We start from the raw sequence: 144,179 nt of genomic DNA, 5'->3' as shown, positions 1-144,179 counted from the left end.
TATTTTTCTAGTTCAAAAATTGAAAGCCATTTTAGTCTAGGAGTGAGTTCTATACACTATGGAGATGATATGGTTCAATTCTAGTGTGGTTTGGTCAAGTTGTCAAGCCAATGAGCACCTTTTCCTACCCAAACTTCTTCATTCTACCCTATATTGCATGGAGCCATACCATATTCCTTTATCCATACCCATCTTCAAAACACTCATACTTAAGGTTACAAACTTATTCTTCATGTCAAGAGCAAGTAAAAGGCCTCATGTAGCCATACAAACTCATAGAACCCGTCACCAGAAAAACTCTCTACTCTCTCACACACAAAGTAAATGGGAATATAAGCATAAAAATAGCCCTAGAGGGTATATATACCTTGGATTATTGGTCTTCCCCATCTATTAGACTTTCTAGCTCATGTAGTGCACCCTCAAATTGAATTTTTTTGAATTCTGACACCCCTAAACCTTTTTGCTGTAGGTAGCCCCAGATTAAGTCCCAAACCCATTATGCCATTTGGTGATGTCATAAAAAATGATCAAAAAATTTTGGGTTTGGAAATTTGGCATTTGAAGTCAGACTCATGATTGCCTTCTTACTTATTTATTTATTTATTTTGAACTTTACTAAGAAAAATAAGAAAATTAAATACCACTAAAAAATAACAAACTGGGCTCAAAAGTTTTAAAACAAATTACTCACTCACACTTGACCACTCTTTTATTGAGTTTCCTCATTTTTTGGGTTTTTTTGCCATTTTTATCTAAAATGGCTTTTTAACATGCCTCTGTGTGTGTGTGTGTGTGTGTGCGCGCGCGCGTGCGCACTTGGTTTAGGGCTCATATTCAACTTTTGTGCATAATACTCATTATTGGGTCTTAGTGTGGGCATATATAGTGATGGGCTAGTCAATGCAGAAGCATACTCCCTAATCACTAATGATTAGCATTAGGCTATGGAAGGTGAAGCCTTAGCTTAACCATGGTGTTATGGTTAGAGAGATAGTGATTAGGGTTAGTTTATGCCAAAAGCAAGAGCATAGAGAGAGAGAGAGAGTATAGACACAATGATAGGACTCAATGTGCAATTGATTGATTAGAGAATAGCCTCTATATAGGCTTAGTGCTTTACAATCATTGGCTAGATGGGTTGCATCCTTTTGCCATTGGACCATGTCAACATTTATCTCTTCCTAGTGGCTAGAGAGCTTTCCAACAAGGTGCCACAAGCTGAGCTTGCTCTTTTAATCGCCCCCTTAAGCCAAACTTGGGGTTGTATAAGGACTCCATGTATTTTGGCTCACATGGCTGACGCACAGGTTTCACACAGATAAGGGTTTTGTTGCACATAACACAAGAGATACTGCGCTCACACAAATTGTCTCCCCTCAAACACAAATTTGCCTTCCCTAGACACAAAGGGTGTAGGCACACAAACTTCAAGGTGTAGGTAAACACACAAGTCTCCCCTGGCACAAAAGGGTAAGCACACAAGTCTCCCAATCAAAGGGTAGACACACAAAGCTTCCCTATTACAAATGAGGGTGACACACAACTGAGTGCACACATATTCACATGGTTGTTTGTTGTTTGTTTTTGGAGGGTTTTCTCCCCCACACAAATATGCAATAGGTTGTCATTATCTATATCTTAATGTTGTTGGCTTCTTCGTTATCTTGATGTTGATGTTGTGCTTTGGTTCTTTGACTTTTGTTGGTCCGATCTGTTGAGAGTGCAAACTTCGTGGCCGATGGTGTCAAACACACATACATATCATGTGTTGTGAGTGTGTGCATGTGCATAATGTGATACCTCATGAGGAAGGTCTTAAAATTTGTCACTGTAGTGTCTAATCCTCTTACATGGGTTGGCATAATCAAGAAATTATATTTAAAGATGCATATATAAGCACACATTCAATGTGATCTTTGTGTATATGTGTGTACGTGGTCAATAATCGTGCTTGGATACAAGTATTTTAATGCAAAGTGGGGTGTGAAGCACCTCTTCACCTGTGAAGTCACTCTTCACAACTTTGATCTTTTCTCGCCACAGAGAAAAACCTATAAAGTGGGAAAGTTGCTTGAATGAAGCTGAATCTTTGAAGTGTTGTCGAGGGTTTGGTTGCTATAGCACTTTGGATTGGGGGTATGGGAACATCCTTTTTTGGAGGCCAGGATTGTGGGATGGGACCCTTAGTAAGCAACCATGAGAATTGATACTCTTCTCAATCATTCAAATGAGCCTCATGATGGCCTATGGGAGCGCCTCCTTAGGGGGGGGGTGGGATTGCTTTTGGATAAGCAAGCTGCAGGAAGGGGGGCCCTACAAGGGCAAACTCAAAATGGTCTTAAGTTGCAGCTTACCACAGTGGGTGGCATCCGTGGTCGGACAGGGTAGATCTTCAAAAAATCCGAGCAGGTCAGTTTGGATACATGATAGATTCCTCTAGGCATGCTCTATGTACTACTAAATCAAGAAGTGGATTTGTGTAGATATTCGGTGCAGTATGAGCATAACAGCTTGTAGATAGGCACGCTTGAAAACACAGAGTTATTGCAACAAACTTACATTAGACAAAAGATCTTTCACTTGTGAACACGAAGCAAGTCTAAAATAGAAATGCCACACCATATGAGGTATAAGCAAGAGAAGTAGGAGAGAAGACTCTGTAGATAGAACAATTATACGCTTACTTTCATTATTCAAAACTTAGGTCTTTTTTTACAAAAATGTCTTTTAAACCTTAGCCAAAAGTTTAAAAATGAAGGTTTTTGACTCAAACTCTAGGTAAAGTAGGGCTAATAAATCCATCTAATCAAAATGTAACTACAAGTCGGTAGCTCTTGGCCTGACTACCTATTTTACACTTTTGAATGAATTACTTTTGTACAAAAATCTTTGACTTGACGAGAGTTTTATTCAATAAATGAAACATATTACAAGAGGTTGGCTAATGTGACAAAAAATGATGTTCTGGTTAGTTAGGAAACTAGCAACAATTGCCCTCTAATGCAGCACCCTACATCATGTGCAACAGAGAAAGAGGAAGGGAGGGTTGTGGCAATATGGTAAAGAGGTGTCCATAGCTCTTAGTCGTGTAGCACCCATTGTTCAATGACTTGCTTGTTTCTCAAAATAGAACAAAGGAGTCTACCCTACTATTCAAGGACCTGTCTGCACCTGCTACTCAAGGTAGAGCCGAGGAGTCCCCGCTATTCAAGTAACTCCACCATATCAATATGCGCTGCCAATTTGGTGATGTCTCTTGTGCGCATGCAAGGAGTGTTGTGTGATGTCGTGTGTGCTGACAAGGAATCAAGGAGAGGAGATGGAAGGCCATCCATTGTGGTTGCAAGCGTTTTTAGCCACGTGGGTGGTATTCTTACCTTTGTAATGGAGATATAACATCCAAGCAATCCTTGACCCAAATCTGAAAATGAGCAAATGGGTTTATTGTCCCCCCTTTTTTAAAGCCCCACCCACATTGGTCCCTAAAATTATGACACCCCTTTTACAAAAAAGAAGCTATCGACCACAATTATCATTTTTTGGGAGTGAGAATATAAAAGTTCCATTTTGCTTTTGGGCATGGGGGTCATCATCTTCAACACACACAAGGGAAAACCCTCGCATGCACACAAGGTGCACACCAGTGACGATCACTCCTTTCTCACCATTTTAGTACGAGAGGAGCCTAGATGGTCACTCATAATTGCCCTCACACTCCCATGCTAGCTATTGTTAGTGTGTTGATCACCTTCTTGATCATTTAGGACCTACAAGATGACCTTCATTACCAAGGTTTATATTATGATTATTGTAATGGAATTGGCTTATTAACTTTAGAGTAGCGAAAATTAGAGAGAGTACTTTTGTGAAATTACTTTGTGAGCATAGCGGGTGAACATAATTGATGGTACCAACATACATAGCATTTAGTGAAATTACTTTGTGAGCATAGCGGGTGAACATAATTGATGGTACCAACATACATAGCATTTAGTTAACTTGGCATGAACAATACTTTTGCAAGAGAGAGAATTTAGAGAACATGACAACAATTGAGGACTGGGTTTATGTGGAGCCAGTCCCCCCTCCAATAGGCATTTGTATTATGATTTCTCCCATCAATAGAGACTTGTTACAATAAAATCGTTGTGTTCCTTGTGACCTAGGTGATGCAATGAAGATGGAAAGCTTCATGCACGAGCATAACATAAACTTTAAAGAAAGCATTAACTATCCCAAGCCTCAGTCCCAAGACCTCAAACACCTTGGAAGGTGGAGAGAGCTAGCAGGGAATGAGGGTGGGGAAGAGGAAGAAGAAACATTTCATAGAAGAAAGAACTAGTTCCTCACTTATCATCACTCTTCTTGCTAGCATACATAATAGCATAGTAATGAAGATGGAGAAGATGGAAAGCTTAAGCATTGCAGCATGGCTCTTGGTGGGATTTGCACTCCATAGCCAAGAGTGTTGGTGTAGGCTCTCAACCTCTCTATTTGCTTGAAGAAGGAGAGGGGGCTCTTGCACTTTGCACTTCACACAATGAGAGTGTGTGTGAGTGTGTGTGGGAGAGTATACCCCCTAAGCAAGCCCCTAGCTTCCTTGGTCGACCCCCCCTTGTAGCTCATGCCCGAAGCTCATTGGACCCCTTAGCCAATCACAAGCATGAGGAAAATCAAGTAATGAGGGTAGCCTTGGGACAAGTGTCCCCCTTTCCCCTTTGAGAGAGAGGACTTGATAAATGCTAAAACAATTAATTAAATCTTCTAAATTATCATTGGACCCCTTGGGTGGCCAACCAATAGGCTTCAGGCACACCATGAGGGCAACATGAGGAGGAACTTGACAAGTGTCCCTTTTGCTTTCTTTGTACCAAGCTTGCCTTGAGTGAGTGTGTGGGTTTTCTCTCTCATCCCCCCCTCTTGTAGGGCTTGCCCCCTCCTTGTAGGGAATAGTGTTGACTTTTGTACACCTCAAGCCACTCAACCTTGGGCATGGTTCCCACCACAAGCTCGGCCCTTAAGCCCCTCAAGCTTGGGTCGGGTTCCCACCACCTCAAGCTCAGCCCTAGCATATCTAAGGTCAAAGGACTTTTACACTAACTATTGGAGGCCGTCAATGAAGCTAACCTTGAGGTCTTTATGCTCCATTGGTTAGCCTTGCTCTTGATAGACCATCTCTCATTTGGGCCCCTTTACCATTGGCCTCGTGTTGAGATAGATCTATAAGCACATCTCTATATCTTAATCCTTGGTCCCATTTATTCTCCCACATTAAATGATCAATTTAAAATGAGAAAATCATTTGGGTTGGTTAGATATTAGATTTTATGACAATGATAGTCATCGTTACTTAGTTTAGATTATTTGTTTAGTCCATAGACTACTAAAAGTCTAGTTTACTTAAGCTCTCTCATAGTGCAACTCAAAAACTCATAAATTTATCAAGAAAAAGGGTCATTTCATTACCTCACAATTTGTGAGTACATGGATTTTTTTAAATATCGTTTGAACGCACATGATATAGGTGGTTTCTTATGAGTGCCCCCCCCCCCCCCCCCCTTCAAAGCTATGAATTTCATAAAGATACTTTGCCTAGATTTAGGGACTCTTGTAATATAAATCTACAATGATAATACAATTCTAATGATTCGTGAATTTGTCATCACTCCATGGGTCCTCTTTTCTTTCAAATTCTGAGTGCTCTTTGAATGTATTGTAGCTCTGAAGGAATCAATCAGTGAATGTAATAAATAACTTAGCTAAAGGACTTCTCAATAGTTCTAATCATACTTATATCTCCAATTCAAATGAATAGGATCTATTTATGAGATGTTATGCATACTTAGTTTTATGAAGGTGAACATAATTTGTACATAGAACTTTGATCCCAACTAAAAATTTTATGGATTGACTCTAGAAAACTTGAACTCTACTCCGTTTGTGGGAGAGTTTCAAAAGAGCTATGGTCAACAAAATCAAGATCCTCATGAAATATTTTGATTTTAGAGACATTATGCGATTGATTTGAGGATCTATGGTATGAGAACGTCTACCATGTTGTAAGGTTCAAATATTTTTTCCTTTTCTTGTCATGACTTTTTTACAAATTTGTTGTGGCATATGAGATTAACAAGACCTTTTATGTATGAGAATTGGTAAAAATGTTATACTCGTCTGATATCTATATGCAAGCCAACTTTGTACATTCCTATGCATGGATAATGTACATATTGTACTGATTTTCTCTTTGCAAGCAAAGTACATGGATGAACAAGTTTCGTTTGTCGCAATGGACACCCACATTATAATTATTTCATCACTCAAACTTACTTAAGAAATCATAAGGCCGCATTAGTCACAAACAAATTGTAGTTAGTCCATTGATCACTCGTACATAGATTCCCCGATTAAGGTAGGATCCAATTTTCATCCTCAAGTTGATTTGTTAGTTTAGCAACCCCAACTCTATACTATAGAATTCATTGTCTTAGGAAGGGAAACTTTAGTAAAAGTTTGTCTATTTAAGCAACACGACCTCAATGAATATTTATGTGTTTAGGCAGTACAACCTTAGTGCAAATTTTTCAATTTGGGTAGCATGACCTCATTATAGATTTGCCAATTTGGGTAGCATGATCTCATTATAGATTTGCCAATTTAGGCAACACAATCTTAGCTAGTTTAAACAATAGCAACCTTATAGTGCAAATTCATCATTTTAGTCTAGGCAACCTTAGTGCAAATTTTCCCATTTAGACAGCATGACCTAGATTCATCCATTTAGGTTGCATGACCTTAGCGCAAATTCACCAATTTAAGCAACACGATTTCAGTGCAAATTTATCAATTTAGGGAGCACGACCGCAGTGTAGATTCATCGGTCTAGACAGCATGACCTCATTGCAAAGATGAAAATGCAATAAGCAACACGCCTATGTGGTGTTGATTTTTTAATCTAAACAACAACTAAAATAATTCTACAAGTGGTTGGTCAACACTACTGATAATATGGTTTTGTTAACATGGGGCATGTTATGGAATGATTACTTAGATTTCGTTTATATTGCTCATGTTTTTATGATGATGGCATTGTTATGGTATTAATAATCTTGGTTGCTGGATGATGTTTGTTACCAATAATATCTTGATATGTCAGAATATGATGCATATTGCTTATTCTAGTGGTATGGGACACCAGAATTGCAACATGTGGATGACAGTAAGGCATAAACAAAGATTGTTTTTCTTTTGATACATCATTTCCTTGATATGCAATTTTAAATTTTGTTTTTGAAAAGCTATGACTTGCACGTTTTGAACCTAGAAACTTAGAGCGATCTCTTTCTTAACATGCGAGTATGTTATGATATTTATTGATGGAACACTACTATATAATTACTATTTTTTTGACAGGTGGAAATCAATCTCTATCGTTGGATTGTCTCTCAAGATATAATGGATGGTGTTACATGCATATAGATAAGGCTCTGTTATTAAGAGCAAAAATACCTCTATTTATAAACACTCTCTTTATTTTTGTGACCCTTCTCAAAGTAATAAATAAGCTCACACGAGTTTATTGAGAGACCCATGTTGGGTGGCGGGCGAGGAAGGGGGGAGGGATAGCTTGGCCCCAGTTTTGTGTCTCTTCCCTTCTTCCTTTCATCTCCTCCTTTGCCTAAATGCATGTCACTCTAATTGTAGAGGTGTGCATGTTCACTCTCACTTCCTTTCTATCTCTCACTCTCTCATATTTCTCCACTATTGTTGTGTAGAGTACAACTCTCAAGCTATGCAAGAATGGTTTTACTATTTTGTATGTATTTTCATGTGCATAGTAGGATCCATCGTTGCAAACTTGATAACAATCAACACCCCTACCATTGCACCCTATGGAAAAGGCATACTCTATTGGTTTCGGCCTACATTCTCACACCTCTATAAGTGGTGCAATTGTGTAGTCTACTTGTAAATACAATCATGAAAGGTTTCCTAGATCTTTAGCTCTATCTATCTTGCTCATCATCTTCTTGCATGAATGACATGGTTGTGTGCAAGTTCATCTCTCGCTCTCTTCCCTCCACATTTGTGCGTGATAAAAATGATTTTGTTCTCATTCTCTGGAGACCCTGAGCTATTCTTAGCTCTTCGAGCTTTCCTCAATGGAGAACTGAAGGTCGAGCTACCACAATTTGCACATATGGATGGAATCAGGGAGATGCCAATAGAGGAGGAACACTTAGATCCACAACCTAACCTAGATGAGAACCCTATTGTAGAAATACATGTTAACAAGTTGGGACAATACTTTGAGGGAGATGAATCCAATGCAACCATACCAATCACTACCAAGGGATTAACTGTGAAGGGAGTCCTTGATGGTGGCGCTGGGGTTAACATTGTGACTAAAAATTGCTGGGAAACTATGGGAAGACCTCACCTTGGAACCACAACCATAGTAGTAAAGATGGCCAATGGGTCTATTGTTAAACCTATTGGGATGCTAGAAGATCTCAAGATCAAGGTCTTTGGACATAAATAAGAATTACCTTCATTGTTATGGATTTCTCCAAGAACACTATGGCATCTGAGATGATCTTAGGACATCCTTTCATGAGGGAAGCAAAAATGGTGCATGACTGGTCTAAAAACCATCTCTACTTGTAGTTCCAAGATTCTATCATTCGAGTGGATCTTGTAACTGGTTGAGCACATCCTCTAGGAAACAAGTTTATACTTGATCATAGATCTGACACCACACTTTACTCGAACCCATTGTAGTATTGTTACACGTGTAAAGTGGACACTGATGTTGGGGAAGATTCTCCTTATATGGATGTACTACCTGGCATAAACCATAGCAGCAACCATAGACACTTGGGGAAACAGGGGACAACTTGGGTAACACCTGAGGGGGATGAAATGCCACCATTTGTACCCTTAAATATGCTAGAAGCAATGCATATAGCTTTTGATGACCTACAAGATGAAGGTCTGACTGGCATTGGAACCAGTAGCGTCTCACAAGACTATAGCCCACACGATTTGAGGTCAGAATCATCAATTGAATTTGACTCTAAGGATGAAGAATCTGAGTTAAATCTTAGTGCAAATGTGGGGACAAACCCTTCAGGGCCTAGTGGTACCCTAGATGACAATCTATCCAAGGGAGCAGAAGACACAAGTAGTGATTCATCTAGTGACTCTTCACTAGAGATCGGTCTTAATCGAAAATTAGACAAGAAGAGTAAGAGACATAAGAGGCGACGATATCGAGCAAACATGCGTGCTAGAATAAATGAAAAGAAATCTATCGCAGAATGGATTAATCATATAGGGGCATGTGATGCTCATCGGAAGTTGGTAGATAACTGGGGTGAATACCTTCAAAGCGTTATGTGGTGTAGTCCACAACCCATTGACATCGCACAACTAGAGGCTACAGAGAAGCCAAAGTTGAGCCATACCGTAAGGAGACAACAAAATCAAGAGTTAGATCAACGATAAAAAGGAATCGGAAGTGAAATCACAGTCCACAGAACAACAGGACCCCATAGACTTACACCCTGCACCTGAACATTTCAAATCCTACACCACAAAGGAATGTAAGGTTGTGCAAGGGCTCAAAGAAAACCTATCGATGGAAGCAATGGAGTCGATGATGGTCAAGTGATAGTTAAGAAAATAGAGCTAGCAGACTCAGGAGAAGAGTCCAAACCTGTTTTCATTGCCCAAGATCTGACAGAGACCGAAGAGTGTGTACTTAAAGAACTTCTCAAGGAATTCAGGGATATATTTTCTTGGACATATCATGATATGAAAGGTGTTCCACCTTTCATGGTGCAACACACAATCCCCATGAATAGCATGGCTAAACCAGTTCAGCAACGACCCTACCCAATGAATCCTAAATATGCAAAGATCGTTCAAGAAGAGATTGAAAAGGTTGTGAAATGCGGATTCATATACCCTACTGAGCACTCAGAATAGGTGTCTCCAATAGTGATTGTGCCAAAAAAGAAGGGGAAACTCAGAGTGTGCGTGGATCTCAAGAAGGTCAATGCCGCCACTAGGAGGGACCATTACCCCTTGCCGTATTCAGAACGTGTGCTTGAAAGAGTTGCAGGGACAGAAGCTTATAGCTTTTTAGATGGGTACTCTGACTACAATCAAATCACAATTGCGCTAGAGGACCAAGCTAAAACAACCTTTATAACCAAATTTGGAGTGTTTGCATTTCGTGTTATGGCTTTTGGCTTAACCAATGCCCCTGCTACCTTTCAAAGATTAATAAACACTGCTTTTAGAGAATATTTGAGGGAGTTTTGTGAAGCTTTTTTAGATGACCTTTGTGTTTATTCCTCTTGGAAAGAACATCTATCATGCTTACAAAAAGTGTTTGAGAAGTGCAGATTGTATCGCATCTCCTTAAACCCTTTCAAATGCCAATTTTGGGTTAAACATGGAGTCATTTTAAGGCATGTAGTGTCCAAAAATGGGATTTCCACATATGAGAGCAAAATTAAAGCCATTGCTGATTGCCACCACCTACAAACTATAAAGGAGTTCAAAGGTTCATGGGCCATGTTGGTTATTACCGACGGTTTATCTTAAACTTTGTCGAGATAGCTCGTCCTTTGTACAAGCTTCTTATTGATTTCCACTGGACCGTGGAGTGTAACCATGCTTATGAGTCATTGAACAAGACCTTGACTAGCACTCTATGAGTGCGCCGGATTGGAATGTAATTTTCTATGTGCATATGATGCATCAAACTTTGCTATTGGGTATGTTCTAGCTTAACCAGGAGAACATAAATTGGACTACCCCATTAGCTTTGCAAGTCGTTGATTGAATGATGCCGGGAGAAAATACACCACTACAGAGAGAGAAGGTTTAGGTATGATTTATGCAATTAAGAAATTTTGCTACTACCTTCTGGTCAACAAGTTTGTTTTCTATGTTGATCATCAAGCCTTGTTGTATCTAGTAAATAAACCTTGTTCCACGGGAAGAATTACACGATGGTTGTTAATTCTCCTTGAGTTTGATTTTACAGCTGTGGTGAGACTTGGTAAAAGACATGTCATGGCGGATCATTTGTCTCGCATACCCAATAGTGAAGCCCCTACTGGAGTCGATGATGAATTGCCCGATACTTCTCTATTCCTAGTTGAAACCATACCTGAATGGAGTGAGAAGATTGTGAACTTTCTAGTTAGTGGTTTTCCACCCATAGAGCTTCATAAGGACATGGCTCGAAAACTGTTAAAAGAATGTGAACCTTATTCTCTCATTGCAGGAACTCTCTACAGGCTAGGGAAGGATGATATTCTTAGACGTTGTGCCCGTGAGGGATACTGCAAGAAGCCCACATGGGTATAGCCGGAGGACATTTCTCAGGGGAACTAACAGCTAGAAAGGTGTTGCAATCAGGCTATGGGTGGGCTACCTTATTCAAAGATGCATCACTTTTTGCAAAAGGATGTGATGAATGCCAACGTTACAAGATCACACAATGAAAGGATAAGATGCCCTTACATACTGATAAAGTGACTCAACCATTTGAAAAATGGGGGTTGGACTTTGTAGGTCAAATTAGTCTGGCAGCTTGTAGCACTCAATCTCAATATATTATCATTGCCACTGACTATGTGACAAAGTGGGCAAAAGCCAGGGCGGCACGTAAGGCTGATGCAAGGTCAACTTCCAAGTTTCTCTTTGAGAACATTATTACAAGATTTGGTTGTCTCTTTGAGATTGTGAGTGACAATGGCACTCATTTTATTAATGGAGTAATAAAAGAACTCACTACCAACTTCATGATAGCTCACCATAAGTCCACACCTTATTATCCACAAGCCAATGGCCAAGCTAAGTGCACCAACAAGACCTTAATCTCTCTCTTCCAAAACAGTGGAAGCTCATCGCACAGATTGGGATTTGAAGCTGACTTCGGCCCTATGGGCTTATCGTACTTCTTACAAAGTGGCTATTAATTGTGGACCATTCAAAATGGTATATGGCCAAGAAGCAATTATGCCATGAGAGTTTGTAATTCCTAGTCTGCGTGTAGCTTCACAAGAAGTTTGGGATGGTAACCCTTTAGTTGAGCGCTTATATGCTCTTGAAAGGTTAGATGAAGAAAGGCAATTGGCTGTGCAAAACCCACTTGTGGAGAAAGATAGGAGGAAAAATGGTTTGACCGTCATCTAAAGAACAAGGATATCAATGTTGGTGATAAATTCCTAATGTATGGAGTGCGTAACGAAAAGAAAAAGTTGAATTATGCGGAAAAAGGACCATATAGAGTATGTGAAATCACCCCACAAGGGACCATTTGTGTGGAGACTTTTGATGGAGTTGAAACCATCGGATTCCTCAATGGGAGCAAATTTAAAAGATACTATGATCCTTTAAGCCAAGAGGAACTACGTGCCATCCATCAAAAAAAGGCAGCCAAGGCACAAACATAATTGAAGAAGATACAAGCTCAAGTTGAGGCTAAAGAGTGACAACAACGCATAAGACACCAACGAATGGCCAACCTTGGAGTTACACATGCATTCCACGTTGAAACAGAGGATGATTGGTCGAATTCTGACACACCTCTATGATACCCTATTGAGCTAAAAAGCGTCTATGGAAAAGTGCTATATAACACCTTATTGGACACGGGTGCTAAGTATAATCTGTTGTCATATGGAGTATTGAGAAAGCAACCTCTATCTGAAGTATTATCCAATTCAAGGGTGTCAACAAGAAAAAAACTACGATTTTTGGAATCTGGCACACTTCGGTCAGTTATGCCAATGGGGTTGCAGCTCAAGACTCCTACTGGAACTATGGAAGGCAATATAAACCTAGGATGCATGTGGATGATAGCCACCAAATGCACTATTGATTGGGGGATTGGGAGTGTTACAATGTAGAAACCAACTCTTAGCCCTGCCACTCAAGCCATAGTCCCTGAGATATTGCCTCTTAAGGAAATAAAACCCAAAATATTGCATGTCCAGGAGGTTGAACCATATGTCCCCATAGCCCAACTCTCTAGAGCTTCAACTGATGTAGTTGAAATAAAGCTTGAGACACACAAGACCCATCCTAATATAACAAAGAAAATATACAAGTGGATCCCTAAAGCTTCTTTAGCGACCATAGCTAGTGCTTAAAGACAGGAGCCTGGTAAGAGACGTCCAACTTGCCCCAAGAAATGTAAAGAAACGTTTCGTTGAATTCCTAAAAAACTATTGGAAGCCCAAGGCTACTATGAAGAAAATGATCAAATCTGGGTGCCAAAACGTAAATTGTGCTCTTACTTGTCACCTAGCCTATGTGAGCCCAATCCCGTAGCTCCAAAACAGATTGAAGATCGTGGAAAGAAAAAAATCACGGAATGCTACATACCCGCTCCAGAGCTAGTTTGGGTACCAAAGAAAGAACGATTTGTTCCACCTAGCTCAGGAACAAGGAAGTCAAATGAAACTTCTTGCTCTTCATGTAGTTCCTATATAGAAATAGAAGCTTCGACACAACCTCCACCTACCATTGTACGTATCCATACAAACAAGAAAGAGTTTCCACCTCCCGTTGTAAGTTCACCACCTACAACAACGTTGCAAATAAAATCATGGGAGAGTACCTAACCACCCTTGCAACTAGATGAAACGCATAGGGAGGTCAAAAACTATTGGTTAAAGCCTTCACCCATAACAACTTGGAGCAATTGGTTTCAAAAGGTGACGACACCATTCCAAAAGGTATGATCTACCCAAGGAAGGGGAGAGTGTTTGTTGACATTCACCATTTACTTGCTTCCCTCTCAACCTTCCTCCCTGACCTCTCAATCACCAATCTTAGGGAATATATATACATAGCCTCATACTAGTTCTAGCCCCCAAAAAAAAGAGTAAAAGAGCAAGAGCAAAAGCAACTAGCAACTAGCAACGAGAGAGCACCCTATTAGATCCTACACATAAGTCCAAATTCACCATGTCACATCAAGCAGCACACGAAAACAACTCTTATGTTTTAAAGACCTAACCAAATCTATCTATATTCTCAGAGATGGCTAGTTCACCAGAGGCATGTGCTTCTATTTTTTATGAAAGGTACCCTTTTTATTTTTCTCAAGTGTTTCACATCTGCTACTCTATACTTTCTTGCGAATGGGATTTGGTAGAGAGACTTGCGCGTGAGATAAATTTTGAGGAGTTAGAATGGCTGATACGTCTATGAATAACTAGTGATCCCTACCAAGTAGCAAATGTTTCTCAAGTGGCATATGCTTATTCTTTTGCACAAGATGAGTATCCACGCATAGCGAGATTCTTGATTAACACACTTGTGCAAGAGGATGATGAAGAAGAAATAATAGAGACCGAGGAAGACTATGGCCTCACGGAAAATGATTTCGTTTATCTAGATGATGAGGATAGAGGCCTAGCCTTAGGGATGCCACCCAGTTTATATAATACCTCTTCCTTGATTCTAAAAAGGATGACAGATAGGTAGGTTAGGGGTCTGGATTGTGTTTTGAGTTTGTTTTCTAGGAGGTATAGTGCCTTGTTGTTTGATATTGTTATGTAGGACTTATATGGATTTCCATCCACATGGCTAAGGATATCTGCTTCAACAAAATGAGCAAGTCCATACCTCCAAGTGTACTACTTTCCATGATTCATGCTGGTGGATATGTATAATTGCTAATTGTGGTTTTTCATGGTTTGCTTGAGTGCAATAGTTATGTTTGTTATCTGCCATTATAGATGTATAAATTTGTCTTTGCTTAAGTTGATTGAACTAGAGTTTAATCTTATAGATGAGCCTTGAGATTAGGAGACCGTGACTTTACTTGACCACTAGTCTTAGTTGATAAAATTATTTGAGTGTTTGAGACCTTAGGAATGTTTTAGGCATAGAGAATCTTGGTCACTTAAATAACAAAAGACACTAGTGAGAATACCAAGGAAATGGAAGCAAGAAACATAAGTGTCACAAATGAAAAATCTTACGCTGGAAGAGAAATCCTGGCTTGATTTGGTACTTCACTCACATGTATTGTTTATGGTACTAGAGCCCTAGAGGTTCCCAGTGTGGGTGCTTTTCCTTGAGAAGCAAAAAGCCCCGGACATACAAAATAAGCACACACGTCAAATGATTGTGAACCAAAGTAAAAGAAAAAAAGAAAAAAATGACATTTAAAAGACTTCCATTGAGCTTACAGTTAAAAAGTTGTGAGAGCTAGTTGGCTAATGAAAGCTGAAAAGCACAATTAGGGAATCTTGCATTTAGATAATCTTCTTAGCTTATTTAGTAATAGAGTAATTGTTTTAACCTTAGTCATAGCTAACTAATTGATAAACTAACCCATAAGCCCAAAATTCTTGATTAATTAATTTCATCAAATTGCAATTTATTTGTCCTTAATGGCAGTCTAGCATTTCATAAATTGCATTTACTCATTTCCACATGTAATTTATGTTGGAATTAGGGTTGCAGAGAAGCGCACACAGCTTGGAGAAGACGCAGGAACCTCGAGGCACACAATAGAGAGTGTGTCTCGAGGCACACAATAGAGAGTGTGTTACTTAGTGTGCAATGGAAAGATAGATAGCCCTAGAGTGATGGGCATATGCACAATGCTCGGGGGAAAAAACCTCCTAAAGACGAAAAAAATGCCCAGGCGGTCCTAGTGTGTTCACACACATCACTACCATATGTATATCGTAACAAATCCCCCCTGGAGTGATGCAGTGAACGAGAGCTAGCACATGAGTAAATGGAAGTGCCCTGCCCTGAGGACATGATCAGTCCACAAAGGGGAGTAAGCCCAAAGCTTTGCGGAAAGCTTCAAGCTTCGCACGAGACAATGCCTTTGTGAAAAGATCTCCAAGGTTGTCCTGTGTTGGCACATAAGCCAAGCTGATCTCTCCTGCTGAGAGCCTCTCCCTAACATAGTGGTAATGCACCTCAATGTGCTTTGTGCGAGCATGAAAAAATGGGTTCCTCGCAACTCCCAATGCGCTCTGACTGTCAGTGTAGATAGTGTTGGCTGTGTCTTGTCCAACACCCAAATCAGCCATAAGGCGTATGAGCCATACACACTCAACCGTAGTTGTGAAGACTGCCCTGTACTTAGCCTCACAACCCGAAGTGGCCACAGTAGGTTGCTTCTTGCTCAACCATGATATACATGAACTGCCAAGCATGAAACAAAAACCACTTGTGGACACTCGCGTGTCAAAACAACCAGCCCAATCTGAGTCCAAAAAAGCATGTAACTCTGGTGGCAATGATCCCCCCTTGGGATAAAACAAGCCAATATGTAAAGTGCCACTAAGGTAGCGGAAAATCCTCTTGACAGCCTGCCAACCAATGCTTAGACCTTGGGCTATGCATAAATTTGCTGACCTATGAGACTGCAAACTGAATATCCGGCCTCGTGTTGCATACATAAATGAGGCAGCCAACAACAATTTGGTAAAGAGTGACATCAGCAGGATCGTCAGCATCATGTAGACTCAACTTCAAACTTGTTTCCATGGGAGTGGAAATAGGTTTGCAACCCTCAAGTCCAAACTTACATAGCAATGTCTCTATGTAACTTTTCTTACACAAGGCAATACCACCATCACACTGCTTAAACTGTATACCCAAGTAATGATGCAATAGACCCAAATATTTCATCTTAAAAGTAGCATTCAAATCAGCCTTAAATTCAGCAATATGTCTCTCATTCGGTCCAATGATCAGCAAATCATCGACATAAAGAACCACAATGAGAAGTACATCACCCTCACACTTTACATACAATGTGCTTTCTGTTGGACTGTTACAAAAGCTTCATTTGACCAAATGAGTGTCAGCTTTCTCATACCAAGCACGAGGAGATTTCTTCAACACATACAAAGCCTTCTTACATCTGCACACTTTGTCCTCTTGTCCTTTTATGACAAAACCGCGAGGCTACATTACATAAACTTCCTCAAATATGTAACCGTTCAAGAAAGCAGTAACAATGTCTGATTGATGTACATCCCAACCAAAATGAGGTGCCAATGCACATAGAAAACACACAGTAGTCATACGACAAGTGGAGCAAAAGTCTTTTCATAATCTATGCCTTTTTGCTGTGCATAACCCTTTGCAACAAGTCGAGCCTTATGGTGATCGATCTCACCATCTAGCTTGCGTTTCAACTCGTAAACCCACTTCATAACAATGGCAAATCACATAAAGTCCATGTGTCATTTTCTATAAGTGCATCATATTCTAATTGCATGGCAGCCATCCAATTTTTTGAATTCTGTGCTTCATCAAAAGGCAGAGGCTCCTCAACATCATGTAAGCTAGACACAGTCAAAGCATAACAATCTGATGCATAAGATGCATGGCGAGATCCTGAACGAGTAGGACTAGACAAAGGTGCATCCAATTTACTGTCACGCAAAGTGTGTACCATCCATTTTGACATACCTCCAGCCTGCTCATTTTCAGCCCTTTCCTCATCAAGTACATCATGTACATCTGCATCAGTAATAGGCTGATCTGTAACATTTTCAGAAACCCCCATAGGCTGTACATTTGCCTCATTGGAACTTACATTCATATTTCCACCACTGAAAAGAGGCAACAAAGTGTCATAAATGTCCTGTGAGCTTACATTACAGTCTCTAGTACATGATAGCAAGGGCTGACCATAATCTTCCACAAACACTACATCCCGTGAAACTAGAATACATTTTGTTTGTGGATGATACAACCTGTAACCTTTGCTTTCAGCACTATAACCAACAAAAATACATTTGACAGCCTTATCATCCAATTTTTTGCGTTGTGTTTGTGGCACCAAAGCATATGCCAAATAGCCAAAAACACGCATGTGCTCAATAGAAGGCTTTCTATCATGCCATGCTTCATATGGAGTAATAGACTGCAAAGCTTTTGTAGGACACCTATTTAGTACATAAGTGGCACACATGATGGCCTCAAGCCAAAAAGAATGCGGCAAAGCTTGACTTTTGACCATACATCGTGCCATTTCCATAAGTGACCTGTTTTTCCTCTCAGCAACACCATTTTGCGGAGGTGTATAAGGCACTGTACGTTGGTGTTTTATCCCACGACTAGCTAGAAATGCATTGAATTCATGAGACATATACTCCCCCCCTCGATCGGAACAGAGGGTGCCTATAGTACATTTCGAGACATTTTCAGCCATAGTGAGAAATTGTTTGAAGCACATAAAAACTTCGGACTTTGCTTTAAGCGGAAATACCCATGCATGCCTGGAGTAATCATCAATGAAAGTCACGAAGTAAAGGTAATTGCCCAAGGACGGAGTTTGCATGGGCCCACAAACATAATTATGCACAAGCTGCAACCTGCATGTGGCTCGAACATAATCATCCTTTGGAAACTTAGAACGCTGCATCTTTCCCAAAATACAGCCTTCACAAACATGTTTGACAGGTGCTTCAAGAGGTGGCAAAGAAGCAACCATATCAGATTTCTGCAAACGCAACAAACTGGCAAAATTCAGATGACCAAAATGTGCATGCCAAAGTTTTGCATTTGAAATAGCCCTTGAATCTGCAACAGCATTTGCAAAATTTTGTCCACACTTGTCATACAAAGTGAGCTTATACAGCCCACGGCACAAAAGGTCAGATGCAACAATTTCATCACCAAAACTGAGATCATGAACTGTACATCTGCCATCCACAAATCTGACTACAAGTCCAAGTCTAGCAAGTGCGGATACAGACAGGAGATTCTTCTTGATCCCAGGTACATAAAGTGCATCAACAAGTGTGAAGGAACTGCCATTTGCACCAGTAAGCACACTCTTTCCAACTCCCTGAATCGGATAAGAGGCATTGTTGGCACAAGTGACTGAATTCCCATGAGAGACAGACTCGAGAGAGGTGAACAATTCACGATGTGAGGTAATGTGCTTTGTAGCACCACTGTCAAAATACCACACATGTGAATATGTAGCAACTGACAAGCATGCATCATGGACAACGGGATTGTAAGTGCACTCTGCGCTAAAAGCCCATTCTGCATCAACATCAGCAACACAGTCTCCTTTCATAGAAGACTCAACAATGGCTGCATTTGTAGTGGAACCAGCATTTGCAGTGGAACCACCCTCTTTCTTCTTAGCCTTTTTGGCCTTCAACTTAGGACACGACTTGATCAAGTGATCATTAGCTTTACAATAATGGCAACGCATTTTCTTTTTGCCCTTATCACCAGAATTTCCAGATGAATTACTGCCAGCAGAAGCATTAGGAATAGAAGTTTTGCCACTCGCAGCAGAACCATCAGAAGTGGCTGCATTGTTGTTACCACCCTTTCTTTGAGAAGCAATAAAAGCCTGTTCAATTGCATGCTGCCTAGTCCTGTTTTTTAAGAAAGTGACTCTTGCAACAGCAATGTGCATACTGCATCAAACTTGACAACTTCAGGATTTCCTTGGGTCATCAGTCTCTAAGTACTAGCAAAAGTCTAGTAGGAATCTGGTAAGGCATCAAGAACAGTCAGCACAAGGGAACTGTCTGAAATGAATTCACCTGCAGAAATAAGTTGCTCATTGATATCCTTGACACCAGCAAGTAAAGTGTTCATATCATCTTCCTCATGCATAATCTTCAACTCCAGCTCTTTACGCAGCAAAGCAATTTTAGCCTCATTGCGACTTGCATAAAGACCAGCCAATATATCCCAAGCTTGTTTTGCAAATTTTGTTGAACGGATGTGAGGAACAATGGTGCGCTTCACAGAAAACGCAATCCATGCATGACCTTGCGCATCCTTTACATCCCAACGAGCTTGTTCTGCCGTAGGCAAAACAACTCTAATAGCAGCAATCCTTGCAGCAAGACCTGCAACATCCTCAACATCGCCTACACCTCAGAACTAGGACGTACATCACTGCCCTGCACAATATTCGAGACGCCCTTTGCCACAAGAACGTGTTGCATCATATAAGCCCACATAGGGTAATTGTCCCCATCCAACCTGTCCTCAACAGCAAACATCTTGAAAGACATCTGTGTTGTTGTCAGCCATGGTAAATGTTGCACCTGATGTGAAAACTGCCCAAAAATAGGAGAAACGGAGTGGGAACAACACGTGCTATATAGCACAAACCGTAGAAGACTGTAAGGCACCTATTATGCAGAAATTGGCACTGACAAAAATTCTGCACAAAATGACGAAATTGTCTGTGTAGATCTGCCTGTAGTGAAAACGAAGGCCGAAATGAGCCCGAATCAGAAATCTTAGCAGACTCAGCTCTACTAGCTTACCCGAAATATTTGTTGACCTGCGAACGCTCACTAAACCTCACTGTAATCGGAGAAAGTGAGCAGGCATGTGCTGGAGCAGCTGGCGACTAAGCCCGGGAGGACGTAACCTGCTCTCATACCAATTGTTGGAATTAGGGTTGCAAAGAAACGCACACAGCTTGGAAGAGGAAGGAAGCTCAAGGCACACAATAGAGAGTGTGTTAATCAGTGTGCAATGGAAAGATAGATAGCCCTAGAGTGATGGACGTATATACAATTCTCGGGGGGAAAAACCTCCTAAAGAGGGAAAAAATGCCCCGACGGTCCTAGTGTGTTCACACACATCACTAACACATGTATATGGTAACAATTTACAATCCTCTCATGATTTATTTCCATATAATTTTGCTTGCATAAAACAATGACTTTGCCTTGCAGATTCAAATCTAGATGCTCTACAACATGGACAAAACGTGCTTTCTCTCCTTAGCTTTCAAGGACGGAATCTACATTAGGAAGGGGGGCATGTTACCACCAGGCGACCACCTTTTATGTTATTGGCCGGGCTTGTCGGACCTACTAGTAGTGTATTATGTTATTGGCCGAGCTGTGCACTTTAAAACGGGAACCTATAATGTTTGGCTAAGATTGGCTAAGTGTGGGCGCCCGAATGTGAATGGAAAAACCCATATAAAATTCAATCTAAACCTAAAATACCTCATTCTCTCATTTGTGCAATGCAAGAAGAGTGCTCTTGCTCCATCTCCTTCTCCGTCTCCTTTGTGTACTAGTGTGTGTGTGTGTGTGCTTGAGAGAGAGAGAGAGAGAGAGAGAGAGAGCGAGACACACACACACACACACAGTGTGTGTGATCGAGCATTGCGGCGCCACGACGGCGGTGAGGCGGTTGAGCGCGACGCAGTGGCGGCTCGCTCTTCTTCGCGGCTAGGAATCCTCCATGACAGCAAGCGTAGAGCGGTGAGTGACACACCATCATCATCTTTGAGCTTACTAGTTTAGGCTAGTTGCATGCTTGGAGCCATCTGTGGCTCGCACGCAGTGTTAGGCAAGTCCCTTGCTTCAATACATGCGCGGCAGAAGCCCACAAGGGTATATAAATCAGATGAAGAATCAACAGAAAGCTCACCTGAAGCCCACAGTGGTGAAAGCTCTGACAATGAAGAAACGAGGGCAAGCAGAGAAGAAATGAAGAAGAAAGCAGTGGTAGCACATCAAGAAGAAACACAACAGTAAATAGCAAGGTTCAAAAGAGAGAAAGAATCATTTGAAATAAGTCACCAAGCTACAGGAGAAAACCCAAAGTCGTGGAGCCCTAGGGAAATCAAGGGTCCAAGGACCAAGAACCCCGCGAAGAAGATTGAAGAAGATGCAAAGGATCTGCTTGAGTGAATGTATACAGAAGCCGAAGCCTTGAAGGTACAAGAAGCTCTAGAAGTCCAAAGGAAAGCAAGAGAAGAGTCGGCTACACAACAAAGGCAAGCAAAAGCTGAACAACAAATTGAACCACATCATGAAGAAGGAGAGATATCTCCAAGACCCACTTCACCCACCAATGAACAAGAAGATCATCCCATGCCTAGTCCAAGTCCTTCACCCAGTGCCAAATCCAATGAAGTCAAGGAAACAAAAGGGAAAGAGAAACAACAGGAGGAGGTCAGTTATGAACAACCCAAGGAAACAGACAAGGATGAAGCTGAAGGAGTACGAGCGGAAGTGCAATGCGAGAAGAAGAGCACGACGATATGGTGAACTCGCTCTACTGTAATGTGTAGAGCATAGTGAGTTCTTATTAGGTTTTAACAAAAGAATATGTGTACATACATGGCGGCCCGCCCACTTACCTGGGCGACCACATTGGGCTTTATACCCCAACAACCTCCCACTTAAAGTCCAATGTGGTACTTTAAGTGTGAGAGAAGCTACTATACAAGCTAATATACAAGAGATGTAGAGAAGTGATGTACTATCCTACACCTAACTGCTTGCGAAAATGCGCAAAGCTCTATGAGGGAAGTCCTTTTGTAAGTAGATCAGCAGGATTTTCTGTGGTGTGAACTTTGACAAGCTGAAGTTGCTTATCCTCGAGCATTTCCCTGATGAAATGATACTTCACATCCACATGCTTTGTCTTTGAGTGATAAACTGGATTGCGAGCCAATTGTATAGCACTCTGACTATCACAATATAACACATGCATCTCTTCTTTGATTCCCAAATATGTTACTAGTCGATTAAGACAAATTGATTCTTTGCATGCCTCTGATGCTGCAACATATTCAGCCTCTGTAGTAGACTGAGTAACACAATCTTGTAATCTAGAACGCCATGATACTGCTCCACCAGCCAATGTAAAGACATACCCTGACATAGACCTTCGGTTTTCTAAGTCACCTGCATAATCCGAGTCTGTAAAACCCTTTACACTTAGCTCCTGACTCCCATAGCATATACGCATACTCTTTGTAGCTTTCAGGTATCTCAATATTCCTTTCACTGCCTCCCAATGTTTCTTGCCTGGGTTTGACATGTATCGACTTACTACTCCCACTGCAAATGCAATGTTTGGGCGAGTAGCAATCATTGCATACATCAGACTACCCACTACAGACGCATATGGAATCTTATCCATTTCAGCCTGTTCTTCCTCAGACACAGGACAATCTTGTTTGCTAAGTTTCACATATGGTGGCAATGGAACACTCAATGCCTTTCCCTTCTCCACATTGAAACGTTGCAAAACCTTGTCAATATACTCTGTTTGAGATAACCAAATCAACTTCTTTGATCTGTCTCTCTCAATGCTCATACAAAGTATATGACTTGCCTCAGCCATGTCTTTCATGTCAAATGATTTTGCCATCTTTGACTTCAAAGCTGAATTTTTTTCCAAGTGCTTGCCAGCAATCAACATGTCATCCACATACAAAATAAGGATCAACCAACTGCCATCCTTAGCCTTATTTGTATATAGACAGTGATCGAACTCACTACGTTTGTAGCCTTGAGAAAGCATAAACTTGTGGAACTTATGGTACCATGCCCTAGGTGATTGTTTTAAGCCATAAAGAGTCTTCAACAAGTGGCATACCAAATCTTCCTTGCCTTTCTCAACAAACCCTTCTGGCTGCTATGTGAATTTCCACATCTAAATCACCATGCAAGAACGTTGTCTTGACATCCATTTGGTGCAACACCAGATCTAATATGGCAACCAATGCAAGAAAGCATCTCAATGTAGTCATCTTGACCACTGGAGAGAAGACTTCATCAAAGTCAATGCCTTGTTCTTGCTTAAAGCCCTTGGCAACAAGCCTTGCTTTGTACTTTGGCTGACCATCATGAGCGGTGATCTTATACCTGTAAACCCATTTACAAGGTAGAGCCTTTTTGCCTTGTGGTAATTTAACTAGCTTCCACGTCTGGTTTTTATGCAGAGCTGTCATCTCTGACTGCATGGCCAATTGCCAATTCCTGGAGTCCTTCATTTGCACTGCTTCCTTGTAACATGAAGGCTCATTGCAATCAGTCAACATGACATAGTTCATAGATGGAACAAACCTATCAGGAGGTCGTGTGATACGTCCAGATCTATGCAAAATAGGTGGCTCAGGCTCAGCCACAACCTATGGTTCCACTCTATCCTGTCCTTGCTCCTCTTGAGCCCTGACATTTTGTCTTGCATGTGCTGGTCCATCTTCTTGGAAGACAGCTCTTCTAATCTCCTCAACCCTCTCTGGTTTAGAATGATATTTGGCTTCATTAAAGTGAACATCATTGCTGCGGATAGCCTTTCTGGATTCGGGATCCCAAAGTCTGTACCCCATCTCACCAGAATTACCATAGCCTAGAAAGATGCACTTTCTACTCTTTGGCTCAAGTTTGTTCCTAAATTCCTTTGGAACATGAGTATATGCCTGACAGCCAAAGACTCTGAGATGCTTGTATGAGGGCATTTTGCCTGACCATACCATCTCTGCCACTGAATCTTTCTGCAAAACCTTGCTAGGAGATCTATTTATAAGATGAACAGCTGTTGATACAGCTTCAGCCCAAAACCCATTTGTCAGTTGTGCATTAGACAACATACTTCTGACCTTCTCTTGTATGGTCCTATTCATCCTCTCAGCAACACCATTTTGAGGAGGATTGTAAGGAGCAGTAAGTTCACGTTTTATACCTTTTGACTCACAAAAGTCCTGAAAGGCCTTTGAAACATACTCTCCACCATTGTCAGTGCATAAGCATTTAAGCTTCTTGCCACTCTGATTCTCCACAAGTGTCACAAACGTTTTGAAAACACTAAACGCTTCATCCTTGTGCTTGAGAAAGTAAACCCATACTTTCCTCGAGTAATCATCTATAAATGTCATAAAGTAAGAAGCTCCCCCTAGAGATAGGTTAGGCATAGGTCCACACAAATCACTATGAACAAATGCCAACTGTGTATCTCTTTTACTGCTTCTATGCTTATGTGGCTGCTGTGTTTGCTTACCATACAGACAATGTTCACAAAATTCAAAATTATTAAATGACAAGCCAGGCAAATAACCAGAACGAGACAAGATTTCCATTCCCTTCTTGGACATATGTCCTAACCGGCTATGCCACAAAGAAACGTTCGGCTGCTAGGTTACATTGATTACATTTTTAGAGACATTTGATACATAAATCATGTAAAGTCCTCCAGACTTTACTCCATGTGCTACTGTCATAGAACCCTTGGATTGCGGGAACATGTCTCACATTCTTCAGCGTGAAAGAAGAGCCATTCTGAAACTTCAATTGAACATCTCCAACACCTAAGATCTCACATGTCTACCCATTGCCTAGCCGAACATGATCTTTAGTGGTCACATAAGAGGTGAACCACTCCTTGTTTGGAGACACATGAAGTGATGCCCCTGAGTCTATAATCCAGTCACTCAGTGCATTTCCATCAGATCCTGTAAGAAGAGCTGAGTCCATTGTATTCTTCAAGAAGTAGATGTCTCCTGACACTAGACTGTCATCCTTTGCAACAGTGTTTGTCACATTTATTTCTTGAATCTTCACTGAGGACTTGTTCTTCTCACCATGGTATTCAACTTTCTCTTTGCCTTTTTCTGCTTTCCATTCTCTGCGGTCTCTTTTCATGTGACCCTTCTTGAAACTCTTGCCTTTAGCACTACGGGACTTGCTACGAGACTGATTCCTCTTTCCACCTTTGTAATTTTCTTTGGTCCTTCCCCTGACAACTAAGGCTGTTCCTTTGCCTTTGTCCATTGTCTTTCTGTTGGTTTCTTTAGTAAGCAGACTGCCTTCTACACCTGCTATGGTCAAACCATCTGGAGGTGTAGAATTACTCAAAGCTGCGCGAAAAGTGTCCCAACTTTTCGGCAATGTGATCAACAGGAACATAGCTCTAACAGGTTCATCAAACTTGACACCTTGAGCTGACAACTGACTGTAGGTGGTGTTGAATTCATTTAGATGATTGGACATAGGTGTCCCTTCTTTCATCTTCAAGTCAACAAGCTTCTTAAGCCAATATACTTGTGAAGCTGCACTCTGCTTCTCATAAAGATCACTCAGCTTTGTCCATGATTCATAAGCCGACATCTCGTCTGCTACATTGAAGTAAACGCTTTCTGCCAAAGTCATCATAATGGTAGAAAGTGCCAATTCATCCATTTCGCTCCATTCATCTTCATCCATATCTTCTGGTTTTATCCCCTTGAGCTTTGTAGGTTTTATCTGCTTCTTTTGTACCAACACGTGCCAAATCTGCTTCTTCCACAATGGGAAATTGGTTCCATCCAGCTTCTTGATATTGTAAAGAGCAGTGTCCTATGATCCAGCCATAACTACGCTTCATAGTAGTTTACTTTCCTGGGAAAAATTCAGTAGAGTTTCCCCTGTAAACTGACCTCTGAATCAATATCAACCTGTCAAATGAACCAAGAAAGCTTCAGATTCTGCAGAAATTTCAACAGAGTCTCCTTTGTAAAATGGCTTTTGTGTAGTCAAAAAACAGACCAAAAAACAGCTCAAGAAACCACTGTCTCTCTAACACTGTAAGCTGTGGGTAAACCTGTCCTGCACCTGTACTATCTTTCACTGTCATGTCACTGTCTTGTAAGCATAGACTACGACAATGCCTCAATGGCAGTAAAGCAAAGATGCAATCCCAACTGTCTAATTCACAGTCAATACATCATAGCTGCCTATCTAAGGGTGCTCGAGGGATCGCTCCAAGACCTGTATCACTGAAAGGATCTCAACATTCGAGAATCCCCCAGCTCAATAAAACCTCACTCGACCCTCAACAAAGGCTGCAGTGAATCTGACAGTACATAGACTTCCCACAAAGTCATACATCCACAAATTTCCCATTGTATGTTGTAACCGCTGCGGCGGTTGATTGTTGCGTGACTCACAGCCAGCAAACCCTCAACAGACATACATCATCTCTGACAATACATCCCATGTGGAAGTACCTGCAATGTCAGGATGAAATCTGGAATATCAAGCAGCAAACGCAAGCTACATGATGAACTAGTGGATGTCCCTTACAGTTTGTGTGTAGGTGCGTCCGTGTCGTATGTGACACGCCTCCAGGAACTGTGAGCCGTCCTTCGTTGTGTAGACAACCACAAATCAACACTCTGGAAGTGCAGATATCCTCAGCACCTGCAGTCGTAGGCCGAAACCCCAAATATACAGAGTCGGATCTGCACCTACCGAGACCACGTAGTCGAAAATGGCATGCGCAGAACTTTGTCGAAGCCGCACAGTGGCCGAGATGACCTCAGAATGAAACTCTGAGAACACCGAGCCCTTTGGGCTCACCCACAGGAATTGGGGCCTAGTCTCCGCCTGTCGAATCTCACTCCAATCTGAGAAGGTGACTCTGGCTACCTGCAAATGCTGCCCCGAGGCTCGATCTGAGCTCTGATACCAGTTGAAGGAGTATGAGCGGAAGTGCGACGTGAGAGAGAGTGTGAGAAGAAGAGCACGACGATATGGTGAACTTGCTCTACTGTAATGTGTAGAGCATAGTGAGTTCTTATTACGTTTTAACAAAAGAATATGTGTACATACCTAGCGGCCCGCCCACTTACCTGGGCGACCACATTGGGCTTTATACCCCAATAGAAGCTGGACCTTCTACAACAACACAAGCAGAATCAACTGAAGCACCTACAAAGCCTCAAGAAGATTCAACTGACCCATCTACCAAGCCACAAGCAGAATCTATAACACCGTCGAAAGAGCCGCAAGCCGAATCTGTTGGAACTTCTAAGCAGCCTCAAGCAGAATATGAAGAATGGGAAACTACTGGTGAAGTGATCATCCAGGTTAATGTTTATGCAAAGCAGATGGAGCTGATGATAGAAAAGATGTGAACAGCAGCTCTTAGCACAGTGCTAAAGCTAAAGAGTTGGAACATGTAATTGATGCTCTCCAAGGTGAGCTTGAAGACAGGACAAACATCATCATCGAGAATCTTCAAGAACAGATCAAAGAGCTCAAAACCAAAGCAAAGCAACACCAAAGTGTCAAGGAGAAGCAAAAAAAAAAGAAATGGAAGATTTAGGAGAGCTTCTCACAAAGCTGTTAGATACATGAAAAAGCAAGGACCAACAGCTGGCTAAAGTGACAAATGAACTTTTAATCACTACTCAGTTAGTACAAAAGCTCCAAGTGCAATTAAATGTTGCAAATGGTTCATTGCAATACTCAGAGCAGCGAATCAATGACCAAGCGGCATTCCTAAAGCAGATCAGGGAAAACCAGCCGTAGCTTCACTCAAGGGAACAAATGAAGTCTACAAGACTTTGGAAAAGAGAAACAAGGACCTAGAACTTGAGTTGAAGCTGGAACAGACACAAAGACAAGACCTCACCTTAATGCGGGTACAAAGAGAAGAGCAGTTGCTCAAGGAGATCGAGGAATTAAAGACAGCTAACTAGCTATTGAGAGAAGGGCAAGGGTAAGCTCAAGAGGAGACAGGTACCTTTGAACAACCAATTATAGACATACCATAAGTCTCCTTTGCAGATAAGGAAACACAGCCAACAGAAGGGCAGATAGGAGAGTTTGAATTCCAAGTACCAATCACTGAAGAGGAACAAGTGCCAATGGTCTAGATTTCTAAAGCCGAAGAAGATGCACTTAAAGAACAGATTGTCCATGAAGTGGATGCTGAATAAAAAGCGGCAATGGATTGAGAGTTGAGAGTTCTTCACTCAGTCAATGTAACACAAATCACTCCCAACCAAATCAATGCTCAATGGCATCAACAGTCGCTGCCCTACCCTTTGATAAAGGTGGAGCTACTGCAATTCAAAGAAAGACTGTACAAAGATATGCAAGAAGAAGGGTAAGATTCTCTCCACCCTATATGGAGGAAGAACTGGCTCAACAAAAACTCAAGGTACCTCATTCTGTTTACAAGAGCACCTACATCAATACAGAAAGACCCTACATTTTGTCCATTCTGTCCTGTACCAAGGGTAAGGACATGGCGGACACACGAATCCTTAAAGAAGAAGAGGCCGACTTGGCTCAATTACCCTAGACTGCAAGCTCTAGAGCAACTGAGGAATACAGGGTGAAAACCCTAACATGCACCATGAACTTCTTCAAGAGCCTCCCTGACCCCTCATGTGCAATGCTATATAAAATCTGCAGAATGCTGCTCACATGCATTCAAGTTTTTCATGAGCCTGAGCAAGGAGGAGCCCTTGGATGTCTTTCCTAGAAGGTAATAAAGGCTTGTGCTATGATTTGATTAGACAACCTTTAAAAGAAGTCCTCTACGACTTCTATGCCATATGTATGTTTTTGCCATCAAGCAATATGCTAGCATTTGAAGAGGCTTTTTACATAGGATTCTTCACATGGAGCACAAAGATATTTGGGCCAGTGATTAGCAATATGACAGCAAGGTTTGTTGGCTATTCTGCCATAGAACTTAAAAATTAGGTCACTATTCAATTTATGCAAGTCCCTGAGAAAGAACGACGTATTAGATATCAGAAAGCGTTACAAGCACTTAAAGACTGCCTCGCCAGTCGTCAACCCGAAGACTATTTCAATCCATGAAACTGTGTCAAGGGATGACACAGTTTCAATCCATGAAACTGTGTCAAGGGATGACACAGTCGAGGAGGGGGGGAATGTTAGCAGCAAGCTAACCCGTATAACTTTTGTTGGGAGCTTTTATTGTAAAAACACTTATTATTTTGATAAATCGGGAATATTGTAACTCCTACTTTCCAAGTGGATATTGTGATCGATGAGCCGGGGTTATAAGCTTCCAGATTGTATCAATTTATCCTTGGTTAGAGCTCTCAGATTATTAGTTTTTGACAAAAGAAACCTTGGCTAAGGTATAAAAGCTAAATTTTGTAAGTTATTGTTAAGTTTTTGGATAAGAAATACACATCGTGAGCTAACGACGCTCACTTCTCTCCTTCTCATGCTTCCTACTCCCTTGTCGGATGTCACATTGCCAGTGCCGTCTGTTGCGTTGCAACCGCAAGTAAGAGCTCTATACATTGAAGTAAACATATCATGGTAAACCGTAGCTTTTGGCGTCGCCAATCCGCAACATAATTTCATCATAAGTAGGAATTTAAGCTAGGAAATTACAAAGTAAACATAGGCGGGGTATTGGGGCATCATTGCTAAGCATTTAGATGCATTCGGGGTCCAAAACGACTAGGTCAAAAACTCACTGCTGTCACTTCATCAAAAGTGAGATTTGAGACCATAAGCTCAGATATTCGAGATGATCAGATATTGGAACTCATAAATACTCAATCTCTTCCACATGAGCTAGAGAAAATATTAGATATTAGAGAAAAAAGAACTACAAATACAATTCATAAAGAGTGTTTAGTTAAGTGGAGAGATTGTACTGGAGAGCTCAACATAGGAGCGAGTAAGCACTCTCTGAAAAAGGTTCCCTAGCTTTAGGATTTTTCCTTCCAATCAAAATTTCAAGGACAAAAATTCTTCTTAAGGGGAAAGGAATGTGAAGTATCCTATAATCTAGGGGCATGCACACACTCCAAGTGGCTATGATACTTGAATAAGGTCCTAATAACTCCTTTCTTTCAAACACAATTGCTTTCAAGGCAAATGAAACTTGTCAAAACTATTGAAAAACAAATGATATGAGTACTAGATTAGACAAAACTATTACATCTACATACCTGCTCTATAAGGCTAGATACATATATATGAAAAACAAGCAATATATTTGTCTTTTGTTGTTGAACAACTATGTACTTCAAGACTTAGTCAATTGCTGAAAGCCTTAGCATCAAGTTATTCAAGTAAATCTGTTAATATTTTTACATAGGTTCTATTGTAACTTATTATCCTTCTTTGGTTCCTCTCTACATTCTAAGAGGGTTGTTATCTGTTTGTGTTGAACCCATAGATTAAGGAGATGGAAAGACGAGAGAAGCTTTTTATATTTCCACGAAATAGAGCTTCACTATTGGTATTCCTAATGGCTTCAAAAAAATTAAAAGGTATTCCTAATGGCTTCAAAAAAAATAAAAGATATTCCTAATTCAAAGTTTCCCTCAACAACGTTAAAAAGGATGTGCTAGTCTATAGTACATAGCAACGGGCAATGATAAGGCACACATATTTGCAAGAGTATCAGTTGGGAAGGACGGATACAATAGATAGAGAGAGAGAGAGAGAGAGAGAGAGAGAGAGAGAGAGAAGAAAACGCTAAAGAGAACTTAGAAAAAAACACTAAAGGAAAAATGAAAGAGCATAGAAATACCTATTTATATGGATACAAAGGGTCTTTTGACTTTCCACCTTCATTCGTCTTTTGACTTTCCACCTTCATCAATCTTTTTATTTCCTAAACTCACCCTTCACTTATGCACTTAATATGTTTTGAAAGAATTTTTTATTTTTCTGAGATTGGGGAGACCTAATGATAAAAGACTTAAATTCCTTCAATTTCTATAGGTTTCTTCAAAGTTCATGGTGCACTCGTCCACTCTCTCAAGTTGATGGTCTTGACTACCACTCGTTGATTGCTAAGCAGCCTGGCGTTAGGTTAAGGCCTCAAGTTTCCAAAGTCGTTTGATCAACTCTCGATCGATGGTTCTGATCAAGCAAAGCGGCTTAATCCTCTAGCCTCATTTTGTCTTTCGGAAAGAGGTTGTAGGCAAAGACCCCAAGTAAAAATTTTTGAGTAGCACGTTTTGGGTTCAAGCTACAATGGTGAAAATTTTGGTTTAATCCTCTAGCCTCATTTTGGATTTCAGAAACAGCATATACCAAGTAAAAATATTCGAGTAGCACGTTTTGGGTTCAAACTATAAAGGTGAAATTTTTTCTTCTGTACTAGGCCTCCCTCCCTGGTCTAGTGTGCAGCAATGAGGTTGAAGGGGGGAGCTAGCTTGATATCGCGCCCGCCTTCTTTCTCCACTGATGGCAAGCTACTTCTAGTCTGCACTGGCTCCTCCGTCTCCATCTTCAGCGTGGCCACTGGACTTCAGGTGTGCAACTTTTTCTTCTCGTGAACTCTAATAGCTGCATAGCACGCGCATGATTGTAATTCTGTGTAAACTCTCTCTTGTGACACTTGCTTCTTTAGCATGAAGTTTTGTTTTTAACGAAGAAAACCGTTTCCGAGACATGCCATACCTACATATGCAGATGTCCGTGTAATGCGTACATAAAGATCAAATGCACATCCCTATGCATGCAATTTGTGCGTATAGATGTATATGTGTATGTTTGCTTGTATTTGTGCAGAATGCCTACAGATGCAAACATCTACATATACATATACATGAGAGAGAGAGAGAGAGAGAGAGAGAGAGAGAGAGAGAGAGAGAGAGTTTTTCACATGTGAAAGGTGAGTGAATTGGAAGGACACACTGGACTTGTAACAAGTATCAATGTTGTGGAGTACACGGAAGCTGCAAAATCACTAATCAACCATGTTTGGACATCGTCTTTGGATGGGACTGCACGGTTTTGGAATTTCACTACGGGGGCATTGATCAAGACAGTGAATGTGGGCAAGCCAATACACTCTATGGTAAGCATTCTTTTTCCTTAAACAAAAGATAATTTGAATGAAATTTATACAAAATTGTGCCACCTGCCTTTGTGTCTAGACTACCCTTGTGCAATGTATAGCTTCACAGCCTTTGGGGAGGGGTTTATGCATTTGTTTTAGTTTGTTCTTGCTTCTAGTCAGCAAACAGAGTGTGAAGAAGCGAGTTTGGAATATTGGTGGGACTATGAATTTATTATTGTGAGTGTGATGCGATTTTGCAACTAAAAAAATCAAGAACATAGACCTTATATCATATAACTTTAAGTTGCAAAGGTAATTGAGGTGATGTTTCAAAGTATAGTAAGTGTCCTTAATCTTGTCCAACAAAGGAATTTCGCTCTATCTATGTGTTCACATACTGTGCAATCAATACTTCCTTAAGGTTTTCTTTCTCAGATTTGAAATTTTTTCCACAAACTGCCGATGTGGCCTAATGTGGAAATCCTAGTCCTGAGACCTACCACAACAACCATTACTTTTTTGAGTGTAAGTAAAGCTTAGGGGATTTTATGCTGGCAATTATGTGAGGCATATTTTCCGGACATGTATGTCTGATCAGTCCGTTAGATTAGGTTTTTGAGAGCCAAAATTGTCTTTGCAGAAATGGTTTGTACAAGGTGTTTGGCAGGTGTTATTACACTTTGATGGGCATCTGACAACACCAGCATGTAGCTTAGGATAAGATGAAGCCCTTCGTCGAGTCTCATATTAACGGGCAAGTGAGTTGGAAGATATAAGCTCATTACTATTCCTGAAGTATGAAAGCACATTGCACAATTTTTGACCTAAATTGGGAGATGTGTAATAGACTCGGACACTCCAAGCCAAGGATCTAGTGCAACAAACACGAGAAAATTGAAAGAATTGAACAAAACTGAAAACGAGATTACTATAGGAAAAGCAATATCAAATATGCAACAACTTATGTCTCATGCAAGAGTGGGCTACCACATTATGAAGAAAGAACTGGTGTTCAATAACATGACCTCTCCCTTCCACAAGAGAAAACCAAATCCTCGATCCTCTGTCCAAGATCCCCCACAACCGCAAACTAGAACAGTGGCGACACATCTACTCGACGGCTGACTCCTCAAGAGATGGCACAATACCGAACAGAAGGAATGTGTTACAAATGTGGCCTTCACGGTCATATTGCTTGGGACTACCCAAAAAAACTCCAATAACAAAAGACCCTCCACGAATGAAAACGCAGAAATAAGAAGTCTTGACCTTGAGTTGGATTGATTTGTGACTTGATAGGTGTTCCTATTGTCGATGCATCCTATGAATCATTTAAAGCAATGGGAAAAGTCAAAGATCAAGATGCTGTTACAGACTTGGGCACCCCAAGTCACATGACATAGGAGAGAATCACTTAAAATACTTCACAACTTTATCACATTTTAATAATTGGACTCGACACGGCCCGGAGTAGTTTTATGCCCAGAGATATTTGCCCCAAAATCTGGTGCTCCTTTCGGTATTTCTTTTTATATTAATGCTTGAGCAAAGTACAACACCCACTGGACCTGTGCTCTCGGACTCTACGTCCATATGCTTTGCAGAGTGAGGTCCCAAGGGTCTTATTTATTCTTACAAGGGATACCCCAAGCAACTCACATGGGATGGTGATTCGTCCCAACTATATGGATACACATCTATCTAATGGGTTACGGTGTGCCATAGGTCAGATACGGATATCTTTACACCAGCTTGAGATTGAGACTGGACCCTGGTAGATTCAGAGGGATACCAGCAGCTAGCAGGATATGCCGTCTTTGCCATACCGAGCCAGAGACGAAGACACATTATATATGTCAGTGCACAGTGTATTACGAGATACGGGGTAGCTTCCACTATCTATTCAGAGAAGGCTTCGGACCCTTTTCAAGAGTCATGAGCTATGGGGATCAGAGATGTGTTAGCCTGAATCTATTGAAGTTACATAGACACAAAGATAGTTTACTAAGGAGATCTGGAGTTACTGATTTCTTCACACCAAACACTGGACAGATAGAAAAGCAGCCACTACTGCAAAGCTCAGCTCAGCTCATACTCACACCCGCGGTACTCTCATGGACCGAGCATTGGAACTAGGGAAATCAAGACGCCCACGACTGAGGAGAGGAGCATCGACGGAGACTACAACAGAGGATTTGAGCCATGCTATCTCGACATCTAGAGTACAGATGAGGATGGATCCATAACCCATTGTATCTTTCTCTTGTATTGGGCACCCATTGTATGAGTGATCACACATACCCCACACAGTTTGAGCTAGTAGCACTTCTAGATTCATTTTAGTATTTCTTTTTTTGTACTCAGACACGGTTCCAGATTCACAAGTTTGTAACAAATTGGTCTCATAGGTCATTTTGGCCTTTTGAAGACGTTAATATATCATTTCATTTCATTTCATTTTTCTCTCTCACGTTAATCCTTGCGTTTAATCCCATTCTCTCTGAACATAGGCCATTTTACATAGAAAAGGTATGAGCAGCTCTGCAAACTACGGTTATTGTAGCAAGGATTTTTCAGTTTGTAGTTGTCTTGAACGCCAGTTTCAAGTCGTTGACAACCCAGATATCATGAAAGGAACTCAGATGCAAGTCCTTTTTTTCTTGCTTTTTGAAAACCCCAAAGTTCAAGGTGCACTTTGTCTGTAAAAGTGAATACTTATTTAAAGAAGTCTGTATGGTGCTTGAAGAGGGGTTTTATGCTGTCAAAAAATCAATGCTAGAAGAGGAGGCTTATGCATGTCAAAATCTTTGCCCTTTCCAGGTTATTCCAAGACATTGTAAATCAGGTTCAAAAGCAGCCTACAAGCATGACATCGGCTTGTTGCTAGTTGAACATAAAAGAGACACTTGTGAATGTCAAGAGGATGAAAAAGTAAGCAAGGACAGTAAAGGTGGAAACGGGCATCTGGAAATTGAGCCAGGATTTCGTGTTATCTTACACAATTTGACTAGCCAGAAACCTTTAGATGGGCATCTTGTACAAGTAAGTCTTAGTATTTTGTGAGTGCACATTGTTTAGCTTGTGTTTTAACATTATAATGCTTTTCTGGTATTGTTTACCTTCCGCTCAATGGATGGGTTCAGGTTTCCAGTCCTCACCTTTTGATCTGCAGCCAGCTGGGGGGCCTTGTCGGACTTGTTGATAATAGAAAGATCTGGGTATGGAGAGTATCTCGAAAAGGCATTCAAAGTGTAGAATCCTTCCAGCAAGTCATTCTGCATCACACCAAGACGTTGCAAGCATTGGCATTCGATCCAACAGAAACTTTAGTAGCTGGAAGTGATAGCAGTGGTCGTGTCCTTATCTGGAAAAATGTTGGAGAGAGTGCTTATGTCTCACCTTTGAAAGATAAAGGCAAACACACAAAGAAAAATTCGAAGAATGGAGTTGACTTGGATTTGAATAGAGGAGTAAGAGGGGATGATGATGCAGCAGCATTGAGCAGCTATCACTGGCATTCAGATCAAGTAAATTTTCTAATGTTTTCTTTGGATGGGGCATACCTTTTCTCTGGTGAGAGTTCCTTTAAAGATGCTCATAAACTGCATACAGATTTATTCTAAACTTGCTGGACATGGTCTCTGTATGTTCCTGCACAAGTCTTTGAACGTTTTCTGCCTTTTGCGGAAATTAAGTTTGGAATAGAAACTCATGTCAAAGACTTATTGTCTGACAAGTTTGCAATTTGCAATGCTGCTGTTTAGGCGGAGAAGAGGCAGTGTTTGTAATGTGGCAGCTGGAAACTGGCGAGAAGCGGTTCTTACCCCGACTAGGAAGCTCAATTTTACATTTTGCTGGATCTTCAGATGCATCAATTGTCTCTGTGAGTTTGTATATGCTCCTGAAGAAAAGAGCATTTACTAGTATTATTTATGGCAAGCTGTCACTATATGAGCGGCTTTTGAGTCACGTTGGAATGATAAATATAAATATGTGTCTATTTTCTTTGTTATGATAATGTGTGGAAGATATTTAAGCTTTTCTTTTGCCACATCACTTTCAACAGGTAGCGTGTGCTGACAATTCTATTAAATTGATCAACCTTGGCACAATGGCAGTGCAGAAAAGTATTCAGGGCATCAAGGTAAGCTTCAGCCTCCAGCATATTTCTTTTGTGATTGACCTGGTTGATTTAATGATGCTGTCTTTTGGAAGTTTCATCTCTTTGGTCTCTTTAGTATCCCACTTTTTAAATGCCTTTCTAAGCTTCCCATCTTGGTGCACAGCCTCCTGACTCCTCCCAAGGTTTCTTATAATTGGAAGTGCGTGCATGGAAGCAGGTGTCCGAGCCATTATGCACATCCATGCAATAGGAAGCCCGTGCATGTAGGCAGGCATCCAAGCCATTGAAGCTTATTTGGCTCTGGTTTTGTATCCTAAAGCTCCCAAAAATGTGAATGGGTATTTGGAGTTGAGGGTATTTATAATCCGGTTATGCATTGTAATATTGTGTTTAGCTCTTGAAGGATTTCTACTTTGTCTGCTGGTTAAGATTTGGTTTTGCTAGCCCCTTTAGACTTAGTGGATGGTACCTTTAAATGCTCATTCTTTCTTCTTTTTCAAACCACAATCTTGTCGAGTAGATACTAGAATCACCTTTGTCCATTCATATCCTCAATTATTGATCTCTGCGCCTGAGGGCATAGTTATTTCAGTAGAGTGAGATGATTTGTGAGCTTTTACCATTTTGAAAACTTTCTTTGTCTTTATGTCTCATTTTGACTGTTATTTTTCTTCTTCATATCCAACATATGTACATGTTAGCACTAATAGAAAGCCAGTTCTCTACAGCCTCCTGTTTCACTACCAAAGAAGATGAAGAAATTGGACGCAAAAGCTGTAGCTTTTCAGCCAGGAACAGGAAATTTGGTGTTGCCAGCAAAAGACATGTCTCTTCAGTTTTATGCCATTGTACATGATCAACAGAGTGGAGAGGTGAGTTCACCATCTCAATTGTATGCTCTGTAGGTGGTAAGATGCTTTCTTACACATTGCAGATTTTGAGAGAGATTCTCATTTTGGTCAGGTTCAAGTAACTCCACACAATTATGTTTCTGGTAAGGAGAGAGAAACGAGCAGCGTAGATGGGGAACAAACGAATATACTTCCGGTAAGCTTCAGTATCCAAGTATATCAGCTGAGCAAGGCTTCGCATTTTTGACTATATTTTTCTGGAATTTTTTAATGTGCATTGTGCAATTCTTTTTGGGTCATCGATTCTGGGCGGATAACATTTACAGCTGTAGTCAAGACAACCTTTTACACTCATGTGGGCAAGTGGGCACAGATACTCTTGTTCACATACTCATGGCACACAGTTGGGAGTCCAATTCGTGATGTTTAACAAGCCAATAGCTGTGACATGCAGCCTAAAAGATATGGATTTTTGCAGGTATTCATCACGCATGTTGTTTTCTCGAGAGATGGGTCTTCAATGGCGACGGCTGAATGCTGTCAAGGGGAGGAAAACATTGGTCGAGGATCGTGTCTAAAGTTTTGGAGGAGAGATTTGACTCAGTCGAACTTTATTTTGAGTACCCGAATTGAGGATCCTCATAAGTAAATGTGCTTTTTGATAGCTTCTTTCTGTTTTTGTTGGCTGACGCTGAACTAAAGTTGGTAGAATGCATTTTACTCTTTCGGTGTCACAAGATTAACAGCAGATAAAAATGCATGATTATATTTTATGTAGCATCTTCAGGCACAGTGTTCTCCTTTGTTTGTTGAATGTGCATCTTTATTTTAGCATCTTCTATGTATATTTCTGCATCACTAAGGGCTTTAACCTCTTCTACGTAATATATCTGCATCACTTGGGCTTTCCTCTTTAATCTGTTAATAATAATTTTCTTAGCCGTTTGTCCCCAGCTTATCATTGAATTGCCTTTGGGCTTTTTTTTCTGATGATATGAATGGGTCAAAGCCCTTTTACCTGCATCTGTTGTGTAATTATTAGCCCTAGTTTAGTGCTGACCCAAGGTACTATCGCCTCCCAACCCCCTTCTCAATAGAGAAATTCAAAGCAACCAAGATTCTTGTGTCAGAATATTCTTGCGCACAAAAAGGTGCTGAAGAGAGTATAACAAACTCCCATCCAGTTCCTTGGCATAGGTTTGCATCTTTGTGTGTTATCCATGTACCCAAAGGTGTACATAATTCTTAAGCTGTGTTAGAGTTTTGGTGAATGTGGGAAATTACCTTCCCTTCGTAAGATCCTTAGAGCGAAGATGCTCAACCTAATGATCCCTTGGTTCGATCTTAGAGCAAAACCCAGGATTCCAATCCTTGGATTCCTCGAGCACAGGCCGTAGCAGTCGCTTGTTCCTTCCCACGTAAAGAGAGTGTTCATTCACTTGTGCAAAAAGCACTACCATAGCTTCCATTAATTGGTTTAGGTTTCAAGCTTAGCGAAAGCTTTTACTCTGCTTGAAATCTCGGAATGGTTCCTTCCTTTCTGCCGTCCTACCCGCAATAGCAGCTTATTTGTTGAAGAACTACAAGATACTAGATCAATAGTTGAAGAACCAATTTATCTTAGAAAACAGTGTTTCAAATTGATCCTACTCTTATAAACACTCAAGAGTGAGTAGTCCCGGTTAGACATAACCATACCTCGTGCAAAAGAGCAAACAAGCACAATGCACTGTATGATTTCCTCAAAGATATAACTTTGATAAAAAACCTGCCCTCTCACTTAAAGTTGAGGGTCTTTTGTACAAAACTCAAAAAGTATAATTCCTTTACTGCAAAACTTTCTCTGAATGAAAACGCATTCTTCGAGGAGAGATAACAAACTTGTAGTGTTTCATGATTCCCATCCTACTGCTAGGATTAAATTCTTCCTACACCAAAGTGTACACTTCCAACTTGCACTGAGTTGGGGTTAAAGGCCTAAATAACCCCTTTTTGTACATTTTTATACTTAGGTTCAATATGAATCTGGACATATTTTTTAAAGGTCACTTATGATAAAAGTGGGAAAACCTAAAACTCACTTATTGAGTTTTCCCCAAAAACGTGAGCTCTCTCTCTCTCTCTCTCTCTCTCTCCCTCTTCTTCTGCTAGCGCTTTCTCTCCTGCTGCTCTTTGCCTCCCCTCTCTGCACACACTGCACTTCCTCGCGTGCTCTTTCACTTGCACACACCGCCGCGCGCTCATCAAGTGGTATCAGAGCTCGATTAGGGTTTGCCCCCAAACCTGCAAACGCTGAATTTCAGCCAAGAAGGTCAACTTTATCGCGAGATTTTGCAATTTCGTCGCCAAAGGACTCGTCCCCGGACACCAGAGAGCTCCTGGCAACCCAAATTGACCTAAAACAGGCCGAAATTAGGTCAAAAACAGGAAATTACAGGTTATGACAGTGAAAATACAGGTTTTGCAAATGATGTATTAAGGTGTGGGAATACTTTTGCTAAGTCCCCGCTACCCGAAAACCCTGAAATTGCCGAAAAACAAACCCTAAAATCTACGCACATGTGACAAATTTTGTCGATGTATGACCATTTGTGGCTCAATTTCATGCAATTTTGATGCTACCAATTGGGGCTTTTGCGCTTACATGCTTCTAAAGGCTATGTATTAGCCTTATGTATGTCTTCTGAGGCTAAAAACAACTAAATTCGTTGTTTTCGAGCACAAATTCGCTCGCTGAAATTTCTTGCGCATAAATTTCAGAAATTGAATTTTGTGCCCAAAACGTCCTATTTTGCCTCAAATTGCTCCTGTGACCATTTGGAGCTGTAGTGCACATCTCTGTGAGGCTATTGTCCAAAAATTCAGCGTATTATCTCTCTTATTTCGTGCAACTATGGCTTCATCTTCTTCGGATGTGAAGAACCTCTTCGAGATTAGGAGGTTTGATGGCACAGGTTTTGATCTTTGGAAAGACAGGATTCAAGGAATCCTATTTCTTAAGGATTGCGAAGGGGCACTTGAACAGGTGAAGCCACAAAATATGACAGATGGAGCATGGGTTAGCATGAATAGGAAAGCCGTTATATACATTAAAATGGCCATGACAGATGAGACCGTCATTGATGTGAAAGGTCTCACGACTGCTTTTGATGTGTGGGAGAAGTTAAAGGAAATGTATGAAAATACAACGCCCGTCAACCAGGTGCACTTGATGCGAAAACTTGTTGGCATGCAACTAGATGAGTCCAAGAGCGCGGCAGAGCACTTGTCATTGTTCGCAGGTACTTTGTCGCAGTTACAGGATTCTGGCTTGCCCCCTTTTGATGATAAGCTGAAAGCTATCTTCTTGCTTATGACCTTACCTGAGTCATGGGAAACTTTGGTGGTTTCGTTGTCCAATAACCCCAATTTGACCTTTGATGGTGTTAGGGGTTCTATCTTGAATGAAGAAATCAGGAGGAAAGCAAGTGGAGAGGGAGGTAGCTCTGCCAACATGGTTAGAGGTAGGACAGAAAAGAAGAATGCTTATGCACAAAGGAGTAAGAGTAAGAGTAAAGAAAGGGGAAATGCAAGCAAAGGCAAGGGTGATGTGACTTGCTATCAATGTGGCAGGAAAGGTCACAAGAAACCCGATTGCAGGTACTATAAAGCTGAGTTAGAAAGAAAAAAGAATGGCGGAGACAAGAAGAAAGAGAAGAAGGAAGTCAAGGCAGATGCACAGGATAGCTCAAAGGACAAAGAGAAGTCGAATGTGGCTTCTAGTGTCGTGATTGAGGAGCTGTCAGATGTAGAGGACATCTTGTGTGCCACTTTGTCAGATGATGATGCTTATGACTTTGATGCCTCTCTAAATGTTCATTCACAGGACATGCAGATCACCAAGAGTGATCTTGTTGCTGCTTTGTTGACTGTCAATGATGCATTGTCCCAGACTTGGATTGTTGATTCCGGTGCTTCATTTCATGTGACTCCTATCAAGGAGTATTTCTCTACTTTTGATGTAGGCAAGCGTGGCCATGTATACCTTGGAAACAATCATGCATGTTCCATTGAGGGTATTGGCACTGTGCATCTCTTCATAGATGGCACGAATGAGCTTGTCTTGCATGATGTTAGATATGTGCTGGGAATCAAGAAGAGTCTGCTTTCTGTTGGTCAGATGGATATGCATGGTTACAGCATCTTGTTTGAGAGAGGATCATGGAAAATGACCAAAGGCTCAAGGCTGATCGTAAAGGGCACAAAGAAAGGGACACTTTACTGCATACATGGAAGGGCCGTGTTGGGCAAGTTTATTGCATTGGCTAAAATTAACTCTCACATGGAGTTGTGGCACAAGAGGCTTGGCCATATGAGCCAAAAGGGTCTTTCTAAGCTTTGCACTTTGAACAAGCTTGATGCTAAAGACACAAAGCTTGACTTTTGTAATGAATGTCAATATGGAAAGCAAGTAAAGCGTTCTTATTACTCTGGTGTCTCGTAAATCTTGTGTGCTTGATCTTGTACATTCTGATGTATGTAGCATGCCTACTAAGTTTATGGGTGGTGCATGTTATTTTGTCTCCTTTGTTGATGATCATTCTAGGAAAATTTGGGTTTATTTCCTTAAGTCTAAGGATGAAGCCTTTGCTGCGTTTAAGAGATTTCATGCATTTGTGACCACCCAAACTGGTAGAAAGCTAAAATGTTTGCGTACAGACAATGGAGGGGAGTACACAAGTGCTGAATTTAACAAGTTTTGTGAAAATTTGGGCATTAAGAGGGAGCTTACTGTGCCATACAGCCCCTCTTCTAATGGTGTGGTTGAAAGATTCAATAGGAGACTTTGTGAGAGGGTGAGATGCATGCTGTCCACAACTAATCTCTCTCATGGATTTTGGGGAGAAGCTTTGAAAACTGCAGTGCATATATGCAGTCGATCCCCTCACATGTCTTTGAAAGGTGACATCCCTGAAGAGGTTTGGGTTGGCAAGCCTGCTTCATATGATCACTTACGCATTTTTGGTTGCGAAGCTTTTGTGCATGTTAGACCTGAGTTGAGGAGTAAACTAGATGCGAAGTCCATTAAAGGCCTCTTCATCGGATATGGTGAAGAAGGCGAAATGGGTTACAGGATTTGGTTACCTCAGCTTAAAAGGGTTGTACGCAGCCGGGATGTTGTTTTTAATGAGGCAAAGCTGCTTCAAAACAATTGTGCCTCAAAGCATGACCATAAAAGGGTGAAATTTCAGCATGACCAGCCACTTGTTAGGCCTATGTTTGACCCTCAGGATGCACCACAAATGGCTGAAAATGTAGATGATCCAGTGGTGTTTGAGTCAGATGATGTTGGACAGCAAATTGAGGCTCCTTAAGGGCTTTTGCAACCAAGAAACAATGCTGAAAATGGTGCTGAAAATGATGTACAACAGCCCATTGTTGACTATTTTGTAGTGCCACCTGATGTAAACCCATTGCTGGATAATGTGGATCATTGGGTGAGGCGGTCTACTCGTCAAAGACGGCTTGTGAGTCGATATGACCCCTCTTTGCATTACATTATGTTGACAGATGAGGGAGAGCCTCTTACGTATAAAGAGGCAGACATGTGAGCACAGCGACAAGTAGAAGCTTGCTATGCAGGAAGAGATTAAAGCTTTGCATGCTAATCGTACTTGGGATTTGGTTGAATTGCCCAAAGGAAGGAAGGCTATTCCTAACAAATGGGTGTATAAAATCAAGACTGTTGATGCAAAACCCAAGTATAAGGCAAGGCTTGTGGCAAAGGGATATGTTCAAACCAAGGGCATAGACTTTCAGGAAGTGTTCTCTCCTGTTGTGAAGATGACCACTTTGCGTGTATTGTTTGCCATTGTGGTTGCTCTTGATTTGGAAATGGACCAAATGGATGTACATACCGCTTTCTTGCATGGTGATGTGGAAGAAGAGCTTTACATGAAGCAACCCGAGGGTTTTGTCATCCCTGGCAAGGAACATTTGGTATGTATGCTCAATAGAAGCTTGTATGGGCTGAAACAATCATGTAGACAGTGGTACAAGAAGTTTGATCGCTTCATGCTTAAACATGGTTACAAAAGAAGCCATGCAGACCATTGTTTGTATACCAAACGTGATGAGGATGGCAGCCCTATTATTCTTGTGCTCTATGTAGACGATATATTGATAGCTGCAAAGAAAAGAAGCACTGTTGATGCTCTTAAAGGGCAGCTGAAATCTGTGTTTTCAATGAATGACCTTGGGGCAGCTGAACATATACTTGGAGTGCGTGTTACACGGCAAAGAGACAAGCACCTATTGTATTTGTTGCAAGAAAAGTACATTGAAAAGGTGCTGGACAGATTTAACATGGCTGAAGCAAAGCCTCTTGGTGTGCCATTACAGCCATATGTTAAAATCTCCAAGGATGATTGTCCCAAGTCAAAGGAAGAAGCCAATGACATGCACAATGTGCCTTATGCTTCAGCTTGTGGTTCACTTATGTATGCTATGGTTGCTACTAGGCCTGACATAGCCCATGCAGTGGGAGTTGTGAGCCGATTTATGGCTAATCCAGGCAGGTTGCATTGGGATGCAGTTAAGTCCATTAGGTACTTGAAAGGGACTAAAAACAAATGCCTATGCTATGGTAAAGGACGAATGGAATTGAAAGGATTTTGTGACTCTGACATGGCTGGTGATGTGGATACACGGAAATCCACAAGTGGCTATGTATTTACTCTTGCGGAAGGTGCTGTTTCAGGGTGTTCTAGATTGCAAAAGATTGTTGCATTGTCTACGACAGAGGCTGAATATATTTCAGCCCACTGAAGCTTCCAAAGAAGCTATTTGGTTAGCACGCCTTTGCAGTGAGTTTGGTTTGCCTGCCAAGGCACCTATGCTTGGTTGTGATAGCTAGAGTGCTTTATGTCTGGCAAAGAACGCCATGTTTCATGCACGCACAAAGCATATTGATGTGCGGTATCACTTCATACGAGAAGTGCTTGAGGATGGACTTATTACATTGGTTAAGGTCCATGCATCACAAAATCCACCCGATGCTCTCACTAAGTGCTTACCCAAAGCACAACATCATCTATGCATAGAGATGGTGGGAGTCACGTAGCTTAAAGGCGCCATTTATGCCTTTAAGTGGGAGGTAGTTGGGTTAAAGGCCTAAATAACCCCTTTTTGTACATTTTTATACTTTGTTCAGGTTCATATTGAACGTGGACACATTTTTTAAAGGTCACTTATAATAAAAGTGGGAAAACCTAAAACTCACTTATTGAGTTTTCCCCAAAAACGTGAGCTCTCTCTCTCTCCCTCTTCTTCTGCTAGCGCTTCCTCTCTTGCTGCTCTTTGCCTCCCCTCTCTGCACACACACTGCACTTCCTCGCGTGCTCTTTCACTTGCACACACCGCCGCGTGCTCATCACACTGCTCACTCCACCATCCGTTGCAAAGTATCTTGAAGATGCGTCTACAAAATTCGGGCAAAAGTCCTTCATTGAATTTCTTTATCTTGCCTTCCTATGAGAGGATCAAGAGTGGAGCTACCTTGGCAAGAGTGAACCACTACTTGCTTTGACTTGCTCGTGTTCCTATTGGGCAAACCAATCCCAATCTTCTTGGATGCCTTCCTCAAAGTGTAGAGGAAAAAAAAGTTTGTTGGAAAATTCAGCCATGAATTGAATCCAAGTCTTGTTGTAAGTTCTTTGCAGAGCTTTGGTATATGACCAAGTACTTGCAATTCCCCTTGAGATGTTTGGTCACATGTCTCACCTTTGACGCTTCTCAAAAATCGCCGTTTGCAAAGGCAACTTCAAACTGTTGAATGAAAGCGGTAGCTTTCGGGACATCTTCCCTTCATCAGAAGTATCAAAGTTGACTGAGTGTTCTGAGGTCTAAAGACGACCTTCATATCCTTCCTGAAAAGACGGGTTTTCTTGGCTATGGTTCTGGATTGGTGTTCTTGGATCTTTTGTGAGTTTTGAATTATCTTGAGCATTCTGCTCCTCGGATTCTCTAGGTTCTTGTGCATTATGCTCTTGTTGCCTTATCAGAAAATCCCAAGCCTTGTCGACTTCTTGCAGAGAGAGAAATTTTTCCAACTCTACGAGCTCTTCCTGCAGGACTTAGGGTTCCATTGCTAACTTGTCTCTGGCTTGTCATGGCTTCTTCCTATATCTTCCCTGAGTCGTCCTCCTTTATAGAGAAAGGGAGGAGACTGTGCTCTGATACCACTGTCACAAATGGGAGCGCATAGCAAAGAACGAGTACTCAAGCAAAAAGCCATTGAGTCACCAATAAAACCGGCAATCAAGAAGCCTCCTATCCCACGGATGTTTTCTGAAGATGAACTCGAGGACATTGTTGAAAAACGAGCTAACCAACTATTTGGGTCAAATGTAACAAACGGGAGCGCATAACAATATAAAATTTACTCGGATAAATAGAATTTATCACTTAATACTGAAGCCAGAGGATATATAGAGAGAATTAGAGAGAGAATGAGAGAGATAGAGAGTGAGAAGATTGACACAGTACTGGGGACCAAAAGATGGGCTGGTCCCCCCTGTAATAGTATCTTTATTAGTCTATACAAGCACTTGAACCGAACGTATTACCACGTTCGTTCTAGAATAAGACTTGATGGTTCTTGGAAGCCTTTGCTTCCTATTTCTAGGGCAAAACCCTATTCCAGGAACTTCTGTTCCCTATTCCGAATCCTCGAGAATCAAGGTTCTCGCCTCTAGATCTCACCTTCTAGACTCAGGGCATAGCATCCGTTCAACTTTTTTCCAACTCTGTTCCTAGAGTCCTTGCTGCAGATTAATTCCGCTCTCTCGGACGCGAGGTGCTTCCTTGGGAATCTCAACTTCCGGATCCCAACTCGAGAGATTATAACTTTCTAATCCGTGGATCTACGTCCCAAATTCGGGTACAAAACACTTGGGCTGATCTGGCTCTAGTCTCTCAGAGCACTTTTCTCCAGCAGAGGCTCATGCCTTCCTCTCCTCCTACTCCCTCGCAAAGAGGAAGTACACCTGCAAACAAATACTCAGAGATAACAACATGAAAAACGTTATCTTAGAAGTCTCGACACTCGAAACGCAACTCTGTTCTTGAAATAGCAACTTCCTGGAAGCGTTCTCATCTCGCAGAGAATCCTCTCTTCCAATTTTACGCACAGAAGGGGTGTGCTCTCGGGTTCTTTCTTGTAAATCAGCCCCGTCCTTGTCGTTTATGGGCTGAAAACAGTAACTTGTCGCGATGGAAACTCTCTGTAGGGAGTTCTTCGCGATGGAACTCGCACACTGGGTCCTGGCCACATCTGGTACACTCGGGGCAGCCATGGGCATCACTGGCAACGTCGACTTAATGGCTGAAAATTTGCAGCAACCTCTTCTTGCTAGCGCTGGTCTTTTCTGTGTGACTGTTTGTGAGGGGTTTGCTTTTATTGCTCCTGGCAACCGACTGAATTAGAGGCAACCTTGCCAGCAGGAATAGAGGAGGGAGAGGGGTGCCAGAGAAGAGGGAGAGAGAGAGAGCGTTGGTGTTCTGCCAAAGAGAGAGAGAGAGAGAGAGAGAGAGAGAGAGAGAGAGAGAGAGAGAGAGAGAGAGAGAGAGAGAGAGAGAGAGTGTCACATGCGCACTTCACTTGTACTACGTGGACATGCTTCTGCCATGGTCTAGCATCAGTCATAGCCAGTCATAGCCTAGCTTAGGATTGAGCCTTGCACTTTGTGAGCCTCTAGTAGGACGTGCATGCCCAGGCCGATCATAGTTGCATACCCTCTCTTGCATAGTATAGTCATTTCAGCATGAGCATTTTCCAGAGCATAGGACCCTTTTTTGCAAAGTACACATTTTCACTTATTTATTAATAAGTGACTTTCGTTGAAAAGTAGGTAGGGCAAATTGCTAAGAAACTATAAAAGAAGGTGGTGCTCCAAGTGTTGCACCCGGCAGGTGGTCTCTCTCTCAGCAGCACCCTAGCAGCACTAGCGTTTTTGGAATAGTTTTCAGTCATCAGCGTTTTTGCAACAGTACCATCCCTTTAGCCTCGTTGCATCCCCGATTCCGTGTATCCTCGCCGGCAAGTCATCCATTGCGACAGATTTCAGCTTCAGCCTTAGCGTTTTTCAGCCTTGACGCCGTCGTCGTCGTCGACATTGTCATCGTCATCGGACTTGACGATGACCCATCGTCGTCATCGTCATAGTCCCATTGTCGTCATTGTCATCGCCACGACACAACACCGCATTTTCAGCCCTTACATCAGCGCTAGTTCTCAGCCCTGCAGATCAACCAACGTTTTCAGTTTTCAGCCCTTAGAACAGCATTCGTCGTCGTCGGCACAATACCCGATCGCAGCTGGTTCCCGGCGATCTCAGTTTTCAACCCTAGCGTTTTCAGATTTCAACCCTAGCCTCGCGTCATCGTCGTCGTCGTCACGGCGACATCGTCGTGTCCGTGACGGTTGTCGTTGTTGTGAGCATCATCGTCGTCATCAACATCATCGTCTTCGACATAGACCAACAGTACCCGTCGTCGACATAGACCATCAACACCTCGTCGTCGACATCATCGTCATCGATATAGAACCTCAGTACCCCTTCAGTACCTCAGGACCCAGTACCCAGCATAAGGAGCATAAGTACCAATTAGCATCAACATTATTGTAAGAGCATTTGTGCAAGAATAAAGAAAGCACTTGCTCTGGCAACAGAGCAAGGGGGCCCTTGAGGGTTGGGACCCGACATCCTTGTGTCGTCTCTTTTCTCTCTCTTGTCTCTCTTTCTTTCAATTCAATTCAGTTCTTTCAAGAGAAGTAAACTGTCCCTTGTGTTTGTGTGCGGAGTACTAGATCCAAGCAAATCCTTATTCTCTTCCGTTGACATTCGTTTCGGAGCTATGTGTTCGCTATACCTAACATTGGTATCAGAGCTCTGTGCGTGCTTCAGCTTCGCGAACTCAAGGGAAGAACCTAAAGAAGAACCCAAAAGAACCCAAGCAGAACCAAGAACCCAAAGAACCTCTCTCGTTCTTTTTTCTTCCTGAAGAAGCTTCGCGTCCCCACCCGAACTTGTTATCCTCTCAACACCCTCAATATGAAGCATCCAGTACCAGTTCCCATCTTCATTGCCCATCTTCCATTGCCATGTCTTTGAAGGAAGATCGACATCGGATACATGATGTCACGCGCACATCTAACCCTATGTGCATGTGGACAAGCTACTTCATGACAAGGGTTCAATTAGCTTAGGAAGTGTTCTCGCACCTTTGTGAGTCTGTTCGCAAACCCCGTGCATGTCTAGGCACTTATAGTAGATGCATATCCTCTGGTTGCACACAGCATGATCATCAGCATTACCATTAGAATCCATCATGAGCATTTTCAGTGCACAGAACCTAATTTTCCTATTTTAGCCATTTTTCACTTATTATTATTAAGTGACTTTGTTGGGAAACTGGGTAGGGCAATTTAGCCAATCCACTGTATAAGAAAACTAGTGCTAGCACTTTCTGGCAGAAGAGGCAGCAGATACACAACTTGCAGTGCACCTTCTCAGCAAGACCGGCGGGACAACCTAGCGTTTTTCAGCCAACAAGATCACCTAGTGTTTTCTACAGTAGAGAGCCAGCGTTTTCTACAGTAGATAGCCAGCGTTTCTACAACAGCAAGCCGCAGTAAACCATCAGCCTAACGTTTTTGCATTGCAAATCTACATCAATGTTTGCAGATTCCCAGTGACAGAACCATCATGTGCATTAGTGTTTTCAGCTTTCAGCACTTAGACTCCGCAACAACAGCCCCAAACCTTGCAGATATCACCTTCCCGCAGCAGATCCTCGCCGCTCGGTCAGATCAACAAGCGTTTGCAGATTCAGCCCGCTATTCACAGATTTCAGCATCTGCGTTTTCAGCGCGTCATCATCATCATCGTTGTCGTCACCGACATAGAGTCAGAATTGAGCAGATACAAGATTTACAGATTTCAGCCCTTAGCGATTTCAGTTTTCAGCCCGTCTCGTCGCCGTCCTCATCGTCGGCAAGTCCATTGCATTGTAGAGATTTGTGCAATCAATAGTAGACCGCTCTCGTCATAGAGAGTGGGGCCTTTGGAGGAGGGTTTGACAACATTCTGGTGTCGTATTCTTCTCTCTCTATCTCTGTCTCAGCACCTTCATTCACAGTGTTTACCACTTTGTTTGTGATTGTTTGCACTCTCTCACTAAAGAAACGGAAGGTTCTCCCTTCCGTAATTAAAAGGAACCCTTGAGCACAGTTGGGAGCACTCATCTTGAGCAAATTTCAACATTCACTTCCGCTGCACCTTACATTGGTATCAGAGCTTTGGCAGTGTTCTGTATCACTCAAGGAAAGAACCACAATAATGTTTTTGCTTGTTGCGGTCGCACGTAACCCTAGTCCACTTGGGCGTGTCGATTCCTAATCGTGTTTTTGAAGAGTGACAGGAAACCCAAGAAAGAAGGGCTTGTCTAGCCTCCCCTTGTTTCTCTTTTCACTCATTGAGAGCGGACCGTGCACTTAGTGGCCGGCCAATCGACGTTAGGTGGGAAAAAACAACCTTGGTGTGAGCGTAAGGCCGCCAAGGTGTGCGCCCGCGGGAAAGAGAAGAGGTCGGGTAAGAGAAGATCCTTCTCTAACACAGATTGCAAGCTAAGGAAGAACCTCAAGAACCTCAAGAACTCAAGACCCTCAAAAACCCAAGAACCACAAGAACCCAAGTTCCTCGGGAACTTAAGAACCCAAGACTTCAGTGTATTGTCATTACCCGAAGTGGAATGGATACTTTGCATGGAGGTGATGAGCATGGAAGTGACGAAGAAGATTTTTGTAACAGACTTGGACACTCTAAGTCAAGAATCTACCGTGACAGCACCAAATAACCACTTCAAAACAGTTCATAGTTCACAATTCTGGCCCGGCGGAGTTCCGTGCCTAGAGATATTGGCCCCAAAGACTGGTGTCCCTTTCGGTATTTCGTTTTATATTAATATGAGTTCAAAGTACAAGAGTGCGGGTAGGCGCTCACACTCAAACTCTGCGTCCAGATGCTCTGAGTTGTGAGAGGCGTGCTCACATATTTAAAGTTACAAGGGTTGCTAAAAGCAGAGCCCCAAAAGCTGAAAATCAAAAGCTTTCAAATAAAGCAAAGGCTCTTTCTCTCTCTTGCTTATAAAAAAAATAAAGCAAGTGCCAAAAAGCTGTCCATATTTAGCTTTTAAAAATAAAGCAGAAAAAGCTCTCTCTCTCTCTCTCTCTCTCTCTCTCTCTCTCTCTCTCTCTCTCTCTCTCTCCCAACATGCGTAGAGAAAGCAAGTCCAGTAGCTGTCGCAAATCACGGAGGTCCGTACAGCCTGCCACGTGGCTAATTTTCCGCTTTCTGCGCTGTAAATCACGGAGGTCCGTACGGCACTGCCACGTCAGCAAATTTTCCCCCCGCCATTCTCGGGTGCATGGCAGCCACGTCAGCATGCAGCAACCAGCCCGCCAAATACCAAGGGGGTGTGTGTGTGCATTGGGCAGCCACGTCACCAGTTTGTGACATACCCCCCTCTTGAAAGCATTGTAATCGCCCTCGATTACGCCTGCAAAACAGACAGAAGCCATAAACTGTCTTAGCAGACACTGACTGTTAGTACCTATGCACTAGGAACACACATCTAGCACATGTACAAATCGACAGTCACATCACACGACATCACAAAACATCACATGACATTTTATATTCATTCGGATCTTAGACCATGATTTATCGGCAATGTAGCTAGCAATCGCATCGAGATCCACTCAGGACCTCATCGATACCCGATTGACTAACTTCTATTGCAACTAGGTCTATTCGAGATAAATTAGACCAAAATGTTGCAGTCATTTCGTCTATTAGTTCCTGCACTTAAACAAGTCAAGGATAAGTCAGTTTCATATTTTTCGGAATTCCATTTCAGAAAGTCATCCAGCAGAATACTGTCAGCTCTCAATATCCCTGAAGCTCAGAGAGACATCAGTGACACTAGTATTCAAAAATTCGAAGCATCTGTTTACAAAGGAGCGGAGTAACTCTCCTCTTGTGCAAACCCACTGCACCAGATCACCGGCCAAGCTGAATTCTGGGTTCCATTTGGAATAGACTATGCTAAACCAAAAGCTTCAAGGTAAAGATTCACATTCCGAGGGATATCTGCTAGGTCTTCCTCCTCCATTCGCTTCGCATCCAATGTGAAGTAGCTCTTGAATTGAACCAAGAACCGTCCGTTCGCTTTACCTTGTTTCTTTCTTTCTGTGCCAATTTCTGTTCTAGAACGAGTATCTGCTCGTTTTCGTCCAATTCGAGTTGTTCATCATCGGGGATATCGCCTTCAAAAGGCTTCAAGAGACTCACATGAAAAGCATTGTGAATCCTCCAAGTATTCTGGCAGCTTCAGTCCAAAGGAGATATCATTTATCTTTTTGGAAAACCTGGAAAGGTCCACACTATGTCATGCTAAGCTTACAAAGAAGCCGCTCCTTTCCCTTTTGTTTTCTTTCTCGGTCGTGCCTTCCCATAATGTAAGAGCACCTAATCCTTCTCCTTCAATTTCAAATCACGACAATGGCGATCTGCTGCCTTTTCTGTCTTTCCTGAAATTTCTGCAAAGCCTTCCTGACCAAGTCCCTCGTGAACTGGTCGGCTTTAAAGAAAAATGTTATCTTTCGTGCTAAGGAAGGGTAGAACCTTCGTAGCAAATTCAAGAATCTCAAATGGCATCTTCTCCATCAAAGAGTCAAACGTGTTTCTGTAGGCATATTCCACCAAAGGTAAAAACCTTTCCCAAGTAGTCTTCTGATCCAACCAAGAAGACTTCAAGAAATCCAGTACCACTGAATTAGCAATCTTTGATTGCCCGTCAGTTTGCGGGTGGAACGAGAACTGCAATCGCGTGTTTATACTCTCTCAAATAGCTGTCCAAAACAAACTCGTAAACCTGGGGTCCTGTCGGAGACAATCGTCTCAAGCATGCCATGTAATCTAAGGACCTAGGCAATAAACAGTCGTGCCCATGCTGTGTTCTCGGGAGATGAAATCCATTGCAATACTTTCCCAGGGCGGGTGGGTATGGGTAAAAAGGCTGTAACAATCCCTGTGCTTTATGCCTGTCAAACTTGACCTTCGGGCATACCAAGCAACTGCACACAAACTCGTCCACATCCTTCTTGAGTCTCGGCCAAAAGAAGTATCCCTCTACCCCTTTCAAGGTGGTAGCAATGCCACGATGACCCGTGAAAGGCGGACAGTGGCATTCGGCTAGAACCTTTTCCCTCAACGGGCTGTGTAATGCACAACATGGTTTTCTTCATCAAGTAGCCATCCCGAAAGGAATAATCCGCTACTATCTCCCCTTTCTGTATTCAACTGAATACATCTGCAAAATCTGTTCTGTGGCGTACTGACTGACCGTACCCTTGAAGTCCCTATGATGTATCGCGGAAATAGCCAGAACCAACGGCTTTCGGGACAGTATTTGCCACCAATTTCTTCTGTCCTTGCACATGGACAATCCCGAAGTAAACCGTGACAAGAAGTTTTGCCCACCGCATTTGCTTTTTCTGATAGCTGCTTCTGTGACAAGAAGTAGCGTAAACTCCCATCATTTGTGAAAACCGTAAAATCGGCTCCGAGTAGGTAATGTCGCCACTGAATAAGAGCATGGGTAGCCGCCAAAAGCTCTTTCTCACAAATCTGTGCTGTCAATTCTGGCCTTGAGAACAATCGGCTCTTGTAAGCACTGACATGGCCTTCTTGCATGAAGACCGCACCCAGACTACGGCCACAAGCAGCACAATATACCTTAAATGACTTTTGCAAGTCCGACAAAGTCAAAACTGGTCCCGTAGTCAATTTCTCTTTCAAAGTCTGAAGGGCAGTCACCTCTGTGGGTCCCCACGAGCAAGGGACTCCTTTTTGTGTCAAGATATGCAAAGGGGAAGCTACCTCTGCAAACTTTCGAATGAACTGCCTATAGTACGAACACAATCCCAAGAAGCTTCCAACTTCATGGACATTCTTCAAATTGGGCCAATCACGGATAGTCTCTATCTTGGCCGGATCCATTTGCACTCCTGCTGCTGAGACAATGTGTCCCAAAAAGTGTATCTCTGGTAGGAAAAATTCACTTTTCTTTGCATTAATCACTAACTTGTGATCTCGTAATGCCTGAAAGACTTGAAGCAGATGATCCCTATGTTCTGCCTCATTCTTGGAGAAAACAATGATATTGTCAAAAGAAAGTGCCAACAAATAGCCTGTACTCTCGAAAAATACTGTCCATCATCCGGTGCGATTCGGATCTGATGATATCTACTCTTTTCAAATCAATCCTGCTAAAACACGAGGATCCCTGTAATCTGTCGAGTATATCATCGATCCTAGGAATCGGAAATTTGTTCTTGATGGTGATTTTGTTGAGAGCTCTATAATCGATGCACATTCTCCAAGATCCGTCTTTCTTCAAAACCAACAACACTGGAGAGCAATACGGTGAAATACTAGGCTGGACAAGACTCTTTTCCAAGAGGTCTTTCACTTGGTTCATAATCTCTTGTTCTGGGCTCGGCTCACACGGTAAGGTGGCTGGTTCGGTGGTGTGGTTCCAGGTATCAGATCAATAGTAGGACGAGCGGATGGTAACTCACCTGGCAGGCCCTCTGAAAAGCAATCAGCATGAGTGTGAAGAAAATCTTTGCGTTCTTTTGTTAAGGTCAAAACATATTCGACCTTTATCCATCGTTTAGTTTTCTCCCCAAAAAAAATAAAATAAAAATGAGTAAAGAAACTAAAGTTCATCAAGTACAATCTCTAAGCCCTTCATTTGTCAAAGTCGCTTTCTCGGCCCGGTAGTCAACCACGGCGTTGTTGTTGTGGTACCAAGGGATTTTGAGTAGAACGTCACAACCTTCCAAGGCAAATACGTAAAACTCCTCATGCCCTAAACACCACTGTCATTGCAAACGAAGTTTGCCAATGCTCGGTGTAATGGCAACATCCCGTCCGGGTGCCACTCGAACTACCTCCGCCTGTGGCCTCAGCCTATCGGGCGTAATTCCAAATCGAGCCGCCAATTCCAAGTGAAAAGAAGTTGGCCTTGGCTTCTTCAAAAGAGCTTCCTGATCTTTGACTTTGCCATAAAAGCGGCAAAGTTTGTACTTTCATTCATTTGATTCGGTTCAGGCCCCACGCAATGCGGTACCAGTTCTGCTTTTTTTTTATTTGCCTTTTCTGCCACGTCTCTCAGTTGCTGAACTTTCCGGCCTTTCTTCATCCTGTTCATTCGGTGCCTTGTTAGGGCACTTCGTGGAGATATGCCCAATTTCCCCGCATTCCAAGCACTTTGCCTCCTTTATGTAGAGAGCCCTCTCTTGAGGAGTAAGCTTGGGTTGTGCATCCTTATCTTTCTGTTCTGGGTTGCTCTTTCTCTTTCTACTTTCATTTTTCAAAGTCTGTTCGACTCTTTGTGTCATGATCTCATCTGTGGGGTAGGTCAGACTGCTAGAGTGAATGGCAAAACCCCGTTTCGCATGACTCATCAACTCCTGAATGGAAGCCAACTTCTGTTCCAAGCAATGATCTCGGATCTCTGTAGGAAGACCCAAGGTAAACCGCTCAATCTGTTCCTTGAACGAGATCTTCTTAAATGAAGAGGCAGGTAGAAAAGAGCTCCAGAATCTCTCGCAATAAGCGTCCATTGTATCTTTCTTGGTCATCCGAAGATGGTTCCAAGCAGTTCGTATATCACGTTCATACTCTGGAGTCAACCAAGAATAAATAAAAAGCGTCTTGAATTTCAGCCATTTAACTGGCGCAATCTTGCTTAATAGAAGCGTGGACCACCAAGTTCGAGCATTCCCCTTAAAGTAAGAGGCAGCTCTCCGAATCTTAGAGTGCTTTGAGTAACGTTCTCCCGCGAAAGCGATGTCAAACTGCTGTACAAAAGACAGCCTTCGAAGCATCTCTATGTCCTGAAAACGTGTCAAATTTAATTGATTGTCCACCTTCCATAAACTCTTGGACTTTCTTGCTTTTGTCTTCGAGAAAGTCATATTGGTTGGCTTTGTAAAAATTGTTCTTCTTTGCATAAAAGCTGCTCTCATCAGAGTTTGAACTGTCTGTAGACGAGTCCTCAGTAGAACTGTCAATCACAGGGCGAGGTTTAGACTTCTTTGTCTTTTTCTCGCCCTTTCCGAAGTGTTACTTTTTGCTTCGCTTTTTGCCTTTTCGGTCTTCTTCGCTCCAGTCAGATGAGCTAGAAGAACTGTTAGAAGTATAAGAAGAAGAAGAAGAAGAAGAACTGGGTACTCCTTCAAATCGAACACGCTTCTTCTGCTTTCTTGCCTTTTCAAATGTCGACTGACGACCCAAATAACCCGGGAAGTCAGTGCCTTTCTTCTGCTTTTTGCCGTGCTTTTTAGCTTTGTTCTGTGTGTCAAAAAGTGAGCAATTCGTGCATCAACCACCTCTTCTAATTTCTTTTGTGTATACTTCTTTGAAGTAGGAGGTTTCTTGAGAGCGGGTTTGCGGGGTGGTTCTGTGGTTTTTTGCCACTGCGTGTGCACCTCCTCCAAAGAGGTCTTGCTCATATATTTTGCCATTTTCGGGTCCTTGGCAAAATTAAGCATCATCTTTATTGCGTCGCCGATCAATCGTTGACGCTCCATCTCTCGACGCTCCGCCTGAGTAGGCCGAGGCGGGCCATACTCCTGGCCTGAATCTTCGTTGTGATCCCTTTCCGCATCTCTGGATGCAGAGGGAGTCGACTGATCTTTGCCTGAAGCCATAGGTGCCGCGGAAAAAAAAATTGGGATCGGATTTCTCGTAGAAGAGAAATCGACCGTGCTTTGATACCACTGTAACAGACTTGGATACTCCAAGTCAAGAATCTACCGTGACAGCACCAAATAACCACTTCAAAACAGTTCACAATTAAGAATTTATTCGACACTGGCCCAACGGAGTTCCGTGCCTAGTGATATTGGCCCCAAAGACTGGCGCCTCTTTCAGTATTTCTTTTTATCTTAATCTGAGTTCAAAGTACAAGAGTGCGGGTAGGCGCTCACACTCCGACTTTGCGTGTAGATGCTCTGAGTTGTGAGAGGCCTGCCTCACATATTTTAAGTTACAAGGGTTGCTAAAAGCAGAGCCCCAAAAGCTGAAAATCATGGTCTAAGATCCGAATGAATGTTGAATGTCATGTGATGTCCATTGATGTCTAGTGATGTCGTGTGATGTGACTGTCAATTGGTATATGTGCTAGATGTGTGTTCCTAGTAAGTAGGTACTAACGGTCAGTGTCTGCTAAGACGGTTCATGGCCTCTGTCTGTTTTGTAGGCATAATCGAGGGCGATCACAATGCTTTCAAGAGGGGGGTATGTCACAAAGTGATGACGTGGCTGCCCGGCCTGCAGAAACCCTAAAATAAAAAACCCTAATCTTGTTGAACCCTAACCCTAAAATCAAAAACCCTAACCCTAACTGGAGTAACCCTGAATGTTATATTAACGTCTTCAAAAGGCCAAAATGACCTATGAGACCAAAAAGTTACAATTGGTGAATCTGATACCATGTCTGAGTACGGAAAACGGAAATTACGGAAATTACAAAGTTACAAAGTTACCAAGTTACCAAGTTACAGAGAACTAAAACTAAAACACTAAGGAGAAAGGAAAGGGAATAAGGGGGGGGGGAGGAGGAGGGGTTTGTGGGTTCAGATGAAATCTCTCATCGGTCGCTGTCGGATCTCATCGACCTCTTCCATGGTCAGAACTTTGGTTGGGCGTCTTGCATGTCGAGCTAGAGTGATCTGTATCTTCTGTCGCAACCTTCGTCGGTAGTGGGAGACCCCCCGAGGTCATGGACATTTGGATATGCCAAGTTCAGTGGCTCTATCAAGCAGTGTACCTCTAGTATGAGTAGGTTGTAATGACTGCTCCGTTTGCTCTCCTTTGTCTGGTGTAAAGAACTTTGTGATTCGTCTCTGAGACTGTCTTTCCCCTGATGTCCTTAGCAAGCTCTCCCTAAGTCTGCGCAGCTCTAGCAGGAACAATCCGAGACACTTTTGATCCTTATATCTCATGACTCTAGAAAAAGGTCCGAACCCTTCTTTGAACAGGCAGTGAAAACGTCCGCGTATCTCATAGTATGCCGGGTAGGAGCCAAGATATATCACCTATGTAACTTAGAGCCAGAGACAGAGCTGCACTACACATGCCAAGAGAGAGAGAGCCTCTTTGATTTATTTTAGCAAGAGAGAGAAAGAGAAACTGCTTTATTCTTGCAAAGTTTTTGAGCTTTTGATTTTCAGCTTTTGGGGCTGTGCTTTTGGCATCCCTTGTACCTTTAAACTTGTGAGCAGGCCTCTCACAACTCAGAGCATCTGGATGCAGAGTTTGTGAAACCGGCCTGTTCAATCCGAAAAGGGCGGTAGACTTTACTTTAAACCTTGATTTAGCTTTCACCCATTATTAGTCGTCTATTTTACCTGTACTTTCAAGACACAACAAAGGGGAGAGGGATACAGGCTGCTAGATTGCACCTGTATGAGTAGACAGACACCATATTGGCCCCTAACTTAGGCGCCCCTTTCGGTATTTCTTTATTGTTCAAAAGAGGGAATAAACGCTGTGGTTCCTACAAGCTGCCCCGCACAAACTCGGCTGAATTTCCACTGTTCCAGCCCGATTTCGGCAGCATAACTGTACTAGAACCCTTCACGGTCAGTATTCCCACGCATTGACTGACTTTCCCGACGCATACGGGCACTTTGCAAAACCTGGCGAGAATCTGCAGCACGCTGAATTCTCTGTTTTCAGCCCTGAAAATGCGCCAGATCGCCTGTACAGCGGTCCCCTTGCGTCCCCGAACCTCCTGGGGGTATTAGGGTCCGTTTAGGGCCAAAACCCTAAACCTGCAAAAATACACAGCAGGCTGTAATTCACTGTTTCGGGCTCCGTTTCGCGTGCCGGTCGCATCCCTAGCAAGTCCTCGAGCTCCCGCACCTGTAGGGCTACTTGCCCTTTGAATCGGACGAGATTTCTGGCGTGAAACCTCTCCGAATTCACCTGTACCTGCGGGGGGATTAGCCGCTAGCTAATCCAGTACCTGTGCAAGAGGCTCTTGCCTCGGCAATCGCGCATGAACCCACACAACTGTACATTGGTCAAATGAAGAGCCCACTAGAGGGGCATAACATACTGCCAAAGGGGAGAGAGAGGGCAGTGCGTAGCGTGCAGGGCATCACTCCTGGCACCGCACTGTGCATAAGAGGGAAAGCAAGCACTCCATAGCTCTTAACCTGTGACAGAGACTTGCAAAATGAGCCTCCCAGCTATAAATCACGTTTTTGCCTTCTCTATAAGTAGTAAACTGGCCTCAGAGTGCCAAGTGTCACTCATTTGTGCATTTTCCCGCTTTAGACCCTCGGGTCTAAAAATATCTCACCTGCAGCCTCTGTTGACTTGGCCACAGAGTAACAAAATGATCCCCATGTCAAACTGCACATAATGACGCGAAGACATTTTCAGGTCCCAAAATAGCAGTTCCCTAAATTTTAGGAGATGCTGCCATTATATCTTTCTAGGTCATCCGACCCTCTTTGTACACTGCGGCCACATCCAGAACTGAAATGTAGCCTCTGTAGCAAAGGATTCCACTTTGGCTAGTCAATGACCCCACTTGGCTAACCATAGTCCTTGTCCAACCTTAGTGCTCTCTTGCCCTCAGGCCTGGACTCCCTCTGTACAGTTCCACACTAGCTATGCAATGCAGGGCAGTTAGATTTCCCGAGGGGTGTTTCCAAAAAGTGAAAGTAAATAGATAATAAGAAAGAAATCAACAAAAAGAATAGATAGTAGTCACACGCTGGTGACATACCCCCCTCTTGAAATCTCAAACGTCCTCGTTTGCATCTATGTCGTACATGCTTACTGTCAACACTGATGTATTCAACACCTGTCGACACATGTATGACACATACATGCTCATTGTCAACCCTGGTGTATTCAACACCTCGTCGACTCATGTATTGCCTGCGTGTGAACCCTGTCCCAATGACATAGTGGTAGCTTCGCACTCTGCCATTGCGTTGAGTCACTAACTTTCCAATGACAAAATGGTAGCTGCACATTTTGCCACTGTCTTATAGTACACGTTGGATCCCGTAACACTTTCGAGCATACCCAAACCGACAGTTTAAGAATGCAATTACACATGTACTCTTCAATAGAAGTAATCACTGTATCCTTGACAAACTGACAAGAAATACTCACTTCTATAGCACTAACCAAACTTTTGGACATTCCATAAGAGCAATTGCCAAACTGACAATCTGTACAGCTCTAACATTCATGTAACAGGTATTTCATTTGAGCTCACTTTCAATACCATGTACATCATTTGTTTCAGAAGCCATTGTCACACTGACAATCCATTTAGCTTTGAAACTCAAGGGGTCAAGGTAGGTTGCAAATCGAAGGCTTCCAGGTAAAGTGATAACACAGTTGGTGACTCTGCAAGTTCACCTTCTTCCATCCACTTAGCATCCATTGGTGGATAGTTTCTGAACTTTACCAAGTAACGCCTAGCAACCTTGCCTTTCACTTTCCCTTCTTTGTGTGCCAAAATCTGTTCAGGGACCAAGATCTCGTCAAGTTCCTCGACTTCCGGCTGATCTTCAGCTGGCATATCTTCTGGCACATCACCCACATAGGGTCTGAGAAGACTCACATGAAACGCATTGTGAATCTTCCAACTGTCAGGCAATTTCAGCCTATATGCAACATCACTGATTATGTCGCATACTTGAAAAGGCCCATAGTAACGCATGCTGAGCTTTGGAAACACTCTTTCCTTGCCCTTCATCTTCTTTAACCTTGCCTTTTCAAAGCGTAAAAGCACCCAATCACCAAGTGAATATACCACTTCACGACGGTGACGATCAGCTGCTTTCTTTTGCTTTGCCTGAGTCCTTTCTAAGGCCACTTTGACCTTCTTGTACATTTCATCCATGTCTTGAACATACTTATCTGCTTCAAATATCTTGTCCTTTGTATGCAGTATGGGAGGAACTTTCTTGCCACCTTCAACTATCTCAAAGGGTGCCTTGCCAGTTGATGAATGCACTGTATTATTGTATGCATACTCCACCAATGGCAAATACTGCTCCCACCTTCCTTTATGCTCTGACACATAGCACTTCAGCAGATCTAGGACAGTAGAATTTGCCTCTTCTGACTGCCCATCTGTTTGAGGATGAAATGACGAAGAGAATTTGAGCGTGGTGCCCATATTCTCAAACAAGCCTCTCCAGAACAAACTAGTCATGCGTGGATCACGGTCGCTAATAATCGACTGTGGCATGCCATGATACTTGAAAATATTGCTCATAAACAAGCGTGCCATCTGATCTGGCTTTATCTTCTTCCTGACAGGAATAAAATGAGCCTGTTTGCTGAATCTGCAAATAATGGTCCAAATACCATCATTTCCTGTCTGCGTTCTTGGAAGATCAAAGATAAAATCCATAGCAATACTTTCCCATGGTTTATCTGGAATAGGTAGTGGTTGCAATAACCCTGGTGCCTTTTGCCTGTCAAACTTGACCTTTTGGCATATTAGGCATTCTCGCACAAAGGCATCCACATCCCTTCTCAATGTAGGCCAATAGAAGAATGTCTCTACCGCTTTAACTGTAGCATCGATACCACGATGCCCTGCATACGGTGGGACATGACTCTCTTCCATAACTTTGCGTCGCAATGGCTTTGTGACACACAATCTGCCATGCATCATCATGAACCCGTCTTTAAGAAGATAGTGTTCATGACGTTGTCCATCCATTAGTTGCTCGAAGACCCTTGCAAAATCTTCATCATTTGCATACTGTTCTCTCATATCATCAAGTTCATGATGATAAGGAATTGACACAGCTGAAATTTGTGGCTTCCTAGACAAGGCATCAGCCACAACGTTCTTCTTGCCTTCCACATGCACAATCTGAAAATGGAACATGGACAAGATATTTGCCCATCGCATATGCTTCTCAGATAACTTTGTCTGTGTCAAGAAGTATCGCAAGGTCTGATGGTCCGTTTGGACAACAAAGTCTGCACCTAGCAGGTAGTGTTTCCAACTTAAGAGCGCATGAATCACAGCCAGTAACTCTTTCTCATAGACCTGCATGGTCATCTCTGGCCCTTGCAAAATTCTGCTCTCATAGGCTACTACCCTGCCATCTTGCATTAGCACAGCACCAATGCTACTACCGCAGGCATCACACTGGACCACAAATGACTTCCTAAGATCTGGCAACACAATGACTGGATCCGAAGTCATCTTTTCCTTTAAGAGATTAAAAGCTGAAATCTCTTTTTGTGTCCATCTAAAGGTGACTGCCTTCTTTTGAAGAGCATGTAAAGGTGAAGCAATCTCAGCGAAATTTCGGATAAACCTTCTGTAATAGGAGCATAGTCCCAAGAAGCTTCGGACATCATGCACCGTCTTCAAATTTGGCCATGACTTGATCGCTTCAACTTTTGCAGGATCCATTCTGACACCATCCTTTGAGACAATGTGTCCTAGAAAGTGGATCTCTTGCAGAAAAAATTCACTTTTCTTTGCATTGATGAGCAACCTATGACTGCGTAACTCTTTGAACACAATGGCCAAGTGATGCCTATGCTCCTCTTCATTCTTTGAGTAGACTATCATGTCATCAAAGAATGTACCAACAAACTGCTGGTGCGGACGGAAAATTCTGTCCATCATCCTATTGAACGTAGCAGGAGCATTTGTGAGACCAAAGGGCATCACTAAAAATTCGTAAAGGCCAAACGTTGTTCTAAAAGCAGTCTTGTGCACATCCTCTGATCTAATGCGGATCTGATGATACCCACTCTTTAGATCTATCCTGCTAAACATAGCTGCTCCTTCTAATTTGTCCATAATATCATCAATTCTAGGTATAGGGAACCTATTCTTGATGGTATTCTTGTTCAGTGCACGGTAGTCGATGCACATACGCCATGAGCCATCTTTTTTCTGCACCAACAATACTGGAGAACAGAATGGAGATGAACTGGGCTGAATCAGCCCTTTTTCTAACAGCTCCTGTACTTGGCCCATTATCTCTTTCTGCTGAGCCGCACTAACCCTGTACGGAGGCTTATTTGGTGGGCTACAGCCTGGCACCAAATCTATCGCATGGTCCTCGGGTCTCTCTGGCGGTAATTGAGACGGTAATGAATCGGAAAAACAGTCACTATACTGTTGTAAAAACATTGACCTTTCTTTATCTAGCACAGATAAATTTGATTCATCACAATCTGACACTTCACGTGCAAAAACCAAGTACGCAGAAAGATGCTTTTTCATTACAGAAGTAATAGCAGAAGCTGATACAGTAGGAATAGACTCCCCTTTAAGCTTTACATCCAGAATGTGAGTCTTTCCCCTGCTCTGTACAGTGATCTTTTTGTTGTAGGCATCCATGATTCCCTGTACACGAAACAACCAAGGAATACCTAACAACACATCACATCCGTCCAGTGGCATGATGTAAAATTCTTCAGCATCTACATAGGACTGGATATGTAGACGCAACTTTCCAATGATGGGTGTCACAGCCTCTGTATGGCCAGGACATGCCAAACCTGCCTCTGCTGTATACCCCATCTCTTCAGGTCTGATTCCCAACTTTGAAGCCAATTCTGGGGAAATGAAGTTGGCTTTGGCACCTGGATCAAAGAAGATAAGCACTGTTTGATCCCTAACCTTTCCCCATGCTCTGCAAAGCTCACTTGCATATGAATTTGGCTTGTCGCCCACCATATCTGGCACTAGACCAGCCATGGGCTTCTTTCCTTTCTTGTCTTCCTTGTCTTCAGAATCAGCTGGCCTTTTCTTTGTAGGACAGTTGTAAGCAATGTGGCCAGGCTGCTCACATATAAAGCATTTGTTCTCTGTCCTCAGGACCTTCTTTTGCTCTTCTGACTTGCGAGGAAAACGTCTTTTCCATTTCTTTGCTGGTCCTTTTTCTGATTCAGCCGTAGCTTTGTCTTTCCCTGCGTTGGCTGACTCCTGAGTCCCTTTAGGAGCCTCATTGGGAACGTGCTTCTTGGCTGAATTTTTCTTGCCTGATCCTGCCTTGACGCCAGTGTTAAATTCACAATCTTCTCCCTTGAGCAAACCATTGCCAGTGTTTGCTACTTCGATGAGCTGCGTCAAAGTAGTGACTTTTGTCTTCGTACAGTACTTTCTCAATCCTTTAGGTAGGCCACAACAGTATTTCTCAATCTGTTCTGTCAATGGCACAAACCTATAGGAAGTTACTGGAAGTAGAGCTTTCCAAAACTTCCGATTGTAATCATCCAGATTTCTGCAAGTGGCAGCATTAAGCTGGTGCCATTCTGTCATGACATCTGCTTCGAAATCATCAGATAACCATGCTGCTGCAAAAATCTGCTTGAAGTAAATCCATGTGGACGGAGCTTGCCCTTGAAGTAATAAAGTTGTCCACCATTGTCCCGCATTCCCTGTCAAGAAAGTGGCTGCCTTGCGGACCTTTGAAGCCTCTGTAAAGTTTCCCCCTGCATAGGCCTTGTCAAACTGCTGGAGGAATGAAAGAGCCTTCTTCCTGTCATCAAACCCTGTAAAGGTCGTGAATGACACTCCTTTGCCACCTTCTTTGTACGGAGTTGGCCTCTCCAGCGGCGTTAAATTGTCATATGGAAGTGACTGAAACATGGGAACACTATTAAGGTTCATCTGTGTTCCTTGGCCGCTATTAACTTGACCTGGAAATGCCATATTTGGCTGCTGATTTGTAATTCCAGCCATACCAAAACTTGCTTGTGGCATCCCAAATTGTCCCTGAGTGCTCTGAAACCCTGGTAGCATGCCTGTGACACCATACATGGGGTTAGGCATCATCGTTTGAGCACCCCCAAACACTGTTCCTGGCGTATAAAACTGATTTCCAGGTGCATGACCAGCCATGCTCTGAAATACCGATCCACCTCCAAAATAGCCAGGGTGTACTGAAGGTGGTGGGAAGACCTGTTGCATAGCCTGTAGGTTGCTTCCCTGCCCATTAGAACCAGCTATAGGCTGCTGAAAGGTGGCGGGCTGAATTGGTACAGCTTGAAAAACTGGCATCTCAGCCACCTGTTCTTGCACCTTAGGCATACGTTGTGGAGACTGCATGTTCTCCGTCAAGTGTACAGGTGTTTCCATTGACTGTGCGGTATGAATCACCTGTGTTCGAGCCTTAACAGGCTTTTGAATATGATCCAGTGACCCAACTTGCTGAGACGGAACAGGAGGTTGCAGAAAGGCTAAAAACCTTGGGTTCTGCATTACTTGTGTGAACATAGCCACAGCAGTAGCCAACTGGGTCCTGAATATATCATCATCAGTCTGTGGTGGTCTTGAGGACTCACCCACTTCATGTGTCTGTTGACCCTGTGAAGAGGAAACCTCTTCAGTCACATCATCTGGTCTGTCAGCCATAATTACAATTCCCTGTGTCTCGTCTATGATCCCCTGTGTCTTCAAGCCCAAAACTGACCAAGGCTCACTTCTATGGAAAAAAGTGATTTAATCCCGTCGATGGAACCATGAAACCGGCCTGTTCAATCCGAAAAGGGCGGTAGACTTTACTTTAAACCTTGATTTAGCTTTCACCCATTATTAGTCGTCTATTTTACCTGTACTTTCAAGACACAACAAAGGGGAGAGGGATACAGGCTGCTAGATTGCACCTGTATGAGTAGACAAACACCATATTGGCCCCTAACTTAGGCGCCCCTTTCGGTATTTCTTTATTGTTCAAAAGAGGGAATAAACGCTGTGGTTCCTACAAGCTGCCCCGCACAAACTCGGCTGAATTTCCACTGTTCCAGCCCGATTTCGGCAGCATAACTGTACTAGAACCCTTCACGGTCAGTATTCCCACGCATTGACTGACTTTCCCGACGCATACGGGCACTTTGCAAAACCTGGCGAGAATCTGCAGCACGCTGAATTCTCTGTTTTCAGCCCTGAAAATGCGCCAGATCGCCTGTACAGCGGTCCCCTTGCGTCCCCGAACCTCCTGGGGGTATTAGGGTCCGTTTAGGGCCAAAACCCTAAACCTGCAAAAATACACAGCAGGCTGTAATTCACTGTTTCGGGCTCCGTTTCGCGTGCCGGTCGCATCCCTAGCAAGTCCTCGAGCTCCCGCACCTGTAGGGCTACTTGCCCTTTGAATCGGACGAGATTTCTGGCGTGAAACCTCTCCGAATTCACCTGTACCTGCGGGGGGATTAGCCGCTAGCTAATCCAGTACCTGTGCAAGAGGCTCTTGCCTCGGCAATCGCGCATGAACCCACACAACTGTACATTGGTCAAATGAAGAGCCCACTAGAGGGGCATAACATACTGCCAAAGGGGAGAGAGAGGGCAGTGCGTAGCGTGCAGGGCATCACTCCTGGCACCGCACTGTGCATAAGAGGGAAAGCAAGCACTCCATAGCTCTTAACCTGTGACAGAGACTTGCAAAATGAGCCTCCCAGCTATAAATCACGTTTTTGCCTTCTCTATAAGTAGTAAACTGGCCTCAGAGTGCCAAGTGTCACTCATTTGTGCATTTTCCCGCTTTAGACCCTCGGGTCTAAAAATATCTCACCTGCAGCCTCTGTTGACTTGGCCACAGAGTAACAAAATGATCCCCATGTCAAACTGCACGTAATGACGCGAAGACATTTTCAGGTCCCAAAATAGCAGTTCCCTAAATTTTAGGAGATGCTGCCATTATATCTTTCTAGGTCATCCGACCCTCTTTGTACACTGCGGCCACATCCAGAACTGAAATGTAGCCTCTGTAGCAAAGGATTCCACTTTGGCTAGTCAATGACCCCACTTGGCTAACCATAGTCCTTGTCCAACCTTAGTGCTCTCTTGCCCTCAGGCCTGGACTCCCTCTGTACAGTTCCACACTAGCTATGCAATGCAGGGCAGTTAGATTTCCCGAGGGGTGTTTCCAAAAAGTGAAAGTAAATAGATAATAAGAAAGAAATCAACAAAAAGGATAGATAGTAGTCACACGCTGGTGACAGTTTGAGTGTGAGCGCCTACCCGCACTCTTGTACTTTGAACTCAGATTAATACAAAAAGAATTACCGAAAGGGGCGCCAGTCTTTGGGGCCAATATCTCTAGGCATGGAACTCCGCCGAGCTAGTGTCGAATAAATTGTGAACTGTGAACTGTTTTGAAGTGGTTATTTGGTGCTGTCGCGGTAGATTCTTGACTTGGAGTGTCCAAGTCTATTACAAACTCTTCTAGCCAATCTTCCTCTAATCCTTCGGAAAAGAACTCACAAAATGAATCTAAGGGTAAAGCTAAAATACTTATTAAACTTAAGCTAACCTTGGATGTAAAAGCCGCAAAAGGAATTATAGGAGGATACATAACGGCAGAAGAACAAGTCATTTATGCTAAGGAAGGTCGTTGTTATCAATGTCACGTCAAGGGTCACATTAGAGTCCTAAGACAGCCCCACCTAAAGAATCTAAGGCACCGCAACAACCACAAGCTCTTTAATGAACCAAGCTGAATCTTCTCATGTCTCTGACATACACATTCATGAGTCTCTCATGAAGTGTTATGGTCATGTAAAGGGTCAACGTTTTGTCATATTGTTTGATCCAGACAGTATGTATGATGTGATTAGTGCCTCTCTTGTAGAGAGAGTCCGTCTAGAGGTTAGTCAGACATCTCCTCTCGAGTTGTCTGGCTTCGCTCCCGGTATGGACTCTCTCATCACGCAAGAGTGCCTTGATGTGTTGTTTACATTTCAACAAGCTGCTTTCCGTAGGAAATTTGTCGTGGGCATTAGATGGTTTCGTGAGCATAACCCTCTCATTGATTGGGAGGACAACACTCTCACATTAAATGCCAAGAGTGACTCTCTCATCATCATTCGTGCTGAGGAGGGTGTGCATTCTTTGCCTCTCATTTCTCATGTGCAGGTAAAGCGTGAATTACGACGAGGAGCACAAACGACATTCATCTATGTCTCTCCAGTTACCCAGAGCATTCAGGTTCCAGACAGGTATTCAGCTTTGTTTACCAAGTTTAAGCATCTCTTTTTGTAGGATGATCTTCCATCCCGTCTCCCATCCGAGCAGTCGGAGGACCATGGCATCGAGCTTACGGAGGGGGCACAGCTTGTCAGTAAGGCTCCCTACTGTTTGAACAAGACACAGGAAGAAGAGTTAGAGCGGCAACTCACGGAGTTGGTGGCTAGAGGATTCATACATCCTAGTTTAAGTCCTTTTGCTGCTCCTATTTTGTTTGTCCGTAAGAAAGATGGTTCGTTTCGTTTGTGTGTTGATTACAGGGCATTGAACAAGATGACCATCAAGAACAAGTTTCCGATGCCTCGCATTGAGTATATATCCTAGATAAGCTCAATGGGGCAAAGGTTTTCAGTAAGATCGATCTCAAAAGTGGGGTACCATCAGGTAAGGGTATTCAAAGGCGATATCTACAAGACCGTCTTTCGCACGGAGCGAGGGCAATGGGAGTATGTAATCATGCCTTTTGGATTGGCAGGTGTCATGGGTACATTTAACCGTCTCATGGTAGGTAGTTTTGGCGATATAGTTGGTGGATGTGTACGTCTTTCTTGATGATATTCTCATTTTTTCTGCATCATGAGAACAACATGAAAATGATGTAGAAAGGGTACTAACCCGTTTGGATGAGTGTCAGCTACACATAGCAGGTAAGAAATCTGAGTTTTTTCTCACCGAAGTTACTTATCTGGGTTATATCATTTCTGCAGAAGGTGTCAAGCTAGACCCCGCAATGATGGAACAGATGCGTAAATGGGATTTGCCCAAAACTGCATATGATGTGCGTTCTTTTCTTGGTTTATTTCAAGCATATAGTTCCCACATAGAGAATTTTGCACGCATTGTCGCACCTATGACAGATGTTTTGAAAGGGGTAAAGACTTGTGGACAGTGCGTGGATTTACCTAAGGCAGCCATTGAGGCTTTCACAGCCCTCAAGGTTGCGGTGACAGAAGCGCTGTCTTATCCTTGCCTCTTGGGATAACCCCTTTTGAGGTATGGACGGATGCGAGCAATGTCACCATAGGCGCTATGCTTCAGCAGCATGGTTGTCCTGTAGCTTTCCTTAGTCGGAAGCTCAATAGTGCAGAAAAGAACTATTCAGTTTATGATAAAGAACTTTTGTCTGTCATTCACTCTCTTAAGCATTGGAAGCTTTTTCTTTATGGTAGAGAGTTTACAGTTCGTATAGATCACCAAGCCCTCAAGTGGCTCCAGTTAGTGCACATTGGAGTGATCGCCAAGCACGGTGGTCACAATTTTTTGAGCAAATTGGAGGTTTGATTGAGTATGTGTCTGGAAAAGCTAACCCTGTTGTAGATGTGTTAAGTCGTAAAGGACAAATCCTGGCTCTTGAGTCAAGATCCACAGTTTCTCTTCAGGGGGTGTCTTTCGACAGCATGAAGGACCAGTATGCGTATTCCGAGTTTGGTAAGCAATGGTTGCAGGCTCTTGCTTCCCAAGGGCCAAGCAACTATCTCATTCGTGATGGTTTGTTGTATTTTCGTCACCGTCTATGTGTGTTGCCCTCTCTTAGGACAACCATATTGCATATGCACATGACTCTCTCACGGGTGGGCACAAGGGAATGAACACCACTATGGAAAAAATAGAACGATTCTTTTATTGACCTAAAATGCGAAAAGATGTGTTTCGTTATGTCACACAGTGGACTATTTGTCAAAAGGTAAAAGCTCCTCGGGGTAAGCAGCAAGGCCTCTTGCTTCCGCTGCCTATTTCCAATGGACCTTTTCAGGATATTTCTATGGATTTTGTGACTAACGTTCCACCTAGTTTGCATTCAAGAAACACTCAATGTTTGACAATTGTTGATCGTTTCAGCAAGTTTTGCATGTTGATTCCTTGTAAGGCCACAGTCACCGCACAAGATGTAGCATGGTTGTTCATTAAGCATTGGTACCCCCTTTGTGATTTGCCAAAATCGATTGTTTCAGATAGGGATGTTAAGTTCACGTCCAGTTTTTGGCGCGCACTCTTTGAAAATTTTGGCACTAAGTTTAGTTTTTCATCGGCTTTTCATCCACAGTCAGATGGTCAGACAAAGATTTACAATCAGTTGGCTTTTGATGTTTTAAAGTCAGATGTGCATGATCAACAGTTTCATTGGGAGCTCTATCTTTCATTAGTATAGGCTATTTTGAATGACTCGAGGCTAAGAAATCTAAGGTTTTTCTCATTGAAGTTACTTATCTGGGTTATATCATTTCTGCAGAAGGCTTCAAGCTAGCCTCGCGAAGGTAAAAAAGGTACTAATTGGGATATGCCTAAAACTGCATATGACGTGCGTTCTTTTCTTGGTTTATGTCAAGCATATAGTTCACACATAGAGAATTTGCACGCATTGCCGCACCCATGATTGATGTTTTGAAAGGGGTAAAGACTCACCGACAGCGCGTGGATTTACCTAAGGCAACCATTGAGGCTTTCGCAGCTCTCAAGGTTGCGGTACAAAAGCGTCGTGTCTTATCCTTGCCTCTTGGGATGACCCCTTTGAGGTATGGACGGATGCGAGCAATGTCACCATAGGCTCTATGCTTCAGCAACATGGTCGTCCAATAGCTTTTCTTAGTTGGAAGCTCAATAGTGCAGAAAAGAACTATTCAGTTTATGATAAAGAACTTTTGTCTGTCATTCAGTGTCTTAAGCATTGGAAGCATTTTCTGTATGGAAGAGAGTTTATAGTTCGCATAGATCACCAAGCCCTCAAGTGGCTCCAGTCTATGCCTAGTGCACATTGGAGTGATTGCCAAGCACGGTGGTCACAATTTTTTGAGCAATTTGGAGGTTTGATTGAGTATGTGCTTGGAAAAGCTAACCCTGTTGCAGTTGCATCAAGTCGCAAAGGACAGATCTTGGCTCTTGAGTCAAGATTCACAGTTTCTCTTCAGGGTGTGTCTTTTGACAACATGAAGAACCAGTATGCGGATTCCGAGTTTGGCAAGCAATGGTTGCAGGCTCTTGCTTCCCAATGGCCAAGCAACTATCTCATTCGTGATGGTTTGTTGTATTTTCTTGAACGTCCATGTGTGTTACCTTCTCTCAGGACAACCATATTGCATGATGCACATGACTCTCTCACGGGTGGACACAGGGGAATGAACACCACTCTGGAAAAAATAGAAAGATTCTTTTATTGGCCTAAAATGCAAAAAGATGTGTTTCATTACGTCACACAGTGTACTATTTGTCAAAAGGTAAAAGCTCTTCGGGGTAAGGAGCAAGGCCTCTTGCTTCCGCTGCCTATTCCCGATGGACCTTTTTAGGATATTTCCATGGATTTTGTGACTAACCTTCCACCTACTTTGCATTCAAGGAACACTCAATGTTTGACAATTGTTGATCGTTTCAGCAAGTTTTGCATGTTGACTCCTTGTAAGGCCACAGTCACCGCACAAGATGTAACACGGTTGTTCATCAAGCATTGATACCCCCTCTGTGGTTTGCCAAAATCAATTGTTTCAGATAGGGATGTTAAGTTTATGTCCAATTTTTGACGCGCACTCTTTGAAAATTTTGGCACTATGCTGAATTTTTCATCGGCTTTTCATCCACAGTCAGATGGTCAGACATAGATTTACAATCAAATGGCTTTTGATGTTTTAAAGTCATATGTGCACGATCAACAATCTCATTGGAGCTCTATCTCCCATTGGTTCAGGCTATTTTGAATGACTCTTTTTCCTCTGTCGTTGGTCGAACTTCATATGGGTAGCTTTAGGCCGTCCGTTCTAGTCACTTTTGACTCGCTCAGTCAGTCAAATGCCTGATGCCAATGTTGAAAGTCAGTCGTTGAATGAGATTTCTGAGAGTGTGAAGCTTCGGCTAAGCAAAGCTCAGGAGTCTTACTCACGACAGGCCAACAAGCATCGTCAGGATGTTTCGATCAAGGAAGGGGATTGGGTGTATTTAAGAATCATGAAGCAACGTCTTAAGCAAGTTGGAAAGAAATGTCCTAAGTTGTCTTGTCGATTGTATGGTCCATTTCCTGTCATTAAAAAGATAAATGAGGTTTCAATGAAATTGCAATTGCCTAACTCATGGTCAATGCACAACGTTTTCCATGTTTCTTGGTTGAAAGTGTTTTGAGGAACACCTCCAAAGGACATTTCAGAAGAAGAAGTACCGGAGATCATCGATGAAGTTGAAGTCATGGAGCCGGAGCAAGTGCTGTTGTATCGGTGTTGCCATGGTTCAAAGAAGCAAGTGAGACAATACTTTTGAAGTTCAAGGATCGAGAAACCCACGAAGCAGTGTGGGTCGATGAAGAGTTTTTTGAAGATTATCTCTATTTGTTGGTAGCCTACAAAGAAGCCATGCAGATCGGTACCAATACCTCACTTTAAAAAGAAGGGGATGTCACGTGCACATCTAACTCTATGTGGATGTGGACAAGCTACTTCATGACAAGGGTTCTGTCAGCTTAGAAAGGTTTCTGGCACCTTTGTGAGTCTGTTCGCAAACCGTGCATGTCCAGGCACTTAGGGTAGATGCATATCCTCTCGTTGCACACAGCATGATCATCAGCATTACCATCAGACCATCAGGAGCATTTTACAGTGCACAGAACCTAATTTCCCTATTTTAGACATTTTTCACTTATTATTAATAAGTGACTTTATTGGAAAACTGAGTAGGGCAATTTGGCCAAGCCAGTTCTGGTGTCGTATTCTTCTCTCTCTATCTCTCAGTCTCAGCACCTTCATTCACATTGTCTACCACTTTGTTTGTGATCATTTGCACTCTCTCACTAAAAGAACGGAATGCTCTTCCGTAATTAAAAGGAACCCTTGAGCACAGTTCGGAGCACTCATCTTGAGCAAAGTTCAACATTCACTTCCGCTGCACCTTAGACACGAGAACCTAGATCTTAAGTACCAAGATCTACTTGCCTTATATGCGAATATGGAAGGAGTCGGAGATAGGATTCCTAACCTCTTCTGCATTTGCATTCGCATGTAGTGTGCATCCACTTCCGTCGACAAGAAACCCTTGGATTTTTCTTCGAGCACCATTACCTTTCAGCTTCACCCGCAATGTTTTCACGACCCGACTATTCGGGTGGTAGTGCTTGCTTGCAAGCAGAGTCAACACAAAGGTTGGTATTCTGTGACAGTAGTAAGGCTACCTAGTAACTCGTGTGGTTGGTGTTTATATTGTAGCAGTATCTACATCTGTAGTACCCGCCCGTTTGGAGGAATTTTCATTGGTGATGCATCCACAGTATCAAAAGCATTCATCAGTTATTAGCATCAGAAGTACAAATAGAAGTTCGGCAACTGTGCCTCACTTTTAACAGGGGAGATGTCACGTGCGCACTTCACTTGCGCTACGTGGACATGCTTCTGCCATGGTCTAGCATCAGTCATAGCCAGTCATAGCCTAGCTTAAGAGTGAGCCTAGCACTTTGTGAGCCTCTAGCAGGACGTGCATGCCCAGGCCGGTCATAGCTGCATACCCTCTCTTGCACAATACAATCATTTCAGCATGAGCAATTTCCAGAGCATAGAACCCTTTTTCCCAAAGTAAACATTTTTCACTTACTTATTAATAAGTGACTTTCGTTGGAAAAGTAGGTAGGGCAAATTGCTAAGAAACTATAAAAGAAACCCATTGGGCACTCAGTAGAAGCAGAAGGTGGTGCTGTTACAAGACGGGCACCACGTGTCAATAGAAAAGAACAGACTGAACAGACTTTTAGCACTTCAAGAACAATTGAACTGAGAGAGAGAGACGACACGCGACACGGAGTGGCGGAATTCCACCCTAGAGAGTATTGGCCCCAAACCTTGGCGTCCCTTTCGGTATTTCTTTATATTGCATCAACACAGTACAAGCCGGTACTCTAGACTCTGCACCTTCTCCAGGAAGCATGCCAGAGAAAGAGCCCTAACCTCATATTTAAGGGCCCTTGGCCTGAAAAGCAGTTACAGTGAAAAGCCTTCAAAACTCAAAAGCTTCTGTTTTAAAAGCAATGCCAAAAAGTTGCCAGCGCATTTTACGGAATTCCGTACAATTGCCACGTCAGCAATCAGCGCAAAACGCAGAGCGTTCGTACAACTGCCATGTCATCAATTTTGTGTGAGTGTGTGTGGGTTCTACTTTATTTTACTTCCTTTATGTCACTGGGGCTCCATCGGATGACGTCCCCATACATTGGCAGGACTTCTTCTTCTGTTACTTGTTCTTGTTAGGGTTTAGGCCCCTCGATCGGCATCTGCAAGTTGGCTCCATTCTTCAGGGCTTTGACACGTCAGCAGTTTGTGACATCTCCCCTTCTTGAAAGAGAGTAATCGTCCGCGATTACATCATATCTCCAAAACAACTCAACGCTCAAAATTTTTTTCCGAGAGACATTCCGAGGGACAATCAGTTTGCTCTTTTTGCAGGTTTAGCCTTCTTGGCCGGAGGTGGCCTGTAACAAACTTGGACACTTTAAGTGGAGAATCTCCCGCGACACCACAAGAATTCACTTCAAAACAGTTCACAGTTCACAATTGATTCGACACTGGCCCGACGAAGTTCTGTGCTGTTATGTCTCGCTCACAGGAGAGGGGATCTAGCCGAGATGCCGTCGAGATGGGCGTCCAGTATCCGGGCGGACGTAGTGTGAACACGGCCAGTGTGGCCGGCCATTATTATAAAAGGGAGGCCAAGGCTTCATTTGCAGTTATCGACCCCCACTGGCAGAGTGCCAGTGCTTAGCCCGCGAGGCTAGGTCTGTGCGAGGTCACCTCGAGGAGGTGAGGTCTGGTGGTATGGGACGCTCGGTCTTACAGGCACACGCCTACGTCCTCTGACGCTGGCCCCAACACGGGGGACCTGCCGGATGGTGGCTATGGTCGAGTGGTACGTCCGACGCGTATCTGTAGGCAGCCGGAAGATCCTTTCTCCTCGTTTCGTTTCATGGTATCAGAGCCTACGGATCGGTTTGAGTCGGGGAACCTCGAGTTCGCGTAATTTTTAGTAATTAACTGCCTAATTGATTATTTTCTTCTCATGAGCATGTGTACAGGTGAAATTTAATGCTTACTTTACTGATTTTGGATAAGAATCAGTGTCTTTAATCAGCGGGAGTGTTTAAAATCAGCAATTTTATTGACTTCTTGTGTTTTATTGCAGTAGAATACAAGATTTGCTGATTTTTTCATATGGTTTTCGATGAACGGAGGATTCAGACGATTCCTCTCTATCTACGCAGTAAGGCGCTTACCTGGTGGCGCGACATGACAGAGAAGCCTACGACGTGGGCTGATTTTTGTGTGAAATTCAAGAGGGATTTCGCCAAAATGGACCCTTTGAAAGCTTATGCCAAACTGCAGAGTCTTTCGATGAAAACTCTGTCTTTTGATAAATATACGACAGCTTTCAAAGAGGCTCTCACCTTCTGCAAGGTGGATTCTACGCACGCTGTGCACATGTATCTGCTGGGATTCCTGGGATTGCATGAGGACTACCGTTGGGCCTTAATTAAGGATAAAGCCCCGACTGACGTCGAGGATGCAGTGGCAAAGGCAAGGACGTTCCATTTAATAAATGGAGCGAATTATGAGAAGAAAAGAATTGCAGACCATCAATCCGGTGAGGGTGCTTCGAGGAAGCGACCCCGATTCCAGCATAAGTCCAAATCACTGCTGAGATCTTCTTAGGAGAAGAAAAAAGCCAGAAATGCTTCAATTGTTGATGTAGTGAAGAAGGGGGCTTGCTTCGGATGTGGGTAGACAGGTCACCAAATCAAGGATTGTCCCAAGAAGAAGAAGACACAGGAAACCGCAAGGTCGTCCTTTGGTTCAGATTCACGAGATCTCAGGTAACTTTGATATCATTCAAGTTGAAATCCATCATTTAGCGCACAGTTCTTGCACTAATTGTACTTTTATCACCAAAGTGTTTGGTAAGCACGATCTTCTTCGTTTCCCGGAAAGATCAATGGTCACGACGTGACCGTACTCCTTGATAATGGAAGCTCACACAATTTTGTGGATGCAAAATTGGTATAGAAACTGAGCCTACGGACGTGGGACAGTGACCATGAGTATCGCGTGAAGATGGCTCGTGGCGTGGATACGGATGGTTCCAGACTTGTCGCTTGAGCTGGCTGATTACAAAGAGAACCTGGATTTCCACATTATGCGCCTGGACAGAGCAGATGTTATTTTAGGAATTCTATGGTTTTATGATAAACAAGACTCATTGTGTATAGACTATGTATATCACTCTCTTGTTTTTGTTAAGCAAAGCATGCCTCATGTATCTGTGTCACTTTGTAATTAGAAGTCTGTAAATAATGGTTTTGCAATACCAATTGTTACTTCTTTGGAACTGTATGAAGAAAGAAAGTCTTCTGATGTTGACTTTTATCAATGTGTACCATCTGCTTGGTTTAATTCATTAGTGCTTGGTACTTTTGTCACCGAATTTCGTAAAAATGTTTCATGTTCTTCTGTTGAACTTGGTGATTTCGACGAATCCAACCTTATCCGAGGAATCATTACTAATTTCGAGGATGTTTTTCCTGATAATCTACCTCTTGGCTTGCTGCCCTCGAGAGGAGTAGATCATGGTATTGAGTTGGTGGCTGGTAGCCAACCCTTCTCAAAGCAACCCTATTGGTTTAGTAAAACCGAGGAGAACGAGATTCAGCGACAGCTGAAAGATTATCTCGACAGGGGTTTTGTTCGACCAATTAAGTCCCCGTGGGGAGCACCAGTGCTATTTTCTCGAAAGAAGGATAACACTATGCGCTTCGGCGTGGATTACAAGGGATTGAATAAGCTCACTGTTAAGAACAAGTATTCGCTCCCGCGCATCTGATAGATCGGCTCCATGGAGCGTTGTTTTTACGAAGATAGACCTGGGATCAGGCTATCATCAGATACGAATCAAACTAGAAGATATTCCTAAGACAGGCTTCCATACGCGCTATGGTCACTACGAGTTTTTGGTCTTGCCTTTTGGTTTGACCAATGCTCCAGCTACGCTCCAACAGATGATGAATGATCTGCTGAGACCATTTTTAGGCAACTTCGTTGTTGTATTTCTCGATGATATCTTGATCTACAGCCGAAGTTTGTCTGAGCACCTGGTGCATATACGCACTGTTCTCGAAGTACTGAGAATTGAGAAGCTTTACGCTAAGGCTTCTAAGTGTGAATTCTTTAAGAAAGAGCTTCTGTACTTGGGTCACATTGTTACTCGCAATGGAATTCGCGTTGACCCTGAAAAATTGGATAAAGTGCGAAATTGGCCCATTCTGAAGAATGTACGCCAAGTAAAGTCCTTCTTAGGCTTTACTGGATTCTTTCGCAAGTTTATCAAGGATTACTCTAAAGTTGCTGCTCCGCTTACGCAACTCTTAAAAGGAGGGGTGAAAGGGCCGAAGACTTCGGGTCCTCATCGTAAAGGTAATCCCCTTGTAGTCTGGAATGAGTGTCTCGACGAGAGCTTTCGTGCACTAAAGCACTTTGTGACTACTGCACCAATATTACACATTGTGGATCCTAGCAAACCATTTGTGGTTGAAACGGATGCTAGTGATTATGCTATTGGTGTGGCATTATACCAGGATGGATGTCCTGTTGCGTTTGAAAGCAAGAAGCTTTCTGACGCTGAGATGCGTTATCCAACGTATGAGAAGGAGCTTTACGCCGTAGTCCACGCCCTAAGGAAATGGCGGCACTACTTGTATGGCTCTACGTTTGTTGCATGGACAGATCACCACTCTCTGCACTATATCTGTGATCAGGGTGATCTCAGAGGCCGAAAGGCTAGATGGTTTGAGCTTATGCAAGAGTTTGACTTTGAGATCCGTTATAGAAAAGGATCCAGCAATCTAGTTGCCGATGCGCTCAGCAGGATTCCTGAGGTCAATGCCTTGTCTATGGCTGAAATCTCGACGGATTTCTATCTCTCTCTGCGAGGGCTATGTCGTTCTGATGGCCATTTTGGCAAGATATGGAACGAGGTCGAAGCGGGACATGACTCGCATACAGGCTTGGGTGGTCTGGAGACCCAAGTGAGTCGTGCTGGAGAGGCGAGACAGCGACAATATTCCATTAGAGGTGGACTATTGTTCATAAATGGTAAAGTCTGCATGTCGGAAATCGATGAGATTCGACAAAGGATTTTGTGCGAATGCCACGATGTTCCTAGCGCTGGGCACCCACGCATCCAAAGAACTTTGGCTGTGGTCAAGCGATATTTCTATTGGCCAAGAATGCATTCTTACATAGAGAGCTATGTGAGGAGATGCGCTCAGTGTGAGGTCAATAAGGCAGAGCGCCTTGGGAAAGCTGGCCTGCTACATCCATTGGAAATCCCAGATGCCAAGTGGCAGAGTATTTCCATGGACTTCATCGTTGGTTTGCCAAATACTAGTCGGGGCAATGACGCTATTTGGGTTGTGGTCGATAGGCTCACAAAAATGGCGAAGTTTATACCAACGAAGTCGACAGTAAAAAGCCATGAGTTGGCGGTTTTATTTGTCGATCAGCTTTATAAGCTGTATGGTCTGCCAGAAGATATCGTCAGTGATCGAGATACTAAGTTCACTGGCAGATTTTGGCGAGATGTGTTTGCTCGTCTTCGGACGAAGTTGAGTATGTCATCTTCTGACCATCCTGAGTCCGACGGACAAAGTGAGAGGATGAATCAAACGTTAGAGGACACGTTGAGAGCCTATGTCTCTCATAGGCAGTCTGATTGGGAAAGGTATCTTCCACAACTGGAGTTTGCCTATAATAGTAGCAAGCATTCTGTTACTGGATTTAGTCCATTCATGCTGATGTATGGATTCGAGCCTAAATCCCCGATTGCTATTGGCTTAGAGAAAGTCAAGGAACGCCAAGCTCGTGATTTCCTTTATGACATGCATGAAATGCTCGAATTGGCTAAGGATAGTATAAGAACGGCTCGTGACCGATTTACTACTTATGCTAATCAAAAGAGATCTCCAAGGACTCTAGATGTGGGACAATGGGTCTATCTGAAGATACCCAAGGATTCCAAGACTATGTGAACAGGAAAGCATTATAAGCTTTCAGCTAGATATTGTTGTCCGTTCTTGATCACAAAGAAAATTGACCAAGTTGCCTACAAACTGGCTCTTCCTTCGGATGTTAGTGTACATCCAGTGTTTCATTTCAGCCGCCTTAAAGTGAAATTGGGCGAAGCCGACGTTGTTGTGCCTATGGAGGAAAATGTATGGCAAGATATGCAAACTGAGTATATTCCTCGAGAACCAAAAGCAGTTTTAGATCATCGTACCCGTCATTCGCGTCATAAGGCTTATGACGAGTACTTAATTAAATGGAAGGGTCAATCTGAAAGGTTTGCTACTTGGGAACTTGTTAGAGCTTTGAAGGCTCAATATCCCCACTTCTTGATGAGGACATCAATGGTTCTTAAGGGGGGAAGTATGTTATGTCCCGCTCATAGGAGAGGGGATCTAGCCCAGATGCCGTCGGGATGGGCGTCCAGTGTCCGGGTGGACGTTAGTGTGAACACGGCCAGTGTGCCGACCATTATTATAAAAGGGAGGCCAAGGCCTCATTTGCAGTTATCGACCAGGAGCGGAGTAACCCCCCTCTTGTGCATACCCATTGCACCAGATTTCCCTCTTGTGCATACCCATTGCACCAGATTTCCGCCCAAGCTGAATTTGGGGTTCCATTTGGAATAGACTATGCTAAACCAAAAGCTTCAAGGTAAAGATTCACAATCTGAGGAGTATTTGCTAGGTCCTCCTCCTCCATTCACTTCGCATCCAATGCGGAGTAGGTCTTGAATTTAACCAAGAACCATCATTTCGCTTTACCTTCTTATCTTTCTATCTTTCTGTGCCATCTCTGTAACAGACTTGGACACTCCAAGTTGAGAATCTACCGCGACACCACAAATAAACACTTCAAAACAGTTCACAGTTCATTCGACACTGGCCCGGCGGAGTTCCGTGCCTAGAGATATTGGCCCCAAAGACTGGCGCCCCTTTCGGTATTTCTTTTTGTATTAATCTGTGTTCAAAGTACAAGAGTGCCGGCAGGCGCTCACACTCAGACTGTGCGTCCAGATCCTCTAAGCTATGAAGCCCTGCCCGCATATTTAAAGTTTACAAAGGGATGCTAAAAGAAGAGCCCAAAAGCTAAAATCAAAAGCTTTGATAAATAAAGCAAAAGCTTTCTCTGCCTCTCACAATCTCTCTCTCTCTCTTGAGAGAGAATAAAGCAAACAAAAGGGCTCTCTCTGTCTCTCTCTTCAATTGCGTAGAAAAAGCAGTGTCCAAAAACAGACCCAAAATCTGTCGCAAATTGCGTCGTAAATCGCGGATGTCCGTACAGCAGGCCACGTGGCAGATTTCCGCAAGCTGCAGCCACGTCAGCAATAACAGCAGCTGTCACAAATCTGTGACGTGGCTACTCAGAACACACCTACACTACCCACAGACAAAGGGGTGACGTGGCTGCCTTGTACTCTCACACACACACACGAGGCAGCAGTCCCGGAAAGTGCGAAGTAGGTGACACGTGGCAGGCTGTATGGACGCCAGCGCAAAATGCGGCGCAAATTGCGGATTTCCGTACTGCTTACGTGGCAGCGTTGTACGGCAGATTTTGGCAGCTTTTGGCAGCTTTTGGGCGATGCTTTATTCTACGCAAATAGAAAGAGAGATTGAGAACTCTTTTGCTTTATTTTATTGAAAGCATAAGAGAGAGAAAGAAGGAGCCTTTGCTTTATTTTATGAGGGCTTTATTCTTCAAAAAAGCTTTTGGAATTTTAGGCTTCTGATTTTCAGCTTTTGGGGCTCTGCTTTTGGCATCCCTTGTACTCTTTAAATACGTGAGCAGGTCTCTCACAACTCAGAGCATCTGGACGCAGAGTCTGAGTGTGAGCGCCTGCCCGCACTCTTGTACTTTGAACTCAAATTAATACAAAAAGAAATACCGAAAGGGGCGCCAGTCTTTGGGGCCAATAACTCTAGGCATGGAACTCTGCCGGGCCAGTGTCGAATCAATTGTGAACTGTCAACTGTTTTGAAGTGGTTATTTGTGCTGTCGCGGTAGATTCACGACTTGGAGTGTCCAAGTCTGTTACAGTGGCATGAGAGAACGACCGATTTCTCTTCTACAGGAAATCCGATCCCTAATTTTTTTAGCGGTACCAATGGCTTAAGGCAAAGATCAGTCGACTCCCTCTGCATCCGGAGATGTGGGAAGGGATCACAACGAAGATTCAGGCAAGGAGTATGGCCCGCCTTGGCCTACTCAGGCGGAGCGTCAGGAGATGAAGCATCGTCAATTGATCGGCGATGCAATAAAGATGATGCTCAATTTTGCGAAGGACCCAAAATTTGCAAAATATATGATCGAGACTTCTTTTGAGGAGGTGCACACGCAGTGGCAAAAGACCACAAAACCACTCCGAAAACCCGCTCTCAAGAAACCTCCTACTCCCAAGAGGTATACAGAGAAAGAATTAGAAGAGGTGGTTGATGCACGAATTGCTCAGCTTTTTGACGCGTAGAACAAAGCTAAAAAGCATGGCAAAAAGTAGAAGAAAGGCATTGACTTCTCGGGTTATTTGGGTCGTCAGTCAACTTTTGAAAGGCATTGACTTCCCAGGTTATTTGGGTCGGCAGTCAACTTTTGAAAAGGCAAAGAAACAGAAGAAGCGTGTTCGATTTGAAGGAGTACCCAGTTCTTCTTCTTCTTCTGATAGTTCTTCTAGCTCATCTGACTCGAGCGAATAAGACCAAAAAGGCAAATAGCGAAGCAAAAAGCAACGCTTTGGAAAGAGCAAGAAAAAGGCAAAGAAGTCTAAATCTCGCCCCGTGAGTGACAATTCTACAGAGGACTCGTCTACAGACAGTTTGGACTCGGATGACAACAATTTTTATGCAAAGAAGAAGAATTTTTATAAAGCCAACCAGTATGACTTTCTGGAAGACAAAAGCAAGAAAGTCCGAGGGTTTAAGAAAAGCGGACAGTCAATTAAATTTGACACGTTTTCTGGTTATAGAGATGCTTCGAAGGCTTTGTCTCTTGTACAACAGTTTGACATCGCTTTCGCGGGAGGGCGTTACTCAAAGCACTAAGATTCGGAGAGCTGCCTCTTACTCTAAGGGGAATGATCGAACTTGGTGATCCACGCTTCTATTAAACAAGACTGCGCGAGTTAAATGGCTGAAATTTAAGAGGCTTTTCATTTCTTCTTGGCTGACTCGAGAGTATGAATGCGATATACGAACTGCTTGTAACCATCTTCGGATGATCAAGAAGGATACAATGGACGCTTATTGCGAGAGATTCTGGAGCTCTTTTCTGCCCGCCTCTTCATTCAAGAAGATCTCGTTCAAGGAACAAATTGAGCGGTTTACCTTGGGTCTTCCTACAAAGATCCAAGATCACTGCTTGGAACAGAAGTCAGCTTCCATTCAGGAGTTGCCGAGTCATGTGAAACGGGGTTTTGCCATTCACTCTAGCAGTTTGACCTACCCCACCGATGAGATCATGACACAAAGAGTCGAACAAACTTCGACAAATGAAAGTAGAAACAGGAAGAGCAACCCAGAAAACAAAGATGCATGACCCAAGCTTACTCCTAAGGAGAGAGCTCGCTTCATCAGGGAAGGGAAGTGCTTTGGATGCGGCGAAACTGGACATATCTTCGCGAAGTGCCCTAAAAAGGCACATAAAGAATAGAACGACAAGGACGACGAGAGGCCTGAGAGTTCGAGAGCAGCTGAGGAACGTGGAAGAAAAGGCAAGATGAAAACTGGAATGGTTCCAGATTGCGTGTGTACCGATCCCAGCACGTTGGACGAGAGTACAGAACTTTGCCGAGCTTGGGGCAAAGTGAGACCAAGAAACCTTGATCTTCTTTGATGGAGGAGCCAAGGCCAACTTCATTTCAAAGGAATTGGCGGCACGGCTTGAGATCACTCCTGATCGGATGGGACGACTTGTGGAGGCAGTTCTATCTTCACTCGGCAAGGACGTAGCCATTACACCGGTCATTGGCAAACTTCGGTTGCACTGTCAGGGGTATTTTGGGCATGAGGACTTTAAATGATGTTCTCTTGGGAATTCCCTGGTACCACAAGAATAACGCCGTGGTCGACTATCGGGCGAGAAAAGCGACATTGACTACAGAGAAGTGCAGAACCATTGTACTTGACATTAAACTTAAGGGCGAGTCTGTCCCTATTGTATCGGCTTCGGCCATTTTAAAGTTAATGAAATCCAGTCTGTTTGTTTAATCGATCTTTATGAAAGAGTTGAGTGACGAGGATAGGACAAATATGTTTGAACTTGATAAAAAACGCCAAGATTTTCTCTACTCTCATGCCGATTGCTTCTCAGAGGGCCTGCCAGGCGAGTCACCACCCGCTCGTCTTGAAGATCATACCATTGATCTGATACCTGAAAGCACACCACCGAACCGGCCACCTTATTGTGTGAGCCGAGCTTAGAACGAAGAGATTATGAACCAAGTGAAAGACCTCTTGGAAAAAGGTCTTGTCCAGCCTAGTACTTCACCGTATTGCTCTCCAGTGTTGTTGCTTTTGAAGAAAGATGGATATTGGAGAATGTGCATTGATTATAAAGCTCTCAACAAAATCACCATCAAGAACAGATTTCCGATTCCTAGGATCAATGATATTTCCGACAGATTACAGGGATCCTCGTATTTTAGCAGTATTGATTTGAAGAGTGGATATCATTAGAGCCGAATTGCGTCGGGAGACGTCTACAAGACAGCCTTTCGGACGACTTTTGGGTTATTTGAGTTTTTGGTGATGCCTTTTGGCCTAACCAATGCTCCTACGACATCTAACCGGATGATGGACATGATTTTTCGAGATTACAGGCTATTTGTTGGCACCTTTTATGACGATATCATTGTTTTCTCCAAGAATGAGACAGAACATAAAGATCATCTGCTTCAAGTCTTTCAGGCATTACGAGATCACAAGTTAGTAATTAATGCGAAGAAAAGTGAATTTTTCCTACCAGAGATACACATTTTGGGACACATTGTGTCAGCAGCAGCAGGAGTGCAGATGGATCTGGCCAAGATAGAGAGTATCCATGATTGGCCCGATTTGAAGAATGTCCATGAAGTTAGAAGCTTCTTGGGATTGTGTTCGTACTATAGGCGGTTCATTCGAAAGTTTGCAGAGGTTGCTTCCCCTATGCATATCTTGACACAGAAAGGAGTCCCTTTCTTGTGGGGACCCACAGAGGTGACTGCCTTTTAGACTTTGAAAGAGAAATTGACTACGGGACCAGTTTTGACTTTGCTGGACTTGCAGAAGTCATTTAAAGTATATGGTGATGCTTGTGGTGTTAGTCTGGGTGCGGTCTTAATGCAAGAAGGCCATGTCATTGCTTACGAGAGCCGATTGTTCTCAAGGGCGGAATTGACAACACAGATTTATGAGAAAGAGCTTTTGGCGGTTATCCATGCTCTTACTCAGTGGCAGCACTATCTACTTGGAGCGGATTTTATAGTCTTTACAGACCATCAAAGTTTACGCTACTTCTTGTCACAAAAGCAGCTATCGGAAAAGCAGATGTGGTAGGTGAACATCTTGTCACAGTTTCACTTCCAGATTGTCCATGTGCAGGGACAAAAGAATTTGGTGGCAGATGCTTTGTCTCGGAAGCCGTTGGTTCTGGCTATTTCCGCGATTTACTATAGGAGCTTCGAGGATATGGTCGATCAGTATGCCGTGGATATGGATTTTGCAGACGTTTCACACGGATACGGGATGGGGAGACAATAGCGGGATATTCCATTCGGGATGGCTACTTGATGAGGAAAACCATGTTGTGCGTTACACAGCCATTGAGAGAAAAGGTTATGACTGAATGCCACTGTTCGCCTTTTACGGGTCCCGCAGCATTTACCACCATGAAAGGGGTAGAGAGATACTTCTTTTGGCCGAGACTCAAGAAGGATGTGGACGAGTTTGTGTGCAGGTGCTTGGTATGCCAGAAGGTCAAGTTTCACAGTCATAAACCACAGGGATTGTTACAGCCTTTGGCCATACCCACCCGCCCCTGGGAAAGTATTGCAATGGATTTCATTTTTGATCTCCCGAGAACATAGAGTGGTCACGAGGTATCTGGATTGTTATTGACAGATTTAGCAAGCAGGCTCATTTCATTCCAGTGAAGAAAAGAGTCAAGCCGGATCACTTAGCGAGACTCTTTGTGGCCCTAATTTGCAGATTACATGACATGCCTGAGACGATTGTCTCCGACAGGGACCCCAGATTTATGAGTTTGTTTTGGAAGGCAATTTGGGAGAACATTGGCACGCGGTTGTAGTTCTCGTCATCTTTCCACCCGCAGACTGACGGGCAATCTGAGATTGCCAATTCAGTGGTTGTAGATTCATTGAAGTCTTATATCTCGGATCAGAAGACTCAATGGGAAAAGTATCTACCTTTGGTGCAATTTGCCTACAACAACACCATACTCTCTTCGACAGGGAAGGTGCCATTTGAGATTGTTGAAGGTGCTACGAAGGTTCCACCCTTCCTAAGCACAAAAGATAAGATTTTTGAAGCTGATGAGTATACGCGCGACTTAGACATGGCTTTTGCCAAGGTCCGCTAGGCTTTGCAAAAATCTCAGGAAAGACAGAAAAAGGCAGCGAATTGCCATCGTCGCGATTTGAAATTGAAGGAGGATGATTGGGTGCTCTTACGTTTGAGAAGGCTCGCCTGAGAAAGAAAAAAGGAAAGGAGAGGCTTTTTCCAAAGCTTAGTATGCGATACTACGGACCTTTTTAGACATCACATGACAAATTACATTCAACATTCATTCGGATCTTAGACCATTATTTATCGGCAATGCAGTTAGCAATCGCATCTAGATCCACTAAGGACCTCATAGATGCCCGATTGACTAACCCATATTGCAACCATGTCTATTTAAGATCATTTAGAAATGCTGCAGTCATTTTGTCTATCAGTTACTGCACTTAAAAACAAGTCAAGAACAAATCAGTTCATATTTTTCCGGAATTCCATTTCCTAAAGTCAACAGCAGAATACTGTCAGCTCTCAGTATCCCTGAAGCTCAAAGAGACAACAATGACTCTAGTATTCAAAAATCAAGGCATCTGTTGACAAAGGAGCGGAGTAACTCCCCTCTTGTGCAAACCCACTGCACCACATCTCCGGCCAAGCTAAATTCGGGGTTCCATTTGGAGTAGACTATGCTAAACCAAAAGCTTCAAGGTAAAGGTTCACAATTTGAGGATTATCTGCTAGGTCCTTCTCCTCCATCCACTTCGCATCCAATGCAGGATAGTTCTTGAATTTAATCAAGAACCGCCTTCGTACTTTACTCTTATTCTTTCTGTCCTTATGTGCCAAAATATGTTCAAGAACAAGGATCTTCTCGTTTTCTTCCACTTCGGGCTGCTCATCAGGCTCCCCATCTTCAGGCACATCACCTTTAAAAGGTTTCAAGAGACTCACATGAAATGCATTGTGAATCCTCCAAGTGTTAGGCAGTTTCAGTCGGAAGGAGACATCATTGATCTTTTCGGAGATCTAAAAAGGTCCGTAGTATCGCATACTAAGCTTTGGAAAAAGCCTCTCCTTTCCCTTCTTCTTTCTCAGGCGTGCCTTCTCAAAACGTAAGAGCACCCAATCATCCTCCTTCAATTTCAAATCACGACGATGGCGATTTGCTGCCTTTTTTAGTCTTTCGTAAGATTATTGCAAAGCCTCGCGGACCTTGGCAAAAGCCGTGTCCAAGTCACGCGTGTACTCGTCGCCTTCAAAAATCTTATCTTTCGTGCTTAGGAAGGGTGGAACCTTCGCAGCACCTTCAATAATCTCAAATGGTGCCTTTCCCTTCGAAGAGTGTATCGTGTTGTTGTAGGCAAATTCCACCAAAGGTAGATACTTTTCCTTTGAGTCTTCTGATCCGAGATATAAGACTTCAATAAATCTAAAACCACTGAATTGGCAATCTTAGATTGCCCGTCAGTCTGCGGGTGGAAAGATGACGAGAACTGCAACCGCGTGCCAATGTTCTCCCAAATTGCCTTCCAAAACAAACTCGTAAATCTGGGGTCCCTGTCGGAGACAATCGTCTTGAGCATGCCATGTAATGTGAAAATCTGGGCCACAAACAGTCTCGCTAAGTGATCCGGCTTGACTATTTTCTTCACTGGAATGAAATGAGCCTGCTTGCTAAATCTGTCAATAATAGTCCAGATACCATCGTGACACTCTGTGTTCTCGAGAGATCAAAAATGAAATCCATTGCAATACTTCCCAGGGGCGGGTGAGTATGGGCAAAGGCTGTAACAATCCCTGTGCTTTATGCCTGTCAAACTTGACCTTCTGGCATACCAAGCATGTGCGCACAAACTCGTCCACATCCTTCTTGAGTCTCGGCCAGAAGAAGTATCTCTCTCCCCCTTTCAAGGTGGTAGCAATGCCGCGGTGACCCGTAAAAGGCGGGCAGTGGCTTCGGTCATAACCTTTTCCCGAATGGTATATCCCGCTACTGTCTCCCCATCCTGTATCTGTGTGAAAATGTCTGCAAAATCCGTATCTATGGTATACTGGTCGACCATATCCTCGAAGTCGCGGAAATAGCCAGAACCAACTGCTTCCGAGAGAAAGCATCTGCCACCAAATTCTTCTGTCCCTGAACATGGACAATGTGGAAGTGAAATTGTGACAAGATGTTCGCCGACCACATTTGCTTTTCCGATAGGTGTTTCTGTGACAAGAAGTAGCGTAAATTCTGATGGTCTGTGAAGACAGTAAAATGAGCTCCGAGTAGGTAATGCCGCCATTGAGTAAGAGCATGGATAACCGCCAAAAGCTGTTTCTCATAAATTTGTGCCGTCAATTCCGGCCTTGAGTACAATCGGCTCTCGTAAGCAATGACATGGCCTTCTTGCATTAAGACCGCACCCAGACTACGACCACAAGCATCACAATATACTTCTAATGACTTCTGCAAGTCCGGCAAAGGCAAAACTGGTCCTCTAGTCAATTTCTCTTTCAAAGTCTGAAAGGCAGTCACCCCTGTGGGTCCCCACGAGAAAGGGACTCCTTTTTGTGTCAAGATATGCAAAGGGGAAGCAACCTCTGCAAAATTTCGAAAGAACCGCCTGTACTATGAACACAATCCCAAGAAGCTTCTAACTTCATGGACATTCTTCAAATCGGGCCAATCACGGATAGTCTCTATCTTGGCCGGATTCATGTGCACTCCTGCTACTGACAATGTGTCCCAAAAAGTGTATCTTTGGTAGGAAAAATTCACTTTTCTTTGCATTAATCACTAACTTGTGATCTCGTAATGCCTGAAAGACCTGAAGCAGATGATCTTTATGTTCTGCCTCATCCTTGGAGAAAACAATGATATCGTCAAAGAAAGTGCCAACAAATAGCCTGTACTCTCGAAAAATCCTGTCCATCATCCGGTTAAATGTCGGAGGAGCATTGGTTAGGCCAAAAGGCATCACCAAAAACTCAAATAACCCAAAAGTCATCTGAAAGGCTGTCTTGTAGACATCTTCCGGCGCGATTCGGATATGATGATATCCAGTTTTCAAGTCGATCCTGCTAAAGCACGAGGATCCCTGAAGTCGGTCAATTATATCATCGATTCTAGGAATCGGAAATTTGTTCTTGATGGTTATTTTGTTGAGAGCTCTATAATCGATGCACATTCTCCAAGATCTGTCTTTCTTCAAAACCAACAACAGTGGAGAGCAATACGGTGAAGTACTAGGTTGGACAAGACCCTTTTCCAAGAGGTCTTTCACTTGGTTCATAATCTCTTCGTTCTGGGCTCGGCTCACACGGTAAGGTGGCCGGTTTGGTGGTGTGCTTCCAGGTATTAGATTAATGGTATGATCGTAAGGACAATCGGGTTGTCACAAGACGGGCACCACGTGCCAATAGAAAAGAACAGACTGAACAGACTTTTAGCACTTCATTAACAACTGAACTGAAGGAGAGAGACGGCATGCGACACGAAGTGGCGGAATTCCACCCCAGAGAGTATTGGCCCCAAATCTTGGCGCCCCTTTCGGTATTTCTTTATACTGCATCAACACAGTTTAAGCCGGTACTCCAGACTCTGCACCTTCTCCAGGAAGCATGCCAGAGAATGAGCCCTAACCTCATATTTAAAGGCCCTAGGCTCGAAAAGCAGTTTACAGTGAAAAGCCTACAAACTCAAAAGCATCTGGTCCAAAAGCAAAACACAAAAGCTACTAGCGTAAATCACGAAAATCCGTACAGCTGCCACATCATCAGGCAGCGCAAAACGTGGAAATCCGTACAACTTGCCACGCCATCATGCTAGCACAATTTTCGGAAATCTGCCACGTCATCAATTGCTCCGCCAGCTTTTCCTGTGTGTGTGTGTGGGTTCTGCTTTATTTCCTGCTGCTGCCTCTTCACTTAGGGTTTAGGCCCCTTGGCCCACATCTGTAAGTTGGCTCCATTCTCTAGGCTTTGACACGTCAGAAGTTTGTTACACGGGTGGTAACTCGCTTGGCAGGCCCTCTGAGAAGCAATCGGCATGAGAGTGGAGAAAATCTTGGCGTTCTTTATCAAGTTCAAACATATTTGTCCTATCCTCATCACTTAACTCTTTCATAAAGATCGAGCAAACAAAGAGATTGGATTTCATTAATTTTGAGATGGTCGAAGCCGATACAATAGGGCCAGACTCGCCCTTAAGTTTAATATTAAGTACAATGGTTCTGCCCTTCTCTGTGATCAATGTCGCTTTCCTCGCCCGATAGTCGACCACGGCGTTGTTCTTGTGGTACCAGGAAATTCCCAAGAGAGCAGCACAACCTTCCAAAGGCATTATGTAAAAGTCCTCATGCCCCAAATACCCCTGACAATGCAACTGAAGTTTTCCAATGACAGGTTTAATGGCTATGTCCCTGTCGGGTGCCGCTAGAACTGCCTCTGCAAGTGGTCCCATCCGATCGGGAGTGATCTCGAGCCGCGCCGCCAATTCCGGTGAAATTGCGATTGCTAAATACAATCGCCAAGAATCCCAGTCCTAGATTCTATGTGATGTGATCTGACTGTGATGTGACTATCGTCTTTGTACAAGTGCTGGATTTGGGTCGTCTAGTGCGTCGGTACTTAGAGTCAGTGTCTACTGAACTGGTTTATGGCCTCTGTCTGTTTCTGTTTTGCAGGCGTAATCGAGGGCAATCACAATTCTTTCAAGAGGGGGGTATGTCACAAAATGGTGACGTGTCATGATCAACAAAACTAATGCTGGCAGATCAGGTAGTACAGACGTTGGCAGACTGCTGAGGTGGCAAGCTGTACGGACGTTGACATGGCAGGCAATACAAATGCTGACGTGGCACGTTGTACGGATCTCTGGATTTCACGCTGACTGATGACATGGCTACTGTACGGATTTCCGCAAATTGCGTTGATACTTTTTGCTGCCAGATTTTTGACCAATTGATTTTTGGGACTCTTTTCTTTTGAGTTTAAGCTTTTGGGCTCTGCTTTTTGGCAACCCTTGTAAGAATATAAGGACCCTAGGGGCCTCACTTCTCAGAGCATCTGGACGTAGAGTCTGAGAGTAGAGGACCCCTACAGGGGTTGTACTTTGCTCAAGATTTAATATAATAAAGAAATGCCGAAAGGGGCACCAGGTTTTGGGGTTAATACCTTTGGGCACAGAACTACGTCGGGCCGTGTCGACCAAATTGAACTGTGATGTTGTGAAGTATTTTGAGTGAATCTCTCTCTCGTGCTGTGACATATTCTAGACTTAGGGTGCCCAAGTCTGTTACACACTCCTTTCGGTCTTTCTTATTATTGCTCTTCACAAACTACAACTCCCGAGGGTCCAACTCTCTTTGAGAGTGTGCATCTAGGTTGTCTCTGGAAGAGTGACACTCTGGGTGCTTATAAACTTCAAGGGATGCCCAAATGCAAAGCCCCAAAAGCATCAGATCCAAAAGCACTCTACCCAAAAGCTTTTGCCACCAAAAGCTCACATAAAAACTGCCAAAAACCAGCAGCGCAAATTGCAGAAATCGGTACAGCTGTGCCACGTGGAAGACAGCGCAATTTATAAAAATCAGCCTAAGAGATCAAGCTTTTGATTTTTTTGAAAGATTTTAGGCCCCTTGGCCATTGCTCCAAAAGTTCTTCGAGTTGGTAGGGATTAGGTTTTTAATTCCTAACCCCCTTTAGGCCTCTCGTCTAAATCTTCAGTGTTAGAACCATTTCTAACCCCCTTTAGGCCTCTCGCCTAAATCTTCAGGGTTCAGAACTTCTTCTATTCTTCTGAAAAGTTTCTCTTGTTCTCTCGGCCATTTCTTTTCAGTTGGGCAACGCCACATCATCACTTTGTGATAGAGATCTCTTCCGAGGAGTTGTTTTCCGAGTTTAGAGTCTTCTCATGTGAAGTTTTTTATGTTTAGATAATGTGGTCTATGACTAATTGTTTGCAGGTGTCCTCCATTCGCATGAGGGAGTAGGAGCCAAGGGAGGCAAATGCTTCTGCAAGAGAAAAGTGCTTTGTGGAAACAGAGCGAGATTAGCCCAAAGGGTAGGTCCAAACTCCACAGATCTGAGAGTCGTGGACTCCCAAGTTGGGATCAAGGAGTAGAGATTCCCGATGAGGGACTTGGTTTCTAGGATGGAAGAGCCGATGCTAAGATGAGGGCTCTGGGCGGGAAAGAGTTATAGGGATGCCATGTCTTGAGACTCGATAATGAGTTCCAAAGATGAGAGCATTGGTTCTCGAGGATTTTGAGTAAGGAGCAGAGATTCCCGAGTTTAGGGTTTACCATGAGATAAGGAAGCAAAGGCTTCCAAGGTCCATTCAGTCTGAGATATAGAACGGACCTGGAGATATGCTCAGTTCAAGACTCAAGTGCTTGTATGACGAATTCTATTCAATAACGGAGATACTCTTTACGAGGGGGACCAACCCATCTTTTGGTCCCCAGTACTTTGTTGATCTTCTCTCTCTCTCTCTCTATACTATTTATATATATATGTGTGTATGTGTGTGTGTGTGTGTATAAAGTGATAAAGTCTATTTATCAAAGCATATTTTGATATTATTGTGCTCTCCCATTTGTGACACTAATTGTGTTTTAAGTTACCCAAGGTTTGAGTCGTAGGATTTTCTCAACTTGGCAAGAGGAGTATACTTACCACCTTCACCAGCTTCAAAAATAAGTGACCTATGAGCACATGCACGGTTTCAGAAAGAGATTACAACACCACCTCTCATGTGAGCGAGCTGCAAGAGGGTGAGATCATCACCGAGAAAAACACTTGTCTTCTTGCGAGTTCCTTCAACGAGGGGAACCGTAGTATGAGAGAGAGAGAGAGAGAGAGAGAGAGAGAGAGAGAGAGAGAGAGAGAGAGAGAGAGAGAGAGAGAGAGAGAGAGAGAAAGCAAATTCTCTCTTTTGCTGAAATTTCTTAGATGTCGAGTCCCTACAGTTGTCAGAAATATTCAATTTTCAACGGATTTCTTATGAATCATTTCATAGAAAACAATAAAATTTAAACAAAGAACCAGCTGAATTTTCTTTTGTCAAAGCTTTTATCGGCCAATTTGTAATTGTCTTCTTCTGTCACAAGACGGGAACCACGTGCCAATAGAAATGAATAGACTGAACAAACTTTTAGCACTTCAATAAGCACTGAACTGAAAGAGAGAGACGACACGACACGACACGAAGTAGCGGCATTCCACCCCAGAGAGTATTGGTCCCAAACCTTGGCGCCCCTTTATGTATTTCTTTATATCTCATCAACACTGTACAAGCCGATACTCCACGCTCTGCACCTATTCCCTGAAGAGTGCCAGAGAATGAGCCCTAGCCTCATATTTAAAGGCCCTAGGCCCAAAATCAGTTTACTTGAAAAACCTTAAAACTCAAAAGCAACTGGCCCAAAAGCTGGCACTGAAAAACTGCCCAACGTAAATCACGGAAATCTGTATAGGCTGCCACGTTATCACTATCAGCGTGAAACGTGGAAATCCGTTTAGTTTGCCACGTCAGCAGTCCAGCGCGAAATCCGAAAATCCGTACACTCTGCTATGTCAGCAAGCCAACGTGAATTATAGAAATCTGTACATTTGCTGCTTTTGCTTCTTCACTTAGGGTTTAGGCCCCTCAGCCGGCGGCTCCGTTCTTCAATGACTTGACACGTCAGCAGTTTGTGACATCCCCCCTTCTTGAAAGAAAGTAATCGTCCGCGATTACAGCATATCTGCAAAACAACTCAAGTTAGCTCAAAAATTCTGAAGGGACAATCAGTTTGCTCTTTTTGTTAAGGAGTTGGCTTCTCCTTTCGTCCAGATTGGAATGCTTATATTCCGGCGTAGTAAAAAATTAGCCATCACATTGAGACCGCACTAATCTTCCACTGGTGTCTTGATGCACTAAAATTACATACCTAGGCAATCTCATCCAATTAGAAATATTCAGTGGTTGGCACATCACAATGCAACACAAATGCTCACATATGCATGTCACAAAACGAACAGCGCCGCTGAGCACTCCCCCGAGACAAATGGTCTGCGGTATGAAGCTACTCAACGACTACCTCGTCACTCCCCCCCACATATAACCTAAAAAGGTTTGGGCCATGAGCTCAAAGGATTGTACAACCAAATGCTCCCCAGACCGCAGCCTGCATAGTTCAAACACTCCCCAGACATCCCGTCTGCGTCATTCAGAGGTTTTCTAGCATACAACGAAACGCTCCCCAGACATCCCATTTGCGTCGTTCCGAAGTTTTCAAGTAATACTAAAATAATATTTCTCACTTCTCCACCCGGGAGTAAAATCAGCAATCAATTAAACTAGTATTAAAACCAGAGTAAAACAGTTCAAATCGGCACCAAGACAGGTTTAAAACAGATAGCATCCTTCTCAAACAAATTTCAAACAATACTTTGTCAAACAATGTTCAAAAGTATCTAACTACAAAACAATTAGAGAGTTCATTCAGGGCTTTGTTCGGACAACCGAACTTTGAGGATGACTGGGGCTTGCCCTTCTGTAGTACGGTGGTGGTTCGGTTCCGAATCAGGAGAGTTGCATCATTCTTGTCGTGCCAGAGTATGCTCAAGAGAACGTCATAATGTGGAAATCGGCTTTTCCATGATAACATAAAGTGCACGCAACACTACCATAAAGTGCATACAACACTACCTAGATCAACATACTGTCAATCGAGGATACAAATGACACGATAAGCACATGGAGGAAATCTCTTTAGCTTGTCAGGCTGAGACCATCCTACACATACAACACTTTGGAAGGCCAACTAAACCACAATCTAGAATCTCACTGCTCTCAAATACACCACCTACCCACATACACACAACGGAAGGAAATAGATCAAACCATGCCAGAATCATACAAAACTTAAGGAGCACCATCCCCTCACTAGGATACACCTGTCCCAAAGCCTCTACACTCAAAATGCTCGCTCTAAACCCATCTGCAAAAAAGCGTAGAAATACAGAGCAAAATTTTGAAATGCCCGAAAGTGAGATCTATGAGTACCTATGCGTAGCTTATGTCGCCACGATTTTAATGACTACTTGCATGCAAAAAATAGACATTGTTTGATACACTTACGACCACAAATAGCTCGTAGGTTCTTCAGCGTGTGTGCTTCGTCTCGCATGGAATGCTTGGCATTGTCACGTAGCTCTCCTCGAGCCTACAACGATGGTGCAATTGGATCTCCAATGTGATGAGCAAGCCGGGCGTAGCGGAAGGGTGAAGCTCACGCCTACTCTCTTTCTCTCTCACACACAATAGATGGTAGCACTAAACTGCAATTATGATTAAGTGTATTTACAAAAGTGACCTAGGTACCTTATATACTAAGGCTACCTTAGGTTAACCAAAAATAGAGTGGCTTGTACGGATTTCCATGTTTTGTGTTGGTTGCTTTTTGGGATTAGATGCTTTTGAGTTTGAAAGCTTTTCATATAATTGTTTTTCATGGCCAAGGGCCTTTAATTATGAGCCAAGGGCCCATTCTCTGGCACGCTTCAGTGTGAATGTATAGAGTATGGAGTACCAACGATGTACTGAGTTCAAGCAATTTAAAGAAATACTGAAAGGGGCGCCAAGGTTTGCGGCCAGTGCTCTCTCGGGGTGGAACTGTGCCACTCCTCGTCTTGTGTGTCGTGACTCTCTATCTCTTTCACTTCAATTGTTATTTGAAGTGCTTAAAGTTGTTCAGTTTGTTCTTTTCCATTGCCTGTCCCTGTGACAATGGTATCAAAGCTTCAGGCGTGTGCTTTTCTAAAAGCGTACCGGTCCTACCAAAGAGTAGACAGAGCAAGATGGCGCTTCTAAGTTTCATAGGAAATTTTATTAAAGAATCTTCGTGTCCCGACCTCGGATTGAATCTTCATGTCATGACCATGGACTTGTTAGCCACTCCCACCCTTACTTCATCGCGCATCGGGTGCGCTTCTGTCTTCATCATTCTGATTTTTTCAAGCCGGTATTTTTCTTAGAGGCAGTGCCATGCAGTGTTGGATGTTTATAGCTACCAAGCCGCACACTCCATTTCAAGAAATTTTTTTCCCGAAGTTACATGCTTTTTGGCGTCTTCCTTAAGAGTGCAGATTTTGGCAAAGTGGGGTATCTTGAAAGGCTTGCCACGAAAACCCTAGCGGATTATAACTTGAAATTTCTCGACATCTTGCAACAGGTGTTTCTTCTCGAGCTGATAACCTTGGGGGTCCAGTGTGATTGCTATATCTTGGGACTACCATCACCGCTACAGGAACACTGTCTATCGAGGCTTGTTTTGACTATTCAAGCGCTTATGGACCATGTTGCAGTCGGCTACAACCTTATGGAAGAAATCTAACCCTAATTTTGGTGCAGGTTTCAGGATGGAAGCCCCTATCGACTTTTGAGCTCCACTGATGTCGAGAATGCTTTTTCAATTTGAATTAGCAGTTTTTTGAATGTTTTTGAGGACTTGTTTGATAATCTTGTTTGGAATTTGTTTGAAATGGATGGTATGTTTTTTTAACCTGTCTTGGTGCCGATTTGAATCGTTTGACTCTGGTTTTAATATTGGTTTCAATGATTGATGATTTACTCCCTGGTGGAGTACTGAAGAGAATTGATGTTTGAGAATGCTTGTTGATACTCATGGCCCGAACCCTTGTGGTTATTTGTGAGGGGAGTGTTCATTGGCGGCTTTATGTTTCTATGTCTTGTAACATGCATATGTGAGCATTTGTGTTGCATTGTGATTTGCCAACCAGATAATATTTCTTATTGGATGAGATTTTTTTTGGGAAACCAACAACCCAGGATATCAAGAGCTCCAATCTGGAATGAGACTCCTTATCGGATGAGATTTTTCTGGGAAGCCAATGACCAGGAAAACAAGAGCTCCGATTTGGAATGAGAAAATTGATTGTCCTTTGGAATGTCCCTCGGAATGACCCATAGAAATTTTTGACCTCTTTCAAGAAGGGGGGATGTCACAAATTGCTGACGTGTGAAGTCCTAAAGAACGGAGCCAACTTGCAGATCCTGGCCGAGGGGCCTAAACCCTAAGAAGAAGCAGCAAAAGAAGATGAAGGAGAAGAAGTTCCCACCAACTTATGGGAGTTCGTCCGATGGGCCTGAAGTGACCTAAAGACCTTAAAATAAAGAAGGATCAATACACACACAAAATCTTTGGTGTAGAAGATGATGACGTGGCAGCTGTACGAAGACTCGCGATTTGCACTGGCAGTGCCACGTGGCAGCCTGTACGGACTTCCCCGTTTTACACTGCTGGCTAATAACGTGGCAGGGTGTACGGATTTCCCATGTTTTGTGCCGGGTGCTTTTTGGGACCATATGCTTTTGAGTTTGAAACCTTTTCATATAACTGATTTTCATGGCCAAGGGCCTTTAAATATGAGCCAAGGGCTCATTCATTGGCACGCTTTAGTGTGAAGGTGCAGAGGATGGAGTACTGGTGATGTACTGAGTTCAAGCAATATAAAGAAAATACCGAAAGGGGTGCCAAGGTTTGGGGCCAATGCTCTCTCGGGGTGGAACTCCGCCACTCCTTGCCTCGTGTGTCGTAACTCTCTATCTCTCTCAGTTCAGTTGTTATTTGAAGTGCTTAAAGTTTTCCGTTGGCACGTGGTGCCTGTCCTCGTGACAGTGGTCCTGAGGCTGTGTCGACTGTCGAAGGAGGCCTCGGCTCAGCAGGTTTGTAGGCTCAGAGGGGACAATTAAAATAATTATGCCTTGATTGAAAGCATCCTGAACATTGGCCTTCTTGTTAAAAATTGTCTTCTTGCTGAGGCGTCAAACGAGAATCATGAGGAGTCGTTCGTTGTGGTCGAGGATTTTGATTTGTTGCTGGAGTTTCTTATGTGGTAAACTCTGGCTTCTCTTTCATAAGCTTGTAGCCGACTGCGGCATGATCCATAAGCTCTTGCATTGTCGATACTTGTTTAGACAAGCAATATTCCTGTAAAGGTGATGGCAGTCCAATGGTATACCGCTCGCATTGATCCTCCGAGGGAATCATTTTGAAGAAAGACACTGGAAGGTAGACGTCGAGAAACCTTTGGTTGTAGTCTTTCATGGTCTTCGCGGCAAGCATTTTCAAGTTGCCTCATTCTAACAAAATCTGGACTTCAAAAAGAGAGATCATATATAACTGCGTGCAAAAATTGTCTTAAAAGCTTGGCATGTCCTTGGAAGATGCGGTTGTGTCGCGATTGAACTTCACCACTGCATAGCATTATCCTTAAGAAATCCCGTTGCTCAAGAAATCTCTGATTCTTGCGTAAATTTCCCAAAGCATAGATGTTGTCTAAGTTGCTGTAGGAACTACAATGCTTTCTTCCAATCTTTCACTCCAAAAAACGAGAAAAGTTTGACTGTGCCGCGATCCTTGAAATCCGTTGGTTAAGTGCAAACCCTGGATAGGGATAATAAGGATATCCATACGGGCTCCAACCATTGTACCCAAGTGGCGGTGGTGGCAACGACGGAGGCAAAGGCGGTTGCACTAGTAGATCAGGGTCAAAAGATTGCACCATATTTGTGAAGACTTCCCCCATTTGAACAGACGGTTGAGACGGTTGCCGGTTAGAGGCTCTTGCACTTTTTGGTGCCGGAGGAAGGGGATATCACCTGGGGCATCAAAGGGGGTAACATGTAATTCATAAATTATGGAAAGTTTGTAGCATCGGGAGGTTCTAATGAGGATGCCGTGAAAGTATGTTGCAAAGCTTGTCGAGAAGAAACTGCAGGTAGGTACTCTGCCAAATCCATAAACATCATGATGTTCTGTCTGTTCTCTGGTAGGACCGGTATGCTTCCAAAAAAGCACACGACTGGGACTTTGATACCACTGTAACGGGAGGGCACCACGTGCCAACGGGAAAGAATAGACTGAACAAACTTTAAGCGCAAATAACAATGGAACTGAAAGAGATGCACAACACACGAGACGTGGAGTGGCGCAGTTCCACCCCCAGAGAACACTGGCCCCAAACCCTGGCGCCCTTTTCGGTATTTCTTCATATTGCTTCAACTCAATACAATGCCTGGAACTCTGCTCTGTATCTCCCACCGGGTAGAATGCCAAAGAAAGAGCCCAGCCCACTTAATTAAAGGCCCTTGGTCTATCCAAAAGTAGTTACATAAAAATAATCACTCTAAAAGCATCTGCTCCAAAATCATGGCGCCTAGAGGTTGTTTGTATGTTGTTGCCACCACATCATCAACAATCAGCGCAAAATGCGGAGGATTCGTAGAGCGGCTGCCATGTCACCAGTTTGCTACACAAATCTTCAGTGTGTGTGTGTGGGTGCTTTATCTTAATATAGGCCTCATCAGATGGGGTACCCATAAATTGGTAGAATTCTTTAAATGTTTTGTCCTTTCAACGAGGAACTACAAGTTGGTGAGAACCTCTTCTTCTTCCATTGCTTCTAGGATTTAGGTCCCTCAACCCTGGGATTTGTAAGTTGGCTAGGATCTTCAGTGACTTGATACGTGTCATAGGACGGGCACTGCATGCCAACGGAAAAGAACAGGCTGAATAGAATTTTAGCACTTCAATAACAATTAAACTGAAAGAGATGCACGACACACGAGACGGGGGGTGGTGGAGCTCCACCCCAGAGAGCACTTGTAACAAACTGTTGACGTGTCGACCTACTGAAGAACGGAGCTACCGGCCGAGGGGCCTAAACCCTAGAAGAAGCAGAAGCAACAGATTTTCGAAAATTCTGCTGATTGCTGACGTGGCAGAATTGTACAGATTTTCGCGTTTTGCGTTGGCTGATGACGTGGCAGGCTGTACGGATTTTCGTAAATTACGCTAACAGCTTTTTGGCATTGCGTTTGGACCAAAAGCTTTTGAGTTTTAAAGGCTTTTCATTGTAACTGCTTTTTAGGCCAAGGGCCTTTAAATATGAGGTTAGGGCTCATTCTCTGGCATTCTTCTTGGAGAAGGTGCAAAGTCTAGAGTACCGGCTTGTACTGTGTTGATGCAATATAAAGAAATACCGAGAGGGACGCCAAGGTTTGGGGCCAATACTACCTGGGGTGGAATTCCACCACTCCATGTCGTGTGTCGTCTCTCTCTTTCAGTTCATTTTATTGAAGTGCTAAAAGTCTGTTCAGTCTGTTCTTTCTATTGGCACATGGTGCCCGTCTTGTGACAGTGGTAGCAAAGCATCAGGTGTGTGCTTTTCTGAAAGCATACCGGTCCTACCAAAGAGCAGACAGAGCTATTGGAATTTTATTCGAGGTATCTTCGCCCTCCAACCTGGACTTATTAGCCACTCCCACCCTTACTTCATCGCGCATCGGGCGCGCTCCCGTCTTCATCGCTCATGTCTTGTAGGGCATAAGCCATTAAGATCACTTGCAAGAGAAGAATCCAAGATTTGTTTTGAGTCACTGTTTTTCTCAAAAGCAATGCCATGCAGATGTCTATAGCTACCAAGCCGCATACTTCCAAGGACTTGGCAAGCTGTCAAGAAATTTTTTTGCCCGATGTTGTATGGTTTCTGACATCTTCCTTCGGAGTGCAACTTCTGGCAGATTGGGGTATCTTGAATGCTTGCCATGCCATCTTCATCACAAAACTTTGTTGTTGGATCGTCTTGAATAGCGTACACATCAAGAGTATCCAACATGTGTTCCCATTCAGTGGCTCCAAACCTTGGCGTCCCTTTCGGTATTTCTTTATATTGCTTCAACTGAGTACACTGCTGGTACTCTAGTCCTTGCACCTTCACACTAAAGCATGCCAGAGAATGAGCCCTTGGCTCATATTTAAAGGCCCTTGGCTTCTGAAAAGCAATTTACATGAAAAGCTATAAACTAAAAACCATTTGGTCCAAAAGCTGCCAGCGCAAAAGCAGGAAAATCTGTACAGCTGCCACGGCATCATCATGTCAAAGTGAAATTTGGAAATCCGTACAGCATGCCCGCGCAAAATCCTGGACTGTTCATACAGTCTGCCACACCATCATGTTAGTGTGAAATCCGGAAATGCGTATTGCTGCCATGTCATCACAATGTTCCGTGTGTGTGTGGGCTTGCTTTATTTATAATGCCTTTATGTCACTTGGGCCGCATCAAACGGGGTCCCATAAGCTGGTGAGAACTCTTCTTTAAAAATAGGCCACTCGACAAGATTTGTAAGTTGGTAAACTTCTTTTGTTGCTTCTGCTACTTCAGTGACTTGACACGTCAACAATTTGTGACATCCCCTAACACAAGATGGGCACCACGTAAAGAAGATTCATTTGAGATTGGACAAACATACACAAGAGCAAAAGATAAACTCACCAGGACTGAGGAGCTCGCTGCTGCTGTACTCTCCCGCTGCGCCATCGCCATCGCCATCGCCATCGCCTCCTCCCCCCCCCCCCCTCCCCTCCCTCCCTCCGTCACGTGCTGCCCGCTGTCCTCCTCGTGCTGCCCTCAGCCCCGCTGCCCCCCGCCTGCTGTCCCTCCCGCCTGCCCTCTGCCCCCGCTGCCCCCCCCCCCCCCCCCCCCCCTCGCGCTGCCTTGTTCCAGCCTTTCTGCCCGCCCTCAGCCCCCTGCTGCCGCCACCCGCCCTCAGCCTCATCCCATGCTGCCGCCTCACGCCCTCATCCCTTAGCCAAACCCGCTTTATCCCCCCCCCCCCCCCCCCCCCCCGTCTCGGCCCGTTCACCCATCAGTTTGGGCCCCCCGCCTCGGTTGCTCCCTGCAGTTTCGGCAGTCTCGGCATCTGTTCCAACTCCTTGGAGCAGTGTTTGCGCGCCCTTCTGCAGCATCCTCCCGTCGTCCTCTTCTTACGCCACAGCAGTAGACACAGATGGAGGCTCCAGCTTCGCCACAGAGGGACTCGCCTGAAGCCCCCTCGCCCGACCCCGCTGAGCCCACCATTCGACTTGCTCTTTCGCCGACAGAGCAAGCGAGCCTTGCCGCAGAGGTAGAGCGCTTGCAGGCGACTTCGGTCATCTGCAAGGTTCTCGGCACTCGACCTAGCAGAGGAGAGCTATGAGACCTTCTCCAAGCCCGCCTTCTCGCAGAGGTGGGCAAGATCTTGGATGTCCAGATTCTCGGATGGGGGTACTACCAGATTGAGTTCGAGACTTCCGAGATGGCCTCCAAGGTCATTGCTATGAGTCCACTGGCCATCCGAGCATCACGCGCCTACTTTCGACAGTGGCGACATGGTTTTGACCCGACTTCGGATGTGCTAGTAGAGGAGGCAGACATCCCCATCTCAGTCTGCTTTCCGGGTTTACGGAGGGAGTACCTTCCACTTCTCTCCAGGATTGGCTCCGCCATCGGGACAGTCCTGGAGACACCTCGTACGGCAGCATCAGTAGCTGCCAAGGTGGCTGGCATCCCTTCAGTTCGAGTTTTGGTCAGAGATACCCACACGCTCCCGAAGGTCATCCTTCTGCCTCGGGTGAGTGGGGGGTGGTTTCGACAGAGTGTGGAGTACTCGGGTCTCCCGAACCAGTGCTTCATTTGCAGACAGATGGGCCACCTAGCGAAGGCCTGTCCACGGAGGAGACCACGACCCGCACCCCAGCCTCAGCCCCAACCTGCCAAGGCTGGGCCGCAGCCACAGCCAGCGACAGAGCACAGATTCAGCGCCACCCTCCGAGCCTGGGGCTCCAGCGGAGGAGGGGTGGCAGCAGGCCCGTGGCTGTCGACGCCAGGGGCCACAGCGACAGCCTGGCACTCAGAGTGGCCCCCGGGTGCCTACTCAGCAGCAGTGGGTTCCCACGGGGAACCGCTTTGGGCCTCTTGAACAGGAGGAGCCTCCTTCGCCAGCCTCCACCTCCGCTTCACCCTCGCCAGCCGCTCCGCCTTCCGATCTCCCCTCCTCCTCCTCATGCCCTCCCCCGCCCTCTGCTACCGCTCCCCCCCACCTCGCCCCCCCCATGTCTCTGCCGCCCCACCCCGCTTCTCCTCTCCCCCGCCCCCCCCAAGCCCCTTCTCCCCCTCCTCCTGCTTCAGTACCTAAGTCGGCTCAGGAGACTGGACCCTCGCTGGCGGCTAGGAGATCTCTTGGCAGCGCCTTTGCCACGAGTCGCCTAGCGAGAGAGGGTCAGCCCTTCATGCGGCCCCCTCTGCAGATTCAGACATCTTCTCTTGCAGCTATCCCGCGTGGTTTGACGAGCATTGACCTCCGACGCCGCTGGGATTTCTTCGATTACGGGTTTACTCGTTTTCTTGGCGACTCCGTAGCAGACCACGAGGCAGCCTGCTTCAGAGTCCACGCTTTGTTCCTCGCCGCTAGGGGGACAGAGGCCTTGGACTCAGCAGTTGGTTTCTCCTTCCCCCTCTATGGCAGGACTGAGACAGAGTGGTCCCTCGACTCAGTGGTGGGATGGTTGCATACACAGGTTCTCGAGTTCTCTCACCACATGGGAGAACTTGCCGTTACAAATTTGCTGCAGACGTTGTGGCCACTGGCCAAGTTTGCGGTGACACCCCCAGACTCAGCAGGATATGGACACATTGTGGTGTACTTTTTTGCTGATACGCAGTGTTTGCCTTGCTATGTATTCATTCATGAGGACTCCTGGACAGAGGAGGTTGCTTTACGCACGGCTCGCTCTGCTTGGGCTTGGACCAGGCACTCACTACAGTCTCGCCTATCTAGAGGACGCTCGGATGCGGATTACTCCCCATCCAAGCCTGCTTCGAAGATAGCTCGTCTTGCTGCTGCGGCAGCATCTGTTCTCTCTCGCTCCCCATGAGGATCGTCTCGTGGAACGTGCAGGGACTAGGTGGGCCCCAGTTTCAGCGACAGCGGGGCCGATTGCGTCAGGAGCTTCAGCGTTGCCTTGTGAGAGGAGAGATTCATCTCCTTATGCTTCAGGAGCACCATTTGTCTGAGAGCCGCATTCGGCGATGTTGTCAGATTTTGCGTGGACGCTATGATACCTTTTGGTCAGCTGCTTTTGGACCTGGAGGCATCCAGGGTGGGGTATGTATGACTATTGCGGACTCACTACAGCAGGCCATTGTGGGCAGAGGGATTATTGTACCAGGCAGGGCTCAGTGGATTACTATGCAGGTTCAGGGTAGCCTTGTGGGTTTCTTGAACATCTATGCGCCCAATGTGGCGAGTGCTCGTGCAGAGTTTTGGGCACAGATTGTTGAGTCTTTGCCACAGGTTGACCAGTGGTGTGTAGGAGGGGACTTCAACATGTTGGAGGACCCTTCTTACAGGATCGGAGGCAGCCATGCTACTGTGCATGGAGTCGAGTTAGCAGCTTGGGAGAGGTTTTGTATGACGCTGAGGGTCTCGGATACATGGCAGCATTCTGGCTTTGTGAGGCCTCCAGAGAGTCTTGCCTTCTCTAGATCGGACCGCAGAGTGGGAGGAGTGAATCTATCGCGCATAGATCGCTTCTACACTAGTGACCACTTTAGTGACTTGGGGGGATCAGTGGGCATCCTGGCAGGGACATCCTTCTCGGACCTGCACCAGTGATTCTCAGAGTGGCAGATAGAGAGAGGAGTGGGAGCACGATGCTTCGCATCCCAGAGCGGGTCTTGTTGGACTCAGCACTCAGAGAGAGGGTCGAGGCTCTATGGACAGAGGGCATGGACAGCCAGGCTCCACCTGCAGACAGAGTGGCCTCAGGCCTAGCTCAACTTAGCCACTTCTTTCTCCAGGAGTCTCTGGCTCGACGGGCTGCAGCGAGAGAGGAGGAGCAGCGTCTCAGACGAGGCATTGCTTCACTACAGAGGATGCAGGAGCAGCATCCAGACAGTCCATGGTTGGAGGAGCAGTTACAGCAGGCTCGACAGGAGCTTGCTTGCACAGAGGAGAGGCGCCATGAGTTTGCCTTTCATCGACAGGCATCTCAGTGGACTCAGGTGGGTGACAGGGTGACAGGTGGTTTTTTTGAGACAGTGGGACCTCGGCACTCGCATGCCAAGGTCAATCAGTTGAGGAGACCCGATGGGTCAGTTGTTTGTGAGCCTGAGGGTATGCGTGCAGTCGCTACTGACTTTTACCGTGAGCTACTGTCGGCTGAGCCCGAGTCAGAGAGACAGGATGCATGCAGGGAGCAGGTTTGGGCACAGATGCCCTGTCTTGTGACTAAGGAGATGCGGCAGAGGCTTGAGTTACCTTTTCAGCTTGAGGAGCTGCACACGGCTCTTAGGGCCCTCCCTCGTGGTAGCTGTCCAGGTGAGGATGGGCTGACTCCCAGCTTCTTCTTGGAGTACTGGGACTGCTTGGCCCAGATTTTTGTAGTGCCTTTCAGTACATTCTGCACACAGGAGTGATGCCGGATAGCATGAGTGAGGGCCTGATTTACCTCATTCCAAAGGAGGGTGGCTCCTTGGATGAGATTCGACAGTGGCGCCCCATCACCATTCTCAACTCAGCCTACAAAATTCTTGCCAAGGCTCTGAGTTTGAGGATTCAGCCACTTTTGGAGAGCCTTATACATGGGACTCAGACAGGTTTTGTCAAGGAACGCAGTATCCTTGACAACATCTTCACTTTTTGGAGGCTTTTGCCCTTGCACGGCTCCGTGGGGAGGACCTTGTGATTCTTCTTCTCGATTTTGAGAAGGTATACGACAGAGTCGACTGGGACTTTCTTAGAGGGCACGCTACGCAGGATGGGCTTCTCAGAGGCTTGGATCAGAGGGGTGTCAGCTTTGTACAGACAGGCTCACAGTCAGGTGCTTTTGGCAGGAGGTAGAGGTGAGCGCTTCATGCTCACACGATCGGTCAGACAGGGTTGTCCTCTTGCCCCCTTTCTCTTTCTGTTCTATGCGGAGGCGATGAGCAGATTTTTGGTGTCACAGCAGGTTGGTTTGAGGGGCTTAGCACTCCCTCTACGGGGAGATGAGCTTCTGGACGCTGAGTTTGCCGACGACTCAGCCTTGTACTTAGAGGGCCAGGAGGCCAATTTACACAGATGTGGGCAGGCTTTGGAGACCTTCTGTTGTGCATCGGGCGCACTGATCAACTGGAGAAAGACAGTGGCTTTCTCGGTTGGTATTGCTCCTGTGCCAGATTGGATGCCAGGAGAGGGTTTCAGGTGGATTCCTCCAGGGACTGCAGTTCGGTACTTGGGTTGTCAGGTTGGTTTGGATTTGTCCCTCGAGCAGCAGATTGCTCCTCTTCTCCTGTCCATCAGGAGAAAGCTGTTACACTGGAGCTCAGCCCGACTTTCGCTGGCTGGTAGAGTAGTAGTTGCCAACCAGGTGTTGTTGGCGACTATGTGGTACATCACTTCTTGCTGGATCTTCTCGAGTTCTTGCATCAGCCAGGTACAGAGGCTGATCAGGAACTTCCTTTGGTCAGGTCGCGACACTCAGATTGCCCGAGCCAAGGTGGCTTGGTCGGTCATCACACTTCCTTGTTCTCAGGGAGGGCTTGGGATCATTGATCCAGCACAGCAGAGCAGAGCCCTTCTTGGGAAGTGCGTCGTCAGAGGACTTCTTCCAGGCAAGGAGCCCTGGCAGGAGTTCTTGTTGCAGAGGCTTCGTGCCAGGGTGCCTCAGTCAGGAGGCCCTTGGCATCCTTCGACCAGATGGATCTTTACAGAGTTGCGTCGAGTTGGTTTGAGCAGGAGACTGGAGGACCGATTCGCTGTGAGTCTGCTTCGTTCTTGGGAGCTATTACGGCATGGCCTAGAGCAGAGACAGCCGACGTGCACGGAGGAGCGCCTACGGCAGCCCCTCGTCTGGAACCCCATGGTTAGCACTCAGCGAGGCCACTTGGTTGGGAGTCGGCCTCATGTTTCTTGGGGTCCCATGGCAGCAGGTCCAGCACGCTCTCTAGGTTACTGGCTAGAGTTCACAGGTTTGTCAGAGGAGGTGCAGGTTGTCCAGCTACAGGGCATGAGAGGGGTTCAGAGCATGTGTCAGGACATCTCAGAGTCAGTTCCGGCTGACTGGCTCACGCCTCTCGAGCCAGTAGCACCCCGGTGGATGGGAGCCTTCACACGACTGGAGGTTCTCATTTCAGTCAGGGCTTGCTCAGAGACTGTCCCAGCCCTGTTCTTCGAGCTTCAGGGTGGGGGACGACTACAGAGAGTTGCAGTAGAGGCCCCGCAGGTAGCAGAGTGTTGTTTCCAGAGGATCCGAGTTGTGGGCATCTGTGGGAGGACTTGCGTCATAGACCCTGACCCAGCAGCTCTTGAGACAGGACACTGGAGGCTATGGGCTTGGGAGTGCTGTCCACTGGCACGAGTACAGTGGGATCCTGGTGAGTGGCTATGGAGGGACCCATTCTCTTCTGCAGACCGCCCAGGAGTCCCTTTCTTTCAGTACACTGTTCGGCTTGGACGTCATATACTTGCAGCACAGAGTGAGGCCTGCCCCGCTGCAGCACGTCATTGGCAGGAGGAGGGTCTCACAGTTGAGTTCTTGGCAGCTTTTTGGCAGAGGCTGTGGGACTCCAGACAGCCGAGGCGCGTCACCTTGTTCTAGTGGTTGGTTGCACACAGAGCCACAGCAGTAGGAAGCTGGCTTGTACATAGTGGTCTCTCGGCCGCATGTACAGCCTGTGACCAGTTGGTGGAGAGCCAGCGTCACTGTCTTTGGGACTGTCCCTCGGCCCAGCAGGTGTGGCTACGAGTTCTTCGGCTGATGCCTGCCCTCTCCACGGCTCGACAGTACACTTGGGGGGCAGCGGCTTGGTCCACCCTCACGGGCCCGGCACTTCAGTTTGAGCTATCTTCCACCAGCAGGATGATAGTGATACAGGGGGGTCGGCCTACACTCCAGCCTGCTACAGACCTTACTCCACAGGAGTGGAGCAGTGAGAGAGCGGAGTGTTGGGAGCTGATCAGCGGCCTACCTCTCTGGTTCATCTGGCGGGCCCGTTGTTTCCGCATCTTTGAGGCTCGCCTTGTATCACCAGCAGAGACTGTTCGTGACTTTTGGCTAGAGCTGATCCATACTCTCAGAGGACAGCTTGAGGGACTACAGGGCAGCTCCGACCGCATGCGGGAGCGCCGCGAGGCTTTCCTTCGACTCTGGCGCCCTGGGCCGTTCTACTCCATGGTCGAGGGGGTGCTCAGATGGCACTACTGTCCACCTGTGTGGCTTTTCCCTCCTCCCATCTCTTGATTTAGCCCCATTGTACATATGCTGTTTTTTCATTGGGAGAGTCTCCCCACCATGCTTGTTGTAGCCCTCTCTTGCAGAGGTGGATGTAGCCCTATGGGCAGTTTTCATTAACTAATAGAAGGATCTTTTTCTCAAAAAAAAGATGGGCACCACGTGGCAATAGAAAAGAACAGATTGAACAGACTTTTAGCACTATAATAACAACTGAACTGAGAGAGAGAGACAAACGACACGCGACATGGAGTGGCGGAATTCCACCTTGGAGAGTATTGGCCCCAAACCTTGGTGCCCCTTTCGGTATTTCTTTATATTGCATCAACACAGTACAAGCCGGTACTCCAGACTCTGTACCTTCTCTAGGAAGAGACTCTGTACCCTCTCTAGGAAGCATGCCAGAGAATGAGCCCTAGCCTCATATTTAAAGGCCCTTGGCCTGAAAAGCAGTTACAGTAAAAAGCCTTTATACCTCAAAAGCTTATGGTCCAAAAGCAAAGCCAAAAAGCTACCAGCGCAATTTACGAAAATCCGTACAGCTTGCCACGTCATCAGCCAACGCAACACGCGAGAATCCGTACAGCCTGCCACGTCATCATGCCAATGCAATTTTCGGAAATCTGCTGTACAACTACTTCTTCTGTTGCTTCTGCTTCTTCTAGGGTTTAGGCCCCTCGACCGACAGCTCCATTCTTCAGTAGGTTGACACGTCAGCTATTTGTTACATCTCCCCTTCTTGAAAGAAAGTAATCGTCCGCTATTACAACATATCTGCAAAACAACTCAAGTTAGCTCAAAAATTTCTGAGGGACATTCCGATGGTCAATCAGTTTGCTCTTTTTATTAAGGAGTTAGCTTCTCCTTTCTGCTCTTTTGATCAAAGAGTTAGCTTCTCCTTTCGGCTGTTTTGATCAAGGAGTTAGCTTCTCCTTTCTGCTCTTTTGATCAAGGAGTTAGCTTCTCCTTTCGTCCAAATCGGAACTCTTGATATTCCGGCGTAGTAAAATTAGCCATCACACCCAGACTGTACTGATCTTCCACGGGTGTCTTGATGCACTAAAAAATTATATACCGAGGCTCTTCTCATCCAATTAGGAATATTCAATAATTGGCACATCACAATGCAACACAAATGCTCACATATGCATGTTACAAGACATAGAAATATAAAGTTGCCGATGAACACGCCCCCTGTAAATAACCATCCAGGTTCGGGCCATGAGCTGTTCAATGACTCCCTCATCACTCCCCCCACAAGTAACCTAAAAAGGTCCGCGCCATGAGATATAGAGGCCTTTTACAACCAAACGCCCCCCCGGACCACAACTTGCATTGTTTGGAGGTGGTGAGAGTAACCAATGCTGAGACTTCTTAATAGTCCCGCATAACCATCCAGGTCCGGGCCATGAGTAACAACAACAATACTCCCTCGTAAATAACCACAAGGGTCCGGGCCATGAGTAAAAACAACACTTTTGAATCATTCAATACTCCCCCCGCAAATAACCACAAGGGTCCAGGCCATGAGTACGAACAAGCATTCTCAAACATCATTTCTCACTACTCCACCTGATAGTAAAATCACCAATCATTGAAACCAGTATTAAAACGAGAGTTAAACAATTCAAATCGGCACCGAAATAGGTTCAAAACAGATACCATCCATTTCAAACAAATTCCAAACAGGATCACCAAACAAGTTCTGAAACAGATTTCAAACTTAAAAAGCAATCTCGACATCAGTCCAGCTCGAAAAGTCGGCTGACTTTCCATCCTTAAACCTGCACCAAAAATTAGGGTTAGGTTCATTCCATAAGGTCGTAGCCGCGCACAGCATGGTCCATCAGCTCTTGGACAAACAATGTTTCTTTGACGGCGATGGTAGTCCCAAGATAGCAATCGCACTGGATCTCCAAGGTCATCTGCTCGTGAAGAGACATCTACTGAGAGACGTCAAGAAATTTCAAGTTATAATCTGCTAGGGTTTCCTTGGCAAGCATTTCAGGATACCCCACTGTGGTAGAAGTTGCACTCCGAAGGAAGATGTCAGAAACCATATAACTTCGGGCAATTTTTTTTTTCTTGGAAGCTTGCTAAGTACTTGGAGTATGCTGCTTGGTAGCTGTAGACCTCAACATCTGCATGGCACTGCTTCTGAGAAAAACAGTGAGTTGAAACAAATCTGGATCCTTCTCTTGCAAGTGATCTTAATTGGCTTATGCCCTGTAAGATGAGCGGTGAAGACGGGAGCGCGCGCGATGCGCGATGAAGCAAGGGTGGGAGTGGCTAATAAGTCCGGGTTGTAAATCTAGGTTGGAGGGCGAAGATACCTCAAATAAAATTCCAAAAGAGGGGCAAATAAGTCCGGCTTGGAGGGCGAAGATACCTCAAATAAAGTTCCAAAAGCTCTGTCTGCTCTTTCGTAGGACCGGTGTGCTTTCAGAAAAGCACACGCCTGATGCTCTGATACCATTACCACAAGATGGGCACCACGTGCCAATAGAAAACAACAGAATGAACAGACTTTTAGCACTTCAATAACAATTGAACTGAGAGAGAGAGAGAGAGAGAGAGAGAGAGAGAGAGAGAGAGAGAGAGAGAGAGAGAGAGACAACACTCGACATGGAGTGGCGGAATTCCACCCTAGAGAATATTGGCCCCAAACCTTGGCGCCTCTTTCGGTATTTCTTTATATTGCATCAACACAGTACAAGCCGGTACTCCAGACTTTGCACCTTCTCTAGGAAGCATGCCAGAGAATGAGTCCTAGCCTCATATTTAAAGGCCCTTGGCCTGAAAAGCAGTTACAGTAAAAAGCCTTTAAAACTGAAAAGCTTCTGGTCCAAAAGCAAAGCCAAAAAGCTACCAACGCAATTTACGAAAATCTGTATAGCTTGCCACATCATGAGCCAACGCAACACGCGGAAATCCGTACAGCCTGCCACGTCATCATGCCAACGCAATTTTTGGAAATCTGCTGTACAGCTTCTTCTTCTGCTTCTGCTAGGGTTTAGGCCCCTCGATCGACAACTTCGTTCTTTAGTAGGTTGACACTTCAGCTGTTTGTTACATCTCCCCTTCTTGAAAGAAAGTTATCGTCCGTGATTATAACATATCTGCAAAACAACTGAAGTTAGCTCAAAAATTTCCGAGGGACATTCCGATGGCCAATCAGTTTGCTCTTTTTATTAAGGAGTTAGCTTCTCCTTTCTGCTCTTTTGATCAAGGAGTTAGCTTCTCCATTCTGCTCTTTTGATCAAGGAGTTAGCTTCTCCTTTCGTCCAGATCGGAACTCTTGATATTCCGGCGTAGTAAAATTAGCCATCACACCCAGACTGTACTGATCTTCCACGGGTGTCTTGATGCACTAAAAAATTATATACCGAGGCTCTTCTCATCCAATTAGGAATATTCAGTAATTGGTGAAACCGGCCTGTTCAATCCAAAAAGACGGTAGACTTTACTTTAAACCTTGATTTAGCTTTCACCCATTATTAGTCGTCTATTATACCTGCGCTATAGTGACACAAAAGAGGGGAATGGGATACAGATGCTAGAATGCACCTGTATGAGAAGACCGACACCAGATTGGCCCCTAACTTAGGCGCCCCTTTCGGTATTTCTTTATTGTTTAAAAGAGGGAATAAACGTTGTGGTTCTTTCCAAGCTGCCCCGCACAACCTTGGCTGAATTTTGACTGTTCTGGCCTGATTTCCGCAGCATAACTGTACTAGAACCCTTCACGGTCAGTATTCCCACGCATTAAATGACTTTCCCGACGCATACGGTCACTTTGCAAAACCTGGCGAGAATCTGCAGCACGCTGAATTCTCTGTTTTCAGCCCTGAAAATGCGCCAGATCACCTGTACAGCGGTCCCCTCGCGTCCCCGAACCTCCTGGGGGTATTAGGGTCGGTTTAGGGCCAAAACCCTAAACCTGCAAAAATACACAGCAGGCTGTAATTTACTGTTTCGGGCTCCGTTTCGCGTGCCGGTCGCATCCTTAGCAAGTCCTCGAGCTCTCGCACCTGTAGGGCCACTTGCCCTTTGAATCGGACGAGATTTCTGGCGTGAAACCTCTCCGAATTCACCTGTACCTGCGGGGGGATTAGCCGCTAGCTAATCTAGTACCTATGCAAGAGGCTCTTGCCTCGGTAATCGCGCATGAACCCACACAACTGTACATTGGTCAAATGAAAAGCCCACTAGTGGGGCATAACATACTGCCAAAGGGGGGAGAGAGGGCAATGCGTAGCGTGCAGGGCATCACTCCTGCCACCGCACTGTACATAGGAGGGAAAGCAAGCACTCCATAGGTCTTAACCTGTGACAAATTCTGAAAATGAGCCTCTCCCAGCTTAAAATTCAGCACCCCCTTCTCTTGCATGAGGAAAGTGCACCAGAAGGTGCCACTTGGCACATTTATAAGCATTTTCCCGTTTCGGGGTTACCGCCTAAAAATCTCCCTACCGGTCGCCCAGTTGACTTCACGGCAGAGTAAGAAAATGTTCTCCTTGTCAATCCGGAGGTAATGACGCAAACACATTTTCAGGTCCCGAAATAGCAGTTCCCTAAATTTTAGGAGATGTTGCCATTGTATCTTTCTAGGTCATCCGACCCTCTTTGTACACTGTGGCCACACCCAGAGCTGAAATGTAGCCTCTGTAACAAAGGATTCCAGTATGGCTAGTCAATGACCCCACTTAGCTAACCATAGTCCTTGTCCAACCTTAGTGCTCTCTTGCCCTCAGGCCTGGACTCCCTCTAGACAGTTCCACACTAGCTATGCAATGCAGGGCAGTTAGGTTTCCCGAGGGGTGTTTCCAAAAAGTGAAAGTAAATAGATAATAAGAAAGAAATCAACAAAAAGGATAGATAGTAGTCACACGCTGGTGACATACCACCCTCTTGAAATCTCAAACGTCCTCGTTTGCATCTATGTCGTTCATGCTCCTAGTCAACACTGATGTATTCAACACCTGTCGACACATGTACGACACATACATGCTCATTGTCAACCCTGGTGTATTCAACACCTCGTCGACTCATGTATCGCCTGCGTGTGAACCCTATCCCAATGACATAGTGGTAGCTTCGCACTTTGCCATTGCTTTGAGTGACTAACTTTCCAATGACAAAATGGTAGCTGCACGTTTTGCCACTGTCTTATAGTACACGTTGGATCCTGTAACACTTTCGAGCATACCCAAACCGACAGTTTAAGAATGCAGTTACACATGTACTCTTTAATAGAAGCAATTACTGTATCCTTGACAAACTGACAAGAAATACGTACTTCTATAGCACTAATCAAACTTTTGGACATTCCATAAGAGCAATTGCCAAACTGACAATCTGTACAGCTCTAACATTCATGTAACAGGTATTTCATTCGAGCTCACTTTAAATACCATGTACATCATTTGTTTCAAAAGCCATTGTCACACTGACAATCCATGTAGCTCTGAAACTCAAGGGGCCAAGTTAGGTTGCAAATCGAAGGCTTCAAGGTAAAGTGATAACACAGTTGGTGACTCTGCAAGTTCACCTTCTTCCATCCACTTAGCATCCATTGGAGGATAGTTTCTGAACTTTACCAAGTAACACCTAGCAACCTTGCCTTTCACTTTCCTTTCCTTGTGTGCCAAAATCTGTTCAGGGACCAAGATCTCGTCAAGTTCCTCGACTTCCGGCTGATCTTCAGCTGGCATATCTTTTAGCACATCACCCACATAGGGTCTGAGAAGACTCACATGAAACGCATTGTGAATCTTCCAACTGTCAGGCAATTTCAGCCTATATGCAACATCACTGATTATGTCGCATACTTGAAAAGGCCCATAGTAACGCATTCTGAGCTTTGGATACAGTCTTTCCTTGCCCTTCATCTTCTTTAACCTTGCCTTTTCAAAGCGTAAAAGCACCCAATCACCAAGTGAATATACCACTTCACGACGGTGACGATCAACTGCTTTCTTTTGCTTTGCCTGAGTCTTTTCTAAGGCCACTTTGACCTTCTTGTACATTTCATCCATGTCCTGAACATACTTATCTGCTTCAAATATCTTGTCCTTTGTATGCAGTATGGGAGGAACTTTCTTGCCACCTTCAACTATCTCAAAAGGTGCCTTGCCAGTTGATGAATGCACTGTATTATTGTATGGATACTCCACCAATGGCAAATACTGCTCCCACTTTCCTTTATGCTCTGACACATAGCACTTCAGCAGATCTAGGACAGTAGAATTTGCCTCTTCTGACTGCCCATCTGTTTGAGGATGAAATGACGAAGAGAATTTGAGCGTGGTGTCCACATTCTCAAACAAGCCTCTCCAGAACAAACTTGTCATGCGTGGATCACGGTCGCTAACAATCGACTATGCCATTTGATCTGGCTTTATCTTCTTCTTGACAGGAATAAAATGAGCCTGTTTGCTAAATCTGCAAATGATGGTCCAAATACCATCGTTTCCTGTCTGCGTTCTCGGAAGATCAAAGATAAAATCAATAGCAATACTTTCCCATGGTTTATTTGGAATAGGTAGTGGTTGCAATAACCCTAGTGCCTTTTGCCTGTCAAACTTGACCTTTTGGCATATTAGGCATTCTCGCATAAAGGCATCCACATCCCTTCTCAATGTAGGCCAATAGAAGAATGTCTCAACCGCTTTAACTTTAGCATCGATACCACGATGCCCTGCATACGGTGGGACATGACTCTCTTCCATAACTTTGCGTCGCAATGGCTTTGTGACACACAATCTGCCATGCATCATCATGAACCCGTCTATGAGAAGATAGTGTTCATGACGTTGTCCATCCATTAGCTGCTCGAAGACCCTTGCAAAATCTTCATCATTTGCATACTGTTCTCTCATATCATCAAGTTCATGATGATAAGGAATTGACACAGCTGAAATTTGTGGCTTCCTTGACAAGGCATCAGCCACAACGTTCTTCTTGCCTTCCACATGCACAATCTGAAAATGAAACGTGGACAAGATATTTGCCCATCGCATATGCTTCTCAGATAACTTTGTCTGTGTGAAGAAGTATCGCAAGGTCCGATGGTCCGTTTGGACAACGAAATCTGCACCTAGCAGGTAGTGTTTCCAACTTAAGAGCGCATGAATCACAGCCAGTAACTCTTTCTCATAGACCTGCATGGTCATCTCTGGCCCTTGCAAAATTCTGCTCTCATAGGCTACTACCCTGCCATCTTGCATTAGCACTGCACCAATGCTACTACCGCAGGCATCACACTGGACCACAAATGACTTCCTAAGATCTGGCAACACAATGACTGGATCTGAAGTCATCTTTTCCTTTAAGAGATTAAAAGCTGAAATCTCTTTCTGTGTCCATCTAAAGGTGACTGCCTTCTTTTGAAGAGCATGTAAAGGTGAAGCAATCTCAACAAAATTTCGGATAAACCTTCTGTAATAGGAGCATAGTCCCAAGAAGCTTCGGACATGTTGCACCGTCTTCAAATTTGGCCATGACTTGATCGCTTCAACTTTTGCAGGATCCATTCTGACACCATCCTTTGAGACAATGTGTCCGAGAAAGTGAATCTCTTCCAGAAAAAACTCACTTTTCTTTGCATTGATGAGCAACCTATGACTGTGTAGCTCTTCGAACACAATGGCCAAGTGATGCCTATGCTCCTCTTCATTCTTTGAGTAGACTATCATGTCATCAAAGAATGTACCAACAAACTGCTGGTGTGGATGGAAAATTCTGTCCATCATCCTATTGAACGTAGGAGGAGCATTTGTGAGACCAAAGGGCATCACTAAAAATTCGTAAAGGCCAAACGTTGTTCTAAAAGCAGTCTTGTGCACATCCTCTGATCTAATGCGGATCTGATGGTACCCACTCTGTAGATCTATCCTGCTAAACATAGCTGCTCCTTCTAATTTGTCCATAATATCATCAATTCTAGGTATAGGGAACCTATTCTTGATGGTATTCTTGTTCAGTGCACAGTAGTCGATGCACATACGCCATGAGCCATCCTTTTTCTGCACCAACAACACTGGAAAACAGAATGGAGATGAACTGGGCTGAATCAGCCCCTTTTCTAACAGCTCCTGTACTTGGCCCATTATCTCTTTCTGTTGAGCCGCACTAACCCGGTACGGAGGCTTATTTGGTGGGCTACTGCCTGGCACCAAATCTATCGCAGGGTCCTTGGGTCTCTCTGGTGGTAATTGAGACGGTAATGAATTGGAGAAACAGTCACTATACTGTTGTAAAAACATTGACCTTTCTTTATCTAACACAGATAAATTTGATTCATCACAATCTGACACTTCACGTGCAAAAACCAAGTACGCAGAAAGATGCTTTTTCATTACAGAAGTAATAGCAGAAGCTGATACAGTGGGAATAGACTCCCCTTTAAGCTTTACATCCAGAATGTGAGTCTTTCCCCTGCTCTGTACAGTGATCTTTTTGTTGTAGGCATCCATGATTCCCTGTACACGAAACAACCAAGTAATACCTAGCAACACATCACATCCGTCCAGTGGCATGATGTAAAATTCTTCAGCATCTACATAGGACTGGATATGTAGACGCAACTTTCCAATGATGGGTGTCACAGCCTCTGTATGGCCAGGACATGCCAAACTTGCCTCTGCTGTATACCCCATCTCTTCAGGTCCGATTCCCAACTTTGAAGCCAATTCTGGGGAAATGAAGTTGGCTTTGGCACCTGGATCAAAGAAGATAAGCACTGTTTGATCCCTGACCTTTCCCCATGCTCTGCAAAGCTCACTTGCATCTGAATTTGGCTTGTCGCACACCATATCTAGCACTAGACCAGCCATGGGCTTCTTTTCTTTCCTGTCCTCCTTGTCTTCAGAATCAGCTGGCCTTTTCTTTGTAGGACAGTTGTAAGCAATGTGGCCAGGCTGCTCACAGATAAAGCATTTGTTCTCTGACCTCAGGACCTTTTGCTCTTCCGACTTGCGAGGAAAACGTCTTTTCCATTTCTTCGCTGGTCCCTTTTCTGATTCAGCCGAAGCTTTGCCTTTCCCTGCGTTGACTGGCTCCTGAGTCACTTTCAGAGCCTCCTTGGGAACATACTTCTTTGCTGAATTTTTCTTGGCTGATGCTTCCTTGACGCTAGTATTGAATTCACAATCTTCTCCCTTGAGCAAACCATTGCCAGTGTTTGCTACCTCGATGAGCTGCGTCAAAGTAGTGACTTTTGTCTTCGTGCAGTATTTTCTCAATCCTTTGGGTAGGCCACAACAGTATTTTTCAATCTGTTATGTCAATGGCACAAACCTATAGGAAGTTACTGGAAGTAGAGCTTTCCAAAACTTCCGATTGTAATCATCCAGATTCTTGCAAGTAGCAGCATTAAGCTGGTGCCATTCTGTCATGACATCTGCTTCAAAGTCATCAGATAACCATGCTGCTGCAAAAATCTGCTTGAAGTAAATCCATGTGGACGGAGCTTGCCCTTGAAGCAATAAAGTTGTCCACCATTGTCCCGCATTCCCTGTCAAGAAAGTGGCTGCCTTGCGGACCTTTGAAGCCTCTGTAATGTTTCCCCCTGCATAGGCCTTGTCAAACTGTTGGAGGAATGAGAGAGCCTTCTTCCTGTCATCAAACCTTGTAAAGGTCGTGAATGACACACCTTTGCCACCTTCTTTGTACGGAGTTGGCCTCTCCAGCGGCGTTAAATTGTCATATGGAAGTGACTGAAACATGGGAACACTATTAGGGTTCATCTGTGTTCCTTGGACTTGACCTCGAAATGCCATATTTGGCTGCTGATTTGTAATTCCAGCCATACCAAAATTTGCCTGTGGCATCCCAAATTGGCCCTGAGTGCTCTGAAACCCTGGGAGCATGCCCATGACACCATACATGGGGTTAGGCATCATCGTTTGAGCACTCCCGAACACTGTTCCTGGTGTGTAAAACTGATTTCCAGGTGCATGATCAGCCATGCTCTGGAATACCGATCCACCTCCAAAATAGCCAGGGTGTACTGAAGGTGGTGGGAAGACCTGTTGCATAGCCTGTAGGTTGCTTCCCTGCCCATTAGAACCAGCTATAGGCTGCTGAAAGGTGGCGGGCTGAACTGGTACAGCTTGAAAGATTGGCATCTCAGCCACTTGTTCTTGCACCTTAGACACAGGTTGTGGAGACTGCATGTTCTCCGTCAAGTGTACAGGTGTTTCCATTGACTGTGCAGTATGAATCACCTGTGCTCGAGCCTTAACAGGCTTTTGAATATGATCCAGTGACCCAACTTGCTGAGACGGAACAGGAGGTTGCAGAAAGTCTAAAAACCTCTGCATTACTTGTGTGAACCTATATAGCCACAACAGTAGCCAACTGGGTCCTGAATATATCATCATCCGTCTGTGGTGGTCTTGAGGACTCACCCACTTCATGTGTCTGTTGACCCTGTGAAGAGGAAACCTCTTAAGTCACATCATCTTGTCTGTCAGCCATAATTGCTATTCCCTGTGTCTGGTCTATGATCCCCTATGTCTTCAAGCCCAAACTGACCAAGGCTCACTTCTATGGGAAAAAGTGATTCAATCCCGTCGATGGAACCATGAAACCGGCCTGTTCAATCCAAAAAGGGCGGTAGACTTTATTTTAAACCTTGATTTAGCTTTCACCCATTATTAGTCGTCTATTATACCTGCGCTATAGTGACAAAAAGAGGGGAATGGGATACAGATGCTAGAATGCACCTGTATGAGAAGATCGACACCAGATTGGCCCCTAACTTAGGCGCCCCTTTCGGTATTTCTTTATTGTTTAAAAGAGGGAATAAACGTTGTGGTTCTTTCCAAGCTGCCCTGCACAACCTTGGCTGAATTTTGACTGTTCTGGCCTGATTTCCGCAGCATAACTGTACTAGAACCCTTCACGGTCAGTATTCCCACGCATTAAATGACTTGCTCGACGCATACGGGCACTTTGCAAAACCTGGCGAGAATCTGCAGCACGCTGAATTCTCTGTTTTCAGCCCTGAAAATGCGCCAGATCACATGTACAGCGGTCCCCTCGCGTCCCCGAACCTCCTGGGGGTATTAGGGTCCGTTTAGGACCAAAACCCTAAACCTGCAAAAATACACAGCAGGCTGTAATTTACTGTTTCGGGCTCCGTTTCGCGTGCCGGTCGCATCCTTAGCAAGTCCTCGAGCTCCCGCACCTGTAGGGCTACTTGCCCTTTGAATCGGACGAGATTTCTGGCGTGAAACCTCTCCGAATTCACCTGTACCTGCGGGGGTATTAGCCGCTAGCTAATCCAGTACCTGTGCAAGAGGCTCTTGCCTCGGCAATCGCGCATGAACCCACTCAACTGTACATTGGTCAAATGAAAAGCCCACTAGTGGGGCATAACATACTGCCAAAGGGGAGAGAGAGGGCAGTGCGTAGCGTGCAGGGCATCACTCCTGCCACCGCACTGTACATAGGAGGGAAAGCAAGCACTCCACAGCTCTTAACCTGTGACAAATTCTGAAAATGAGCCTCTCCCAGCTTAAAATTCAGCGCCCCCTTCTCTTGCATGAGGAAAGTGCACCAGAAGGTGCCACTTGGCACATTTATAAGCATTTTCCCGTTTCGGGGTTGCCGCCTAAAAATCTCCCAACCGGTCGCCCAGTTGACTTCACGGCAGAGTAAGAAAATGTTCTCCTTGTCATTCCGGAGGTAATGACGCAAACACATTTTCAGGTCCCGAAATAGCAGTTCCCTAAATTTTAGGAGATGCTGCCATTGTATCTTTCTAGGTCATCCGACCCTCTTTGTACACTGTGGCCACACCCAGAGCTGAAATGTAGCCTCTGTAACAAAGGATTCCAGTATGGCTAGTCAATGACCCCACTTAGCTAACCATAGTCCTTGTGCTCTCTTGCCCTCAGGCCTGGACTCCCTCTGGACAGTTCCACACTAGCTATGCAATGCAGGGTAGTTAGATTTCCCGAGGGGTGTTTCCAAAAAGTGAAAGTAAATAGATAATAAGAAAGAAATCAACAAAAAGGATAGATAGTAGTCACACGCTGGTGACAATTGGCACATCACAATGCAACACAAATGCTCACATATGCATGTTACAAGACATAGAAACATAAAGTCGCCGATGAACACGCCCCCTGCAAATAACCATCCAGGTTCGGGCCATGAGCTGTTCAATGATTCCCTCATCACTCCTCCCACAAGTAACCTAAAAAGGTCTGAGCCATGAGATATAGAGGCCTTTTACAACCAAACGCCCCCCAGACCGCAGCCTGCGTCGTTTGGAGGTGCTGAGAGTAACCACTGCTCAGACTTCTTGATACTCCCGCATAACCATCCAGCTCCGGGCTATGAGTAACAACAACAATACTCCCTCGTAAATAACCACAAGGGTCCGGGCCATGAGTAAAAACAACACTTTTGAATCATTCAATACTGCCCCCGCAAATAACCACAAGGGTTTGGGCCATGAGTATGAACAAGCATTCTCAAACATCATTTCTCACTACTCCACCTGATAGTAAAATCACCAATCATGAAACCAGTATTAAACCCAGAGTCAAACAATTCAAATCGGCACCAAAATAGGTTCAAAACACATACTATCCATTTCAAACAAATTCCAAACAGGATGACCAAACAAGTTCTGAAACAGATTTCAAACTTAAAAAGCAATCTTGACATCAGTCGAGCTCGAAAAGTCGACTGACTTTCCATCCTGAAACCTGCACCAAAAATTAGGGTTAGGTTCATTCCATAAGGTCGTACTTGAGCAGAGCATGGTCCATCAGCTCTTGGACAAACATTGTTTCTTTGACGGCGACGGTAGTCCCAAGATAGCAATCGAACTGGATCTCCAAGGTCATTTGCTCGTGAAGAGACATCTACTGAGAGATGTGGAGAAATTTCAAGTTATAATCTGCTAGGGTTTCCTTGGCAAGCATTTCAGGATACCCCACTGTGGTAGAAGTTGCACTCCGAAGGAAGATGTCAGAAACCATATAACTTCAGGCAATTTTTTTTTTCTTGGAAGCTTGCTAAGTACTTGGAGTATGCTGCTTGGTAGCTGTAGACCTCAACATCTGCATGGCACTGCTTTTGAGAAAAACAGTGAGTTGAAACAAATCTGGATCCTTCTCTTGCAAGTGATCTTAATTGGCTTATGCCCTGTAAGATGAGTGGTGAAGACGGGAGCGCGCCCGATGCGCGATGAAGTAAGGGTGGGAGTGGCTAATAGGTCCGGGTTGTAAGTCCAGGTTGGAGGGCGAAGATACCTCAAATAAAATTCCAAAAGAGGGGCAAATAAGTCGAGGTTGGAGGGCGAAGATACCTCAAATAAAATTCCAAAAGCTCTTTCTCCTCTTTTGTAGGACCGGTATGCTTTCAGAAAAGCACACGCGTGATGCTCTGATACCACTGCCACAAGACGGGCACCACGTGCCAATAGAAAAGAACAGACTGAGCAGGGTTTTAGCACTTCAATAACAATTGAACTGAGAGAGAGAGAGAGAGACGACACTCGACACGGAGTGGCGGAATTCCACCCCAGAGAGTATTGGCCCCAAACCTTGGCGCCTCTCTCGGTATTTCTTTATATTGCATCAACACAGTACAAGCCGGTACTCCAGACTCTGCACCTTCTCCAGGAAGCATACCAGAGAATGAGCCTTAGCCTCATATTTAAAGGCCCTTGGCCTCAAAAGTAGTTACAACAAAAAGCCTTTAAAACTCAAAAGTTTCTGGTCCAAAAGCAAAGCCAAAAAGTTGCCAGCGCAATTTACGGAAATCCGTACAGCCTGCCACGTCATCAGCCAGCGCAAAACGCGGAAATCCGGAGCCTGCCACGTCATCAGGCCAGCACAATTTTTCGGAAATCTGTTGTACATCTGCTTCTTCTGTTGCTTCTGCTTCTGCTAGGGTTTATGCCCCTCGGCCGACAGCTCCGTTCTTCACGTCAGCTGTTTGTTACATCCCCGCTCCTTGAAAAGAAAGTAATCGTCCGCGATTACAACATATCTACAAAACAACTCAAGTTAGCTCAAAATTTTCCGAGGGACAATCAGTTTTCTCATTCCAAATGGGAGCCCTTGATTTCCTGGGTCGTTGGCTTGCCAGAAGAATCTGCCCTCACTGACAGGTACAGGTCCAAAATTAGGGCAAAACAGGCTGCTGTACAGGCTCTATTTGCTCATACAGGTGCCCTAGAGCTTGGGCAAGAGTTCCAAGAGTGTTCCACCGAGTTTGGGCAGCAGGTATAGGGAAAAACAGAGAATTGCAGCATGCTGTAATTTTCTGACAAGAATGCCAGACGGTGCGGGAAGTTGTCCTGACAATGGGGTTTTGGTCATATTGAGTTTCGAAGCTGTTATGTTACCGAAATTTGGCCAAAAATAGGTTATGGCTGCCAAGTACAAGTGTGGACAGCTTTGTTGGACTTAGAGCTTTGGACTTGTAACGTTTCACTCTGTTAATTGAAAAAGAAATACCACAAGGGGTGTGAAACTAGCTTTGGGGCCCATCTGGCGTGCGAGCGTGGAAGTGAGATTAAGTTTGTGTGTGAGTGGAAAGTCCAGGTATTTTACTGTTTGAATCACCGCTTTATGAGTCTATCGACTGTTTTTTTAGAGATCCTTGATCTTGCTCTTGCAAGTGATCTTTATGGCTTATGCCCTGTAAGACAGAGCGATGGAGACGGGAGCTCGCCCGATGCGCGATGAAGTAAGGGTGGGAGTGGCTAATAAGTCCGGTGCTAATAAGTTCGGGGTCGGGACACGAAGATTTTTTCTATAAAATTTCCAGACATGAAGATTTTTTAGTAGAATTTCTAGTAAACCTTGGAGCGCCATCTTGCTCCGTTTGCTCTTTGGTAGGACCGGTATGCTTTCAAAATAGCACACCGTTGAAGCTCTGATACCATTGTCACGGGATGGGCACCACGTGCCAACTGAAAAGAACAAACTGAACAGACTTTTAGCACTTCAATATCAACTGAACTGAAAGAGATGCATTGGCCCCAAACCTTGGCGCCCCTTTTGGTATTTCTTAAAATTGCTTCAACTTAGTACAACGCCGATACTCCAGTCCCTACACCTTCACACTGAAGCATGCCAGGGAATGAGCCCTTGGCTCATATTTAAAGGCCCTTGGCCTATGAAAAGCAGTTTACATGAAAAGCTATAAACTCAAAAGCATCCGGTCCTAAAGCTGCAAGGGCAAAAGCAAGAAAATCCGCACAGGTGCCACATCATCATCTGCTAGCGCAAAATCCGGAAATCAGTACAGCTTGTCAACGCAAAATCCGGGACTGTTCGTACTGTCTGCCACGTCATCATGTCAACGTGAAATCCGGAAATCCGTACAGCCTGTAAGCGCAAAATCCGGGACTGTCCGTACATTCTGCCACAGTATCATGTCAGCGTGAAATCTGAAAATCCGTACTATTGGCACGTCATCACAACGTTCCGTGTGTGTGTGGGCTTGCCTTTCTGTCACTTGGGCCCCATCGGACAGGGTCCCATAAGTTGATGGGAACTCATCTATAAAAATAGGCCACTCGGCAAGACTTTGTAGGTCGGTAAACTTCTTCTGCTGCTTTTGCTTCTTTAGTGACTTGACACGTCAGCAGTTTGTGACAATCGGTGGATGAGGGAGGAAAGAAGGTCCGCTTTTGTCCATGAGTTGCAAGTTTTAAAACTCATTTTGATGCTTGAGGCCTTTGGCCACTCTCACACTCTTTTTGGGCAATTGTTTTTTTTAAGGTTTGTAAAGCCTTTGAGTCAATGTTGACACCCCTTGCAAAAATAATCTGTTTGCATGAATTACAAAGCATTTTCAGGACAAATCTATCTGATCTTCATCTGTAGAGTCCGTTAGTACGAGAAAAATTTATATGTAACTACTCCGGGCAGACCCCGGTATGGACAAACATTAAGACAACGATAAAAATAAATTATTTTGCGGTCATAAGAACCCATCTTCAGCAATGTGCTTGTACTTGCAAGCTCTACATTGTATCCAAGTACTTATCTACTACTTTCTTGTTTGGATCCGAGGGAAACTGCATTCATGGTGATTGCACTAGGAATTTTCCCGCTGAAAATGCTTTTTGGATCTAAAATAATTTTCATGTGCACAACATTAAAAACACATGAAATGATTTTTCATAATGAATTTTTCATTGATTTGAGTGTCATGTAAAGAGTTACAGCTGGCACCCTCCTTGCCTAGACGCCTACGTTGGTACACTTGTCCACCCGCCTACATCTTACATCTTGGTACCTTGGTCCACACGGCTGCACCTGTACCCTGGCCCACATATGGTGTACGACTGAATGACTTCTAGCTAGAGCACCTTTCAGTTGGCTCATGCCTTGCCTCTGAAATTTCTCTCAACCTTTACACTTGTCACCATTGCCATGGCTGTATCACTGTAGATGGCTACATGGATTGCATGAGGCCATTCGGGTTTGTTTCATACTCTAGATAATGTAATGGATAACCTGTTTAAATTCCGTTTATTTATATGAAATGTTTCTGCTTCTAGTAAGGGAATTGCATGGTTTTGAGTCATTATACATATGGTTTGAACTGACAGCTTGGAAATCTCGTCCTTGGTATTTCATCCAAACTTGAATCTGGCTGTAAGCTGCTGCAGTTTAGGAGAGTTTAAGGTAAGCGTGTTTCTTTCACAACTTGTTCAGTCCGTGGTATATTTAGTAAGTGCATCAGACATGGGATAATTTTTCATCCTTATTTTTGTCAATTTCTATGTAGAAAAGGTTGTACATTATTTCAGGTTTTGGCAGGTATGGACATATGATGAAGGTAGACAGAAGGCTGCATCTCCTTCAAGCTGGAGATGTAGATCAGTGGGCTCATATCGGTATGTCTCTTTTGCAGGTTAATGGCAAACTTCAGTGGTAGACATTAATCTATCAGTGAATTTTTCTTCAAATAAGAAGGTTTTCCCCTTTGACATCAACAAAATAAAGAACACAAAACAGTTCTCTTTGGAAAGATACTGGAGGAAGCATGCTCAAGCATACATAATCTCTCTTGCTTAACTGTCTAAAAGAAAAATTAAGGAGAGGGGTTTTCTCTTGTTGGTTAATTGTCGGTTGGTCTCCTCATTTTGTAAGAACCTTTGTGCGTTTTTAGAAAGCTATCTGAGGCAAAGAAATACTATCTGCATTCGAAATATAGCTTTCAACAGATGCCCATGAAGGAGTAGCAAGAGGGCACTTCCCAGGTTAAATCACAATGAGAAAATCTCGGAGGATTATCTAAAGGAAACCATCTATGTCACATGCGTACAATGGGTATTAAAAAAGATCACTTACATGCTATGAGGTAATAAACGACCCCTTTTTCTTAAGAATCTTAGAGGTTTTTTGGCAAAACGCAATGAAAGACCCCTTTTGTAATTGTATAAAAGTTCAATAAAATTTCCAACTAATATCCCCTTACATGTTCCTAGAAAGGAAAATCAAGAGGCTGGTGCAGTAGCCAATGAGCAGCTTCAAGGCCTCAGAGTGGGGGCCATTTTACTACAAAAGCCCTTGTTTCAAGGGTGTGATTGCATGCATGATGTTTATTTTCTTAGGGTCAGAGGTGAAAAAACCCCTACAGTACCTAGGCCAAGGGCCTTGGCCATCAAAAGAAGTTTACATGAAAAGCATCATCTCCAAAAGCATCTGGTCCCAAAAACTAGCCCTTGGTTGCCAGCACAATTCGTGGAAATCCGTACACTGCCACGTTAGCGGCTCAGTGCAAAACGCGGGCGTCCGTATTGTTGCCGCGTCGTGAGCCTTTATGCAAGTATCGAGTGTGTAGTGTCCTGCTTTATTTTAGGTCCTATCGGATGGGGGTCCCATAAGTTGTTGGGGGTTAGGAATTTAATCCTAACCCATGGGCCACTGGGCAAGGATCAATAAGTTGGTGAGGACTTCATCTTCTTTTGCCTTTGCCAGGGGGTTAGGCCCCTTGATCGGGATGTACGGGTTGGCTAGGGTGCCCAACGCGCTAGGTCTCAAGTGGCTTGACATGTCAACAATTTGTGGCATTGGTACCGAGCTGCACGGCTTCCATGTAGTCTGCCAACAACTGCAGGGAATCTGTGAAGAAATCTTCGTTGACCCACACTGACTCGTGGGTGCCGCGATATTTGAACTTCAAAAAGGATTGCAGTGCTTGCTTCTTTGAGTTGTGCCAAAAGCGATGCAAGAAAATATACTCTGGCTCCATGTCTTCAACTTCATCTACAATCTCGTGTTCGCCTTCAACAAGAATCTCCTATGGGGGATCTCCCTGAAAGCACTTCATTGTACAGTCTTGGACACTCCAAGCGAGAAATCAATAGCAACACACGAATAGAAACTGCAAAATCACTGAACTTTACTAGAGAGAGAGAGACTGGTCACTGGACACGGCAAGGCGTAGATTTGCGCCCAGAAGCACTGGCCTCAAAGACTTGCGCTCCTTCCGATATTATTACGAGTCGTAAAGTACAACTCCGAAGGATCCTCTGCTTTCAGACTCTGCATCCAGATGCTTTGCAGAGTGCGGCCTCAAGGGCTCCTTATAAATAGTACAAGGGTTGCCTAAAAGCAGAGCCCCAAAAGCACTCCTCCCAAAAGCAATAATCCCCAAAATCATCTCCTTCCAAAAGCTCATGTATTTGCCAAAAGCTGCCAGCAAAGTGAATCACAGAAATCCGTACATCTTGCCATGTCATCATAGTAGCGCAAATCACAGGATTCCGTACAACCGCCGCATTAGTATGGCTAACGTGATTTACGGAAATTGGCCCCATAGTTGAAGCTTTTTGTGTTTTAGGATTTTAGTCTCTTGGGCCGGTGCTCCGTAAGTTCTTCAAGTTGCATGAAATGAGGATTTTTAACAATCCTTAAAAGTCCCTTTATCTTTTTAGGCCACTCGGCCATCTTTTTTTTTTTTAGGATTGAGTTTCCCTCGTCCACTTGGCACCTAAACTTAACTTTCTCAAAACAGCCGAAAGGAGAAGCCAACTACTTGATCAAAAGAGTCGAAAGGAGAAGCCAACTTCTTAACAAAAAAATAGCAAACTGATTGTCTCTTGGAATTTTTTTTTTAGCTAAGTTGTTTTGCAGATATACGATAATCATGGACGATTACTTTCTTTCAAGAAGGGGGGATGTCACAAACTGCTGACGTGTCAAGCCATTGAAGAACGGAGCGAACCTTCAGATCCCGACCAAGGGGCCAAAACCCTAAGAAGAAGCAACAGCAACAGAAGAAGTTCTACAGACTTAAAAAGTCTTGACGAGTGGCCTATTTTTAAAGAAGAGTTTTCACCAACTTACGAGACCCTGTCCGGATGGGGCCCAAGTGACACAAAGGATTAAAATAAAGCAGGACCCACACGCACACTGAAAGACTTGCGTAGTAGCTGATGGCGTGGCAGCTGTACGGAAAAACCGGAAATTGCGTTGACATGATGACGTGGCAGACTGTACGGATTTTCGCGTTTTGGGTTGACTGTTGATGTGGCAATTATATCGAATTCCGTGATTTACGTTGGCAGCTTTTTGGCATTGCTTTTGGACCAGAAGCTTTTGAGTTTGAAGGCTTTTCATGTAAACTGCTTTTGGGGCCTAGGGCCTTTAAATATGAGGCCATGGGCTCATTCTCTGGCATGCTTCTTGAAGAAGGTGCAAAGTTTGGAGTACCGGCTTGTACTGTGTTTATGCAATATAAAGAATACCAAAAGGGGCGCCAAGGTTTGGGGCCAATACTCTATGGGGTGGAATTCCGTCACTTGTGTTGCGTGTCGTCTCTCTCTCTTTCTCAGTTCAGTTGTTATTGAAGTGCTAAAAGTCTGTTCAGTCTGTTCTTTTCTATTGGCACGTGTGCGCGTCTTGTGGCACTAAAGATAAGATTTTTGAAGCCGACCAGTACACGAAGGACTTGGACACTGCTTTTGCAAAGGTCTGGGAGGCTTTAGAGAAATCTCAAGAACGACATAAGAAGGCAGCAGATCGACATCGACGAGATTTGAAATTAAAGGAAGACGATTGGGTGCTCTTATGTTTTGAGAAGGCACGACTAAGGAAAACGAAAGGGAAAGGAGCGGCTTTTTCCATAGCTTAGCATGAAGTATTATGGCCCTTTCCAGATTAAAGAAAAGATAAATGATGTCTCCTTTTGACTCAAGCTGTCCGATACTGGAAAGATTCACAGTGCATTCCATGTGAGTCTCTTGAAACCTTTTAAAGGTGATGTGCCAGTTTTTGATGGAGAGCCTGATGAGCAACCCGAAGTGGAAGAGAGCGAGGAGATACTCGTTCCTGAACAAATTTTGGCACACAAGGAAAGAAAGATGAAAGGTAAAGTGATTCAGTGGTTCTTGGTTAAATTCAAGAACTATTCGACATTAGATGCAAAGTGGATGGAGGAGGACGACCTAGCAGACACTCCTCAAATTTTGTAACTTTACCTTGAAGTATTCGATTTAGCATAGTCTACTCCGATAGAACCCCGAACTCAGCAAGGGTGAATCTGGTGCAACGGGTTTGCACAAGAGGGGAGTCGCTCTGCTCCTTCGTCAATAGATTACCTCGATTTGAATAAGGTCAGTGATGTCCCCTTTGGGTTTCGGGGATACTAATAGGCTGACAGTATTTTGCTGTATGACTTTATGAAACGGAATTGTCGAAATTGAATATGATTGATTTGTACTCTCTCACTTGACTTGTTTGAGTGCAGGAACTGAAAGACCAAATGACTGCAGCATTTTGGTCTCATAAATCGCTATAGACATCATCGCAATAAGGATTAGTTAATCGGGCATCAGTGAGGTCCGGAATGGATCTAGATGCGATTACTAAATACGTTGCTGGCAGTCATGGTCTGAGATTTGAAATGAATTTTTCTGTGATTTGTCATGTGATGTCTTGTGATGTCAGATGATGTCTTGTGATGTCCTGTGATGTGACTGTGATCTATGTACAAGTGCTAGATGTGTCGTGTCTAGTGCGTTGGTTCTAACAATCAGTGTCTACTAAGACAGTTTATGGTCTCTGTCTGTTTTGCAGGCATAATCGAGGGTGATTACAATTCTTTCAAGAGGGGGGTATGTCACAATTAATGCCGTGACAGTGCAACCCGGACATCAGAGTGATGACGTGGTTGAGTGTACGGACGCCCAGAAAACGCACTGATTGGCTGGCGTGGGAGCATACCGATTTTCTGCGTTTTACGTTGGCTGCTGACGTGGCCTGACTGGACGGATTTCCGCAATTCGCTTTGATTGCTTTTGTTGGCAGAATTTAGCAAGTTGCTTTTGGAGCTCATTGCTTTTGAGTTTAATGCTTTTGGGGCTCCGCTTTTAGCAACCCTTATAAACTTTATAAGTGACCCAAGGGGGGCTCACTTCTCAGAGCATGTGGAAGCAGAGTCTGAGAACAAGCATCCATAGGCAATTGTACTTTGCTCAAAGATTAATATAAAAGAAATACGGAAAGGGGCGCCAGTCCTTGGGGCCAATATCTCTTGGTACGGAACTACACCGGGCCGTGTAGACTCTCTCTCTTAAAATTTGTGAAGTGTTTTGAAGTGAATCTTTGCTGTGTCGCGACAGAATCTTGACTTGGGGTGTCCAAGTTTTTAACAGGTCACACATGTGCAAAGGTTGTGTAGGTGACGACTACATTAGGGCTTTGGTCAGCACGCAGCAGCAAAGCACGTCAGTGGCCAGTAGGTAACCCTATTTTGCGCGTCAGCAGGTGACGACTACATTAGGGTTTTGGTCAGCGCGCAACAATAGAGCACGTCAGTCTGCTACACGAAACCCTAAATCGCGTCAGTGTTTAGCTTGACTCAGCCCACCCCCCTGGCGCCACCCTCAGCTCATCCTTCCTCCTGCCCCGCCACCCTCAGCCCAACCCGTCGTGCCCCTCTTTGACCTGCCCCCTCAGCCCACCCCCCTCGCGCCCCCCTCAGCTCAAACCACGCCCCCCCCCCCCCCCCCCCCCCCCTTGCACGTTCAAATTTCAAACCTGTTTTCAGAATTTTTGAAATTCAGAGAGGCAGAAAATTCTGAAATTTTCAAATTTCAGATTTCAAGACTTTCAGAAATTCAGAAGTGCAGATCTTCAGATTTTCAGTAACCTCAGAAGTGCAAAAATTCTCAGAGTTTTGGTAATTTCGGAATTGCAGAGAATGTAAGTGGGTGTGACCCTTCCCTCCCTCTCGCTTTCGGCGGCTATCAAGCATGAAGAAATAAAGTGACAAAGCTGACCCCTTAGAGGATGCCATTCAAAAGTGCAAAGAAGAGATAACCGAGACCATTAACAAGATCAGTTGCAGCCTCTTGGGCACAATAAAGATGCTCGAAGAATGTGTGCTGGTCCAAGAAGGCAAGATAACCACACTGGAAGACTGTGTGAAGACCCAAGTTGAAGAGATTGTGCTACTCAAGAAGGAGCTTGCCAAGGTGCGATCCCAAAACGCACTTGAAGAGGGAGAAGTGCAACCCTCAGTTATAGAAGAACTTAACACGATTAAAGAGCAAGTGCAGGCCATCAAAGAGGGGGAAGAGCAGCACAAAGAAATGACGACCTCTTGGGTGGACGTTATTACAAAGACTCAATAGAAAGCGGATGAGGCCGAAAAATGGATCGAGGTAGTCAAGAAAGGAAAAGGCAAGGAAAGAATGTCCACACCAACCATTATTAATATGACACTAGAAGAGGAGCAAAGAAGACGTGTGCGCACTTTACATGTGAGAATCTATGGCCTTACAGACAAAGATAATGTGGACGAAGAGGTAAAAGAACTCATGATTATGATGGGGGTCAATGAGCCGATGCACACGAGAGCTTGGAGAGTGGACAATAAGAAAAATGGAAACAATGGGGAAACCTTGAAAGAAAGGGCACTCATCCTTCATTTTCCCTCCATGAAAGCGAAGACGTTTTGAAGAAGAGACCAACTCTTAAGAAGAGGGGCATCTTTCTCGGGGACGACCTTACCCTCACGCAGATCCCCCATAGGCAGGAGGTAATGCCGGAGATTAGAGCGGCAAGGGTGGTGATTTTGGAGCGACGCTTCACATGACGGTGCGAGACCTATGGGACTACACTCAAAGTTGCTACTTGGAATTGCAATGGATCTATGCGCCTTGATGTGGGTGTTTTTGTGGATAGTTTTACTGGGAGAGACATCATTTTCTACTTTGAGACACATCAAGCCCTTGGGTAGTCTATGCCTCACGTCAGTGGATACAGATGGGAGACAGGACTGTAGACAGGAGACAGGATCAGAGCACAGAGAGCAAGGCTCAGGGGGAGTGGCAATGTTATTCTGGGAGGAGTTGCAGCCATTGATACATATAGCCCGCACGGATGAGCAGGCTAGGTACATGTGGGTGAGATTGACAGACAGATATCTTTACATTGCTATTTGCTACTTTCCTCCAAGTACGTCAGTATATGCACCATCTAGAGGAGAGGTCCCCTTCTCGATTTTTGATGATGACATATGGGAGTTCTCTAGAGATGGTGACATTATCATACTAGGGGGGGACTTCAATGCTAGGACTGGCCATCACCAGACAGTATTTTATGATACTTCAGAGGAGATGCTGAGAGAGCTGGATGTTGCAGACACGCGCCTATCTAGACTATCACAGGATGTGGAATACATTGGGTATGGACGACACTTCATAGACATGGGGACTGCACATGGATTGGCCATCTTGAATGGCCTACAGAGATTTCCCGTTTGCTGGAGGTTTTACATGCTTTCCACACAAACACAGAGCCAACACAATGGATTATGTTATGGCATAGCCAAGCTTCATCTCTAGTACAGGATCTCACGGTTGGACCCAGACTTGCTAGTGTGGCTGTAGATCATGCCCTTTTGTCGATAGCCATCTCTTTCCTGTTAAGTGTAGCTCATAGGCCACGGGTAGCAGCCCCTACTCGCTACACCTTCACGAGGTAGACGGATTCTGTATACATAGATGGGATCTACAGACGTTGTGCACCGAGGAGCCAGGGCGACCTCTAGAGGAGCTTACTACTATACTGACACAGACATTGCATGACGTAGTAGCAGAGGCATACCCACATACCCAGCCCGAGCAGAGATGGCGCTCTGGGAGCCCCAGAACAGCTGGTATGATGAGGAATGCCGCGAGACAAGAGCTAGACTTCAAAGGGAGGTGCTTTTGGGGGACATCACTCACAGATTGACTTCCAACGCCTAGTGCAACGGAAGAAGAGGGCATTTTGGCTCTACTAGAGCAGGATCTATATAAGCTATTCTTGTGTCAAGACTCACGTGAGGCATGGCGACTCTTTCATGAGCGCCCCCCCCCTTGCCATTACCTCTACAGAGGCTTGGGGCCAGTAGACTTAGCTAGACACCAAGAGGACATGGATACATCCAACATAGGAGCAGGGCACGAAGATGGCTTTCTGCAGAGAGCATCTTCTCCAGCTTACGGAGGACGGCTTTGTGACGAGACCCAGACACATGGACACCGATGTGCTATTGGCCAGATACACACATCTTCACACCAGCTTCGGGTCGAGACTGGGAGATATAGCTGGAGTACCAGCAGAGGCCAGAACATGCCCCTTGTGTCACATGGAGCTTGAGACGGAGTTGCACTACACATGCCAGTGCCCAGTCTACTATGAGATACAAGGCCGCTTCCACTGCCTGTTCAGAGAGGGCTTTGGACCACTCTCCAGATTCATGGGATACAAGGACCAGAGATGCCTGAGTTTGTTTTTGCTCGAGCTGCGCAGACACAGAGAGAGCCTGATGAGAGAAGAGACTAGCCAGTCTCAGAGATGGATCACAGACTTCTTTAGAGCAGAGATTAGACAGTCGGAGGAGCTACCACCACAGTAGAGCCCACATTCTCCTCGCACCATAGGCATGCTGATCGTCAGAGCGACGGAGCGGGGGAGATCCTGACGCCTATGGCTGCGGAGGACTACAGAGCATCGACGAAGGCTGCATCAGAGGATTCGGATCACTTTGGCCCGACATGCACGACGCCCGGTTAGACTATTGAGCATGGAGAAGATTGATGAGATCCGCCAACAACCGATGCTGGATCTCGTGTAATTTAGCTCTTTTGGAGGATGCCCCACATTGTGTTGTATTAGCTCCCCTTTCGCTTCACCCCCCCATTCAGATCCTACACAATCCAGCAGCCTAGGATTCCATATTATCGTTTTTTATTTTTATTTTGTTACTTAGACTTTGTATCAGATCCACCACATTGTAACTATCTGGTCTCATAGGTCACTCTGGCCTTTTGAAGACGTTAATATAACATTTCATTTCATTTCATCTCTCTCTCTCTCTGTTGGTTCGCGCTCCCCCCACCTGCTGCTCTTCTGCTCGCGCGCCACCCACCTGCTGTCTCTCCCTCTCAGCCCAGCATGGAGGACTATCAGCCCAGTGTTGACACGCCTTCACATTCAGCACCCAGCGTTTTTTACACGCCATCGAGCAGCAGCTACAAACGTTGGCGTTTTTGGAGCAGAGCAGGCCAGAGAGGTAGCGGCTAGCCTTCAGCAGACCAGAGCGTCAGCCTCACCTCTCCATCGCCTGTCTCTCCTCGCCAGCGTTTTCAGTCAAATCAGCCAATGTTTTGCTGAGTCATTGCCACAGTACCTCAGTACCAATCAGCCCTCAGTTCAGCCACCCTGTTTTCAGCCAGTAAGTACTCAGTTTTCAGCTAGTAAGTACTCTGATTTGCAGCCATGAAGTATCTCAGTAGTCTGCCATGAAATATCTCAGTATTCAGCCAGAATGACCCTCAGTACTCAGTCATCGCAGTACCAGCAGTATTGAATGAATGTTGATGCTATACTGGCTGATACTGGGGTACTAAAGTGCTAATGGTAAGTTGTATCAGGAGTTGTGCAATCTAAAAGTAAATACCGCTCTGGTAACGGAGTGGGGGGCCCTTGGAGGGAGGCTTTGGGAACGCATCAGGTGTCCTCTCTCAGACCGAATGCCCCGTAGTGGGCTGTGGTAGTGCATATACCCGCATTCGGGTTGTGGTTATTACTTCTCCGCCTGGACTCAGCCGAGCCAGAGCGTCGAGCTATACCCGCATCGCCAATGGAGGCCATGAGCGCTTTGCCAGTGGAGGCCATGACCGTTTCGCCAGTACGTAAGCCCCATACGAAGGCAACCTTTGTGCTTACAAACAAGCGGATAACACAAATGGAAAGGGAGATGAAAGAATGGAAAGGAGAGACGGAGGCATGGTGGAAAGAGAAGGCCAACCTTCTTCAAATGTTTCTCAATGAAGGCGCGCAATGGAAGAAGGAGAAAGAGGACTTGCACACAGAGCTACAAGCACTTAAGGCGGATTCACAAGCACTTAGAGAAGAGGTCACAGCCCTCAAGCGAGAGCTTGCGGATAGAGTAAGCAGTGGACTGGAAGAAGGGGAATTCCAGCCCTCGTTGATAGAGGAGATCAAGGTTATCAAGGAGCAGGTACGGATGATCACAGAGGAGGAGAAACAGAAGGTGGTAAAGACGTCTTCGTGGATGGATGTGATCACGAAGACGCAGAAGAGGCGGATGAGGCTGAGAAATGGATAAAAGTCGCTAAGAAAGGGAAAGGGAAAGAAACCACATCTGTCCCCACTCCTACAATCATCAACATGACTCTAGAAGAAGAGCAGCGAAGGAAAACTAGAGCCTTGCATATAAGAGTAACCGGTCTAAAAGACCGAGATGATGTGGAAGGAGAAGTCGAAGAACTTCTCCGCATGATGGGTAGTGAGGCTACTCATACAAAGGCATGGAGAGCAGGGAAGAAGACACAAGGCAATAGGGAGACTTCAAAAGGGAGAGCTTTAATCATCCGTTTCCCATCCATGGAGGCAAAGAAGGACTTCTTGAAGAAGCGCCCTACACTAAAGAAAACGGGCATATTCCTTGGAGATGACCTCACTCTCACACAGCTTGCGCATATGAGAGAGGTAATGCCAGAGATTCTAGCGGCAAGGGAGAAGGGAAAGACGGCCTTCTACAGAGATGGCCGGGTGGTGATTGTAGAGCAGCGCTCCACATGACGGTGCAAGACCCATGGGACCACACTCAAAGTTGCCACTTGGAATTGTAATGGATCTATGCGTCTTGATGTGGGTGCTTTTGAGGATAGTTTTACAGGAAGAGACATCGTCTTCTACTCTGAGACACATCAGGCCCCGGGGCAATCTATGCCTCACATCAGTGGATATAGATGGGAGACAACCTGTAGACAGGAGACACGATCAGAGCACAGAGGGCGGGGCTCAGGAGGAGTGGCAGTGTTATTCAGGGAGGAGTTGCAGCCATTGATACATATAGCCCGCAGGGATGAGCAAGCTAGGTACATGTGGGTGAGATTGAGAGCAGAGACATGCAAATATCTTTACATTGCTATTTGCTACTTTCCCCCGAGTACGTCAGTTTATGCACCACCCAAAGGACAGTCCCCCTTCTCTATTTTGGATGATGACATATGGGAGTTCTCTAGAGATGGTGACATCATCATTCTAGGGGATTTCAATGCTAGGACTGCCCATCATCAGATAGTATTTTATGATACTTCAAAGGAGATGCTGAGAGAGTTGGATGTTGCAGAGATGGGTCTATCCAGACTATCACAAGATGGAGAACACACTGAGTATGGATGACACTGGATAGACATGGGGACTGCACATGGATTGGCCATCTTGAATGGCCTACAGAGATTTCCTGCTGCGGGGGGTTTTACATGCTTTCCACATAGACATGGAGCCAGCACAGTGGATTATGTCATGGCACAGCCGAGCCTCATCTCTAGTATCCATGATCTCACGGTTGGATCCAGACCTGTTGGTGTGGCAGTGGACCCTGCTCTTAGGTCGTTGACCATGTCTTTTCAGTTTAGTGTAGCACACAAGCTACGGGCAGCAGCCCCTACTCGCTACACCTTCATGCGGGAGACAGACTCTGTACAAATAGATGGGATCTACAGATGCCTGTGCACAGAGGAGCCAGGGCGACCTCTGGAGGAGCTTACTACTATATTGACACAGACACTACATGATGCAGCAGCTGAGGCATACCCACATACCCAGCCTGAGCAGAGACGCCGTTCGGGGAGCATGCCCCAAAACAGTTGGTATGATCAAGAATGCCGGGACACTAGAGCTAGACTTCAGAGGGAGGTGCTTTTGGGGGACATCACTCACACACTGTCATAGACTGACTTTCGACGCCTAGTGCGGCGGAAGAAGAGGGAATTTTTGGCTCGCCTAGAGCAGGATCTATACCAGCTATTCTTGAGTCAGGATTCAGGTGAGGCATGGCGTCTCTTTCATGAGCACTCCCCCCCCCCTCCATCACTTCTACAGAGGCCTTGGGCCAGTATGCATCGTCTCTGTACACAGTTTCTGAGCAGCTCCCCCTTCTCGACCCCCCCGATCCATGCCCACACACATTTGCTTTTTTCACCGTTGAGATGGTGAGGAAGGCCATTGACAGGATGATGACTGGGAGAGCATATGATCATGATGGGTTAGTGGCTGAGCATTTCACGCATGCCAGATATTTACTAGCAGATCTTCTAGCAGTTATGTTTAATCGTGCCATGTGTGAGGGCTTGCCTGATGCTTGGAGCCTATCTACTATTGTACCTCTCTTCAAGTCGGGAGACCCTATGGAGCTTGGGAATTATCGCACTATCATGATTGGACACACATTGGCACGGTTGTACGCATCTATTCTTGAGCAGCTCGCTGAGTAGATGGGCGGAGAGGGAGGGGATACGTGCAGCCGGGCAGGCAGGTTTCAGGAGGGTTTTTTTTACTCTTGACCATATCTTGACACTCAGAGCCATCATTGAGGAGGGCAGATCGCATGGGAGACGGATCTATTGTAGCTTTGTGGATTTCCGCAAAGCATTTGACACAGTGCCCAAAGCTAGATTGATGCGCAAATTACAGCAGATGGGAGTACCCACAGAGCTCATTTGGGGGGTCATGGCATTATATAGGTCAGTAGTGGGGCATGTACGCATCCCAGAGGGTCTATCCACACCGGTTTACTCCACTATTGGGGTGAAGCAGGGCTGCCCGCTCTCTCCTACTCTATTTGGTATGTATGTGGATGAGGTTTGTGACTACATTGAGAGAGACGGTGATAGATGTGCATAGCTGGCATGGACATGGATTCCACTTTTGTTATATGCTGATGATATTGTGTTGATCTCTGACTCTCCGGAGGGGATGCAACGTCACTTGGATGCTTTGCATAGGTTTGCCCAGGAAAGTGGTTTGACCGTCAACCTTGGTAAAACCAAGGTCATGGTATTTAATACCATCCCACACTGGATCAGGAGGTCAGCGCCCGCATTCACATACGGCCAGGAGAAGGTGGAGTATACAGATGCTTACACTTACCTTGGAGTGGTTTTTAGTGGGCCAACATTTTCATTGAGGGCAGCAAAGACTGGATTGACCAGAGCCCATGCAACATTGGGTAGATTGGAAAGGATATGTTAACAGGTTCAGTTTCAGGAGCCTCGGACGAAGCTTTGGCTCTTTGACACTTTGGTGGCCTCCGCATTACTTTATGGAGCTGAGATCTGGGGACCTTCATTGGATCATCACGGGAGGACAGGCCGCAGTGATGGATGGGGGGACATGGAGAAGCCTCTGGTCTCTATGATCTCGCGGCTCATTAGAGCCAAGGCTTCAGTACCACGTGCTATTGTACGAGCAGAGCTAGCTGCCCCCCCACTAGTGGTTGAGGCGCTCACCAGATTTGTCTCCTTCATACACCGCATGTGGGAACTTCCCAGCGACAGATATGCACGCCTTGCACTTGAGTCCTCTCGACAGTTAGCCATGCAGGGAGGTACAACATGCTGGTATGGGGAGATGACATCATGGTTTCAGGCGCATGGGTTCAGCATAGACAGATTGCCTCCCTTCCAGTACTCACTGGATGTGCCCTCTCTGACTCTTACACAGTCCGAGATCACCAGGCTAATTCACCAGGACTTGACTCAGCTAGACACCAAGAGGACATAGATACAACCATTACAGGAGCTGGGCACAAAGATGGCTTTCTACAGAGAGCATCTCCTCCGGCTTACGGAGGATGGTTTTGTGACGAGGCCCAGAACATGGACACCCACTTGTCTCATGGGATACGATGTGCTATTGGCCAGATACGCACATCTTCACACCAGTTGCGGATCGAGACTGGGAGATACAGCGGAGTACCAGCAGAGGCCAGGACATGCCCCCTGTGTGACATCGAGCTTGAGACAGAGTTGCACTACACATGCCACTGCCCCGTCTACTACGAGATACGAGGCCGCTTCCATTGCTTGTTCAGAGAGGGCTTTGGACCATTCTCTAGAGTCATGCGGTACGAGTATCAGAGATGCCTGGGTTTGTTTTTGCTCGAGTTGTGCAGACACAGAGAGAGCTTGATGAGAGGAGAGACTAGCCAGTCTCAGAGACAGATCACAAACTTCTGTAGAGCTGCCACTGGACACCCGGAGGAGTTACTACCACAGTAGAGCTCGTCGCCTTACACCAGAGGCACACTGATCGACCGAGCGACTGAGCTCGGGAGATCCAGACGCCCACGACTGCAGAGGACTACACAGCATCGACGGAGGCTGCATCAGAGGATTCGGATCACTTTGGCCCGACATGCACGACGCCCGATCAGACTACTGACCATGGAGGAGATTGATGAGATCCGCCAGCGACCGATGCTGGATCTCCTGTGATCTAGCTATCCCAGCTAGTTGTTTAGCTGCTTAGTTCACACCTAGCAGTTTAGGATTCCGTAGTGTTTTATTTTGTCATTTTGTCATCTTGTTACTCTTGTTACTCTGACTTTGTATCAGATCCACCACATTGTAACTTTCTGGTCTCATAGGTCACTTTGGCCTTTTGAAGACGTTAATATAACATTTCATTTCATTTCATCTCTCTCTCTCTCTCTCTCTCTCTCTCTCTCTCTCTCTCTCTCTCTCTCCCCTTCCTTCCTTCCTTCTGCATTTTGCGACTCTCATGCGGCATTAGACCCTGAGTTGTTGGAGCCAGACGTATCTATATCTATTAGGGTTTTTGCTGAGTACACCTACGTTTTGTTCTTCGGTAACTGTACTTTTGTATTATAGGGTATTGATACTGATTCCCAACTATGCTTCTTTTGCAGACAGAAACAAATGCTCTCTGCAGATTTTTCTACAGATGGAACTTTGCTATCGATTTCGGCTGAGGAGTTGATCACTCTATGGAACCCTTTTTCCAATGGGCTGATACATGTTCTAGGCAGAAGCTCTATGAATGTAAGCCGAAAACAAGTTTATGAGCTGTTGAGATATTATCTTACAGCGTGGTCCTCGAGGGCTGCTTTAACTAGTAGCAATGATAATACTTTAAGTAGCTCTTGGATGCTGAATGCATTGGATGATTTGTTTAATCTCAATTTTTTTAGTTGTGGTTTTTCTGAGAGATGTCACTGATTTTTGCAGGCGATAAAGTTTCTGCGTTTTGTTCCTTCAACACATTACCTTGTTGTTGCATCTGGGGGAACGCCACCTGAGTTGACTGTGTGGAACTTGGAAACCCTTTCCATATTGTGGTCATATCGTATTGCAGTAGAAGGTGCTTGTTCAGATTACTTTTACTTGATGTTAGGCTGTCAATGCCATTTTGCTTATCCACCTTGCCTTTTTTCAACAGCCTTATCTGTGGATCCAAGGGGCTCGCATTTTTCTATTTTAGGCGAAGCAGATGAACTTTCAGAGGGGAAAGGGAGCCACCGGGGCTCACAGGCTCTACTTACAGTGTTTGATGCGAATAGTCCTGCTCCTCTTGTAACATGGAGTGTGCGCGATGTACGTATCTCACTTAGCTTCTGTCATTTGCAATGGTTATCCCTTAAGGAAATCCATCTCGACCAATATCTTTCTTTCAAGTCTGTTGATTTAAGGAATTTGTAGAGGCTGAGAGTGTTGAACCGTTCAACGATGTGCTTGTGATATCTTATTTTCTAAAATACCCAGTTTGAGCTAAAGCTTGTGTATGCTATCTCCAGGTTGAAGAAAGCTGCATGCTTTGGCTTCCTTCCTCAGACGTAAACGATGAAGGAAGCATTAATGATAAAAAGCAGGATTCGGATCAGTCTTATCTGGTTCTCCTTAGTAGGCAAAGGGAATATACTGTTTTTGATCCCCTCACACAGAAAGACGCTTTAGAGCCAGCCTCCAAGAAGAGCTTTGATAGAGTAGAAAACAAGGGTATGTCTCCTATTTTAGCGCTGATTACTATACTTCATGCATCTTCTTCTTGAGTATTTTCAGAGTGAAACTTGTTCTTGATGATATGTATGAGCACATTGTGGCGGCACATAGTGCAGAGATCTCTTGCATGCATGCTAGTGTTTAGGAATTTTTAAACTCACATCTAAAGGTAGGTGAGGAGTAAATAAAAAGTATTCACTGTCTCATGTTGTTTTGCTGATAGGTCTGTCAACGTTTGCAAAAGTTTATGGAAAAGCTGTTCATGCTCTTCCAAGACCTGAAAGGGCTTTTTTGGAAAGTGGTGGAGCTCAACCACAAGGGAAGTTTTTGAACTGCCCATCTCATTTAATCTCTCTTAAAAGCATTGGTTTTTCTTACATCGAATCTTTATTGGAACGGAAAACTGGTGTTGCACAATGATGCATGGAAATGTGTAGGCGTAGGGCAAACACCCTTTGCCACCAAGGTTAAGAATCTCAAATTGAATGGCTACTCTTGTCCCTCATTAATTGCGGAAATGTTTTAGCTTTCAGCGAAGCCATTGATTGTAGATCATCCTCACTGCCACTACTGGTAGAGTGCACCATGAGACATAGAGGTTCCATAAATAACAGGGTGCAAGTATAATGCGAGGGTTGTGAATTTGCAAGAGTATGTGGTGCTGGTGTTTGGCTGTACTTCTAAAGTAGTTTGGTGTATGGATATGTATCAGGTGTTTAAATTTATGCTGAGAGGGATTTGTGAATGTTATTATAATTTTGAAGAGAATTTTCATGAAATCTATCATCAAAATCTTCACAATTTTACGTAGTAAGGTATCAAGGATGAAGGATGAGAAAATTGTTGTTATATGGAGGTGGCTTTAACTCTCCTGCAATTTTGAAGGTAATTGCCATACTTGAGATATAATTCATAAGTTGAGGAATTTGCTTCCTCAGATGGCGTGGATTTGAGAACCTTATCTATGGATTTTGGATAAATTGAACCTGTGTTTTCCTTCCTAAGCCCGTGTGCTATTCATATGAATATGCACGTATATTCTACGCCCATGCACATGCACATTGTAGAATGTACATGTCACAAGTGTTGGAGGAAGTAAATGGCATAAATATCTGGCCAGTCTTGAAATTTTGAGATAAATGCCACGTTGATGTAAAAAAATTGTCTAAAGCCTCGTAGGTTTAGGAAAGTAGTTGCTTTGATGGCTTGGATTTGAGAAACCTACCTTTTTTTGGGGTGTGTTTGTTTTAGTTCAAACACTCTACACCAAGAGTGTGAGTGTGTTTTGGCGAAAGGGCAGTCCCTTTGAGGACTGAAATTACCCTTCTGCCTACTAAGCGCTTCTTGGTGGATTGGCTACCATTCTCACCCAGTTATAGGCTTCCTGCAAAATTGAACCCAGCACTTTTGGGTGTGTTTGATCTAGTTCAAACACTCCAGACCAAGAGTGTAAGTGCGTTTCGGCGAAAGGGCAGTCCCTTCGAGGACTTGAATTACCCTTCCGCCTAATAAGCGCTTCTTGGTGGATTGGCTACCACTCTCACCTAGTTATAGGCTTCTTGCGAATTGAACAGATTTTGGATAATTTGTACCTATGTTGTCAAGGGCTTGTGTGTGTGTGCACACACAAGCCCTTGACAACAGTCCAACTAAAACTCGTAGAATTTGTGTGTACTTTCCGCATCCTACAGGACTTGAAGCCATATTGAAGAAAACAGTCCAACTAAAACTCGTAGAATTTGTGGAAATTAGTTCCTCTGATGGTTTGTATTCGAGAAGCTTATCTTTTATTTTTTGTAAGGATCCAAAACCGAACATAGTGTGATCAGATGGACATGCACACTTTATCTATGTACATTTGCAGCCAGATGCATATAACTGTATATACTGTGCTCACAAACTTGCGCATGCATATGTGCTTGTTATGGAGCATTTTATTCCCACAAACATGCACTATTATGTTCATGCATGTAAACATATGCCTCTATGGTTGCTTGTAGAAATGTATTTGGAGAAGTATGTTGCCAATTGACAGGAAAGTATTTGTTATTCTTTGTATTTATGTATCTTTTTTTGACCTTTACATGGTATTTGGAAGCATTAATTATGTCGTGTACAATTTACAATTGCTCTGTATTGAAGCAGCTCTCTATCTCCACGAATGAAATCTTCCAAAGTAGAAGCACATGAATGTGCTAAACACGAGAGATCTTCATTTCTGTCTTAGTGCTAAGAGTTCTGTCTTGGTTATTTGTAAGTAAATTTGCCACCTCCTTAGCAGTGAGAAAGGTGTGAGATTTTTAATCGCTTTCAATTCATTGGGACGATGTTGCTCGAATCGCAAGGGGTAGAATACACACAAGAAGGCAAGGTGACTACCTAAGCTCGGGCATCCTTTGGTTGCATTATCGAGGTGTTGTGGGTGGACGTGAGCTCCCTCAGCCCTGTTGTGAGTTGCCACGAGCAGTTCACAAGCTCTTTCGGAAAAGATCTTGTCAGAGTAGATGGGGCCATGTGAGCACGTTGTCCTGTGAGCAGGTCGAGCAGAGGAGGGAATTTGTTGTTTGATGTTTGTTCTTTTTGAAATTTGACTCCTAGGCAACTTATTGTTTTCCAACGGCAACAGTGGGCGTGGCAGTGTTTGTTTGGAATAAACCATTTTCCCAAATATATAAGATCCTTTCCCAGGGGGAAAGTTTAAGAAAAAGCTCAATGTACTTCTAGATGTACCTGTTTTTCACTAAATCTAAGTGGAGTTATTGTTCTTTCGGTGACATATTCTTAGCAGCATTTTCAAGAGGCAAGAGGGATCATACTAGGTTGAGAGACATTCTTCTTGAGCATTGGGTGATTCGCCAATGAGCTCTTACATAAGGTCATTTTTAATTCACTTTTTTATTTTATTTTTTGTGTGGTGAAAGTAGAATTTTGCAATGCTCTTTTTTGGTAATCGAGCATGGAATGAGTGGCGCTTTGTAGGAAATGGCCATGAAGAATCTCATCGGGAAATGAGTGGCGCTTTGTAGGAAATGGCCATGAAGAATCTCATCGGGAAACTTCTTCTAGAAGGAACTCAAAAATTGGCTATGCATTGGGCATGTTTTATTGTTATGGGATAAATGCCAAAGTGGGTACGTTTGTAGGTTGGTCAAAGACTCACGCAATACTCTTTTCAACCTATGCCATGTATCACCAAAGCTATAAAGAAGCTTCCACTATGATAACTTAATTATGGTTTAAAATATTGTCGTGAACGATTTATGAATTACATTATGAACGTGCTCAAAGAGAGCGACATTGCACCTAGATAGGTGTGGCAAGGGCATTGAACTAGCATCTAAGCGATGTTTGCTCGTGATCCTAGTCCTCTATCCCAATTGCATCTATGAGGTATGCCATTCCTTGCTATAAGCTATTTTGACACACGCGTATGCAAACAAGGTGAGTATGACAAGCTATATTCTATATGTATGAGAGTAAAACATCATTCGGTAATATACCTTAAAATTCCAAAACTTGCAATGAGAAGAGAGTTGATGATCTAGTAGTATTCATCGAATAGTGATGAAATAGTTTTTTAGGTTGGAGAAAAGTTTACTTGTTAGGTTTACATTGGCTAAACGCCTCATAGAAGTGCAAGGAGAAATGCGAGGCCACTTAGAAAGTCAAATCAATGGCCAAAAATAGCAGAGGCAACTAGTGAGACAAGGCCACGAAAAAAGAGTTTAAATGGATTCAACTATGCGGTTTCAAGTTCAAAACCTTGATGTGATTGCGGATTGATGTTGACTAGAGTTACATCCATTAATATGGCCAACTTCAAAGGTGTTGCTATGGGTGCTTTTTGAGTACCAATTGGCTAGACCATTTGCTATAATGATAAGCTCAGTTTAAAAATCATATATTAAAGAAGTAGTATGATAGAGATTTGCAAAGATGCAAAGAGCTACCAAAGAGACAATCTTTACACATCTAGAACCTAATATGAGCCACCAACATACAAGAAAGCACAACTTGAGGGAGATAATAAGATAGTTAACTAACTCAGGTGGCACAAAAGGTCGACTTTGGAATATTATATACAACACATGCATGTTGCTTGACCAAAGTACTACAAAACATGAAGGAAGCTTAGCCAAGCGAAGGAGCTAAAATAGAATTACTAGAAATAAGGTTTGGCAGAAAAAAAGTCACGGAGTTTGACATTGATCCTTCATAAGTTTGAGGGCAACTAGTGGCTCTAGTAGTGGACATAACTAGTTGCTATAACAGTGAATATTGTGCACTTTGAAGATTTGATCAACTGTTATAAGCACTAAGGAGCATTATGAGCATAGTTTGTGACTCTAGGGATGTACGAAAAGTTTCATCACATGTTGACAACTTTGTATACCACGTAAACAAGTGAAAACCTATAAAAACCTTTTGCTATGGGGAGTGACATCCGTGTGTGTGTGTTGTTGTTGATCATGCGTAAGTGTTGGATTATCGCTACCATAATGGCCTCTTGTGGGAGGAGGCCATGCAATTAAGAAGGTTATTATGCTTTGTAGAGGGAAGGCATGGCCGACTGCATGCTTCAAAGAAATCATTATGGGATACACAATCATAAGATAGCGCGAAAGTGAGACAACGTTGAGCATTGGGTTGTACAATCAATTAGATGTGCCAGTGAGGTGAGAATAGGGCTGTTGCTACATGGATAACGTT

General features: G+C 44.3%; 1 protein-coding gene across 1 annotated transcript; it reads left to right on the top strand.

The window, feature by feature from the left end:
• Positions 1–31,677: 31,677 nt before the first annotated feature.
• On the top strand, positions 31,678–140,120 carry LOC147446647 (uncharacterized). The gene is made up of 16 exons (XM_086525834.1): positions 31,678–31,843; positions 32,206–32,391; positions 35,194–35,415; positions 35,517–35,946; positions 36,138–36,256; positions 36,440–36,517; positions 37,225–37,368; positions 37,460–37,543; positions 37,826–37,992; positions 123,744–123,819; positions 123,955–124,031; positions 138,380–138,512; positions 138,699–138,831; positions 138,910–139,064; positions 139,265–139,466; positions 139,693–140,120. The coding sequence occupies exons 1-16, from the start codon at positions 31,721–31,723 to the stop codon at positions 139,887–139,889; spliced, it is 2,526 nt and encodes an 841-aa protein (XP_086381960.1). The 5' UTR covers positions 31,678–31,720; the 3' UTR covers positions 139,890–140,120.
• The last annotated feature ends 4,059 nt before the right edge of the window (positions 140,121–144,179 follow it).

Source organism: Adiantum capillus-veneris, chromosome 12, assembly GCF_014529385.1.
Source record: "Adiantum capillus-veneris isolate H3 chromosome 12, ASM1452938v2, whole genome shotgun sequence".
In the NCBI taxonomy this organism is placed as follows: Eukaryota; Viridiplantae; Streptophyta; class Polypodiopsida; order Polypodiales; family Pteridaceae; genus Adiantum; species Adiantum capillus-veneris.
This window is presented reverse-complemented; position numbering and strand designations above follow the sequence as displayed.

Excerpts from the sequence above, each read along its gene's own strand:
- LOC147446647 (XM_086525834.1), top strand. The coding sequence starts at position 31,721 with ATGAGGTTGAAGGGGGGAGCTAGCTTGATATCGCGCCCGCCTTCTTTC. Across the intron at positions 37,544-37,825 it reads AACAAACGAATATACTTCCG|GTATTCATCACGCATGTTGT; the intron begins GTAAGCTTCAGT and ends GGATTTTTGCAG. Across the intron at positions 139,065-139,264 it reads TAACATGGAGTGTGCGCGAT|GTTGAAGAAAGCTGCATGCT; the intron begins GTACGTATCTCA and ends TGCTATCTCCAG.